Source organism: Muntiacus reevesi, chromosome 2 (assembly GCF_963930625.1).
Source record: "Muntiacus reevesi chromosome 2, mMunRee1.1, whole genome shotgun sequence".
NCBI classification, from domain to species: Eukaryota; Metazoa; Chordata; class Mammalia; order Artiodactyla; family Cervidae; genus Muntiacus; species Muntiacus reevesi.
Window position 1 is genome coordinate 29,016,703 of NC_089250.1, and position 109,507 is coordinate 29,126,209.

Consider the following 109,507-nt stretch of genomic DNA (forward strand, 5'->3'; position numbering starts at 1 on the left):
TCTTCTCTTGAGTTGCCATCCTCTTACTGGTTGCCAGAGCCATGACTGGCCTGTCTCAAGGAGCAAAAAGAAACAACAGAAACATCAATGTCCTCTGTTCAGTGATCATCATATACTAGGTACAATGAAAACTCAGTTTTGTGGAAACTTTAGGGAGTCAGTCAAGCTGGATAATAAAGATTTTTATTTTTACTATTATTAAATATTGATTATAAACCAGTATGCACACATACGTATGTATTTTTAAAAATAAAGGGCGCATTTATGAGCATACCACCAATTTAAGAAATAGAACATTCCTCTTTACCTCTGTGACTCTCCTGGTTCCATTCCATCCTATCCTCCTTATTCACTCACATTTTCATTCATCTAATCAAACAGTTATTGAGTGCCAACATGAGCCAGGCACCCTTCTAGGCTTTTGAGAAACATCAGTCAGCAAAACAAACAAGAATCCCTATCCTTGTGTTACATTTTGGCAGGGGATGACAGATAATAAACATATACAAAAAGCAAATTATACAATCTATTGAAAGATGTTAGCTGATAGGTGCTATTTTCTTTTGCAAAGATTTTTTTGATTTGGACCATTTTTTAAGTCTTTATTGGGCTTCCTTAGTGGTCCAGTGGTTAAGGATCCGCCTGCCAGTGCAGGGGACACAGGTATGCCCTAGTCCAGGAACTAGATCCCACGTGCTGCAGAGTAATTAAGCCCATGCACCACCATGACCAAGCCTGCACTTTAGAACCCGTGAGTTGCGACTTCTGAAACCTAAGTGCCTCGGGCTGGTGCGCTGAAACAAGAGAAGCCACTGCAATGAGCAGCCTGTGCATTGCAACCAAGAGTAGCCCCTGCTCACCACAACTAAAGCTCTCATGCAGCAGTGAAGACCCAGCACAGCCAAAAATAAGAATAAATATTAAAAAATAAAATCTATTCAATTTGTTACAATATTGCTTCTGTCTTATGTTTTTCTGGGTTTTTGGCCATGAGGCATGTGGTATCTTAGCTCCCTGACCAAGGGTTGAAACTGCGCCGCCTGCATTGGGATGTGAAGTCCCAAACACTGGACTGCCAGGGAAGCCCCTGATAGGTGCAGTTTTCAAAAAGAGCAGAGCAAAGAGATGGAGAATCTTGTGCATATGGAGTGAGGAGGTGACTTGCAGTTATAAACATGGTCATCAGGATGGGACTCTTGGGAAGATAACATTTGAGTAAAAGTTGAAGGAGGTGAGTGAGTTGGCCTGGAAGATCCCTGGGGAAGAGATTCCCTTGCAAAAACAGCATCCAGTACAAAGGCACTCAGAAATGAGCTTCCTGGCAGGTGTGATGTGCCAATGGGGCTGGCACAGAGGAGCAAAAGAAGAGGTCAGAGGATAGGAGATGGAGACCTAATCACATAATACCTTGCCTGAAAGCATTTGGCTTCAAGGGGGAGTCAAACAGAACCACTGAAGGGTTCTGAGGGATGACTGACATGATCTGACTTACTTTTTTTTTTTTTTTTTTTTTAAGAATCTCTTCTGTTACTATGACTACAAAGAACAACATTGGAAGCAAGAGTCTTAGTGTAATAATAATCCAGGGGAGAACTTATGGGTGTCTCCAACTCAGGTGGCAGCAGTGGAGGCAGTGAGATGTTCAGATTCTGCATTTATTTTGAAGGTAAAGTCAACAGGAGTCCCTGATAGATTCTGTATCGGTTTGAAAGAAAGAGAGGAGTCAGGACAGTTGTGAGATGTTTGCCTTGAGTAACTGGAAGGACTATAGGTGGAGTTGGCCTGATGGGGTGGCAAAGATCAGAGAATCCCTTGTACAGCAAGATCAAACCAGTCAAATCCTAAAGGAAATCAACCCTGAATATTCATTGAAAGGACTGTTGCTAAAGTTGAAGCTCCAATACTTTCCCCACCTGATGCAAAGAGCTGACTCATTGGAAAAGACCCTGATGCTGGGAAAGATTGAAGGCAATAGGAAAAGAGGGTGGCAGAGGATGAGAAGGTTGGATAGCATCACTGGGTTCAGCAGACATGAACTTGGGAAAACTCTGGGAGATAGTGAGCGACAGGGAGGCCTGGCATGCTGCAGTCCATGGGGTTGCAAACAGTCAGACATGACTTAGAAGCTGAAAAACAGCAACAAACATCAGAAGTTCCACTGTGGACTTGCTGCATTTGAGATATCAGACATCCAAGTGGAAATGTGAAATGGGCAGTTAGATATTCAAGTCTCGACTGGGCTGGGTGTATAGATCTGAGACTCAGGGGTTCAACTTCTGAAACTTGGATGGCCCTAGAAACTCAGTGTGTATGGAGGAGAGATGGAAACAGAACTGAAGAGTGAGCCATGGGAAATTGCAACACTAAAACAGAAAAACCAAGAGAATGCAGAGTTGAGGAAGCATCATGAGTGAGAAAGTATGTTTTGTTGTTGTTGTTGTTTAGTCGCCAAGTCAAGTCCAACTCTTTGCAACAGCATGAACTGCAGCATGCTAGGCTTCCCAGTCCCTCACCACCTCCTGGAGTTTGCCCAAGTTCATGTCCAAAGTATGTTAGGTTAGATGAAGACTGAGAATTAGTAATCGGATTTAGGTCATTGTCCAGATCACTGATGACCTGATGGGAAGTTTTAATGCAGTCGTGGGGGAGGGGTGGGGGGGCAAGCCTGATTAGGGTGGGTTTAAGAGAAATCATGAGACTTAACATATTGATAGTTTCTTGGGCTCTGCATTTGTTTATCCCCCCACCTACATCACATTGTCTTAATTATTAAATACTCCCAATTTTGTTCTTCTTCAGGAAGGCCTTTCCTTGGCACCTTGCTCTTCTATATAAATTTTAACATCCATGAGTCGAGTTCCATAGAAGATTCTCGAATTTCTCTTGTCATTGCATGGAAATTCTAGCACATACAACAAGCTAGGGAAGCATCCTCTCGTTTTTGTATTCCGGAAGAAATCAAGTAGAATGGGGAAAAAAATTACAAACGGGGGGGTTGCCCAGCCATCAATGAGTTGAGCTGACCTTGGTCTTGCTGTCTCCCTCACTGTCCTTGCAGTAAGAGGCCACTTTCAAAACACAAAGAGAACTTGGCCGCTTATCCATCGAGTCTCTAACCTGCAGCCAGAATGAGCGTCCTGTAGCCCAAACAGCATCTGAGCGCCTGCTGCACGCACATTTCAGTTTCATCCCAGCTCTCTTATGATCAACCCCAAACTCTTTTCACAGTGGTCGCTTAATACTAGTCAGGCCTGCTCAGTAAAACCCGCCCAAGAGATTTTCCGCGGAAGCACCCGTTAGGGGTTCTGACACGTTACCAACCCTGGCTGCCCTCCCCCACAAGCACGAAAGCAGAGCCCAAGCCGCAGAGATGCGCAGCCAGGCGGCCCGGACGCAAACCGTCAGGTGCGGGGACAAGGACTGCCCCACCTCTTGTCTCCCTGGAGGCTCCTGGCCACTTTTTGAAGGTAGAAGACGCAATGGTTTTTTTAGCGGGGGAGGCGGGGAGTGGAGACAATGCTTTCCAAATCCGCAGAAGCGCCACGGAAAAGGAGCTACGTCAGAGGCGGCCGTGACCGTTTGGACCCCGTCCTCTTGGCCCCGGCGCCGCCGGGCATTCGCAGCAGCGCAGGCCTCCGGCTCAGTTCGCGCTGACGCCCTTTGCTTCCGGCACCTGGCTGAAGCCCTGCACCTTCTCGCCGGGCTCCATGAGGTTCGCGGTCTTCAAGCGTCGTGAGCACGACCTGGCCTTCCCACAGTTTTTCTTTCTCACCGCCTGTGCTCCCACTCCATGAGAGGGAACTGTCTCCCATCTGCCTCACACTTTCAAGATGTCTTCTGACAAAGCGGAAACACAGAAATTTCAGTATGAACTTGAACTTGAACCTGGTGAAGAAGCCCTTGCTGGTCCTTCGGAAGGAAGGCTGGGGTGGCTTATCCTTCAGAGGTTGCCTCAATGGATGGAGCTTCCTTTGGACACACCCTGGAGGACGCTGGATCCTTCTGTGGCTCTGCCACTACTTCTGATGTGAGGGTGGAAGAAAAGGACACCCTTGGGAGTCTGGGCTGGGGACACATCCCAGCTTCCCAATGGGGCATGGCCCTGAGGCCTTGGTGAGCCATAGTGTGTGGATCTCTATGCAGGCATGGCTTTGTCAGGGAGACTGGGGTGTTGGAAGGGTGCAGAGCCCTTAGAGCCCTTGACCTTGGCAGAGTTAGGCTGTCTTTGCCCTTTTGCATAGAGGCCTGGCCGGGGCTTGCTCACTCCCAAAGCAGACAATTCCCGCATTGATTTGTGCTGGAGGCTAGGAGGTCTCTTCCCCTCCTTGGCTTTGCCACTGCCCTTCTACCCTACACTTGGTCCTCCTCAGGTGGCTTATGTTCTGTGTTGTCCCTCTGAGTATTGTTAGAATGGGAATTAGTGGAACGGGCTGCCAGCTTGCTGACACCTCACTGCTGTGTGTTAGCAGAAACTTTGGGTGGATCCTTGGTGGGCTGCTGTTGATTAGATTCACCAAAGTCTGGGGTTTTGGGGCAATGATGTGGCCCTCCTGCTCAACTCTCTTGTAACCTCAGAAGCAGATAGATGGCCATCACTTGGTTGTGCTTCCAGCCATCAGTGAGCCTTGGACTTCTTGCCTTTTGTCACACTGGACGCCGCCATCAGGGTTCCTGGGAGTCAAGAGAGTGGCTCCACGTAAGGTTTGGCTCATCTTCATGGCCTCTGTTTATCCATGGATCTTTCCTGATGAGCTCTAAAGTGCCTTTCTTGCTGGGATTGAGAATGAGAAATTTCTTGAGCAGTTTTTCACATTTCCTGGACATGTGAAAGGGCATATGGTCTATTCCATTAAGTACTGATTCCTGCAGCTCCTTGAAGGCAGGAGTCCATCAAAAGGTAAGGGGTTTGCAGACCAGTCTATATAGGATGATCCTCAGATTCCACACGTCTACTGTGGGTCTACCTTATTTGGACCTGGAAGACTTCCAGGGTAGCCTAAAGGGGGACAGCCAATGAAGATATCTAGTTTGTTGCCAAAGGTGAATGTAACGCCAAAGCCATAGTCTTCAAAGTTTTTTCATATCAGCATCCAAAAGCTCTGCCTTTAACTCTATGAGCAATGCACTTCTGGTGACAGTGTATCACCGATGGAATTTGCCAGAACCTCTTTTTCTTATGGATTTCCATGAGCCACTAGGTCCCGGGGAGGACTCAAGTCTTTCATGGTTCTTACTCAAGGGACCGTATCTGGAGTCCGGAGGAGTTTGGCTAAGTCTTATCAATGATCTTCATGACTGCCTCTTTCCTAAGTCAGGATGTACGGAGCCAGCTTTAGCTCGGTCATGTTGCCCGTGGCGATGGTCTTGACTGTCAGTGATTGTCAATATGGAGGTCATCCCCAACAGAGATGACTGAGAGGCCAGGAACGTTGTTGGACTTACTGCTGACCTGGGAGTCAGGGTGTCTCAAGGTCAACTTAAAATTGAGGAAAGCTGGTCAGGAACTTGACCCAAATCACCTCAAAAGAAAATCACTTCCCAATGTCCTCTGATGAACTGATCTTTATAATGGAACCAAAACATAATGCCAGATGTGCCAATAAACAACACCAAATACTGACAAATCTAAATAAGAGAAAACAAAGTTTTAGAAAGGAAAAAAATGAGAAAAAGAAAAATGTAAAGATGAAAATGAAGAAAAGAGTTTTTAAAAACTGAAGGAAAAAAGAACAAAGAAAAATGGAGACGTGAAAGTAAAAATTAGTAACAGCCAAAAACCCTGTGTCTACAAGAAACATTGATGAGAGTTCTGGTAACTGAAAACCAGTTTTTTGAGCTAGAAGAACCGAAAAGCAGCCCAGCCAGGGAGTTATAGGATTGAAATTTTATAATGATGGTCTCTTGTGAGACTGTACCAAGAAATGGGCCCATTTTCTCATTTTGAGGATCCCCTGAGAGTTTTTTGATTAATGGGTTATAGTTATAAACATTTACCTTAGTAGAAACTAAATCCTGTAGGTTTTTCATTTTCAGTGACTTTTTCATCTCTAGCTTAAAAAGTTGTAATGTTTGGCTTAGAAGAGCTCATATTGGCTACACACCCCAAAAAAGTTATATATGAAGCAAACTGCATTTTCCAAAGATTTTCTTTTACACATAGACTAAAATTTTCTACCCATTTCATTTTTTTCCCTACTTTGTTACATTTTATATGGTGAGATTCACCTTATTATTTTACTAGTCACTAATCAGAAATATAAGCTTTTTCAGTAAATCTAAGTGGTTTTAAATATTACATTAACAATTACGACATGGTTCTCCATTTCTGATATCTGGTTTTGTGTGATTGGCTGAATTTGCTCAAGGTCTGATTGGCCTAAACAGCTGTTGATTATGAATATTCACAAGGAAGGAAGTGAAAAGACTCATACTTGTGTTATTTATTTGAAATAAGTCTATTAGTGCTACCAAATTCATTATAAACAGGTCCATGGGAAGAAAATAAAAACAGGGTTCTTAGTACCTTTTGACTAATCAATGAGGTCAAGTTACTTCTAAACTAGTAAAGTTATAAAGTCAGTGATGTCCTAAGACTGAATTGGTGATTATGTCAGGTGACTGTGTCACAGGTTAGGTACAGGTGACTATGTCACAACTTTACATAAATAATTTTCTACAACAAACATCTTAATAAATATAACTTCCCTGAAACCACAGACAACTAATACCATTTCCCAAAGCAAACAAGTAAGTAAGCATGGCCAGGAAGATCACATTTCACATTATTTTAAAATTAATATGTTTGAAAACTCCTTGCTAAAAACTAACCAGAATGATTTCACTGTAACTAGCTTCAGAAAAAGACTGTGTCTGACAGGAGGTATTTTTACTTTTGTTTGGTTTAACATTTATTATTATTTTGGGCTGCCCTGGTGGCTCAGATGGTAAAGAATCTCCCTGCAATGCAGGAGACATGGGTTCAATCCCTTGGTTGGGAAAATCTCCTGGAGAAGGGAATGGCTACCCACTCCAGTATTCTTGGCTGGAAAATTCCGTGGACAGAAGAGCCTGGCAGGCTATACAGTCCATGGGACCCCAAAGAGTTGGACATGACTGTTACTTTAAAAGAGTTTTCGAAGTAAAGGTTCATAAATACCTTCCAGATTTTACCCAATTTAACAAGATGTAATGGCTAGCTCAGGGCTTTATCTTCTCAAGGTACCACTGCCAACAACCTCTCATGAGTTTAATATTCCTCTTTAAACTTGTGTCAGTTTTAGGCTTGGTTTCAATGATAATACATAGACAGAGCTGAATTAAATTATAACAACTCATCATTTTGTTTCCGCCCTGATCATTTGGTTGTTAAATTGCATGTGTTTTATGTATTAGTGTCCAATAAATGTATTCTGCAACTGAACTCCACTAAACAAAATGTCTCCCTACTGGAGATATTAATGTATTGGCTCCCCACCTAGCAGCCGTTTCCCCCTTCATTTTTGTCAATGATCCTACTTTCATTTGGTTATGGAGCCATATTATGCTCCATCTCCAAGAAAAGACTCATAACTGGTCTCAGCGAGTCTCGTTTGACTCACTCACCCCCACCAGGGACTGGTTTCAGTGTGGGCATGTGACTGATACTGTCCAGTGAGCAACAGAATGAAGTCTGTTAGGGCTTATTAAGAAGATTTTTCTTTCTGATAGAAAGAAATGCATGAAGGAAACTTCTGCTTCCTGCCACATGGTTGTGTGGATTGTGATGATCAGAGCTGTCACCACTAAACTGTGAGCTTGAGAGGACAAGCTTGAGGGTCAATGCCAAGAGTCAGAGGATGGCAAAGGGGAAGGACAGAAAGTCCTTGGGATTTTGAGGAGATGTTGTGTAAGCCAATGAGCCAGTCTTGGAAAAGATCCAGACTTTGAAGACAGATAATAACCACTGACTAACCACTTTCAGTAGGAGGCTTTGTTAACTGCATACTGAAAAGGTCATTGATTTTGTAGCTCATCACAAAAGTTATTCTAGTCACTGATTTTAAAATAACATTACTATTTATATAAGTTATGTATGATACAGTAACCATCACACCGTGATGTTTAATTTTATGTGTCAACTTGACTGGCCTGATTAAACATTGTTTCATTATTTCTGGGTGTATCTGTGGGGGTTCTCTGAATCAGGTAGCCAAAATATTAAAGTTGACTCATTGGAAAAGATCCTGATGCTGGGAAAGATTGAAGACAAAAGGAGAAGAAGAGGGCAGAGGATAAGGTGGTTAGATAGCATTACTGATTTAGTGGACATGAATTTGAGCAAACTCCAGGAGATAGTGAAGGACAGGGAAACCTGCAGTCCACAGAGTCACAAAGAGTTGGACACAACTTAGCAACTGAACAACAAGAACTGTGGAGGTGCTTCTGGAAAAGATTAGCAGTTGAATCAGTGGACTCAGTAAAACATTGGGTTGGCCAAAAAGTTTCTTTGGGTTTTTCCATAACAACTTATGGGGAAAAACTTGAATGAATTTTCTGGCCAACCCAAAAGATCCCCCCTCCCCAGTGAAGGTGAGCACCATCCAATCCACGAACTGGGTTTGCATGCTCAGTCATGTCTGGCTCTTTTGTGACCCCATGGACTGCAGCCTGCCAATCTTCGCTATTCATGAAGGGTCTGAATAAAACAAAAGTCAGAGAAAGGAGGAATTGCCCCCCTTGTTTCTTGCTACCCTGATTGAACTGGGACATCCCATCTCACCTTCGCCTGTCCTTGGAATGAGATTTATAAACTGTCAGCTCCCATGATTATCAGGCCGTTGGGTTTAGATTGAATTGACATCACTAGCTTTCCGGGTTTCCAGCTTGCAGACAGCAGACTGTGGAACTTCTCAGGCTCCATAACTCATATCTGTATCTTCACTGGTTCTACTTCTCTGGAGAACTCCAATGCACACATACACAGAGCAAAGATGAGGATACCCAGATGGAAAGAAGAGTCTGCTGCTCAATTCTCCTACATTCTTCTATTGACAAACTTTCCAGCTGGTAACTTTCTTTCAACAAAAAATTGTGGTTAATGACAAAACTTATTGTCAGGTCTCTTAAATGACTCATGGCAAGCATATAAACCTAACTGTAGTCCAATTCTAGAATGAATATAAAAAGAACACTTTGTTATTTAAAGACTAAATTGAGTTCACAGGGTAAAATAACAGAGGAACAGCTATTTTTAAAAAGTAAACTGATTGGTATAAGATACTAAATACATGTTAAAGTGATAACTTGAAAACTATGGGAAATATAGGGAAAAATGTTATATGAAAAGAAAATCAGAACATAAAATTTATATTATTTTAATAATGTAAGTGCACACTTAAATGTGAAACAAATTAGAAGGAAACACTGAAAGGAAATGAGTTTTGAGGTTATTGGGTCATGGGAAAATTTTTTTAAAAACACTTCTGTTACAGTGTTTGTATGATACAAATGGGAGAGAATGACTTCGAAATGCAGTCATTCATTTTAGCAACATTCTTGTGGAAATTTTATTGCTTAGTCTTCAAACAGAACAAGGCACTAAAATCATAGAGGCTTAATTTTTATTAACCTATTATCTCTGAATTCAGATTGCTACTGGATCCATCAGTTCTATTTATGAAGCACTCTGCAGGTATTAGGCGCTGTGCTAAGCATTTTAAGTAGATTATTTCTTCTAATCCTCACAACAGGTACTATTTTTTATCACTTCATAGACAGGGTTAATTAGTTTGCTTTAGAGTCATGTGATGATAAGGTTAAGATCTTGACCTTAGCTGGTTTTGATCCAGAGACATGTATATAGTGGCTGCAAATCTTCATAGAGTAAATATAAACTGAAATGATACTCAAGCTATAAATCTGAAACCTTAGGGGGACAAAAACTTACACAAATTTCCTTCCCATTACTGTAGCATTTCAATCTGACGTGTTTCTGTCATACAGCTTAAAAGTTAGATCTGAGACTTCTTTTTTTTAGATTTTAAAATATTTATTGGAATACTTTTTTAAAAGACTCATAATACTTCATTATTTTAAAATTATATTTACCTTCCACTTTGATTGAATAATTTCTCATCTTTTTATCCAAAAATTTCTACTGAGAATTTTAAAACTTCTATTTGGCGGCACTACTTAACATGTGATTTATCCTCATTATTATTTAATCTTTGAAATGATACTTTATAATTTTTAAATCAGTGAGTTCATTGAAGGTTTGAGAGCCACTCTGTAGGACTGAGTCATTAACCTGCAATTTTACAGTAGATAAAGTTACTGTTTTCATTACTTTGAAAAAAAATAATAACCTTGTGATTGGCTCTTATATTTAACATTTTAATCTCAGCTTGCCACCAATTAAATATAACTGATTGCATTGACCACATAAGAAGCCAGAAAAAAATCACTGCGTCACAAGTTAAGCTAATTCAATTTAAATTTAACAAAGATAGCCATAATCAGCAATTTACCAAATCAAAAGCCAGGGTTAAGTTACATTCAAAACTAGCAATTTGTGAGACTTCCCTAGTGGTCCAGTGGTTAAGACTCCAGCTTCTAATACAAGGCATGCAGGTTCAGTCCACGGCAAGGGAACCAAGATCTCTCATGCTGTGCTGTGTGGCTCAGCCAAAGAGGAATAAAAAAGTTTATTAATGTTTTTCAAGGGTTGAATGATTTATGAAGCTTATAACCTAACACAATATTGAGTCTACAGACAGGTCTTGTTTCACATGACCTGCCTTAGGGTTTAGTGTCACAGCTTTTACCAATGGTAGTAGAAAGTCTAGCTGCCACTGAAGATTTTAAGTATTATATTAAAAAATCATGAGACATGAACTTTTTGCCTTCCAGTACCCAAAACGCCCATCTTGTTTCTAGTGAATAAGGCGACAGACATGATGGAAACAGGTTAGAGCTGAATCACGACATTCAGTGACATTTCAAGAGTAGAGGGATTTTGTTGGGCAATGAGAGGTTGCTGCTAAAAATTGTGATCTGAGATTGCTTTACAACTGCATGTTTATAGTTCATCGTGATGATCTGTTACTATTCATTTTACGAAACAAAAGCCTGTTACACTCAAACTCCTAACTTGGTTTTTTTAAATTTTTCTAATTGACAAAAAAAAAAAAAAAAAAATCACACTATACTTTACCCCGCGTAACCTGCAATACTCTGACCACACGCACAGCTGCTTGTTTTGTTTACTTTACGGCCAGCCGGCTACTATGTGGATGATGAAAATTGAAGCTATACAGACCAAAGATGCGAAACAAAACGAGCGGTGAAGCGATTGAGAAAAAGAGGAAGATATTTAGAAGAGGAATAAAAGTGCTAAGTTAGACTGGAAAAGGAAAAGAAAGGGTGTGAGGAGGGAGGAGGCTTATTAGGTCAGAAGCAAACTGTGGTCTCGGTCCTGACAAGAGTAAGTCAACAGATTCAGATCCCTGATCTTGAAAATGTTCTTCAGCAGTCTTACAATTGTCTGACTTCCCAGCGACTCCATTCGTAACTCCAGCCTCCACTGGCTGGAGTAGTCACAGTATTTGGAATTCTCTGAACTGCTGTCACAGAATTCAAGATAGCCTTTATTCGCCTCTTTAGGGAGGCTCAAGATCGTCTACATCGTAGCTTGTAAGTGCATGGTTTCCTCACCACCTCCCCGTCTCCCCTTTATCTTTATTTCTTTATTTCCACATTGCCAGGGATTCGGCAGAGACTCGGTGAAGGGGGCACTGGTTTAGCGTCTCTTTGGCAAGCCGAAAACAGACAAGCGAGAGGGGCTCAGACTACCAGGCGCTGAAAGGCAGAAACTGGGTTAGAAAGGAGCGGCGACTGGAGAGAGGACTAGCCTTTGGAGTCTACTGGGTACAGTGGTCCCCAGGACAGACAGCGAGCAGCTGGCCGCCCGTTACCAGGCAACTGGAGATCTCGCGAGACACACCTTGCGCCTGCGCACTGCCGCTGAAGGGCCTTGCCCAGCGCCTCCGCCCAGCTCCTAAACTCCCTGAACTCTGTCGCGACGCCCTGGGCCGACGCTCCGGTTTGGGAGTGGTCGGATGCAGAAGAATGAAAAGTGTTTTCTGAGCGGTTCCATCCCCCGCCCCACCGCACTGGAAGGCAAAGGCCGAGCAAGGAGTGAGCTCTGCGCACGCGCAGCGCGGCCACGTGGATCCGGCGCCGGGGCAGAGGTGAGTGGAGGGCTCTGCGCTGGGATGTGAGATCCGGAGGGGTCGCTCTGGTTGGGATCGAACCGGTGACTCGGCCAGGCGCGCGCAAAGTTGTCTAGGCCCCCCGTCCCTAGGGCTTCCCCGTCCCGGCGTGTTTTCCTGCGTCCCGGCCCGGGCTCAGGCTCTGCTCTGTTTGGAGTTGAGCATCTTTTGGATACGAGAAGCAATCAGACAAAGCCCCACCCGGCCCTTCTGTTCTCCGCAGCTTAGAAGTGGAGGCCGACAAGAAAATAACTCCAGTCGTGTGTGCTGAATACTAGGTCGGCACTAGATAGACGGCAGACCAGAGAGAGATGACCTCGGGGATCGATTACCAGATCCGGAAACTGAGTCCTCCCTGCTTTACTCCCAGTTGATCACTAAGTCGGGCGGATTGTACCTCCTGTTTCAACTAGTATGTGTTTCTGTCCATCGGCAACTCTGGTGAAGGTCACTGTCATGTCTTCCCAGGACTATTCCGACTCCTCTTTGCTGCTTTCAGTCTTGGTAAAGATTCCTCCTGGCTCGAGTCCACCAAGGTCTTTGTATGACATCTTTGTAGCTGTCCCGTTCCTCTGCTTTGAAAGTAACAGCCGCTCCCACTGTAAGGGTTGCAGGCGTCTTCACCATCTGGTCCTTCCCCTTCTCATTATTTCTCTACTGTCACATCCATGCCCCAGCGACACTGACATTATTTCCTTTAATGCAGTTCCCTGGGATGCTCTTCCCGAATAGGTACTCCTTTTGGTGGGGATTCTTTAGATGTGGGTTAAAAGGTCACTTCCAAGGTGGTTCAGTGGCTGACACTCCTGTTCTCCCAACGCACGAGACCCCTGTTGGAATCCTGCTCAAAGAACTAGATCCTATATGTTGCAACTAAGACCCAGTGCAGCCAAATGAATAAATTTGTCACCTGCTCGAGGCCCTTCCTGACCCCCTCAACTTTGTCAGGCCTCAGGGCCCTGACCTTGAAGTGCATCACATGCTTTGCTGATGAGTCTCTCTCATAGACATTAGGCCCAGTGAGTTCAGTAGCTGTTTTTAATTCATAATCTTCCTGTCTTGGTGCATTGTGTATAATCCACAAATACTTGTTCAAGTAAGACAGGTGGTGGGGGTGCTGAGGGTGGGAAGGCCATGGAAGGCTGGACTGGTGGCCTCGGTAAATAGTAAGTGGTTCAGTGGTGGGGCATAAGGATAAAGGCTGATGGGGAGATGGGAACCTTTGTATGTCACTTTAATAAGTTTCCACTTGATCTTTGGGGCAGTAGAAGCCTCCAGAGGCACCCCAGCAGGCCCTTCCTAATTTTCTCCTTCTCCAGCACTGTTACTTGTTCCCATTTTGGTTCTGGATTATATCCCATGAAATTCTACTTATCTGACTCTGGTCTCCCCCTCTAGATTCTGAAGACAGGAGGAGCTAATGCCCAGAGCTTCTAACTCTAAGTACCAACTTCCTATTGTTTGGGGGAGATTTTGGTCATGCAGCTTGTGGGATCTTAGTTCCCCAGCCAGGTATCAAACCTTTGCCCCCTGCAGTGAAAGCACAAAGTCTTAATCACTGGACTGCTGGGGATGTCCCTCCCTGTTTGAATTCGGAGGCACGTGAACTATAGCTTGTGTGAAGCGAAAGCTCTGGTAGATCACTGTATTTGCTCCATGGTCACTGAATTCCCTCTTCCTGACCACCTTCAACCTGGTGCCAGCCTCTGCCAGTCACGTCACTGGATTTGGATGAGCAGTCTCCAGCTTGCAGAGCTGGAGGGGAAGAGCCGACTCCGATGACTGGAATGCGCAGGGGTGCTCTGGAAGGAAGTTTAGGAGACAGACACCGAGTCACAGCAGTGGGCACCACTGACAGGAACAGTTCAGTTCAGTCGCTCAGTCATGTCTGACTCTTTGCGACCCCATGGACTGCAGCACACCAGCCCTCCCTGTCCATTGCCAACTACCGAAGCTGATTCAAACTCGTGTCCATTGAGTCAGTGATGCCATCCAACCATCTCATTCTCTGTCATCCCCTTCTCCTCCTGCCTTCAATTTTTCCCAGCATCAGGGTCTTTTCCAGTGAGTCAGTGCTTTGCATCAGGTGGCCAAAGTATTGGAGTTTCAGCTTCAACATCAGTCCTTCCAATGAATATTCAGAACTGATTTCCTTTAGGATGGACTGGTTGTATCTCCTTGCAGTTCAAGGGACTCTCAAGTCTTCTCCAACACCACAGTTCAAAAACATCAATTCTTCAGTGCTCAGCTTTCTTTATAGTCCAACTCTCACATCCATCCATGACTACTGGAAAAACCATAGCTTTGACTATACAGACCTTTGTCAGCAAAGTAATGTCTTCGCTTTTTAATATGCTGTCTAGGTTGGTCATAGTATTTCTTCCAAGGAGCAAGCGTCTTTTTAATTTCATGGCTGCAATCACCATCTGCAGTGATTTTGGAGACCAAAAAAATAGTCTGTCACTGTTTCCACTGTTTTCCCATCTATTTGCCATGAAGTGATGGAACCAGATGCCATGGGCTTAGTTTTCTGAATGTTGAGTTTTAAGCCAACTTTATCACTCTCCTCTTTCACTTTCATCAAGAGGCTCTTTAGTTCTTCTTTGCTTTCTGCCATAAGGGTGGTGTCATCTGTATATCTGAGGTAATTGATTTTTTTCCCAACAATCTTGATTCCAGCTTGTGCTTCGTCTAGCCCGGCATTTCTCATGATGTACTCTGCATATAAGTTAAACAAGCAGGGTGACAATATACAGCCTTGACATACCCCTTTGCCTATTTGGAACCAATCTGTTGTTCCATGTCCAGTTCTAACTGTTGCTTCCTCAGCTGCATACCGATTTCTCAAGAGGCAGGTCAGGTGGTCTGGTATTCCCATCTCTTTTAGAATTTTCCAGAGTTTGTTGTGATCCACACAGTCAAAGGCTTTGGCATAGTTAATAAAGCAGAAGTAGATATTTTTCTGGAACTCTCTTGCTTTTTTGATGATCCAGTGGATGTTGGCAATTTGATCTCTGGTTCCTCTGCCTTTTCTAAACCTAGCTTGAACATCTTGGAAGTTCATGGTTCATGTACTGACAGGAACAAGGTAGGAGCTTTCACTCCAGGGAGCTGAATTTTGGTTTTCTGTGAGGTGACATAGGAGGAACTTCAGAGGCCAGTAGAGGTCAGGAGACCCTGTCTCAGGGATGTAAGTGTGGAAAGGTACCCATCCTGCAGCAATGGTTCCCAATCCCAGTTCTGTATCAGAGTCACCTGGGCAACCTTTTGACAAGTAAAGGAGCCCTGCCATAGTCTCAGGGATTTTGATTCAGCAGACCTAGGGAGAAGGCAGTGGCAACCCACCACAGTACTCTTGCCTGGAAAATCCAATGGACAGAGGAGCCTGGGGTCGCTAAGAGTCGGACATGGGGTCGTCCTTGGGGTCGCTAAGAGTCAGACATGACTGAGCGACTTCATTTTCACTTTTCACTTTCATGCGTTGGAGAAGGAAATGGCAACCCACTCCAGTGTTCTTGCCTGGAGAATCCCAGAGATGGAGGAGCCTGAGTGGGCTGCCGTCTATGGGGTCGCACAGAGTCGGACACGACTGAAGTGACTTAGCAGCAGCAGACCTAGGGTAAGGACCAACAATCTATATACTTTAAAAAGTCACAGCTTATTTCTGAGATGCAGCCAGGATTCAAAGAGCATAGAATTTGGATTTAGGAAACCAGCTGTGACTCTGGCAGGGTATTTAACCTGAATCTGTTTCCTTCTCCACTAGTGGAATTTTGTGAGAATCAAATATTTCTTGGAGAAAGTGCCTTACTTGTTCTGACATCCTTTTCAGCATTGGCAGCCAGGCTCTTAAGGTGTTTAGTGGAGGGGATATTCATCCTTAATCCTGCCTGGGCCACTTGGGGGTGGGGGGCATCTGTGGGATGAATGACCTGGCATGAGGAGAAATCTGCAATGAGAAAATTTGGTTTCCTGAAAACAGGGACAGTCCCAAACTCCAGACTTCTCCAGAGCTAGCTCATTTACCTTCTTTCAGTTTTGCAACATGGGTCCCTATGGTTCCCAGGTGATCCCAGGAAGTGAGGAAGAACACAGAAGAGAGGAACATGCAGTTGCCTCTGGATGGGATTATCAGGACATGCTCCCGAGAACAGTGATCTATAACATTTTGCCAGCAATCATCCCTCTGTTTTGCCTTAACAGATTAGTATCTTTAAATTTCATTACAAAATTCCCGTTATTTTCATCACACTGTCAGCCAGAGGAACAGCACAGCCTGCTCAGACTTACCAGAGGAAGGGGGAATCTGTGTATCTGTGTTTTAGGAAGGACAGACAAGGAACTTAGGGTCCAGGGAGGGGAGGAGGACTTACAAAAGGGCACAGAATGAATCATTCAGATTTTCAGTCATGTGCATATATTATGGTCCCAGTTCTTTAAAAATCACACCTGCTTAATGGCAGAGGCTTCCAGGGCCCTCAGAGATTCTGTGCTGAGGGCAGAGGAATTTGGGGACTCACAGAGGTGGTCATGGGAACTTGTTCAAGGCTGAACCCCAGTGCCCATGACTCCAAGTAGAGGTGCTCAGTGAGTATCTGCTGAATGGATAAATAGAAGCCTAAGTGGAAAGCAATTTAGAAAATGGTCAGAAATCTATCAGACTAATTCCAGAGGTCCGGAAGAAGATAAATAATTACAATAAGTAGCAACATTGGAACATTTTCAATAAAGGAAACATAGAATTTCACTGTGATTACAGTAAGGCAAAACATTCATAAATTGCCTGTATATGAATGAAGACTAAGTCATAGAAAAAAATGGGGAAAATAAATGACTTAAAAGAGAGATTAGGTGTATGGTCACATATATATATATATATATAATTATTTACATAAATATATATAATTATTTACGTACATATATATATGTAAGTATATACATGTCTTATGTAAGTAGGCTTGCTCTAGCCTTTCAAAAATCAGAAAGAGCACAACCAAGATATCCTTAAGACGCGCATGTCTAGTTAACACGAATTTCCCTTTGCCGTTTTGCTCCCCTGTGAAGGATTTTTCAGTATGGCTGCAGCCCCACAAGCACCAGGGCGGGGCTCCGTGCGGAAGACGAGACCTCTACCTGTGAAGACGTCACTGAACAACCCGTACAGCATCTGCTGGGGCGCCCTGGACAGGGAGGACATGCACTTCATACTGCAGACCCTGGAGGACAGAATTCAGTCTCTCGGGCTTCAGAAGATTGAGGATAGGAAGAGAAAGAAAAAGCAGCCCCCTTTGAAAAAACAAAGCGGAGACATGAGCAGCATAGACGTGGACACTGGTGAGGATCTGAAGAAAGAAAAGCCCAAAGGTGATGCCCTGGTGTCAGGGTGGACCCCGGCTGATGTCAGGAAGCAGCTTGCTATCGGCATCAACGAGGTCACCAGAGCGCTAGAGAGGAACGAGCTGGTCTTGGCCTTGGCGTGTAAGTCCGCCAAGCCAGCCATCGTGACCTCACACTTGGTGCAGCTGAGTGTCAGCAGAGGTGTCCCCGCCTGCCAGGTGCCCCGGCTCAGCGAGAGGCTCGCACCTGTCCTGGGCTTAAAATGCGTCCTGGCCTTGGGGTTCAAGAGGAACACTACTGCCTTTGGGGAGGAACTGAGGGCCATCCTCCCCAGAGTCCCCCGTCTGAATGTGGCATGGCTCCAGGGTGCACTCGAAGACCCCAGGGAGAACCTACAGACAGAATCTTTGGAAAGCCAAGATGAAGAGATTCTGGACACTTCCTTTGAAGACCTCTCTAAACCCAAGAGAAAGCACGCTGAGGGTCAGCAGGCTGTAGTGCTACAACCCCTGAAAATAAAGAAACTGATTCCAAACCCCAATAAGATAAGAAAACCACCCAAAAGTAAAAGAACTGCTTCAAAGTAATCTTGTATAAACCTGTCACTTGATACAGTTGTAAACGACACCTCATTAAGAAGCCTTGACATGAATAAAATGACTTTTACATATATTCTTGTGACTGTTTATAGTGTCATTCCTTTCACATGTGTAAAATTTTTTGTGACTGTGGGATACAGATATGCTGAAGCTTAGAAACACCAAGTGCAGAGATTATTCAGAAGTGTGAATATCAAAACAAAGCTTTATTGAAACGAAGGTCCAGGCTGGTATAAATTCACCTTTTAAAGGGCTGGTACAGCGCTTATGAGCAAGAACATCTGTATCCTGCAACACTGAACATCTTTCCATCCAAACTTGGAAAACCTGCCAAACAAACACGGTTCCAGTTGAGGGGTGGATGCGGGGGCGGGGGGGTGGGGATGATGAGGCTAGACTGCAGACGTACCATCTGTGTAGGGGAGATACTAAATGCCAAGCAACACACTGTTCTCAGAAGTAATATGTTATTAATTTTTACTGTCAGTTTGTCTTTTTTGTAGGTATGGGCTTGGGAGAAAGGCTAAACATAGAAAATGCCAGGTAAGCTATTTTGACTAGAATTCACCACTTTATATGGTTAGCTTACTTCCTTGGAATTTTATTATTATTTTCTCCCCTTGGAACTTTAGCATGTATAAAAAGTATGACAGAAATAGGTGAAATGAGGCAGGAAGAGAATAAAAAAGTAAACGGAGGAGCTTGTATGATCCCATGTGGGTCTGTCGTTGACAGGGTCATTTGTGTTAGTATGTGGAGCATAATTGATGCTGAGTGAAAGCACTGCTATTTATAGTGTTGTTTGGAAAAGGTATTTTCTGTAATTTATAGGGAAGGAATTGGGTTAAAGTTTATTTTCAGCCTAAATTCTGGTTGATCTGTGGATTATGCCACCTGTTTCTTAAATTGACTGAATGTCATCCTGACCAAAAAGGTGTGTGGGGGGGGGGGGCGGGCAAAGATATGTCATGGACTGGAGCATTTCCACTGCTGACAAAGGACACGGGATAGTGTGGTTTTTTGAATCTATGCCTCTATATATTACATTGAAATTTTGTTCTATAATAACAGCTATTTTATAAACATGAGCTGTTTTACTGATTTTCTATTTTAAAATGCTCATTGGTAACATGTTTACATTATAAAGAGATGAATGTGCTAGTCATTTATTAACTACTGAATTTAAACTGAGTAAAAGGATATGAACCCTATAACAACAACAACTATGTAAGTGAATAGAGTAATTGCCACAGTTCCATCATGAGGTGAGCCTGTACAAAATTTCTGAATGGCAATCAAGTGATTTTTTGAAAACCTATTCATATAAGGCTGCCATAAAAATGAGTGGGACGTGATTCTCAACTGGAACCTGTTCTGCAGATTAAGGTAAAAATCTCATCTACTTAATTCTGGTGTTTCAGTGAATTGGTTCACTTTTGCTTCTGAAGCCATCCTGCTCCTGTTAGGAAAAAAAATGGTAGTGCAACTGGCTTTGAATCATCATATATGGGAGATCGAACCTTGGGCCTTCAAGGAGGAAAACGGCACTTGTCCTCAATTAGGGAGGACTTAGGGGGCCCATGTGCACCCCCTAGTGGAGGTCCCAGGGCATATTCTTGCCTGGAGTATCCCATGGAGGGAGGAGCCTGGTGGGCTACAGTCCTTGGGTCACAAAGACTCAGATAGGACTGAGCGACTTCACTTTCACTTTCTAGGGGGGCCCACGTGCACCCCCTAGTGGAGGTCCCAGGGCATTACAGCTGCAGAAATTTGCTTTCAGCTCCTTAGGGGAAATCAGGGGCGACAGAATTTGTTTCTGTAAGGGGCCAGACTGTAAATGTGTTAGGCCTTTGGGTTCATAGTCTCTGTCAGAACAGTTCTTAACCCTGTATTTTGTAGAGTAAGGCAGCCACACACAGGCAACACAAATGAATGACCATGGCCATGTTCCCACAACACTTTATTTATGGATGCTGACATCTGAATTTCCTGTAAATTTTGTGTCACAAAATGTTATTCTTTTGTATTTTTTTTTCTCCTCAACCATTCAAAAAAATATAAACACCACTCTTAGCTCCTGGGCTGTACAGAAGGAGGCGATGGGCTGAGTTTAGTTCACGGGCCACAGGTTGCCAGCTCCTGCCTGGTATAAGGTATGATTGTTTCCTTTGACCATGTATAACATGAAGGAAGGCCATCCTGTTGTCTAAGGGAACTAGATGTTTATGGACCGAACGGCCGAGGCACTGGTACGTAAAGGCAGGAAGTATCTACTTTTTGTGGTATTTGAGTCGAGGCCAGTTGAGGTGGCCTCATCTAGCATCTTTCCCCCTTGGACTGTTGGCAGTATATATACGTATTTATGCACACTGAGAAGTTTTTCAAATCCTAGATAAAAACACCATCAGTAATAAAACTATGAGACTTATTTACAAATAAGACATCTTCCTAGGGCAGGACAGCTTTCATGGTAAGTTAGAGTCAGTGTAGAGGAATATGTGCAATTCTGCATAAGTAATAAAAAACATTCAAACTCTCAGTGTCCTGATGGCACTAATGAACTCCTCTGGGCATGTCTTCTGACTTGCGGGCTTTGATTTCCTTTTCCTCACATATCCTGGCTGTTGCTGAGAAGAAACTAGAATCTGTGCAGGAGCAGAAGTCTGGTTTGGCAGGGGTGTACACTCTTCAGAGAGCACACTTCATGTCTGCCCCAAACCTTGCTTTGGAACCAATCCATCGTCCTGCTGGAGATCAAAGTACAATTTGTGTGTTTACTGATTTGGCAACTTGACTTCTTGAGAAATAAGAGAGTCCCAGGACATTTTTATCTTGCTCTTCACTTTAACACCCACTGTGTGTCAGTGAGTTACAAAAGTGCTGGTTCCAATGAGATCGTGTACGGTGATGTAAGTAAACACTTTCCGAGTGGCTCCCTCATTCTGCTGCGTGGATCCACAGACCATCACTTCATAAACAGAAAAGCAGCAGTGTATCTCCACACAGTGGCAAAGATTTTCTGACACAATTCTGACTTCTGTTCAGTTCATAGAAAAGGGGTCCCTTTTCTAGAGAGAGGAAGAAACACCTTCATCTTCATCAAGAGACAGCCAGAAGGCTGAAAACCAGAGGAATGTGCTCTTTACCCTCTTTGCATCCCTCCTACAAATGGGTCAACAGTGGGAAAAAAGGATGGATGTTAATATCAGCTAGACATGTGTTCTACATGTGTGGTCACAAATGGATGCTTTCCCATCTCTTCTGTTACTGACACTTTGATGTCACTTAAGTTGTGCTTTTATTCTTCTTTGGAATGGCAGTTCCAGGAATCTTTAACTAGGGTATTAACAAATGATGATGTCAGAGTTCTAGAAATATCAATAGAAATATCCATCTACTGTAATACGAGTCCAACCTAAGGGGAGGGAAGAGATGGAATAGTAAACACAAGTGAGAAAGAAAAATCATAATGTAGTATAATAGATGTATATTTTTATTTTATTCTTTTATTTTTTATTATTAAATTTTTTTTTTTGGCATGTGGGATCTTAGTTCCCTGACCAAGGATTGAACCTCTGCCTTCTGCCGTGGAAGTGTGGAACCTTAACCACTGGACTGCTAGGGAAGTCCCATAGATGTTTATTTTTAAAAAGCTACTAAAAACAAAAAGACTAAAAACCTCTCAACACTCTGATGAGAAGCAAGTATGAGGTTTTGCAGGTTAAGTTTATCAAGTTTACAAAGACTCATCAACTTCACTCACCTTTTCAGACTCTGTCCCTGGACACCTCCAGTTGTACAAGTAATACTGTAAATTGCCATCGCCTATGCCAAACTTGAGTTTTTCCAAGAATGTCTTATTTTCCATCAAATCTAGTGCATTGAATACATCAAATCCTTTCTGTCAATGTAAAAAATTTTTTAAAATGTTAAAGCATTAAAAGTTTAGAGTATTTTGTATATGGTGTATTTCAGTATAACATTTCATTCTCCTACTAGTAGCTTGAATTGAATATGCATTTATAATGAGGTTTAATGTCTGCAATATGTACTATGCGTTAATAATTCAGGTCACAACTATCTTATTAAACTAGCAAGCAGTGAATATGATGGAATCAACAAGCTTTTCCAGAAATGCTGAATCAAAAAAATGCAGTCTGATGGCTAATAGTGATAAAAAATATTAAGGTTTCAAGAAATGTTTTGCCCCAGTTTTTGAAGGAAACAGTTGTCTAGACCGCCCCATCACCAGAACTGTTAGTTACTGGCCTTTCTAAGTTCTGACTTACCTGAACCTACAGCCAAGAAACCAAACCTGTAAAGACTTGAAATTGTGTATTTGTCTTCGGCTAATACTGGGAAATAAATTTAGTTACATTTTAATAGTAAAAACAGAATAAAAAAATACTAGTTAATACTATGCAAAATGTGACACAGATTAAGTACCTACATTTCTATTTCTCAGGGGTTTTACTTTAAATAACTTATTACTGGCCTTTTTGGGGGGAGGTAGTTGAAAATGAGCTACAAGATCAAAGAATCAAAGGCAAATGCTGATTTTGGGGTCCACTTCTAATAGATTAAAAAAAAATGTTTCCAATGATCAAATACTAGAGGAATACAAGGAAAACAATTTTGATGTGTAGCTCCTGATTTCTCATAGGCAATATTTTCTCATTCAGTACTTATATCCAAATATTTACATCTGCTGATTTCTGTTACCTTTGAAAAGAAAATGTTTTATTTGTAGCAAGAATTTAACAATCATCCTAACTACTATACTGAGGAAGTAAAAAATAATGCAAATCCATTAAGGCACATTTTGAATTTAATTCTTTTTGTTTTAAATCCTCTTAATAATTTTATTAATTAAATTTCTTAATTTTAAAATTCACAGACTATTTAGTTGAATAAAAAAACTTGCTACTGCCAGTTAGTCACTGTAACACAACACTCACATTTTCCCCATACAGGCAGATCTCATTTTATTGTGTTTCACAGATTCTGTGTTTTTTACAAATTGATGGTCTGTGGCCACCCTGCAACTGAGCAAGTCTATCAGGGCCATTTTTCCAATTGAATCTGCTCACTTCATGTCTCTGTTCCATTCTGGTAATTATTGTAATACTTCAAACTCTTTCATTATTATTATAGTTGTTATAGTGATCTGTGATCTCTGATGTTAAGAATATAACTCACTGAAGGCTCAGATGATGGATAGCATTTTTTTTTAGGAACAAAATACTTAAAATTAAGATCTCTGTTATTTAGTTACTACCGCATACTTAGCAGACCACACTATTGTGTGAAGATAACTTTTGAATTTTCTTTTTATATGCACTAGGACACCAAAAATTCATGTGGCTCACTTTATCACAATACTTGCTTTATTGAAGTGATCTGGAACTGTCTGGAACTGAACCCACAATATCTCCAAGGTATATGCCTGTATAAAGGGATCATGTAATTTTCTTATATTCCTTATGAGTTTTATGTTTTTTATTTTTTTTTAAGATTTTTTAATATGGACCACCTTTTAAAAGTCTTTATTGAATTTGTTAAAATACTGCTTCAGTTTTATGTTTTGGTTTTTTGGCCGCAAGGCATGGGGGATCTTAGCTCCCTGACCAGGATCCCTCCCTGACCAGGGATCAAACCTGCATCCTCTGCTCTAGAAACGAAGTCTTAATCACAGGACCACCAGGAAAGTCCCATGTACTTTTATATAAGGGTTAAAAGTTTCTGATTTGTACAAAATGTCTTTTTGGTTAAGTTACAATAGAGCTGATGATGAAAACAGTCTACTAACGTTTTTTAAAAAAACCTCTTATCAAAATAATTCTTTTGACTGATGGTCAACAGTAAAATATCCCAAATGAGTTCCCCCGTGTGGAAGAAAATACAAGATATTTATATACACATCTGGAGACGCACACACAGGACAGCCAGGAGTGAGTCACCTACCAGCTTGGCGATGATGAGCGCGTCGCTCATGAGGTCCAGCAGGGGCGTCTCCGTGTGGATGTTGTAGAAGGAGTAGGCGGCTTTGAGGCTCTTGTGAGCCGGGTGGTGCATGACTGTGGAGGGGAGTGTGTAGAAGCTCAGGAAGTCAGTTAGTTTACCACTGGAGTTCTAAAGAACAAAGGTAACGTCAGATAAACATCTCCTCCAACAAGTGTCATCCAGGCACTTAAGCTCACTTCATAATCTCTGACCTGCACCATAGCTTTCCATCAGAGTGGAGAGCTACTGCTCCTGCTCCATCCTCCAGGTCTGACCCGGGGCCCTTACTGCGTGCCAGGCAGCGGCCAGGCAAGGGCGTGGGGCTGTGCTTCAGCCTGAATGCTCACTGGTGCCTGGCAGCAAGTTCTTAAGAAGGAATGCTTCTCTCTGATTGACTACAGACTTACAGGGACAGTGATAAAAGTCAATTCATTGTTTTTGCAGGAATAAGAGCATTAAGCATCAGGATGCTACCTTTTCCAACTCAAGGATACTGTGTAACATCTAACATCTTCTTTGCACAAAGCAGGAATTTTATCAGCTTAAAGTGAAGCGGGATAGAGTTTGGGAGTTGTTTCTTTTTTTAGAAGCTTGTAAAAGGCATTGGTTCTGCACCAAAGTATACATATATGAATGACTGAGAAAATCTGAAGCTATCAGATATCAAAAGGGATGCAAAAAAGATGGTGTTTGTTCACCATCACTGGTACACCCTTCAATAGAAGAAATTAGTCAATATTGTTTGGGTTGTTTCAGTTAGCTGTGGTAACTAGGTATGTATGTGGTAACTAGGAAAGTCTGCATAGAATTCAAGCTATATTTGAATGATAGAGCTGCAGAAGTTAGACCACATATGTCATTGCTAGCATTTGTTTTAGCAGAAATTTCCAGAGGGATGGATTTATTCGCCTTTTGAGTGCTTCTGATTCATTAATCCTTTTTTTCAGACATTAAAAATTAAAGATGTTAAGCTAAACTGATTCTTTACTGTGCTGTATCAGCAGCTCAAGTATTAGAGATGACTTAGAGGCCTAGATTTTCTGCTTTGTTAAGGATTTTAAAATACCATAGCAGAAATTAAAGAGAAAAAAAAATCACTGAATGGGTTCAGAGCAGAGTGGAGATGACACAGAATCACTGAACTTGAAGAATCCAGCAGAATTTACCCAATCTGAAACAAGAGAGGGAAAACAGACTGAAAAAAAAAACCTAAGCCTCAGGGATCTGTGAGGCAGTAATAAAAGATTCACCATTCATATCACTGGAGACCCAGAAGGAAAGAAGAAAATGCAGGGCTGAAAGAGACAATGACTGAAAACTTCCCAGAGTTGGCAGAGATTTAAGAAGGTTCAAGAAGCCAAGTGAACTCTAAGAGGATGAGTCAAAAGAAATCCACATCATAATAATAAAATTTCCCAAAGTTAAAGACAGAGATCTTAAAAGTAGCCACAGAAAAACAACTCATTACCTACAAGGAAATACTAATTCAAATGACAATGGGCTGCTCACCTGAAACCACAGAGGCCAGAAACAAGTGGCTCAAGAGCTGAATGAAAAGAACGATCAATTGTGAATTCTGTATCTGGTAAAGCTTCTTTCAGGAAAGAAGGGCAAATAAAGACATTCTCAGACAAATGAAAACTAGAAGAATTCGTTGCCAGCAGACAAACCTTTAACAGTGGCCAAAGAACATCCTTCAAATAGAAAGGAAATCTCAAGATACTCAAGATGGTGATATTTTGAGACAGTAAAGAGACCTAAATGGAAGTAAAATCACTTGAAGTGGTACAATGCGGATACCAGAGGACTGATAATTTATATCTATATACTATAATACTCAAATGCTTGCTTGCTTGTGTTCAAGCACAAGCACTCTTTGTGACCCCATGAATGTGGCCCACCAGGCTCCTCTGTGGAATTTTCCAGGCAGGAATACTAGAGTAAAGTCGCTCAGTCGTGTCGAACTCTTTGGGACCCCGTGGACTGTAGCCTACCAGGCTCCTCTGTCCATGGAATTTTCCAGGCAAGAGTACTGGAGTGGGTTGCCATTTCCTTCTCCAGGGGATCTCCCCAATACAGGGGTCTAACCCGCATCTCTTGTGTCTCCTGCTTTGGCAGGTGGATTTTTTTTTTACTACTGCACCACCTGAGAAGCCCCATACTCAGATAAGACCTATACAAATATACTCAAATGCACTACAAATAAATCAAGACAGATCCAAAAATGGTGGATAGGCAGGCAAGGAAAAGGAGAGGGACAAGAGCCAGAAGAAACAAACAGAAAACATTTTATGATATGGAAGACTTAAGCTCTAATATATCAATTATCATCAGATGTAAATAGTCAAAACACACCAATCAGAAGAAATTCTGCAGAGTACATAAGGAAACGTGGCCCAAGTATCACTTCACATTCAGTGATACAGATGGGCTGAAAGGAAAAGGACTGACAGATATGTCATGCAAACGTGAATTTGAAAAAGGTAGGAGTGGCCACACAGGCACACCTTGGAAATATTGCGTGTTTGGTTCCAGACCCCCTTGATAAAGCAAATACTGCAATAAAGTGAGTCACGTGAATGTTTTTCTTTTCCCAGTTTATATGCAAGCTCTGTTTGCACTATACTGTAGTCTATTAGTGTGCAACAGCATTAAGTCTAGAAAACAATATACATACCTTAATTTTAAAATACTTTATTGCTATAAAATGCTAAAAAATACTTTATTGCTATAAAATGCTAATCATCATTTGAACTTCGAAGCAGTAACATCAAAGATCACCATAACACATATGATCATAATGAAAAAGTTTGAAATATGCAAGAATTACCAAAATTACTGAGAGACAAAGTGAGCAAATGCTGTTGGAAAAAATGGCACCAACAGGGTTACCATAAACTGTTAATTTGTTAAAAATGCACTATCTGACTAGTGTAATAAAACAAAGGGTGGTAAGATGAGGTCTGCCTGTATTAACAGACAATGAGAAAGAATTTTCTAAGGTTAGATGGGTTCAGCTGGAGAATTCTAGCAAACATTTAAGGAATTAACACCAATTCTATACACCAATTTCTTCTAGAAAATAGAAGAGGAGGTCACACTTCCTAACTCCTCTTATGAGGTCAGTGGTTTCCTGATACAGAAACCAAACAAAGACAGTAAAAAAAAGAAACTGCAGATCAGTATCTCTCATGAACTCAGGAAATAATGAAATATTAGCACTCCAAATCCAATAATGTACAAAAAGAATTATACACAATAACCAAGAAGGTAATTTTCCTAGGTATGTGAGGTGGTCAAACATTTGAAAATAAGTAAATGAAAATACCATATTAACAGACTAAAGAAGAAAAATCGTTATGATTATATCAACTGAAGCAGAAAAGGCACCGGACAAAATCCAACATCCATTTATGATGAGAACTCTCAGCAAGTTGGAAATTTTCTCACATTGATAAGGAGCATCCATGAAAAACTGACCGCTAATATCATGGGTAAGAGTCATGGGTAAGACCGAATGCTCTTCCCCTAATATCAGGAACAAGGCAAAGATGTCAACCTTCACCACTCTTATGCAATGAAGTACCAAAGGATCTAGCCCCTGCAATAAGGCAAGAGAAAGAAAGAAAATGCATACAGATGGGAAGGGAAGAAGTAAAACTGATTCTATTTGTAGATGACACAATTATTCATGTAAAAATCCCAAGAAATCTCCAAATAAACTCCTGGAACTACTATGTGATTTCAGCAAGGTTGCAGGATACAGGAGCATCACAGAAAAACCAATTACATTTCTACATACTAACAAGGAATATGTGGAAAACGGAACTTTAATGTATAGGATCTGGATGCTGAAAATTAAAGACTGCTGATAAAATAAAATTTAAAAGACCTAAATAAACAGAGACATACCATGTTCATGGATTGGAAGACATGTTAATTCTCCCTAAATTAATGTAATCCTGCTGAATATCATGTAATTACTATAACAATCCTAAAAAGGTCTTTCATAAACTAAGACAAACTTATTCTAAAATTTATATGCAAAAGCAAGGGAACTACATTAGCTAAAACAATCTTGACAAAGAAAAATGAAATGGGAGGAATCACTCTACCTGATAACAAGGCTTACTATAGAGCTACAGATTAATTAAGACAGTGTGATATTGGTAGGGGAATAGACAGAGATCAACAGAACAGAATGGAGAACGCAGAAACGGACCACATTACAAAGTATTAGTATTCAGCCTATAAAAAACTTTAACAAATCAAGAAGACAAGGTTGAATGAAGTGATTGAATTATGCCATCTTGAACAAAGGCAGTTCAATTCCAACCAGTTTTGCAAAGCAAAACAGTATTAAACTTTGCAACACATTCATCTCTAATGAGGTCATCCAAACTGGCCTTTTCAAAACTGAGAGAAACAATTAATCACATAGGCAACACCAGAGCAGTATCCTGATTTCCCATTATTAAGTACTAAAAGTGTGCCCTTGTGCCAGGAATGGAAACTATAGGAACAGCTTGTTCTAAGAGGGTGAGCAGAAACCTGCTATAGAAGCAGTGCGCCATGGACAGAGAGGAAGGAGATGGGTACTCTAGGATCCTTCACATAGTACTCAATCGCATAGTATTTGCATACTTTTCTGTACTGTCTTATCACCTTATCTTTACCTCCACTACAAAAGTGTCAATGATGTGCTCCTGAGGGAGGAACCAGTGGGCTACTTCCTCTTCATCCATCACCGGGGCTAGATGAAACTGCTTCAGGTATGTGTTGGTTAGTTCTTGAACAGCTTTGATATCTCTTGGTTCCATTGGCCTCAAGCCTGAAGTTTTTGTAACCTGTTGGAGTGAACACGAAACCAATGGGGAGGTTTAAATAAGAGGACTAAACAAACTTGGAGCCAGTGTGGTCCCCAGACCAACATTATCAGCATCCCAGGGCACCTTGTTAGAAATGCAGAATCTTGGGCCTGCCCCAGATCTACCAGGTCAGAACAAGCAATTTCACAAAATCCTCTGGTGATGTGTATACACACAAAGCTTGAGATGTACAGGTTGTGTAGCTTATGTTTAGCACATAAGCTACACAATGTGTTCTATCCTATCTTTGTGTACCAGGTCTTTGGTTAGTATTGCCTATGACCCAAACAAAACCAATGGGAACACTACAAATTCACCTATATACCCATGCCAAGAAATTAAACGGCTCTGAGATCTAATGCCTGATGATCTGAGGTGGAGCTGATGTAATAATAATAGAAATAAACTGCACAATAAATATAATGTACTCGAATCATCCTGAAACCACCCGCCCCCTACCCCTGTCTGTGGAAAATTATCTTCCATGAAACTCGTCCCTAGGAACAAAAAGCTGGGGCCTGCCGGCCTGCATAACAGGGCAGAACAATCCCAGCGTGTGCTCTGGAGTAGCACGCTGTAAGACTGCCATGTTTGACATTTTGAAAACACAGTTGAGAATGGCTGAGAAACTCATCTTGTCCAATAGCCCATGAATAAGATGTAGCTATTTTGTTCTCATGAGCAACAAAAATGAAAGAAAAGTCAATCATATCAGTCAATATGGGAAGGCAAGCATTTTAGTTACCAAGAACGAATGGCTAGTTGCCAAGTACTGGCCCTAGTCTCTTATGCCATCTTTTGATTAAAAGGTGATCATAATATGCATCTGAATCCTTTATCTCATAAGTCACAGTTTTTACATAAAGCCATAGGGTTGGATGGCATCATCGACTCAATGGACATGAGTTTGAACAAACTCCGGGAGATCGTGAAGGACAGGGAAACCTGGTGATGTGCTGCAGTCCACGGGGTTGCAAAGAGTCAGACACAACTGAGTGACGGAACAAAAACAACAAATACGAATGACAAACCCTCAAAGGTCGGGACACGGCCCCATCTGGATTTATTTGTTCAAGTACTTATCCTTAAAAGAGCTTAAGACGTCAACTATAAGAAGAGTCCAGATACCAGGACACCTGACACCAGAAATGAGAAAACTCACTACATTCCTTGTCTGTACAAAGACAAAACTCTAATACTTACAAATGAGTTTGAGCAAGCTCCAGGAGTTGGTAATGGACAGGTAAGCCTGGCATTGTGCAGTCCATGGGGTTGCAGAGTCGGACACGACTGAGTGACTGAACTGAACTATAAAAACAAGTTCAGTTCTTCTACTTAACTTGATACTTTTTTTTCCTTGAAGAAATAACTGGATAAATTTTTAAGTGGCAAATAACTTGTATATAACTACTCCTATTCTACCTAATCTGTCCTAAATTATTTCTGAGCACTTTTAAATTAGAAACTGCCTCTAAGATTAGATCATCACAATTCCTGCATGCCCCCAGAGTGGTGGTTACAGAAGACCAAGGTGGAAAATGGGTTTTCATGTTGAATGCCGGCTCTGATCGATGTCATTTGTTCTGTTGAGGTTACTAGGGTTCTGTGACAAGGAATGCTGGTCAATTACTGATTCATTTGGGAAGAGACGGGAGAGGTGTTCTTTGTATTTACAGACCCAACAGTCCTTAGCTGAGTATTTACTATGTGCTACTCAGTTATGGTTTACAGAATCTGTAAAGACACCATAATGAACCTAAAATAGTTTAATACTCTAAATTAAGAGAATTTAAGTCCTTAACATTTAACAGAACACTCAGACTTCTAGCATTTCTGTGGGTCTCAAAGCCAAAGAGGAGCTTCCCAGGTAGCTAGTGGTAAAGAATCCACCTGTCAATGGAGGAGACATGGATTTGATCCCTGGGTTGGGAAGATCCCCTGGAGAAGGAAATGGCAACCCATTCCAGTATTCTTGACTGGGAAATCCCATGGACAGAGGAGCCTGGTGGGGTATAGTCCTTGGAGTCACAAAAGATTTGGACATGACTTAACAACTAAACAACAATATTATTAGCCAAAGGACCTGAAATCTCCAGGTCCCAGCTTCCACTAAGGCTTCAGTTCAGTTCAGTTGTTCAGTCGTGTCCGACTCTGTGACCCCATGAATTGCACCACGCCAGGCCTCCCTGTCCATCACCAACTCCTGGAGTTTACCCAAACTCATGTCCATCAAGTCAGTGATACCATCCAGCCATCTCATCCTCTGTTGTCCCCGTCTCCTCCTGCCCCCAATCCCTCCGAGTATCGGGGTCTTTTCCAATGAGTCAACTCTTTGCATGAGGTGGCCAAAGTGTTGAGTTTCAGCTTCAACATCAGTCCTTCCAATGAACACCCAGGACTGATCTCCTTTAGGATGGACTGGTTGGATCTCTGTGCAGTTCAAGGGACTCTCAAGAGTCTTCTCCAACACCACAGTTCAAAAGCATCAATTCTTTGGCGCTCAGCTTTCTTCACAGTCCAACTCTCACATCCATACATGACCACTGGAAAAACCATAGCCTTGACCAGACGGACCTTTGTTGGCAAAGTAATGTCTCTGCTTTTTAATATGCTATCTAGGTTGGTCATAACTTTCCCTCCGAGGAGTAAGTGTCTTTTAATTTCATGGCTGCAGTGACCATCTGCAGTGATTTTGGAGCCCCCCAAAAATAAAGTCTGACTTTCCACTGTCTCCCCATCTATTTGCCACAAAGTGATGGGACCAGATGCCATGATCTTAGTTTTCTGAATGTTAAGCTTTAAGCCAACTTTTTCACTCTCCTTTCACTTTCATCAAGAGGCTTTTTAGTTCCTCTTCACTTTCTGCCATAAGGGTGGTGTCATCTGCATATCTAAGCTTACTGATATTTTCCCCAACAATCTTGATTCCAGCTTGTGCTTCCTCCAGCCCGGCATTTCTCATGATGTACTCTGCATATAAGTTAAATAAGCAGGGTGACAATATATAGCCTTGACGTACTCCTTTTCCTATTTGGAACCAGTCTGTTGTTCCATGTCCAGTTCTAACTGTTGCTTCCTGACCTGCATACAGATTTCTCAAGAGGCAGGTCAGGTGGTCTGGTATTCCCATCTCTTTCAGAATTTTCCACAGTTTATAATGGCCTGAATGGTGTTGAATGAATGAATGAATGCATGAATTCTTAGGTTTTTAGCACAATTATTTACCCAATAGGGTGAGGTGAAGGCTGCAGACATGGAAAAAAGTCACTGTCAGCTCTGAAGATACGGCATTTCTATGGCCTGGCATTCAGGTGCAAGCCAGGCATGAAACCAGTATTTTCCTTTTGTTTCTGTAAGCCAATTTTAGTTTTTTCGAGCATTTCTACGCTGCAATTTGTGGGAAGAGGGAAACCTTTGTGATTGCTAAATGGTGTTAAATGAGATAAATATACATTTTGAAATGCTGGTAGAAAGACCAAAACCATATTGCATGTATACCGCAGTCATTTGAAAAGCTGCTATTAGGATGACCTTGATCAATTTTAAATAGTCTTTCTCAACATTAGATTGTTTTGCATTTGTTACTGATTCAATAACAATCAATGATATCAAGACTTCCCTTGTGGTCCAGTGGTTAAGACTCTGTGCTTCCACTGCATGGGGCACAGGTTTGATCCTCGGTTGGGGAAGTAAGATCCTGCATGCCACAGCTCAAAATAAATGAAATGAAATAAAATAAAATGAGCTTCAAAAAATGAGATTATCTCATGATAGTAACAGGATACATCCTCTCTGTTCATAAAGAGCATTCAGAAATGAGGAATAAAGCTTGCCAACTCCTTTTTGGAGCAAAATATGCTTTTGCAGCACAATTCTTATTCATTGAACATTCATATCGTGAAATCACTAAATCAAAATCTTTTTTTTGTCTGGTAGACATCCTTAAAGCTGCAGTCCTCAAAGATTTTGGTCTGAACTTTGTTATGGTCTTAAAAATTATTTAATACTCCCAAAGAGCTTTGTTTACATGGGTTATCAATTCAGTACAGTTCAGTCACTCAGTCGTGTCCGACTCTTTGCGACCCCATGAACCGCAGCATGCCAGGCCTCCCTGTCCATCACCAACTCCCAGAGGCCACCCAAACCCATGTCCATCGAGTCAGTGATGCCATCCAACCACCTCATCCTCTGTCGTCCCCTTCTCCTCCTGCCCTCAATCTTTCCCAGCATCAGGGTCTTTTCAAATTAGTCAGCTCTTCACATCAGGTGGCCAAAGTATGGAGTTTCAGCTTCAACATCAGTCCCTCCAATGAACACCCAGGACTGATCTCTTTTAGGATGGACTGGTTGGATCTCCTTGCAGTTCAAGGGACTCTCAAGAGTCTTCTCCAACGCCACAGTTCAAAAGCATCAATTTTTTGGTGCTCAGCTTCTTTATAGTCCAACTCTCACATCCATACATGACTACTGGAAAAACCATAGCCTTGACCAGACAGACCTTTGTTGGCAAAGTAATGTCTCTGCTTTTTAATATGCTATCTAGGTTGGTCATAACTTTCCTTCCAAGGAGTAAGTGTCTTTTAATTTCATGGCTGCAATCACCATCTGCAGTGATTTTGGAGCCCAGAAAAATAAAGTCAGCCCCTGTGTCCACTGTTTCCCCATCTATTTGCCACGAAGTGATGGGACCAGATACCATGATCTTAGTTTTCTGAATGTTGAGCTTTAAGCCAACTTTTTCACTCTCCTCTTTCACTTTAATCAAGAGGCTCTTTAGTTCTTCTTCACTTTCTGCCATAAATGTGGTGTCATCTGCATATCTGATACATGGATTATATTTATCTGTATTTATTGTATTAGAAATTAAATTCGAAATTTTAAAGCCAAAGAATATATAAGCTCACATTCCATTTAACCTCTGGAAGACTGCACAGTACACTTGTAAGATAATGAAAGACAGAAATTATTTTTGTATTATTCTAAAAAACTGACTTCACAGGCCCCCCCAAAGTGTTCTGGGAAGTTCCCGGGGTCTCTGGACCACACTTTGAGAACTGCCACCTCAGTCTCTGAAGGTCAGGAAAATGGGTAATAGAATTGAGGTAAGGAGGACTCAGTGAAACAGTTATTTTGGCAAATGCACAGTGAGAAAGTATATAAACTTGGCAGTTTTCAAGCACTTCAGACAAGTTTTTACAGGAGCTAAGTTAAAGCAGAAGGCAACATCAGGCTACATCCAATTATGAAACATAAAAGGTCCTAGAAACAGGGGAAGAATAAGAACAATGGCTTCTGTATCTCAGAACCTTAGCTTGTTTCTTTCTAACATCATAAAGTCACATCCTCTGCAGGAAATCTACTGAAGCATGACACAAATTTTAATACATAAAATTATATTCGAGGGGGTTCCCTGGTGGCCTAGTGGTTAGGATTCTGGGCTTTCACTGCTGTGGCCTGTGTTTAATCCCTGGTCAGGGAACTGAGATACTGCAAACTGCATAGTGTGGCCAAAAAAATAATTCTATTTTATATAATAACTGTTGTTTTCAGGAAGAGGTGGAAGGAAATGTCATGCCTAGGTAAAAGTTTAAGCTTTGGCATAATCTGAAAGAGTCAGATGGCAATGTTTTCTGAGATTTCAATAAAAAGCAAAAAAAAAAATTTCCAGTAACTTAACTGAGAAAACCTTAAATTTCATAAGCAAACTCTATTTCTGAATCAGAGCTACTTTACCATGATCGAACTAATATGCATTACCCATCGGACTCTCCATACACTGAAATCTGTATAAAATTTGCTTATAAGTATATAAGGAAATCAAGCTCAGAGCCCTATTAAAAAACAGAAGCAGTGCTGTTCTCCATCAAGCTATGTGGTGTAACTGATTTGGAGCCAAGATTCCAGAGTAGAGATGTAAGCCTTGATTATGGATTTTTTTTGATTTAAGAAGGAGCAGTAGGACATTACACACTAAAGAAACAAAAAAACCTACAATTACTAAACCAAGAATATCTGTGTTTTAGCATGGCTTCATACGCGTACACGTCTTGCAACACAACGTAAAGATGCTGGGAGAGTAACCTGACTCCTACTTTTTATCTGCTTCAAATTTCTTTACCTTGGGACTTCCCTGGGGGTCCGGTGGTTAATATTCTGAGGTTCCAATGCCCCTAAGGGGGTGCAGGTTTCATCCCTGATCTGGGAGCTAAAATCCCACATGCCTTGTGGCCAAAAAATACAACAGTAAAAAAAACCCAACAAAACCAATATTGTAACAAATTTAATAAAGACCAAAAAAATGGCCCACATTAAAAAAAGAAATTCCTTCACCTTGAAAAGCACTGACCAAAAAAAAAAAAGGTCCAACATTGTTTGGAAATTCTCAACACCAAATTAAAAACAAACTGACATTTGCTGTAAAGCAACTATACTCCAATTAAAAAAAAAAACAACCAACATTGAAAAGGCAGGAAACTGTTCTCTCGGGAAAATCTTAGTCTCGTTGGTAATGGTAGCTAATGACATGAGCTGGTAGGGATGGTTCTGTCCTGACTGAAAGGCTCTGAGCAAATCAGTCTGTGTCTCAACATTCTCTTCTGTGACTGGGGACAATGAGCTGCCCTCTCTGATCGTGTGAATAATAAATGAGGTTACAGATAGTAACTGTTTGGCATAACGTTGGCCATAATCAATGTTAACGTGTATAGTCTATGATCAACACATAAAGCTAGCATGGTGAGCTGAAATGGTTACAACAAATGAGAACGAAAAAGTTGTGTTCAGTAAGGCTCATCTCTACACTTCATAATACAAAAATGTTCTCAAACGATGTGACTGTCTGGCCCTGGGAGAGAAGGAGGTGGTCTGGCTGTTGCTGCCTCGTCCAGCTTCTAAACCAGGAGCCCAACACCAAGGTTGCTCCCGGTGGCACCTTCCAATTTTTCAATGTCTCTACTTGCATCTCTTCTACCTTCTCTCTTTTTTTAAAAAAAATTAACTTACTCTTTAGTTTTCTTTCCTTCCCTATGACTTAAGAAGAGTAAAGGAGGCTAGGACAAGCCAATAAGAGCTGTTTGGAGAACCTTCACAAGCCTCAGTCTTTGCATCTGTACAATGGGGTAAGAATACCAAATTCAGAAGGTGGTTGGGAGAATATGCTAATATACGTGACAGCACTTTCTCAGCTTGGACTTATCGTGGAAGAAAAAAAGGCAGTCACCACAGCACCATGGCTGGAAGAGGCATGCTCTTCTGTAACCAAGTTAACTGCAACCAAATTGCCAGAGTCTGCTTTCACCACCATTGTCAGACCAGCAATTTATCACCAACTTTTCAAAACTTGGTTACCTGTGAGTTGATGAATGCTTGTACAAGAATACGGAGGCCAATGGACAAAGTCAAGTCAAAAATAACTTTCAGCACCTCGAACTCTAATCATCCCCGATAAACCAATGACAGCTACTAAATTTCCTTATGTGTCATTCCACTTCAGGTGACTATACAGACAAGGAGGTGCTTTCCTTACACACAAGCTAAACAGAGTTAGGTTTGAGAATGAAATCAGGGGAGACCAAGGTAGAATAGCATTCGCCCCTAGTGGGAAAAGGAGGCTTGCTTCAAGTGCTTATTTTAACTCGTAGATAGCAAAGCATCTGACACTGGGCCAGGAGGACGCTGAGCATCAGCTGTGTCTTGTCTCAGCCGTGCGCTATGCCCCTCCAGTGCCCTTTTTTCTCACAGCCATTTGTGCCCCTATGGGACCCCACCCTTCTCAGTGTCTCTGGGACTTGGCCATTAGCAGAAATTACTTCTAGTTGATCAGTAAATCCTGATGGTCATTAACAATGGTGTGACCCCTCAGAGCATTTTCCAGAGTCTCCATATACTTAGCTTCATGTCTGTCACCCCAGCTTCAGGGGTCCTGGTCCTCCTTTCCCAGGACACGTGGACCCTCCCTCGTTATGTCACCTGCACTTTTTATTTCCCTCTATGTTCCTCGCTCTGTCCGTGGCCTCACAGACAGGCAGTGAGTTCACGAGTTCAAGCCCCACTGTCTGCAACTGCAGCTTAGACAGAAGGGACACCGTGCCTTCTGGTCTCTTGTGAAGCCCCGGAACACCTGGTTTCCTTCATCTCCACGTCTCCTTATGAAATTTTGCCTAAGTCAGAAATTCGTTGATTCTGTCAATGAAAGAAAGACTTCAATCTGTGCAGCCACTGATCACGTGTATCTGGTAAACATACAACTGGTCCAAGGCAAAAGGAGCTGGAGTTGGCCACACCCTCCATAGAGGAAGTCCCTCCTCGCCTTGTTTAGAGGAACATGGCTACACTCTATGTGAATCCCTCAGTTGAGCTGAAGTATCTACTACAGCCCAAAACAAAGAACAGCTCAGATGAAATCAAAACTTCACACTACAGATCCCATCTGTGGCGGAAAGATACCAAGATGGCCCCAGTGATGCCTGCCCACCTTCACTGGAGTTCACGCCCACACCATCCACTTATCTTGAGTGTGGGTGGGACCAATGACATATGGCAGCAGTGATTTCATTTTTGAATTGACTACACAGGGTTCTAATTTCCATCTTGCTAGCGGATGCTCTCTATAGACTCTCCTCATCGGCTTTGATGAAATAAGCTGCCGTATATCGTGATCTGCCCTTCAGAGAACCCCCACCGACAAGGAGCTGAAGCATCCTCAGGCCGACAGCCAGCAAGGAACGGAGGACCCCAGTCCAGCTGCCCACCAGGAACTCAAGGCTTCCAACAGCCACATGAACTTGAAAGCGGATCCATCCTTAGTCAAGTTTTCAGATGAGACCCTGACCCTGGCTGATGCCTTGATGACAGCTTCACAAGAAACCCTGAAGCAAAGACCTCAGCTAAGCTGTGCCTTGATTCCTGACCCACAGAACCCAAGAGATAGCACATGTGTTGGTTTTAGCTTCTACTTTTGTGGTAGTTTGTTATGGAGTGACAGAGAACTCATTTACCGTCTAAGCCCCAAATAAAAGCCAAAACTGGTAAGCACATTTAAATTTTCCCTTATTAAGGGACAACTTTTCACACTGGGAAGTTTCTAGTTTAAAACAATGCTGATTTAATGAGACATTATTTCCTCTACCCGGGTTTCTCTTTTAAACCTTATTCCTTAATTCCACTCTTCCTAAATAGAGTAAGTGCTCAAAATTTAAAAACCTACAAGTCTGGAGTTCAACCCCATCCAATCCCAAACTGAAGACCTTTTAAAAGCCTTAAAAAAAGAAAAAAAAAAACAACAAAAAAAACCACGTGGTATTTCCAAATGAACTCTCCTCCTTTTTCCTGGCCCTGAAGTTCTCTGAAGCCTTTTTAGCTACATATTCACATCCTCAGACACATGAATCAGTTTTTAGCTTCCTGCAAATAATTCTTTTCTACATTAAAAATTTGAATTGTTAACAGCTTCAAGAAACAGCAAGTCCTTCTTACTTACGTCTGGGAGTCTGTACAGCTTCATTGTTCTCTGCAAAGTCATATTTCTACTCAGGTGAGAAAATTTCACTTCTACCAGTTTTCTGGGGTTTAGTGATCGATGCCAGTATCTGAAATACAATACAGGCTTTAAGGTCTGACTGATTCCTAACTCTCCAAGTTTTCACTTTGTCTCGGCTCAGCTGTTACAGGAGTATTGAACAAACATCACGTAGGGCCTGGTGCAGCGCTAGGTCCTGACCCTCTGCCTATGTCATTATTTTATCTGTCATTTTTTACCTCGAAATGATGTTCCAGTTATGCTCCTTTGACATTGGTAATGTTCCATCTCTTTTAATATAGAGAAATCTTAAAATTGCAAGAAAAATACTGACAGTGTCCAGTTTATAAGTATTGAATGACCACCACAGATTCTAAGAAGGCAAACCAAAAACTTTAAAAACATGAAAATACTCCCTTAAGTTAGTAGCCTTCACATTTATATAATACACATGGAAGAAAACAACTTTCTGAGAAATGAGTTTGAATTTCTCAAATGATTCTGGCTTAGGTACTGGAGTGAATGATTGCAGATTATATTAAAATATACCTGTGAAGTCTTATTTATTCTGTTTATTTATGAATAATTTAATAGGAGAGAGGCATTTTACAGGTTTGTCTTTTACACTCTTAAGTTCTTTTTCCTGAAGTTCATCTTATTTGAGTCAATAAAAATAGGAGTGGCTTCCCAAGTGGCTCAGTGGTAAAGAATCTGCTGGCTGATGCAGGAGATGCAGGAGACTTAGGTTCAGTCCCTGAGTTGGGAAGATCCCCTGGAGGAAGAAATGGCAACTCACTCCAGTCTGGATAATCCTATGGACTGAGGAGCCTGGCGGGCTGCGATCCATAAAGTAGCAATGGGTTGGACACGACTGAGCAGGCATGCATACCCGCATGCAAAAACAGAGAGGGAAGGACTTCCCTGTCAATCCAGTGGTTAAGACTCTGCACTGAAAATGTAGGGGGTGAGGTTTCAATCCCTGGTTGGGGAACTAAGATCCCAGATGCTGTGCAGTGCAGTCAAAAGATACAAAAAACTTAAAAAAAATAGTAGAGGGACACAGACTCTTTCTGATACTCTAAAAACAGGTTAATCAGGTGAAAATCTGATATATGCTTTTCTTACTGGATTAACTTTTGAAAGCGTGAAAAGAGCAGATGAAATAATAAAGTAGTAAGAACAGAGCTTTAGCCTTATTTTCACTCATAGCAGACAAGTATGTTCAGGCTTTCTGGCTAGATGCTTATCAGCTTTTGGAGTGGTTCCTGGCAGCACTGGTACAACATTGAGTGTTCGAGAAGGAAAGAAAATGGTACTACAGGGACATCTCCCGATAACGGATGCCCTGGGTTTCCCAAGGCAGCAACTAGCCTTTCAAATGAAGAGACACAGAAACGGACACGCAGCATCATTCATATACATGTGGCTGTGGGGTTTACCGCAAGAATACTGAGCTAGTGGTTCTTGGTTGTATCCATCTCCATCTCTGCTACCAACCAACATCATTATCATGGGTCAGCCAAAATCCTCCCAGGTTACAAGGGTGGAGAATAATACTTGCAGCAACATGGCAAGGAGGCTTGAAGCATTAGGCAAAGGTGATGTGCAAGATAAAGGTGTGATGCTAATACCTGCATGTGGCCACTGGCTTTGGAAGAACCACTCCAGCAGTATAAACGGCCTGGAAAATCCCTTCCAGGTTCACTCTTCTGGTTATTTCTCGAATCAACACTGGGGCTACTCGTTTTGATCTCAATTTCTTATGAACACAAAGAAAGTTGATTTCGACCATCTTCTTCACACTAAGAAAGAAAGGTGTTGTAAAGTAGAGCCAATGTAAGAGGAGAACATTTTTAAAAAACAAGGTAACTAACCTATAACATTTCAAAGAATAAGAAACTGAAAGGTCTCCCTTAACACAATATTTAAGTAAAATATTCTACCATTTAGATATTTCACAAATTCAGATTGACAGACTATTCCCCACATGCCCCCACCAAAATGATCATAAACTCTAGGTTGTGGAGATGCAAACCCTCTTGTTCTAAATAAATCTGAGAACTTGGGTCTGTTCTAAAGTTTTCAGTTTAGAAACTGGATCAGCTGTGCCTCAAAGCTTCTATATCCGTTTTTCCTGTAATGTATACAACTATAGCAGAAACTGGGTCACCCAGATGCAGAATCTAATAAGACACTGCTTTGGAGTATAATGCAATCTCTGGGATCCCTGGGAAGCACCTCGATAAGGCCAGAGCTGGTACTTTTCTGAGCAACAATTAATCTTCTAGAGCTTCAAAGTCCATTAGCTGCTCTGGTTCCAGATACACAGGCATTTCATTTGGCACAAAATATTCCTTGAGATCAGATGCGTTTCAGCAGTAAATAAGCTCACCCAGTATACTGAAATGAGAAGAGACCTATGCACTAAATCTTCGCATTTCATAGCTCTATCTTTGACTCTTTAGGCTGGAGACCCAGGGCAAAAATGGAATACACATATCCTATGGATAAAAAGACTTTTAAAAAAATCCTTCAGGTAATTTCCTCCCCAGAAACAAATCTGAAGTACCTATTTATATCTTTGTTTTCTCTACTATGTACATATATACATAACCTGTGTGTGCATGTATGAGACTGAGAAGCAGAGAAAGATGGAGAAAAATACAGCTGTCTTTTTGGTTATTGTTCACAACCTTTTAAAATAAATTCACAACCTTTATTTTTTAGAGCAGTTTTAGGTTCACAGCAAAACTGAGTTCCCATGTACCTCTGTCCTCCCCACATGTACAACCTCCCCTACCATCAACAACATGTACTCAGTCATTTTAAAAAGCCATTTGTAGAGATGTGGATGAAACTAGAGCCTGTCATACAGAATGAAGTAAGTCAGAAAGGGAAAAACAAATACTGTATATTAACGCCATATGTGGAATCGTCCTGTGACGACCTACAGAGGTGAGATGGGAGATACGTATACATATGGCTCATTCATGTTGTTGTATAGCAAAACTAACACAACATTGTAAAGCAATTATATTCCAATAAAATAAATAAATAGGCTAGACACTGGGAAAAACAAAAGCCTATTCTAACCACAATTCTTGGAGAAGCAATATGTCAAAACCAACAAGGGACAAGCTTCACCACGTACCTGTCATAGATCCGAATGTTTGCAGGGATGGCACTGATGAATCCCACCAGTTTTTTGTTCGAAGACACCCTGACGCCACAGTGCCACTGAAGGAGCCAGCCTGGGGGACGCAGAGCCCTGAAGTCAACACAGGCGAGGAAAACGAGCGCGCTGAGTGTCCAAGAAAACAGGGACAGAGAGAGACGGCCCAACCCCACTGCCGTCGCATCCCCACCAGGCACCGGCAGCCACAGACTCACCACAGCAGGAACTCGGGTGAATAGTCAAACCGGAACATGTTGTCATCGTCCTCGACGTAATTCTCATTCAGCAAGGTGTACAGCTCCCGGAGCTATGAGACCAAACATGTGTCCCCCCTGTGACGCTAGGGACCGACGCAGCAGCAACCCACGCCAACGCGGGGACCGAGGTCTAAGGTTTTACTCACCACTTCGGCGTTACCCAAGTCTAAAGTGTCCCACATGAAACCCTGCGGCAGGGAGTATGGTTCCTGACGCACGTTTTCTTTATCAGCTTCAATTGCGCCATGAGATGTTATTACTTCATCTAGACACAGAGAGAAGGAGAAAAAAAACAAAAAGATGATTCAATTACAAAGTATTCCGACGACCCCAAATGGTCAGTTACCGGAAACAAAAGCATGCTTTAGGGCTAATGAGTTTTACATAATCCTTAAAAATACTGTACCGTTTCAGCTACCTCTAGAGGGAAGTAGGGTAGTTATGTGGAGGTGGAGAGTAACTGCTATCTGAACAATTACAGGAGAAATTACTCGCCATCTGATGGCAAACTGGACACAAGAAAACAGTGATTCCTCAATCTGAAGCCTCAGACTAGAGGCTAATCATACAGCAAAACTGCCGACAACGTAGGTTTGCTATGACAGTCTTAGAGATGTTTTCTTTTTAACTCTGTTTTTCAACAAACAGGGGGCAAGGGCTGCAGTGACCTCTGACCCCTCCCAGCACAATCCAAAGTTCAGTTCAGGACTGTTTCCTTCCGTCTGGGCTGCTGGCAGCACACAAGCCATCCGTGTCTCCAGCGATTTCCACAAAGGTGCCCTTTTCCAGTCCCTCCTCTGGAACCTCCCAGTGTGGCTGGGATAAAATCCAGACCCTTGGCCGTGGCCTGCTGCCTGTCTGGCCAGCCTCAGCACATCTGCCCCACCAACCTCCCTCGGGCTGGGCCTCTGCTCAGAAGGCTGTCCCCTGCCTCTCACATGGCCGGCCACTGCTGCTTCTTCAGGTATGTTACAAGTCACTTCCTCCTAGCATCCTCAACGAAAGCTCTTCCTACGTGGAGTATGCCCTCCCTACCTGCTCCCCGCTTACGCTGCTTTCCCTCTGCTGTCTCCCGTGTCTGCGTCCCAGTGCCTGGCATTTACTACAGACACTCAACAGACATCTGCTGAATAAATGACCTTCAGGTACAGTTCTTACCATCAGAGACCTTTCTACAGGGGAAGTCACAGTTTGCACCCACCCTAAAGGGTTTCTTTTCTCTCCTCCTAATCCCTGACTTTGCAGATTCATCTTATCTCCGGTCGGTAGCTCACCTCCACGTGAGTACCTCAGGCTCCCTCAGGTCAGCCCCAGTGGCCAGGGGCCCAGCTGCTCCCGCGGGGTTCCTGGGGAGCTGCTCTTAGGCCTTGGCTGATGCACACAACACCAGGGGCTCCCCCCATTCAAGCAGCTCCAAATGGCGGGGTGTGTTTGACTGAACTGGAATAGGGCTCTGGACTCTGAGAGTCTCCCTGACTTTCAAACGTTCTCCCCAACCTCAGGGTCCCTCTTCGGCCATTAACCTGGCTCTGCCTTAATTGAGGTGCATAGAGAATGTTCTAGGAACCCGAGAACCAGGCAAGGATTTAGGGGAGGGGCTAAAATGAGGTGAGCAGAGCGGTGGTGCACTGGGGTGGGTGCCGGCTAAAGAGACTTTCCTCTCCCCTGAGCCATGACCCAAAAGCCACCAGCAGCATTTAGCCAAACCCAATACATTCAGATCAATAAACCTTCATTCCCTTTAGCCAATGGTCACTTAATTCATTGTCATTTAAAATCCAGTAAATTCATTCTAGAGGGTCTTCCTTCCTCACCAAATAATTTCTAGAGACTTAACATCAAGCGAAGATCATTGCTTTCTTCTTCTGTTCATGCTCTGAAGCTCTTGCTTTTGAAGCTGCGTGGGGCGGGCGTGGGTGGGAAAGGAACAATCCCTTTTAAAAAGTTTGAAATCCATGATTTGATGGCATGGAGGACAACTGTTCCCTGCTTTATAACTGATGAAACTGGCCATCTGTACATAACTTGGCTAGTAAGACTTTGGGATGGCAAAGAACCCCTTATATTAAATATTATATATTATACATTAAATATTATATATTGAATTTTAAATCTGGAACTATCATTGAAGAAATACATAGAAATGATACAATGATCTATCTTTATATAAATATAAGTCAAAGCAACAAGTTGAGCCTGTAATACACTGATAAACATTTTTATGGCATCTAGAGCATCTATTGGGTTGGCCAAAAAGTTCATTCCAGTCTTTCCACAAGATGGTATGGAAAATGCTGAATGAACTTTTTGGCCAATTTTTTTTTGGGGGGGGGCATAATGTGAAAGGGTAACAATGGAATTATGTTTACAGAAACTTAAGTGGCAGAAGTTTAAGTGAAATATGATGGAGCAGGCCTGGCACTGTGGGAAGAGGACTAGTAATGAAGTTCTGACATGACCCACAGCACTTACGAAGGCCTTCACAAGGTGTCCCGATTCACTTACACTGGAGTGTTATCACACTGGTAATCATTAACACCGTGGGTGACTGTTCAGAATCCTACTGTTAAACAGAGCAAAATTTTCTATTTCAATAATATTTAATAGACAAATTTCCTGTGTCTTCTGGGATAACTGAGGTGTGAGATTGCTAAAAATTTATGTAGAAGGAAAAACCACTCCATGAAGATTGGAATCAAAACACTGGTGGTGGAGGAGACTCCTCTTTTATGTGTATATATATATACTTAATACACTAATATTTGAAGTGTGGGGACACTAGATTTTTTGTCGGCACAGGAGTTATATTAAAATTGTTGTTACTAAAAGCCAATGTCATCACTCAATATTTATTTTAATAGGAAAAATATGACTCAGAATCTGTGGTCTGAAACAAATCATATAAGTGAAATCAAGTCTCTTTTAGTGTTTTTTTGTTTGTTGTTAACCCAGCTTTGTTTTCAGAGGGAAAAGGCAGAAAAGCTTACTGAGTTTGGGCACCGGCTGTGTGTCCCAAAACTGGAACCTGTGTTTGGCAGCCTCATCAGCGTTCCTGGCGGGGCCCTGGCACGCAGACAACAGCTCCATTGCCCTCTGGATGTCCTGCAACTTCTGCATTGGGATGGAATTCTACAACAGCAAAGACACACAGGCACAGAGCATGAGGAAGCTGCCGCCGCTCCCAAACCCAGGGCAGGTACACGCACGCCTGCCTCGGAGACTACAGCATTCGTTGGAAAAACGCACAATCCTCCTCTAAGCGTGGACCCTTGGCTCAAGTATGCTAATGTATTAAAATACAAGCAAAGGTACAGGATAAAGGCAACAACAGTCCTATAGTTTTAGTGGGGCTCTGACAGTCTGGAAAATCTCTAGTAAATCAAACCAATGTTTGCTTCAGTTTCCCAACCATCTGCAAATGGTCCTCACGGTTAATTACTCATGTGTGTGGAGCAGCAGAAAGGGCTGCCATGCAATGCAAACGTGAGCATCATAGAGCAGCCAGTCAGCCCCTGGAGTTAATGCTTGACAGGAGCAATGCGGGGACAAAAGAAATAACTTCTAGAATGGAAACGAGGTGGACAAGGCAAATTTTAGTTCATAAAAAGAAAGAAAGAACCCTGAACTTAGTGCTGGGTGGAGGAGGAAATTCATCAAGAAAGGACTCTCAAAGGATGCCTTATCCTGGACCACACCCCACCTTCTCCTAATTCTGACGCTCCTCCAGAGACAAATCCTTCAATGAGGATGTGCAGTTTCCTCCACGAATTCAGAACCTTTTGCAACCATAGCCTGTTCACCCCAACCCAAGTGTGGTAAATAACCTTCCTTTTTAGTAAAACATATCCTCAGTCTATAAAATTGACAATGCCTTTAAAAACTAAAGTTCCTTCCTTAAAACCAATATTTCTGTCATTTCTGAAGATTCCTTAGTTCTTTCTTTTTTTTCCTGGAAAATCCCTCAAATGATGTAATACTTAGAAAATAAGACTATACTTGAAATGAGAGTGGGACATAAGACTGAATATGGAAATTGGTGAGGTTTTCTCAACATGCAAAATTACTGATGGGTTTTAGAATTTTGATGCCATACAAAGAACACTCTTCGCTGTGCGTTCAGAAGTGGTTAGAAGGAGTCTCAGAGCTTTCAGTTTTTGTCAACATCACAGGCACCAAGGAAAGGTACCATTGACCCTCAGTGGTTTATTAACAGCAGGTCTGGACTTAGTTCAATTCTGAATCTGAAGTCTGTGACCTGGAGCAAATCTTTGTATCTGGGAAGCGGACTTGTTTGACTCAGTGTGAAAGTCTTAGTTGCTCAGCTGTGTCCAACTCTTTGTGATTCTGTTGATTGTAGCCCACCAGCCTCCTCTATCCATAGAATTCTCCAGGCAAGAATACTGGAGTGGGTAGCCATTCTCTTCTTCAGGGGATCTTCCCGACCCAGGGATCAAACCCGAGTCTCCTGCATTCCAGTCATATTCTTGACCATCTGAGCCACCAGGGAAGCCCCAGTAAAAAATATTTAATACAGACCGTCCTGTGGTAGTTTGACTCACCAGGTTCCCTTAAGATTCTTGCTCCTAAAATGAGTCCAAGAAACAAAGTGCTGGAGTCGAACTAGAAGTAGGTTAAAGTCTTGATGTCTCCATTTGGAAGTCTAACAGTGTCACCCAGGACTACCACAGATTTTGTAAGCTGTTTTATATTTTGATTGAGGTCTAAATCATCAGGTTCATACCTCAATTACACATACTAATTTAACAAAGTTATATTGTTGTTCTGATTTATTGTAGTTTTAGATGTCTCTTTTTGGGTCTCCTTTGAGCCTCCAACACAAAAGTAACAGATTTCTAGCCAAATGAATTTACATCCATTTGAGCCCCCAACAACACAATGAAGAGACTTATAACTTACAGAGAAAGTAAGAGGACAGTATATTTAAGCTAATAATGTTTGAACATGCATCCATTTATGTTACAATAGGCCAAGTAAACCTAGTCTTACAAAAACATATCTACAGTGTCTGCACTGAATTTGTCATAGTAATCCTTTCCTGCTATTTGAGTTAAATCCTCTAACATGAATATACCAAACTCCAACTCTTTCATAACAAACATGCCTTAGCATCTTTGTTTCAAAGAAGCCAGTGATGGTACTCTGTCTCCAGGAAGGAACCCTCAGAGTGGTTTCTGCCTAAGCAGGCTGACCAGCAGTCTTTATATAAAATCACCATTCATGAAGTAGCTATATCCTGATGCTCACTATTCAATGCTCTCTTTTAAATGAGTCTAGTTGATTTACAATATTATATTAGCTTCAGATGTACAACACAGTGACTCAATGGTTTTACAGATGATGCTCTTAAAGTAGATTCAAGTAAGTGCAACTTTCAAATCCACAGTGACAGAGCAGTAAACTCGGCTATGGTAAATTCTTAAACCTATCCAATCACCTTCCGGAACAGCACCAAATGGAGTGTTTAGAAAGGTGAGACTGGGAAGGATCCTACATTAGTCTCCCACTATTGTATTTCCGATGTAAGAGTCAGACATGCCTCTCTTTCTCCTTACCTGCTCCTTAGGACATACTAAACACCAACTGTACTCCTTGCCCACTAGTTTCCAATTTAATACCGTGGAAAAAATGTCCAAGTCTTTAATAACCATGAAGTGTATAAGAACCCAAATATCATTTTATTTTGGTTCTTGAGCATAAACCACAATATTCTTGAAACTAAAGAATCTCTAAAAGTCATTGATGGTTTTATGTTGAGCTGGCATCAGTTTAGGGGAAAGGAGCCCCAGGTTTTAAGACACAGTGAAAAGCCCACATTAAAACAATTTTGACTTCACTAAAAAAGAAAGAATCTCTCTACATCATGCTAGCAGTTCCTCCTGCCTTGCCTGGTTCCTTTTCCTTAAAATTCTATTCATCCACTCATTTTATTTTTAATTAAAACAAATTTTTTTGAAGTAGAGTTGATTTACAATGCTGTGTTAAAATCTGCTGTGCCCCAAAGTGACTCGGTTATACACAGATGTATTCGTTTTCATATTCTTTTCCATTATGGTTTGTCACAGAATGTTGAATATACTTTCCTGTGCTATACAGTAGGGCTTTGTTGTTTGTGAAAGAAAGTGAAAGTCGATCAGTCATGTCCGGCTCCTTGTGACACCATGGACTATTATACCATCCATGGAATTCTCCAGGCCAGAACAATGGAGTGGGTAGCCTTTCCCTTCTCCAGGGGATCTTCCTAGCCCAGGGATCAAACCCAGGTCTCCGGCATTGCAAGCAGATTCTTTACCAGCTGAGCCACAAAGGAAGCCCAGGAATACTGGAGTGGGTAGCCTATTCTCCAGGCCAGAATACTGGAGTGGGTAGCCTATCCCTTCTCCAGTGGATCTTCCCGACCCAGGAATCGAACCGGGGTTTCCTGCGTTGCAGGTGGATTCTTTACCAACTGAGCTATCAGGGAAACCCCTTGTTGTTTATCCATCCTATACGTAAGAATATGCATCTGCTAATCCCAAATTCCCATTATGTAGCTTCTGCTAAGTGACAGGAGGTAGGGAAAGGACCCAAAATCACCAGGGATACGGGGACTGGCAGCGACTGGTGGTGAAGACAGAAGAAATAAGGAGATAGTCATGAATGCATGTAAGTAACACTACATTTATCTGATGAAGCAACCTTGAGACATAAAAAAAGATATCTTGCCAGCTTATACGAGTTATCTTGGAACTTATAACTGTGGATAGACTATTTATTATCTGAGAACCAGATTGAAAATCTATCGATGGAGACTGTACTTTCTTCTCACCCCACAAAAGCAGTCAGGGAAAAATTGGGGCAAGTAATTTTCCTTCTCGGTGATTCCTGGTCCTTGTGTGTAAAACTGATAATAACAACAACAAAACCACCTGCCAGACTCCCCCACTGTCACATGATGAAAACTTTGTGCAAGAAAGACATTTAGAGCCCACAAAACTTGCATGACCATAACAACTGCCATGTATACACTGCTTTACAGCATAAAAACCACGTGATAAAGACGGTCTGACTATGACCTCAAGACAGCCTGTGAGTTGGGTAGCTGTGGGAAGGGCAGAGCCTGGCAGAGGCACCTGGCTGGACAGCCGCAGGGCCAGGACCTAGCTGGGCCAGGATACCACGTTCTCCCCAGCTCACCTGGAGCTACAACAATCACATAATCTGTTTTGCTATGTGCCTAACTCTACCCACTTTTTGCTGTGTCTGGCATCAAGAGTTCTGTCTTTCCTGGGCCTAGCACACGAGGTCTCTGTTCGCAGCCAGGGTGACCGGGGTGACCCCAGGGAAGGGGCGTCTGCCATCAGCACCTCCAGAGGCATACAGGACACGGGGCCCAGCCAGACCTCTTCTGGTTTGGTCTAAACTGGGTTATTTCCACCCTCTGGCAATGGAATTAGGACTGGCTGCTGCAGACTGGTCCAAGGCAAAGTCAACATGAGACTTACCCGTGGTGGCTCCTGCTGAAATCTGCTGCCTAACGGTGCTGTATTCAAGTAATTAGACAGACACCCAGGAAAATAAAAAATGTGAATATCTCCTGAACAAAAAGGAATCAAACATTAAGTGTAACTTAAAAACCTAACAAGGTCACACTGAGACTTCATTCTATGATTACAAGCTACATACTAATTTGCTTAGAAAGGGGCAAGATGTAGGCAGACCACACACACACACTCACACCACGCACAGAAGCCCAGCACGGACCGCTTAGTTATCTGGGTGCCAACGTGAGTTCTGTAAATACCCCACAGAGACCCCTGCCATGCAGTACACGGTGACGGCAACACCCTAACTACACCTCTGCCCCAACAGGGTGCTCACCTAAGCTGCCCGGACCCACTTTCACAGCCATACAACACACAGAGATTAAAATAAAACACAGTTCTCACTTTTGAAGGCGGCTGAATCTTAATCTCCTGGGAATCGGATGCCGAGTCTGACTTGGTGCCTCCAGAATTTGGTTTCTCCTTTTTTCTCTTCTGTTTCTTCTTTTTCTTTTTGGCACCCAAATCCCCTCCGGGACTTCTGTCAGAAAATTCACAGGGTTTGCAAAAACAATAACAGGTAGGTCACTATGTAAAATCTGAATTGCATGAAATTAATCACTTAGGAAAAACATATGTCATACTACATTAGGATGTTCAGCATTATGATTGATGTGAAATACATATATATTCAGATAATCAAATATGTATTTGCTTTTGATCCATGGTTCCTGGATCACAGTTCCCTAAATGCTTAGAACTTCCTAAGAGATGAGAACTTAAAGGTGACCCTTAGGTCACGGTAAGGAGGAGACTTTTAGAAGCACCTAAGGATGGGGCTGGTTACCAGGGGAGCAACTCTGTGATTAGAAGGTTGGAACTTTCAATCCCACCCCCTGACCTCAGGGAGGCAAGCAGGGCTGGAGTCTAATCAAACACCAACGGCTGATGATGTAGTCAACCGCATCTACGTTAAAGTGCTGCATTCAATATGCCAGCAAATTTGGAAAACTCAGCAGTGGCCACAAGACTAGAAAAGGTCAGTTTTCATTTCAATCCCAAAAAAAGACAATGCCAAAGAATGCTCAGACTACTGCACAATTGTTCTCATCTCACATGCTAGCAAAGTGATGCTCAAAATTCTGCAAGTCAGGCTTCAACAGTACATCAACCATGAACTTCCAGATGTTCAAGCTGGATTTAGAAAAGGCAGAGGAACCAGAGATCAATTTTTCAACATCAGTTGGATCATCGAAAAAGCGAGAGTTCCAGAAAAATATCTACTTCTGCTTTACTAAATATGCCAAAGTCTTTGTGTGGATCACAACAAACTCTGGAAAATTCTTCAACAGAGAAGAATACCAGACCACCTGACCTGCCTCTTGAGAAATCTGTATGCAGGTAAAGAAGCTACAGTTAGAACTAGACACGGAAAAACAGACTGGTTCCAAATAAGGAATGGAGTACATCAAGGCTGTATATTGTCACTCTGCTTATTTAACTTATATGCAGAGTACATCATGTGAAATGCTGGGCTAGACGAAGCACAAGCTGGAATCAAGATTGCTGGGAGAAATGTCAATAACCTCAGATACACAGATGACACCACCCTTACGGCAGAAAGCAAAGAAGAACTAAAGAGCCCCTTGATGAAAGGGAAAGAGGAGAGTGAAAAAGCTGGCTTAAAACTCAACATTCAAAAAACTAAGATCATGGCATCTGATCCCATCACTTCATGGCAAATAGATGGGAAAATGGTGGAAACAGTGAGAGACTTTATTTTCTTGGGCTCCAAAATCACTGCAGATGGTGACTGCAGCCATGAAATTTAAAAGACGCTTGCTCCTTGGAAGAAAAGCTATGACCAACCTGGACAGCATATTAAAAAGCAGAGACATTACTTTGCCAACAAAGGTCTGTCTAGTCAAAGCTATGGTTTTTCCAGTAGTCATGGATGGATGTGAGAGCTGGACTATAAAGAAAGCTGAGTGCTGAAGAATTGCTGCTTTTGGACTGTGGTGTTGGAGAAGACTCTTGAGAGTCCCTTGGGCTGCAAGGAGAACCAACCAGTCCATCCTAAAGGAAATCAGTCCTGAATATTCATTGGAAGGACTGATGCTGAAGCTGAAACTCCAATACTTTGGCCACCTGATGCAAAGCACTGACTCACTGGAAAAGACCCTGATGCTGGGAAAGATTGAAAGCAGGAGGAGAAGGAGATGACAGAGGATGAGATGGTTGGATGGCATCACTGACTCGATGGACATGAGTGTGAGTAAGCTTCGGGAGTTGGTGATGGACAGGGAAGCCTGGCATACTGCAGTCCACGGGGTCACAAAGAGTCAGACATGACTGAGCGACTGAACTGAACTGAATATAAGGGAGGCTCCATAAAAACCCCAAAGGAGGGGGTTCTGAGCCTGTAACCTGTGGAGTCTGTTGCTGTCTTTGAGAAGATAGTGTCAGAACTGAGTTGAATTGCGGGACACCCAGCTGGGGTCTGAGAAGCACCTTGTGTTATGTGGGAAGTTCCTCCACCCCACCTCCCCATTGGAACTGGGTGCAGGAACTCAGAAGATTATTAGTCTACACTCAGTGACCCTGCAGGGTGCTTAGATGTCATTTAAGCAGGAAAATCATAGAAAGAAATGCTCTTTTATCATGGAAGGCAAATAGCTTTCACGGGTATCCACTCTGCTAATGTACTCTTTAGTCAGGGAGAGACACATGTTGTAAAATATGTCATTATAAACGTCTCTTGGGTACACAAACCACGAATCTTGACATAACAGAACCAGAGAAAGTGCTTCCCTGCAGAGGGGGAAATGTCTCTGATAAAGATTTTTATTAGAAGAATTAACAATTAAAAACTCTACATGAAAAAACAAAAAACTATCACTGGTAAGACATTTCTGTTTGGAACCCTTGTCATCTTAGAGCTGTCACCTTCTGAAAGAGCAAAAGAGACACAAGGAGATTTCAAATTCCCATTTCTTTGAGCCTACTCTCCCACAGTATCTGCAGAGATAAATTCAAATTTAGAGTCAGAGATTATTATTCCATTATCACCTGATGCAGGGGAAAGTGACTGAAATACCAGTTCTGTTCTATCACTCTTTTTTTGAAATTTATGTATTTATTTAAATTTTGCTGTGCTGGGTCTTAGCTGTGACATGTGGGCTCTAGTTATCTTATCAAGAATTGAACCCAGGCCCTCTGCATCGGGAGTGCGGAGTCTGAACTACTGCACCACCAGGGAAGTTTCCTCTTCTATCGTTCTTAACTAGCTCTATCTGTTCCTATTTTCCTACTTGAATTTTTACCTAATTATCAAGTACATGTTCATTATAAGACAAATGTCATTAAGTAACAGCCTTATATATACATCAACAGCCTTATAAAAGGATCCCTCGAAGGAAACCAATAGTTTTTCTGGCATTAATTCTTTAAAAATAGTCTTTCTTCTCTAAGCATGCCTCTGTTTTTACTATGAGTAAATTTTAAACAAAAATTGAATCTTAAACACACTATTTTGAAATCTGGCTTTTTCTCTCCTTCCACTGAACAAATGTGTCTTGGATTTATTTCTTTCCATGTCAGGATATATTGAGCTACTTCATTTCTTTTTAGCAACTGGGTAGCATTCCCTTGTGTAAGTATAGCATATTTTATGCAGCATTCCTATATTAAATATGCTGCTGCAAAAAAATCTTCTGGTACTTACGTCTTTGTGCATTGATGCTAGTTTGTCCATAGGTGGAAGTGCTAGGTCAAAGAGCACACATTTTTATTTTTACAAAATATGGTATTTAGTAAAGCAGTTACCAGTTTCCACCCCACCAACATTAAGTCAGTTTCTGGTTCTGCATGTAAGGAGCTTGGAAGTCACCACTCCACCCTAGTAGACTGAAAAACCAAAAATTCCTCTGAGATCCCTAAGGGAGGGAGGGACACAGGACAACCTGCTGCCCCCAAGATGGGAGCAACAGTTTCTGGGAGCAGACTCACAAGTGGCAACCTCCATGGGACCAGTGCTCAGGGAGGGGCCCGGGACCAAAATTCACAAAGTCCTGGAGGCTGTGTGTGAAGCCTGAGAGGTACCAGCCCAGTCACAGGGCTCTCCCATACTGCCGTGAGTTTTACCCCTGGAGCCCAATCAGGTTCCCATGGGAGACACTGGAGAAGAATCCCCTCATACTTCTGGCAGTCATTTTAGAAATACACCAGACATTCTGTGCTTCTTAACAAGGCCTGTCCTCAGCAGAAACTAGTCAACCAGAACCTAACCAACTGGGCTATCAGAGCCTAACTGATCTGAGGAAGGGAAATACCCAACTCCAGCCCCTGTAAGCCATCCTATCCCACATCTGTGAGGTCACAGTCCAGAGGCACAGGCTCAGCAGAAGACAGAGACCTAGTCATAGGACCTCAGAACGCTTCCTGTCCCCCACACCTCACCACGGCATGACCACAGGCCTATTTACAGCAGGTCATTTTACCCAGTACATCACGGCTGGCTATCAAGTAAAAAAAAAATGACAAGGCATTCCAAAAAGCCAAATACACAGTTGGAAAAGATACAGCAAGAATCAGAACTAGACATGGTAGGGATGGAGGGATGATCAGACCTGGGATTGGAAACAACTATGATTATATGCTAAGGGCGCAAGTGGACAAAACAGAAAGCACACGAGAACAGACGGGCAACGTGAGCAGAGAGGTGGAAATCCTGACAGAGGGAGAAGAATCAAAACACTGTGACAGAAACGAAGAATGTCTTTTGATGTACTTATTGGCAGACCGGATGTGGCTGAGGAAAGAATCTCAGAGCCTGAGGACATAGCAGTGAAAACCTCAGAACCATCCCCCTCCCCAAACTTGAAAAGCACAGAGAAGATGGAAAAAAGAAGAATAGAGTATCCGAGGACTGTGAGGAAACCAGAGTGTAACATACCTATAATGGGAGAACCAGAAGGAGGAGAGAGAAACTGAAGAAATATTTGAAACAATAATGACTGAGCATTTGCCCAAATCAACAGCAGGAGCTAACCCGCAGATCCAAGAAGCTCAGAGAACACCAAGCAGGATAAATGCCACCCAAACAGCATCTTGGCAAATCATTTTCAAACTACAGAAAATCAAAGATGAACAGAGTCAGAGAGGAAAAATTACCTTACCTATATGAAGCTTCCCTGGTAGCTTAGCTGGTAAAGAACCCACCTGCAATGCAGGAGACCCCGGTTCAATTCCTGGGTTGGGAAGATCTGCTGGAGAAGGGATAGGTTACCCACTCCAGTATTCTTGGGCTTCCCTGGGTGGCTCAGAGGGTAAAGAATCTGCCTGCAATGTGGCAGACCTGGGTTCGATCCCTGGATTGGGAAGATCCCCTAGAGAAGGGCATGGCAACCCACTCCAGTATTCTTGCCTGGAGAATCCCAAGGACAGAGGAGCCTGACAGGTTATAGTCCATAGGGTTGCAAAGAGCTGGACACAACTGAAGCGACTTAGCACACATGCACACACATAGAGGAACGAAGGACAGAACAGTAAATAAGAACATCAGTTTGCCTACATCTCTGCTAGTGCTGAAATATAACCATAGTTTTTCATCTCTGACAATCTGATAGGTAGAAAAAAAGTCTCATTGTAGATTTAAATGTTCTTTTATTTAACCAGGAATGAAGTTGGAAAATAGAAAATGGACCTAATGAGCATGAAACTAAGCAAAAAGATTTCTGGGCAGAAGGCTGAAAGCATGCTGGCTTTTCCCAGCTGTCTACAAGAAAATGAGAACAGAGAGAGATTAACTCAAGAATCAGATTCTCAGCATTTGAATGGAAGTTAGAGAATTCCATGGAGTGTATAGTCCATGGGGTCGCAAAGAGTCGGACACGACTGAGTGACTTACACCTTAGAGAATACAAAAACCCAGGCAGAATTTGGACTTCCCAGGGTGGCTCAGTGGTAAAGAATCTGCCTGCTAGTGCAGGAGGCACAGGAAACGTGGATTCTGTCCCAGGATTGGGAAGATTCCCTGGAGGAAGAAATGGCAACCCACCCCAGTATTCCTGTCTGGAGAATCCCATGGCTACATAGCCTGCCATGTATGTAGCTTGGCAGGTTACAGTTTGTGGGGTCACAAAGAGTTGGACACGACTGAGCATTGAGGCAAGTACTGCCTAGACTCTGAATTAAACTGTTCCCCATCCCCAGCATCTCCAGAAGGTGAAGTTCAGTTCAGTTCAGTTGCTCAGTCGTGTCCAACTCTTTATCACCAACTCCCGAAGCTTACTCAAACTCATGTACATTGAGTCGGTGATGCCATCCAACCATCTCATTCAGGACTGATTTCCTTTAAGATTGACTTGGTGGATCTACTTGCAGTCCAAGGGACTCTCAAGAGTCTTCTCCAACACCACAATTCTAAAGCATTCTTCGGCACTCAGCGTTCTTTATGGTTCAACTCTCACATCCATACATGACCACTGGAAAAACCACAGCTTTGACTAGATGGACCTTTGTTGGCAAAGTAATGTCTCTGACTTTTAATATGCTGTCTAGGTTTGTCATAGCATTTCTTCCAAGGAGCAAGCGTCTTTTAATTTCATGGCTGCAGTCACCATCTGCAGTGATTTTGGAGCCCCCCAAAATAAAGTCTGTCACTGTTTCCACTGTTTCCCCATCTATTGCCATGAAGTGATGGGATCGGATGCCATGATCTTAGTTTTCTGAATGTAGAGTTTTAAGCCAACTTTTATTTATTTATTTATTTAAATTTTACTTTACAATATTGTTTTGGTTTTGCCATACATTGCAGCACTATTTATAATAGCCAGGACATGGAAGCAACCTATATGTCCATCAGTACACAAATGGATAAGAAAGCTGGGGTACATATACACAATGGAATATTACTCAGCCATTAAAAATAATACATTTGAATCAATTCTAATGAGGTGGATGAAACTGGAGCCTATTATACAGAGTGAAGTAAGCCAGAAAGAAAAACACCAATACAGTATACTAATGCATATATATGGAATTTAGATAGTAATGATAACCCTGTATGTGAGACAGGAAAAGAGACACAGGTGTACAGAACAGTCTTTTGGGCTCTGTGGGAGAGGGCGAGGGTGGGATGATATGGGAGAATGCCACTGAAACATGTAAATTATCATATGTGAAACAGATCGCCAGCCCAGGTTGGACGCATGAGACAGGTGCTCAGGGCTGGTGCACTGGGATGACCCAGAGGGATGGGATGGGGAGGGAGTTGGGAGGGGGGTTCAGGATGGGGAACACATGCACACCCCTGGCAGATTCAAGTTGCACTCTCCTCTTTTACTTGCATCAAAAGTCTCTTTAGTCCAGAAGATGAAAGCTTCACATATTAAGACATGGCCTCAGGGGACCTACCCGGTGGTCCAGTGGTTAAGACTCACACTTCAAATGCAGGGATCGTGGGTTCAATCCCTGGTTGAGGAATTAGTCACCAGACTCCTCCGCCTACAGGATTCTCCAGGCAAGAATATTAAAGTGGGTTTCCATTTCCTCCTCCAGGGGATCCTCCTGACCCAGGGATTGAACCCATTTCTCCTACAGCTCCTGGATTGGCAGGTGGATTCTTTTTACCACTGAGCCACCTGGCAATCCCCTAACAGATGAATAAAGAATATATACAATGGAATACTATTCAGCCATGAAAAAGAATAAAATAATGCCATTTCCAGCAATGTGGATGGATTTAAAGATTATCATACTAACTGAAGTCAGTCAGAAAGATAAATGCTGTATGATACCACTTATATTTAGAATCTAAAATATGACACAAATGAACCTATCTACAAAACAGAAACGGACTCACGAACATAGAGAACAGACTGGTGGTTGCCAAAGGTGCGGGGGTTGAAGGAAGGGAGGAATAGGAAGTTGGGATTAACAGAAGTAAGCTTTTATATATAGAATAGGTAAACAAACTATGTTTAATATCCTATAACAAACCATAATGGGAAAGAATACATAAAAATGTATATATGTGTAACTGAACTACTTAACACAACAATCAACTATACTTCAATAAATTAAAAAAAAGAAAGAGTTAAGCCAAGAATTACCTCTTTCGAGAATCCTTGTTTCTTTCTAATGTGAAGTAGGCGCTCCTAACTCAATGCTCCTCCTGCCCTCTGAAGTGGAAGTGTGAGCTGCTCAGCCGGGTCCAACTTTGCGACCCCAAGGACTGGAGCCTGGCAGGCTCCTCCGTCCATGGGACTCTCCAGGCAAGAGTACTGGAGTGGGTTGCTATTCCCTTCTCCAGGGCATCTTCCTGACCCAGGGACTGAACCTGGGTCTCTTGTATAGTGGGCAAACTCGTTACCTTTTGAGCCACTCACACAATACCCTCCCATCTAGCACACACAAAGCCTGGGGCTCTTACCTGCTTTTCCCGCTAGAGTGTAGGCTCCCTAAGAAGGGAGTCTCTCAGGTCTCTTTAAAAATGCATGTGAAATAACAGAGACAGTATAAGGCCCCAGTCCCTGGCACAGAGCTCCCAGTCTGCTGGAATTTCCCGGGTGGCGATAGCAGTGTCTTTTGTTCTCATGAGGTGCCTATGGGTGGGCTCCTGGATGGTCATAAAGATCACGCCATGATCAGAAGCTTGAGACCCCCATCTGCAGTTCTCCAGAGATGTGAGGGGGCAGGAAATGGAATTAATTATCAGTCATAAGCCTTCAGAAGCAGAGATCTTCCTGGCTGGTGAACCTGGGGAGAGGCTGGGAGCATGGACTCTGGAGGGTGTGGGAGTTCCATGTCTCAGCCCTCACCCCTTGTCCCACACACCTCTTCCATCTGGGTGTTCATCTGTATCCTTTGTCACATCCTTTTACAATCAATTGGTAAGCAGTAAAAAGTGTTTTCTTTTTCTTTTTTTGGGCCATGCTGTGTGGTATATGGAATATTACTGCCCCAACCAGGGATTGAACCCAGGTCCCCAGCATTGAAAGCATGGAGTCCTAACCACTGGGCCACCAAGAAATTCCCTAAAAAGTGTTTTCTTGAGGGCTGTGAATTCAGATTAACCACAACAAGGAGGGGTTCTTGGGAAGAACCTCAAGTCTGTAGCTGGTTGGTCAGAGGCACAGGGGCAGCCTGGACTTAGGACTGGAGTCCCCAGCAGGGAGGGTGCAGTCTGCGGGGTCCCGCCACCCATGGGGCCTAACGCCATCTCCAGGTGGACGGAGTCCCGGTCGACATAGATGGCAGGATCCCCGCTGGCACTGCAGACGTGCCTGGTGTCAGAAGAGCTGAGGGGGACGGCGGTCAGTCAGGAGAACACAGGAGGAGAACTGGGTTTTTCCTACTCAGAGAAACACCACTCGTCCTCACCAGTACTTCTGACCCCCTCCTGTGCACGCTCCGGTGGGCCCATGCACTCCCCCACCTGGAGCGAGAAAGGGGGGCCCCAGCAGGCTATTTGCTGAGCCAGTGGAAGACGAGGAGATGGAGCAGGTGGAGTTCCCGGGAGCATGTGAGGGTGCTGCGCCTGCTCGTTGCTGGCTTCCCCTCCCAGCCAGCCTGGCAGCCTCGTCAAGATGCTGCACTGGAAGGCGGTGGGCCTCCGACAGCCGAGGCTAGCGGTCCCCTGAGGACAGAGGCCCCCACCGCCGCATGCAGTGCTAGGGAGAAGGAATTGTGCTGATTTAACCCAACAGGGCTGTGGGCTCGGTCTTCACCACTAAGAGGACCCCAGGTGGCAGGCTCGTCACCCCACATCTAGGTCACAGAGGAACTCTTCTTTCTGGTGGTTATTTATGTATTAAAATCACAAACTTCTTGAGTTATAGTGACTAGTTCACTTCTCTGCAGAGTCAAAGCATGAAAGGCATGTTCAACAGTGAGAAAAAGTGTTTAAAAGACAAGCACGTGAGGGATTTCCCCAGTGGTCCAGTGGTTAAGACTCTGTGCTTCCACTGCAAGGGGCTTAGGTTCGATCCCTGGTCAGGGAACTAAGATCCCACATGCCACATGGTTCTGTCAAAAAATAAAATATATAAAATAAAAGACACTAACAATTATTATTATTTTAGAAAAGGGTGAGTGGATGAGCTATAGATGTGTGTTTCCCTGTTCTCCCTAATCCTGGAATAGAAAGTAGTGCTCGTTTTCTGTGATACATGAAGACCCCGCCAAATGACACCCTGTTGGTCTAAAAATAGTAAAGCATTCCCATCCCCAAAACGAGCAGTTTGTTTTCATCGGTAGAATCAAATCTGCACCGTTGTGATGTTTATGTTTAAAATCTTCAAGTAGAGAAAAAAAAAAATGATCTAGTAGTTAAGGACTTCCAGAAATATCCGACTAGCGACTGGGTTTAAACAAACATCACAGCCAGATACCAGAGCTAGAAATATGCCATGGGTAGTATGGTTTTGCACATTCTCTGATTCGGGAGTCCTTCTATCTCGGGCTTTCCTTGCTCAGGGTTCCCGTGGTTGGTGCCTTGTTAAGTAGGAAACTTGCGGCACTGTGGTTATGTGATTTATGTGTGCATTTGTGTCAGTATGTGAAGGGTGCAGAAGACAGCGGTTCCTATTGGTACCCCTGAGGTCGCCAATGCTTTACTGCCCAATACGAGTAGATTTTTATAACAAGTACTTCTTGAATGGATGAGTGAATAATTCTGGTTCTTGGGGTAGTTCCAATCACACATTGCCAGGAAGATCTCTGAAAGCTACAGTGCTCCCTACTTGCATGGTGAAGTTGACTGCAGCCTATTATCCTGTATTTCCTGAGCTGTCTACTATGTGCTCACCACTGCACTGCACGCAGGGGAAGAGTGGCAGGGGTCTGGCCTTAAGGAGACTAGAATTTGGGAATCAGAGCTGAAAAGTTTACCTTCCCTAGGACAACTGGAACCAAAAAGGATAATGACAAGTGTTGGCGAGGAAGTGGAAAAACTGGAACCGTCATATACTGCTGATGGGAATGTAAAATCGTACAGGTGCTTGGCAAACAGTCTGGCAGTTCCTCAAAATGCTAAAGAAAGATTTACCATATCACTCAGCAATTCGACTCCTAGGTAGATGACTAAGAGAAATGAAAATATCTGTGCCCACAGATACTTGTATACAAATATCCATAGCAGCATTCTTCATAATAGCCAAAAAGTAGAAGAAACCATCCAAATACCCATCACCTGGTGAATCAAGAAAATGTGGTATATCCATACAATGGAATATTATTCAGCAATTAAAAAAGTGAAGTATTAATTCCTGCAACAACATAGATAAACTGTGAAAACACTACACCAAATGAAAGAGTCACAAAGGGCCACACACACTGTATAATTCCATTTATATGAAATGGCCAGAAAAGGCAAGTCTAAAGAGAAAGAAAATGGATCAGCAGTTGTGAGTGACTCGGAGGACAGGGGGTTTCAGGGGCTGTCAGGGGTGACAGCTAAGGGATGCATGGTTTCAGTTTGGTGTGATGAAAACATTATAAAATTGATGCTGGTCACAGCTATACAACTCTGTGAATATAATGAAAGCCATGGGACTGTACACTTGAAATGAGTGAATCATAGGTACATGGACTGTATCTCAACAAAGCTGCTGAAAAAGTGGCAGATGAAATTTATTCCATGGGGATGGAAAGATACTGAGAAGCCCTCAGGATAAGAGAAAAATCCCTGCCTGAGAAGATTCTTCTGGGATATCCAATAGAGAAAAGGGTTCAGACTCTCACTGCCTGAAGTTGATTACTGAATCCCATACCTTTAGCCACAGAAATCATGCCACCCTTTTACAAAGATCTCTTGGATTTTTAAGAAGAGAAGTTCCATTTTCCACCTCCCCCACAATTCATACGAAAAACCCATAAGGAAAAGCCTCCCCATTTTGCTACTGCAGGAAGGCCAGATACTTGTATTTCTGCCTAAAGAGAACCTTTGGCACATTTTAAACCCCAAGGTAAACCAACAAACTATTTCTCAGCCATAGAAATGTCAAACATTTAATAAGCATATCCTGCAGATCTCTTGGACGTATTCAGAGGTTCTGCAGACTAGGACTTAATGGAATGAGCAAAGGAACACATTTTATAGGAAACTGTAAATGTTTTACAGTTGCTCCAGGAGAAACAAGTGAGAGAGAGAAAGACTGCCAGCTGCCCACAAAGACCCATCCCCCCTTGGTCCAGGAGCTCACAGCTGGACTATACTTCCCTGTTGCTGGCAGGTCAGGTACAGTCACGCGACTGAGTTCCACTCGCTGGCATGAGAGTGGACGTGAACCCCCACTTTCTGCTGGCCCAGAGAGGAGCCTGGCGGTGCTCCTGGATGCTCTCCCTCCCGTGGGCTGGTTGGAGGCAGGTGTCGGATGAGACAGTAGAGGACGGCAGAGTCATGTGATGGAAGGGGGCCAACCCCTGATGGACAAGATGAAGGGAAGTCCCCTTACCATCCATCTGTATACCTGTCCAGAGCTGTCCCATCAATAAGGAAAAAACCTTATCATGTTGAGTTACACTGTAGGGTCTAGTCGTTATAGCAGCTTAGCCTGTCATAACTAACAGGTCAATTGTAAGAGCTTGATGCATGGTATGGAATGCCAAAAATAAGCAATTCTTAAATTTTTAAAAATTTTCTTGGCTGTGCCACCTGGAACTTGAGCCCCCTGCATTGGAAGGTGGAGTCTTAACACTGGACCACCGGGGAAGTCCCAAGAAACAATTTTAGATTTCAGAGGATTCCACCAGAGAGATCACTTACCCCCTCCCCACAATGACCATTAATAGTTTGATATTATAATTATTTTACAAAAATTTCCCCTTTGATTTCCAATTTCCTGCATAGAGAATGGTTGGATTATAAGTGATTTTAATCATTTCTGTATTTTCATGCATTTTCTAAACTGTCTATAATAACCACAATGCCTTGACAACTAAAACATTATTAAGATACAACAAAACTCAAGAATAAATAGATCAAAGAAGTGGAGTAGGCAGGCCAGTAACAATCATTACATACAAGAATTTGATATATGACAATTACATCATAAATCAGTAGTGAAATGAGTTGTGTTGGCTTTCTTAACATCTATCCATACCTAGATAAGCATCTGGCATATGATAGATGCTCAAGTAAGTATCTGTTGATTGAATAAGCAAACGAATGACAATAGGGACTTTCCTGATGGTCCAGTGGTTAAGGCTCTGCACTTCCAATGCAGGGGGTGCAGGTTAAATCCCTGGTGGGAGAACTAAGATCCCACAAGTCACTTGACATGACCAGAACACCTCCAAATAAACAAGTTTTTAAAAATCCAATTAAAAAGAATGACAATAACTTCATATCAGTGAAATAAATAATTTCTTAAATAAGAACCCAAAAGTACACACTATAAGATAAAACTGGACTACATCTAAGTTAAATATTTTGTGGCAAAGTGATTATAAACAAAATTTTTAAACTACAGAAGGAGGTGAGGTATTTATAAAACACATGATAAAGTAGTAATAGAAAGCTCTTTTCCTGTTTACATTCTACCTCTAGCATAGTATAGACAGGCAACATACTATCCTGGTTAGGACTGCGGGCTTTAGCTAGAGTCGGACCACCTGATTTTGAAACCTGTCTCCACTACTTCCCAGCTGCGTGACTTGGAATATATTACTTAACCTCTCTGTTCTTCGGTTTCCTTGCCTGCAAAAGATAAAGTTTTCAAAAGATGGTGTTCCCAAAATTGTAAGGATAAAACGAGTTAATATGTTAGTAGCTGACACAGAGAAATCACTCAGTCCATGATAGCTATTATTATGATTATCCCGCTTTATTTTTCTTCATATAACTTTTTGAGAGCTAAGAATACGGTATTTATTTGTCTTCCTCTGACAAGAACATAAAATCCATAAGACAGCCTCTTCCATTGTATTCTAAGCACCTTAACAGTGTCTGAGGTGTAAAATAAATATTTGCTGGATGAATGAGAAATCAATGTAAAAATCATTAGGAAGATAAAAGACCAAGAGAAGAATGGGCTAAGGATATGAATAAATGATTTGCAAAAGAGGAAATCCTAATAGTCAATAAATTTCTGAAAAGATGCTCAACCTCACCAGTAGTAAGGAAACTGAAAATGAAACCACCTCAGATTCTTTTTCTCCTTGATTTGCCAAACATTTTTAAGTCTAAAAATACCAGAAAAATGTGAGGAAAGGGAACACTTACATAATGCTGGTAACAAGCACTTTGGTAATAAACTGGCACCCCCACCATAACTATCATCAGCATCATCATCATCATCCTCACACCTCCATCATCATCACCATTATCACCACAATCAACATCACCACCACCACCAGCAACATCACCACCACCATTATCAACATTACCACCATCATCACCATAACCACTATCATCACCGTCACCCTCACCATCACCACCACCACCATCACCCCAGCAACATCAGCATCAACACCATCAGCACAATCAACATGATCATCATTACCACCAACATCACCATATCCACCACTATCACCACCACCAATATCACCATAACCACCACCATCACCACCACCACCATCACCATAACCACAATCAACATCACCCTCATCACCACCACCACTACCGTCAACACCATCACCACAATCAACATCACCATCACCACAATCAACATCATCACCATCATCATAACCACCACCATCATCACCACCAGCAACATCATAATAACTACCATCACTACAATCAACATCATAATCACCACCATCATACCACCATTCTCATCACCGTCATGGTTGTTGGCATAACAGTTAACACTTAGTGCAGTCACAGGGCAAGCACCTTACATATATCTACCGTGTAAACTATCACAACAACTGTGTGAGGTTAAGTCCTCTGATGATAGTTACTCCCAATTTACAGAAGAGAAAACCACAATATGTAGAAGTTAAGTACCTTGCTGAACATCACAGCTAAGTAACAGCAGAGCCAAGGACTCAAATCAGTCACTCAGACTCCAGGATCCAGTTAATTACTATGCTATATCATCTGCTATTTATGCACTGCCACTGGCTGAGTATCTGTTTAGATATTTATTGGCAATCTCGAGGTCTTTGGGGAATGACCTCTTCTTTCGTGAACATTTTTTAAACATTAACAGGGTGGTCTTTTATTGAATAGTAACAGATCTGTATGTGTTTGTGTATAGGTGTGGATGTGTATTCTGTTTGGGATCTCAAGTCACTTTACTGAGAGGGAAATGTACTACCCAGGAGAATATATATATGAGGTGATTTTGGCACAGTTTAAGAAAAATGTAGGGGTAACCCAAGGAGCATCACAGTGCCCAGCTGACAGAAGAAAACTCATAGCTCCGGCCGCAGGGGAGCTGGGCTGAGGTCAACTCAAACTCTCCAGAGTACTGGCCACAGGCTGTTCCCATACTCCATCAGGGCACCCATCTGATACAGGCTGACCACGTGGCTGCCCCCCTCAAGAACTGATTTTATCTACAGTTCAGGTTCTCTTAATAGAGGTGCCATGAGTGAGTCTGGTTTTTTGTTTGTTTTTGCCCACACCATTCATTCTGTGGGATATTCCCAAATCAGAAATCGAACCCATAACCCTGCATTGAGCGCAGAGTCTTAATCACTGGACTGACAAGGAAGTCCTGAGTGACTCTGTTTTCTCAGCAGCCAATCTGTGTGATTCCAGTCACGACTTCTTCATCTGCTTCCTCACCAAGTGTGATGCACATTCCAGAGCAAGAAGCCAACCTTGCCGCTCTCAGCACCTGGCTTCATCACAGCATGACCTTCAACAGGATTTCAGGCACCTCATCAGTTAGGGAGCTTCATCCCTAGCTCAGCAACTTCTTTCCCCGAGGTTCTTTAGAACCACATCATCTCTGGTCAAAGCAGAAAGTCACAGAGAAGACCTTGGAGAGCTCCAAGCTCAAAGCTACCCTAGAAGTTTGTGACCAGTGAGGAGCAGAAACTGACAATGACCTTTATCATTATAAAGATCAGCCAAGGAGACAGGCAGCGGTAGCTACTGAGGCTGGAGCATGGGGCAGCGACCACAGTGGGACCAGCCAACAATCCCAGTGTTTCCATGTCAGCAGTAGAGGGTGGCTGTCTCCGTCAGTGGCTCACCAATAAACCCTGGGCAATCCTGGCCCAGCTAGAATAGGACCCTGGATGATTCCCTTTGCTAGTTTCTGGTCTACAGTTTGTTAACCAATTCCCCCTTTTAGATATTGGGTTGATCCCAAGTTTCTAGTTCTTTCAGCTTTTACCATAACCTAAATGTGGGAAAACAGGTCCTATCTCATTAGCCTTCTTTTTTCATGATTATTTCACTATTATCCAACATGTTTGAGGCTTGCTTCCCATAAAAATCCATTCTTTCATGTTGAGGTTTGACAGAAAACAATAAAATTCTGTAAAGCAATTATTCAATAAAAAAATAAATTATTAAACAAACAAACAAACAAAAATCCAATTCTAGTAAGGCTGTGGAAACATGCTCAGTCGTGCCCGACTCTTTGTGACTCCATGGAATGTAGCTTGCCAGACTCTTCTGTCCATGGGATTTCACAGGCAAGAATACTGGCGTGGGTTGCCACTTCCTCCTCCAGGGGAACTTCCCTACCCAGGGATCGAACTTGAGTCTCCTGCTAACTCATCATAAAATTTTATCAATACGCACTGGCCAGAAATAGTCCAATGTGAAGTTTAGTTTGTGAAGTAAGACTTGTCTTTGCAGATTATCCAAGATCAGATTGAAGGAAGAAATATTTTAAATGCTCCTAAAAACTGTTTGTATATCTTTAAGATCATTACACATAACTGAAAAACTAAATATAAACTGCTCAGTTATTCCACAAACAAATTTCTTAAAAGCATATTTGCTTGCACTGCACTTAACACTGTTCCAAGATGAAATGGTGAAGAAGACAAGTAGAAAAATCAAGTTTTTCAAAAAGGGTCGAGGGTGTTGGTAGAGCATAGCCTTCAAGATAGTCCAGATCAGGGAAAAACTACCCTATTCCCTCCAGCCTTTCTCACTTATGCTCACAAATGTTTTTATGACAGAAGATCAGCCCATACACAGTTACAGAGTAGCTCCCACTTCTGTGACTTTTCTCATTTCCGGATCTTTCAGAGTGAATGAAGATGATTAACAAGTCAAAAAAAATTTTTTTTCTGGCTGTGCTTCATTTCAATATTGCACTACCACTGTTATATTTAATAAGATTAATGTGCCAGCAAAGTTCACAATTTCATGTGCTTTTCAAATGATATTCCTATTTCTGAATTCTCTTGCTAGATCCAATTTTCATTTTTAATAATACTTCCTCTTTTGAATAATTCCAATGATGCTCATGGACCTAACCAATTCTCTCATTAAAGGAATGTTCTATGTTTTGATGAAATCCTTATGGTTACAGCGTGTAACAAAACATTAGGCTCCCCCTTTCCCGCTGCACTCCCAGAAAAATCTGATGCAGAAGCGAGGGACAAAATGTGCCCGGCGGAGAAGAAAATCATCATCTCAGGCAGTTAAATATGTGAGGAGGGGCAAGAAGGCTCCAACAACAGGAAGGTAATAGCTAGATCTCATCTAGGCTGCAGGGATTCCAGGGACTGATGCCTCCGAAGGGGTAGGTAGAAACACTGGAACAGAGAAATCACTTGCTTGACCTCAAGTAGAAGAGCTGAGTGATGAGTCTGTGATATAAGACCAAGTGCAAAGGCCAGAAACGAGATGCAGAGAAAACACGATTTCAGCAGGCAGTCAAGGTTCAGAGGCTGAGTGGAGGCTATGCAGGTGACCTTCTTCTCCGGGAATCACGAAAGTGAACTTGGAGTTCTCAAACATAAAGGACAGGACCTCCCATATCCAAAAGGGAGCCAGAGGTCATGGTCCACTTTGGGATGGTAGAGCAAAGAGGGAAGGACATTTTTAAAAAAAGCAAAAGCAGATGCGAACTAGTACACAGAGGATGGATAAAAAAACAACATCCTACCGTATAGCACAGGGAACTATATTCAATGCCCTATGAAAAACCAGAATGGAAAAGAATATGAAAAATACACACATGTATAATTTTGTCATAGAGCAGGAATGAACACAACATTGTAAATCAACTATACTTCAATAAATGTTTTAAAAACAAAATTAAAAAATAAAAATGTAAAAAAGCACAGAAACACCCCAGAGCTCAGAAAAAGAGTCTAAAAGAGAAGGAACAGCAGGCAATGCCTAGGATGACAGCTTAAAGGTGGGGACAAGTCAGGAGTCAGGCAGGACAGGCGTCTGTCTTTTGCACTGTTTATATTGTCCCAACCTTTGGGCTGTGAAAAACAGAAGGCTAATCCAAGGAGCTCTGGGGGCCTCACAGTAAGTACCTGAGGCACAAGGTCTCCGGTCCTTAAACCTGAGGGATGGGACAAGGCTCAGGACAAAGTGCGTACTTGTTAAATCCTACGAATTTGAGAGCCAAATGCTTCAATTTCCCAATGAAGACACTCATACCCAGAGAGATTCACTGACCTCTATTTCGACATCTGACTGAAGGGGAGTTTTTTGATTCCTGGTTTAATACTTATTTCCACATACCATACCGCCTGCCTAAAGCTTGTTAATGGCTTTTAAATTATTCATGAAGAAATATCTTGAAGAAGTGCTACACATCCAAGGATACTTGTTTCAGCGTTGTTTCATTAGCACAAATGATTGAAAACAGCCTCATGATCTAAGAACAGGAGACAGATTAAATGAGTATGGGACATCCATGCAATGATGGTACACAGTCTTTCAAAAAATTAGGTTCAAGGTTTCTCTGGTGGCTCAGTGGTGAAGAATTCGCCTGCCAAAGCGGAGACACAGGTTCGATCCCTGATCCTGGAAGATCCCTCATGCCTTGCAGCAATAAAGACCGTGTGCTACAACTATTGAGCCTGTGCTCTAGAGCCCAAAAGCTGCAGCTACTGAACCCATTCACCCTAGAGTCTGTGCCCTACAAAAAGAGAAGCAAGTCACTGCAACGAGAAGCCAATGCATCGCAACTAGAGAGTAGCCCCCGCTCGCCCACAACTAGAGAAAAGCCAATGCAGCAACAAAGATCTAGTACAGCCAAAAATAAAAACAACTAAATAAAAAATAAAATTGTTTTTGAAAAATGAGGTTGAGGGAATTCCCTCGCAGTTCAGTGGTTGATTAGGATTCGACGATTTCACTGTCAAAGGCCCAGGTTTAATCCTCTGTTGGGAAGCTAAGATCAGTGCAGCCAAATAAACAAAAAATGAGATTGGTCTATGGGTTTTGATATATAATAGCCTTCCCTGATAGTTAGTAAAGAATCCATCTGCCTGCAACACAGGAGACTCCAGCTTGATTCCTGGGTCGGGAAGATCCACTGGAGAAGGGATAGGCTACCCACTCCAGTATTCTTGGGCTTTCCTGGTGACTCAGCTGGTAAAGAACCTGCCTGCAATGCAGGAGACCTGGGTTTGATCCCTGGATTGGGAAGATCCCCAGGAGAAGGGAAAGGTTACCCACTGCAGTATTCTGACCTGGAGAATTCCAAGGACTGTATAGTCCATGAGGTCGCAAAGGGTCGGACACAACTGAGCAGCTTTCACTTTCACTTTCATAAAAATATGTATATGGATTTCCAAGATACACTGGTAAGTGACAGTTCAAGTTGCAGGAACGAAGGGGCATGCTGCCATTGGCGGGGAATGCCTGGTCTACATAAGCACGCTCGTGCACACATGCACACACCCCACAGCCTTGTACGTGTGTAGGATGCCACCAGGTCACGTCAAGAACTGGCATCAGGAGACCCTCACGGTGAGCGAAACTCAAGGCTGGCAGAATGAGAAGTCCTCCTCACAGGATGCCCTTCTTGTGCTTTCTGAAGTTTGTACCATATGCTCGTGAAAGTGAAAGTGACAGTGAAGCCGCTCAGTCGTGTCCAACTCTTTGCGACCCCATGGACTGTGTGTAGCCCACCAGGCTCCTCGGTCCATGGGATTCTCCAGGCAAGAATACTGGAGTGGGTTGCCATTGCCTTCTCCAGGGGATCTTCCCAACCCAGGGATCAAACCCAGGTCTCCCGCATTGCAGGCAGATGCTTTAACCCCTCAGCCGCCAGGGAAGCCCACCATATGCTCATACTACTAATTATAAAAGACGAAGGTGCCTGCAAAGTCACGGGTGACATATAGAAGTCCTATTCGTCACAGTACAGGTCGAGCTGTGCGGGTCAAGTCCCGAAATAACAGCGGCACAGGACACAGACGCTCCCGTCTCCCTCCCGGGAAAGTTGGAGCTTCCCTCGATGGGGGAGTTCCGCTCTCCTGCCTGCGGTGCACCATGCGGCCCTGCTACACTCACCTGTGAGCCGGAGCGTCCTTCCGACAAAACAAGGGTCTGCCTGAGAAGACGGCTGGGGGTGGGGGTGGGGGTGTGACGGGTGCAGGGGCGCTGGGTGAAGGATGCACTGGGTGAGGGCCACACGGCCTTTGCCAGGGGCTGTCACCCTCAGTCACAATGACTGGGGAAGGCATCATGACAGAAAGGGTGATGCAGCTGGACTTTGAACTTGGAGAAGAGGCGGAGGTGGGAGGACTAAGAGACCAGGCTCAGAGGGGCACTGCAGGAGGCTGCGACCTATTGGAGGTGGGGTGGAATGGATGCCACTAAATCCCTAAGAGGAACAAAGATGTCTGACATTGAATTTGAACTTGTTTTCTGCCTTAGGCTATAGTCAAACCTGATTCACTGGAAAGACCCTGATGCTGGGAAAGATTGAAGGCAGAAGAAGGGGACGACAGAGGACGAGATGGTTAGATGGCATCACCGAGTCAATGGATGTAAGTTTGAGCAAGCTCCAGGAGATGGTGAAGGACAGGGAAACTTGGTATGATGCAGTCCATGGAGTCACAAAGAGTCTGACACAACTAAGTGACTGAACAACAAATAGTCAGGCCCTGCCCTCTAGAGTCACAAAACCTTTATCTAATGCTGTATTTAGTGGTTCTTGGTGGGGGAGGTGGGAGGAAAGAGAACTAACTGTATTCCACTCAGGGTCAAAGGTCTAGGGAGTGGAGAAGAAAATGGCAACCCACTCCAGTATTCTTGCCTGAGAATCCCATGGACAGAGGAGACTGCAGGGCTACAGCCCATGGGGTCGCAAAGAGTCAGACACGACTTAGTGACTAAATAACAACAATACTTAAGAATTCCAACTATCAAACTGTCAAATTTTAATCAACCATGTTAAAAGAAACATTGGATTATCTGCATAACCCCTCCAAAGAAAATATTACAAAATCATCTCACATGAAAAAGCAATCAGAAACTAATCAGCCAAAATGTAAATAAAATTGTATTATAAAGATGTGTCAGACAGTTATGATTTAAAATATGTTTCTCTGGATATAATTATACTTGTAGTATTTCTCAGATTTTTTTGTTTATAATCTGTTTTCTCTTCTCATTCCAATTAAATACCATCTTTGGTTCTCACTATGTGAAAGAAAATAAAAAGTCTAGGGAGAAATGCTACAGGACCCAAAGAAATCAGAGCTAGTGATGGGGGAGACGGGGGCAACAAGGATGTGCTGGAGGACCATGAAAACCTCAGTAGCCACAAGACCCTCAGGAATATGTATGAGCTTGAGCCATTTTGTTGGATATTAAAGAAAAGAGTGATTCTGGAAGGTAAAATGATACGGAAACCCTTGGGTTTTAGAAAAATGAGGAGAAAAATCCCAGCAGCTTCTAGACTGAAAACATGGCAAAACAAAGAAAAAGAATATGGTTGCCTATAAAAGAAAGAGAAGCAGACAGGCAGAGAAACATCTGTTCCACTAAATGCTAAAAGGTAATAAAAAGATAATAAAATAATGTTTACGGAGCTTGAAGGAAAACGATTATCACAGAATTATGCTTGCATCCAGACTCTTGGTTCATGCAAAAAAAGCATCTTCAGACATATAGGAGGTTAGAAAATATATCATCCACACACTGTAATAAAAAAATTAAATGAGAAAATACTCAAAGAAGAAAGGGGAGGGTACAGTTTATAAGAAATAGTGGTTAGCAATGAAAACAGTAAAGCTGTCAAGACGGTTTGAGACATTTTTTACACTATGGATGTGAATATAACACAATAGGTAAAAAAAAAAAAAAAAGCTTTAATATAATACAAGGGCAAAAAGAAAAGAAGTGAGATGGAATTAAAATCCCAGATTATTTCAGCAAAACCCAGGATATGAAAAGGAAGGAGAAATCCAAATATCCTATACAGTTTGTCTTGTTTGGTAGTAGAATATTTTGGACATTGGTTAATGTTTTACATTGACAGAGAAATACAGGGAAAAAAACATCCTTGTTAGAAATTTAACGGTAATTCCCAGAAGAAGAAAAATAGGATATAGAGCTCCTAAACCATTAGAGGAGGAAAAAATAAAGGATGTATGGAAACATGACATATTCTGTAAAACACAAAAAAAGAATGAGGAAGTATTCTGAATACCAAGAAGGCTTACAAAATTCAAAGGTAGGATATGATCTGAGCTGTCTAACATATCAGCCACTAACAACATGCAGCTATTAAATTCTAATAGTTTTGAATTAAAATTGAATAAAATTTAAAATTCAGTGCCTCAGTCATACTAGTCACATTTCAAGTGGCCAGTGATCTCTGTATCAGACATTTTCATCATAGCAGAACAGTCTAGCAGACAACACTCACAGCCAGCGCAAAATACAAGGTAATATGAGTCTATATATAAAGTATGACCCTATTTATGTTAAATATACATTTACATACACATATAAATATATAAAGGGGTACCCAGGTGGCTCAGTGGTAAAGAATCCACCTGCCAATGCAGGAGACACAGGGTACTCAGATTCAATCCCTGGGTCAGGGAGATCCCCTGGAGCAGGGCATGGCAACCCACTCCAGTATTCTTGCTTGGAGAATCCCATAGACAAGAGGAGCCCAGTGGGTTACAGTACATAGGGTCACAAAGAGTCAGACATGACTGAGCACACACGCACATAAATATATAAACACTGATTGAGTCAGTGAAAAAAAATAACAAAAGCATCTCTGTGACGTATGATCTTACGTAAATATATGTGCATATATATATGTATATAAATATAAATAAGTATAAATTACACTGTTAATAGTGGTATCTCTTAAGAAGTAAGATGACTAAGGGGCTTGCTTTCTCCATATATCTTACTGTTTGTATTTTCATTAATCATATTACTATTACAATAAGTAAAAGTCATTAACATATTTTCAGTGGGAGTAACCATAGACCAACCAACCAATCTCTTTCTTGAACTTGGTTCCAAACCCTGGGTTAACCCAGTAACTGACTTTAACTCGTATATACCTACCATGTACACTTGGGTTAATAAATAATTTCAAGATGGCACAGCATGTGTCCAATATACTTAGAGACTTGCTAGAGTTTGACCAAGCCCTGCAAGAAGTTTGTTATGAGCCGCAGAGTGATAGCACCCTTTCAGATGGAAACCTTTGTGTTATTTCCCAAACCAGGAGGTTGCTTGAGCAAAACTTGTTAGCTCACCTTTCCATTTAGATTTAGATTTAGATTAGATGTATGTGTGTGTTGATTCTCTTCGATTGTGTCCAACTCTTTGCTACTCCACAGACTGCAGCCCACCAGGTTCCTCTGTCCATGGAATTTTCCAGGCAAGAATACTAGAGTGGCTTGCCATGCCCTCTGCCAGGGGATCTTCCCAACCCAGGGATCAAAGCTGTCTCTCGTGTCTCCTGCATTGGCAGGCGGGTTCTTTACCACTAGCACCACGGATAACAGATCACATTTCAGAGAGAGCAGTTTTGAATTATCCCTTAAGTTTTCCATTACAAGAAAAATATCTTGAGCATTCTGGTAATTTTCTGCATCTTCCCACAGACCCTACAGTTGACTGAAGAGAAGATCAACAAAGTCAGAATTAATGACACAGTGCACAGAGTAGCTTCCAATATCCGCCCCCTCCCACCTTAAATTGGAGGTAAGAGAAGAGAGCTTAAGGTCTCTGTTAAAAGAATTTCCAAGTTTTAAACTTTCCCAAATGCCAGATCTTAATTTTTTTTAAGAAAAACAATATATTTAAAATGTCTGGGAATAACCCTCAAATACCAAAACTATTTCAGATCTACCCTAGGGGATAGTTCAGTCATTTATCTGCCAACAAAGACATCTTCATATATGCTTACTTTATTCCCTATGTAAATATTCTTGATAACTATTCACCACAGTGGATAATGAGGGGAAAGTTCTCTCTGAGTGAAAAGGGGATAAGACACATTAATTTGTCCAGGAAATAAGCACTTTGAAAGTCAGTGTTGGTAAAGTAAGGAGAGATTTGGTTCTGCTGCCAACTTAAATGCTAATTTAAAAGAAGCCACCTGCAACGCAGGAGTCATGGGTTCAATCCCTGGTTTGGGAACATCCCCTGGAGGAAGACGGCAACCCACTCCAGTATTCTTGCCTGGAAAATCCCATGGACAGAGGAGCCTGGTGAGCTACAGTCCATTAAGTTGCACAGAGTTGAACAAGACTGAACACACCTGCACACTTTTCTCCTGGGGCTCTAGTTTTAATATGTGTAAGACAATAAGTAAACACATTATACTCAACGGTAGATGTAAATTAATTCTTTCAGGCCACAAGTGTACTATTTAGTGAATGACTGCTCTGTGTACTGACCCATACCTAGTGGCTCAAAGTGATCATTCACCTTTAAAATATCCATTCCTTCAAAGCCTCATTATTTGTCACCTGATTTCAACTGGTGGAGAACGAAGAGGTCAGGTGTAGAAAAGAGGTGTCTTTCAAATTTTAGCATTTGTAAACTTGAGCTACTTAAGAAAAAAAAAAATCTAGGTTTCCATTGAGCCATATCATCAGTACCCAAGCCAAATAAAACACAATTACTCCCCCAAATTTGGCACATGCCATCTGAATTCAAATCCAAAAAAGTGGTCCAACTAGCACAGCCACTTGGGTTTTTACTAATCTCCTTATATTTTAATAGACTACAATAAACCCATTACAACAATTTCTTCCTTCTAGAAGCTTAAATCATGTTATCTGTTCTTGCGTAAAATATTTCAGTCCATTGAGCAGCTCTAATTTTGAGTAACTGTGCTAACATATAATTAACGTGCTGATGCACTAAACTGAAAACCTCGGAAGAAGGCATGGAGATGCTTCTGGGTGTGAACATGGGAACTGCGCAGAGCCTCCTGCAAGGTTCCTGCAGGCAGCTTCCCCATCACCGGCTACACAGGTGAGTAATTTTCTGTACCATGGGACATTCTTGACTATATAAGTAAAGAAGTACATAATCAAACATTCAAAAGGATGAAGAACAAGAAACAGACATTACAGGGGAGAAGACAGACTGTTAAGGATCTTGCTAGAAAGACAGGTGCTAAAGTTTGGGGGGTAACTCAGCACATTTGCATCTGGGCCCATTTCTGGCACTAGTGCCATTGTTTCAATAACGTATCTATATTTAGCTATCTATCATAGACCAATTTCTATCACTGCATAAATAGAACTGGAGCTCAGATGTCTGCAGAATTTCCTTTCCTCTCTTTTAAAAAAAAATATTCAAAAAAAATATTCAGACTAGAATTCTAACATTCTGTACTTGCAGCTGCCACTGAAAAATATTCATGCCAATGAAAGATACATTTAGTCAGCTTTTCTCTTTCTTGATCTCTTTTAATATTTCATAACACTTTAAAACTTAAAGTTCCTGTCTTAAATAAATCTCCAAGCAGACGTTAAATAGAATGTAAATACTCCACACTTTAAATCATCAATCATTTAAAGAATCCTCTCCATGAACTGAATAAATAAGCCATCTGTGACTAAGGCCTCCCTATCATGTTTTTAAGCTGACCCACTTCTTCGCCAGTCACCACGGTTTGCAAAATCTCACTTCTAAAGGGATGAGTGCTGGGCGCCAGAGCATAGTTCGAATCCAACAGGGTAAAAGGGTAATTAATGTAAACAGAAGTTGGGATTTAAAATGATCCCCCCTACCTATAAAAACAGAACTTCAATACCCCCCTTCACAGGAAGCAATCTTCCCCCCCCAAGGGAGAGCGAATTAAGTCTGCAGCGGGGGAGAATGGGAGTCAGTGAAAGGAAGAAGTAACCTGTTCAGGTGTTAAAACGCGTGTCTTTGGACATCAAACAGCAAACAGGATCTGGTCGGGTCGGCGGGAGCGACCCCCCAAGACTGAGCTGAAATTTGGGTCGGGACCGCTCCAGAGATGCGGACTCGCTCGGCGGCGGCGGACCTGCGCTGCCCCAGGAACCCGGCTGGGACCCCAGGCGCCCTCTGCCCCGGTCCGCGCGGCAGGGCAGCCAGGGCAGCGCAACTTTCCGCAGCTCCCCCGCCAGCGCCGCGGAAACCAGTAGGGGCAAATCTCAAACTGCTCCCCGCCATCGGAGGCTCGTTCTCCCGGGGGTGGTGGCGGCTGGGGGAGGGGTGGGAGGGTCTGGGAGGACTTGGGAGGAGGGTGACGAGGGGAGGAGAGAGGAGAACCACTTCCCACCGGCCGGGCCGCCACAAAGGGAAGGGCGTCGCGTTCCCCTCGATGCCACCGAGTCACATGCCGGCTGGCATGCGGATGCGCGAGGCCAGTGGGTGACAGCGGCGTGGCTGGTCCTGGCGCCCCTTCGCCCACCCGCGGCCTCGCCCCCGCCGCCCAGCTCCCCTCGCGAGCCGCACCTCCGGACCTCTAGCCGCCCAGGAGGCGCGCGAAAGCCACGCGGGGGCCCGCCCGCCCCGGAGCCGGCGTCCGCGCGGAGCCCGGGCGCGCCTACCCTTTGGCGTGCTCCGTCTCTTCCTCATTGTCCCCGTCGATCCCGCACGTGTCCTGGTCGTCCAGCTCCAGGCTCTGCTGGCTGGCCGCGGACTCGCTGTCCTCCGCCATCTCGGCGGCGCGGGCTGGGAGGCGGCGCTCAAGGCCGTGAGCGCGGGGGGCGGGCGCGGCGAAGGCGGCAGCTGGAGAAGCTCCCTCTAGCGCAGCTCGCCGTCTCCTCCCGGCGCGCCCGCCCACTCTGCCCCGCCTCACCTTCGTTGCGCCCCGCCTCACCTCGTTCCGTCCCGCCTCGCCCCGCCCCGCCGCACCGGGCCCCGCCCCGCCCAGCCCAGCTTCGCCCCGCCCCACCCAGCCTCGCCCCGCCCCACCCAGCCTCGCTCCGCCCCATCCAGCCTCGCTCCGCCCCACCCAGCCTCGCTCCGCCCAGCCCCTCTGTACCCGGTTTAGGGGCGGGGCGCGCGCCCCCGCCGTCCGGGGTGCGGGGCGCGCGGGACAGCGACACGTGCTGTGCGCAGGGGCGTAGCCCTGGAACACGCCTCAACCCGCTGACCCCAATTTCTGAGTCTTGGTTTTTGGAGGATAGACAACGCGATTTTACATCTATTCATATTAAGAAGAGCTTTCAACTCTGCAGGAAATTCATACTCAGGGGTAGGCCGTGCTGAGGCCACTGATTTCCAGAACCCAAACCCATCCCCCAACCCCAACCAGGTACACTTTGTAAAGATTTCATTTCATACGTCTCTGTCTGTCCAGTGTACTAGAAAGTCAAAGTCTAAACAGACTGCTTCCAGCACCCCCACCTGTCCATTCCAACCGGACTCGCGGCCCTAAAACTCTTGACAGAGGACAGTATAGAGCTGCCCCTTTTTTTGCTGGACCGCTTAGCCCACAACAGCCATTTTGGGGGAAATGGGGCTTGAAGAGTGTCAGGGGCGCCATTCTGGCATCCTCAAGTGAAGGTTATGACCTAAACCTCCAAGCAGAAGTGGGTGGCGGTCTAGGCTGAAATGGTTCCGTGTCTCTCCCGGTGAAGGCAGGAGGGTAAGGAGGCACTCCACGGATTGCCAAATAAAAGGTACATGAAGTCCAAACTCTTGTTTGCTGTTGCACTCTGTACACCCCCGGTCCTTCCCTTTGTTCTCCTTTCATGGACAGAGTTCAGGGTCCCACTAAGTTATGGGAAGCCTGCATGGTTTTACAAAGGCAGCGGAAAGATAGTTAACAGAAATGCCCAGTGAGAGAAAAGAGACTTTAAAAAGCTACCTGTAATTTTTGGTGTGGGTCCTTTTTTTTTTTTTTACAAAAGGTATTGAGAGCATTTTGTGGCTTCTTTGTTTTCCCCACAAGCAAGACCATGCCCTTAAAATGATAGAAGTACCTAAAAACAAAAATAGTAGAGCGATTTCAAACTTCACCAGACTTTTATGACTGCCTGAGGTTGAGCCTGCAAAGGTTCTGAAAGGAGTGGAAAATGGGGCCAGATCACGAAGGAAATACAGGCTTTCTTTCATAATTGCAAATGAGACCAAAAGTCACATGTGAGCTCTGGCTTCAAACTTTAGGCAAATATAGATCAGTGAATTTCCTTTGGTTCCTCCCTGTGGATATGAAGGTTGGATAATGGTAACCTGGTTGGGTAACCAGCAGAATCCTGACCAAGAGCAAATCAGATCAGTTGCTATAAACTACTGGAAGGGTTCTCTAAAAAAGAGAAATGCAAATCAAAACTACCTCGCACCAGTCAGAAAGAAAACGTCTACAAACAATAAATGCTGGAGAGGGTATGGAGAAAAGGAAACTCTCTTGCACTGTTGATGGGAATGTAAATTGATGCCGCCATATAGAGGAAAGTATGGAGGTTCCTTAAATAGCTAAAAATAGAACTACCATATGACCCAGCAATCCCACTACTGGGCATTTATCCTGAGAAAACCATAATGGAAAGAAACACATTTATCCCATCCCAATATTCATTGCAGCCCTATTTACAATAGACAGGTCATGGAAGCAACCTAAATGTCCATCAACAGATGAATGGATAAAGATGTCATGCATATATACAATTGAATATTACTCAACCATAAAAAGGGACAAAATTGGGTCATTTGTGGAGATGGGGATGGACCTAAAGTCTGTCAAACAGAGTGAAGTAAGTTAGAAAGGCAAAAATATTGTATATTGATGCATATATGTGGAATCTAGAAAAAATGGCACAGATGAACCTACTTGAAGGGCATGAAAAGAGACACAGGTGTAGAGAATGGACATGTGAACAGGGATGGGGAGGGTGGGTTGAAAAGGGAGTTTAGGATTGATGTATATACACCATGTGTAAAATAGTGGGAACCTGCTCTGTAGCATAGGGAGCTCGGCTTGGTGCTCTGTGATGACCTAGAAGGATGGGGGAGGTGGGAGGGGGTCCAAGAAGGAGAGATATATGTATAGGTGTAGCTGATTCACTTTGTTGTACAATGGAAACTAACGCAACATTGTGAAGCAATTATACTCCAATTAAAAAAAGACCAAAGGAAACTCAGCAGACACCTTTTTATCTGAGTTCTTAAGACATGTCGCCTAAGAACCTCTCAAAAAAGAGTAAGAAAACAAATAATTCTGGAGAAATAACATGAGAGTATCAAAAACCAGTTGAACACTGGAAAGCAATGATAAATATGGAATATGTGTTCCCCGGAATGCAAAGAAGTTGGCACAGGTGACTTTTCAGCAGTGGATGGAGGTATTACATAATACGAGTGTGTGTCATCATTAATCATTTGAAGCAGGATAGAGTTTGCAGATGACCCTGGCGTTCTTAAATGCTATTGTTATGCATAGAAACAATAGGATTTAACAGTATGCCTGGTATATTGCTGTCCATGGGGTCTCAAAGAATCGGACACGCCGGAGTGACTGAACAACAACAATGCATAGAAACTCACTATATTTCTAAAAATGATGGCTTCTTTTCCCTATTTTAATCCCAGAGTTTGGGGGTTTGGAACCAGATGGCATCCTTAGAACCTCAGATCCAAGATTTCTTTGGGGGAAGAGACTACTGCAGAGTAGTTACTCGTGTGTTAAAAGAGACTCTTGGAAATTTCCTATCCTGCTTGACTCATCTCTTATTATAGATGTAAGATCATAGTTGTATAATTAGTCTTGTTTTATTTAAACTGCTGTAACTTTTTGCTTTAAAAAACTGTGCTATAATATATGCAACATAAAATTTACCATTTTAACTATTTCTAAGTATATGATTCAGTAGCATTAAGTACATTGACCTTGTTGTGCAAGCCCATCTCCAGAACTTTTACATCTTGCACAACTGCAACTATAACCATTAAACAACTCCCTCTTCACCCCTCACCCCAGCCCCTGGCAACCACCTATGAATGTGACTGCTTTCTATCCCTGTGAATTTGACCAGTCTAGTTTCCTTGTATAAATGGAATTATGCAGTCTTTTTATGACTAGCTTATTTCCCTTAGCAAAAGGCCCTCAAGGTTCATCTGTGTTGTACCATGTATCAGAATTTTCTTCCTTTCTAAGGCTGAATAATATTCTACTGTATGAATAATATTGCACTATATTGCAAATCATAGGATCCTGAACTTTGAGGTTGATGCTATGATTTGTATGAGATGTTGGGGAGTTTTGTGGGAGGATTGATCCCTGGTCAGGAAACTAAGATCTCACATGCTGCGGAGTAACTAAGTTCTTTGTGCCCCAATGACTGAGCCCATGTGCCACAAACTAGAGAGTCCGTGCACCACAGTGAAAGATCCTGAGTGCCACAACTAAGACCCGAAGAAGCCAAGTAAAATAAATAAACAAACATTTTTTTAAAAGAAGAAAGATGTGACTAACTGGCCAGAAGGCAGATTGATAAATTCATTGCAAAGTTATGAATTCAAATCTCCATCCTTGTCATTGCAGCTCCTCCCATCAAGAGATGGAACGAATGTCCCCACTGTTTGATTTTAGGATGACTAACAAAATTCAGCAGAAGTGATGGTGTGGCAGTTTTGGCACATAGAATATACCCTTCTGCTTCCTCCATCTCTTTAATTCCAGCAAAACAAAACAAAAAAATTCTGACGATACAGGATGTGTATCTAGAATGCATGCTTGCTAAGTCACTTCAGCTGTGTCCCACTTTGTGACCCCATGGACTGTAGTCTACCAGGCTCCTCTGTCTCTGGGATTTCCCAGCAAGAACACTGGAGTGGGTTGCAATGCCCTCCTCCAAGGGATCTTCCTGACCCAGGGATTGAACCAGCATCTCTTACATCTACATCTCTGGCATTGGCAGGCGTGTTCTTTACCACTAGTACCACCTGGGAAGCCCCATGTATCTAGCATACATCATCCTTATTAATAAGAGAACTAATAAATTTTGGCCAAAGGGAATGTTAAAGGGATCTAGCCTTGACAGTGTTTGTGTGACCTGCTCCGCCCAGTGGAACGCTTTCCCTCCTGGGTTCTCGTGTTCTCCGTCAGTCCACTAGCTGACCACGGACACATATGCAAGCCCCACTGAGATCAGCATAACTGCCTAGCTGACCCATAGATGTGTGAGAAACAATCCATGGTTATTGTTTAAAGACATTAAGTTGTGGAGTGTTTCTTTTTTTTTTCTTCCCTGCATCGATAACTGACTGATAAGTTACAGGAAAGCAAAGACCCAAAGAAAATCTTAAAGATGGACACATTCTTTATCATCAACTGTGATAACTGTCTATATATCAGGTCTGCCTGAAAAAGACTCCTGCCAAGTTGATGAAAAAGACTCCTGCCAAGTGCATGTTCCACTCTGTGCTCACAAAAACAGTGCCTGTTACTTTGGCATTGTGTTAACTCTTCCTAATAGCTGGTCTGCTTTACACTCAGGTTGACTTGATCTTATTTTTTTTTAAAGTGACTCCATTTCTGGACTTCCCTGGTGGCTCAATGCTAAAGAATCCACCTGCCAATGCAGAAGACATGGGTTTGATCCCTGGTCTGGGAAGATCCCACATGCTGAGGAGCAACTAAGTCCGTGCACCACAGCTACTGAAGCCTGAGTGCCCTAGAGCCCGTGCTCTGCGATAAGAGAATCCATCACAAGGAGAATCCTATGCACCACATAAAGAGTAGCCCCCACTCTGCAATTAGAGAAAACCTGCACAGCAACAAAGACCCAGCACAGCCCTAAGTAAATAAATAAATAAAATTGTATATATTTTAATAAGTGACTCCATTTCTAATTGTGAAGGAAGCTATGACTGTACCTTACCTTTTGCAATTGTGCATTTGAGAAGCACTTCTTGGGATCAGTGTGAGCGTGGTTTTCACCTCCTGCTGCTTATGATTCTGCTGAAAGGCTTTCCCACTTGTTCAAACCAGCAGGGTGGTGTCACCGTGAGAACTGCAGACCAGCTGCATACGGAACTGCACCGTGGGTGAGTCTGGCTTGCTCCCTGTGGGACAAGGTAGGTGCCGAGGGGGGTGCCGAGGAACCTGCCGGAGATGTCACGGCATGTCAGTGGGCGTTGATCACCAAGAGGAGGTTATATCTGCACCAGTTAAGTCAAACACGTTACACTGTCTTTCTCTAATCTTTCTGCCGTACTACATGGGCTCTAGAGGAGTCAGAAGACGGGCATGTGGGGAGATCCTTTGAGCCATTGGGAAACACCAGAATCAAAGGTGGGGGTGGACTTGGCACTGGACTGAAGATTAAAGATTCAAACTGAATGTGACTGGAGTGAGTTTTTAATACCTGAAGTCACTGAAAGCCCTGGAGTCTGCCCAAGATACCACTAAGGGTGGGAAAGGGAGATTTGAAAGCATGGTTGAAAGCAGTGATTAAAGAAAAAGCATACCCATTTGATTTTATAAAACTAAAAACAGAGCCAAATCCTCCACCTTTGTATCATTTTATTTATTTGTAAATAGTGTCTTCTAGCAAAAACGGTACCATCCTTTGAAGAAAAAGCTATAGTTAGATTCAAATCCCTGTACCTTCCTCTTTGTGTTTATAGCCAGGGAAGATGCTCATTTGAAAGATTTGCATAGAGTAAAACCTCAGTGTTAAAATTTGTTGAGGGTTATAGCCTGGTTGAATTTGTAAAAATTCTGAATTGGAGAATGCTTTTATAGAAATTTGTACAAAGTGATTAAAGTCATCCTTTTTCATTAAATACAACCATTCACTCACAGAGATTTCTTAGGTTATCCTTCTCATCCACTCAGGAGGGACACTTCAGCTGTTTACTCAGCATTGAAATAAGTTGGTACTAATCGTTTTTCTTAATTTATTTGGCAGCACCAAGTCTTAGATGTGACACATGGGACCTAGCAGCAGGGGAACTCTTAGTTGCAGTATGTGGGATCTCGTTCCCCGACCAGGGCTGGAACCCAGCCCCTTTGCACTGGGAGCTCAGAGTCTTAGCTGCTGGACCACCAGGGGAGTCCCCAGCTATTAATATGTTCCTTCATCCTCACTGACCTCAACTTGCCCCTTTAATGCCAGAGTCTTGCCTATTGGTGGTACATAGTGTGACTGTCAACAGAGAAGACCGATTTGATCCTTGAGAGAAGTCAATGCTTGGTGTTAGAGCTGTTTGGTCCTCACAGCCTAACGTATATAGAAAGAGCAGAAACAGCCTCAGAGATACCAAGGGCAAACTAGTGGTTACCAGTGGGTAGGAGGAAGGGGGAACGTGTGAGATGGGGTAGAGGATTAAGACACTCAAACTACTGTCTTTAAAATAAGCAAGCTAAAAGGACATACTATACAGTACAGGGAAATATGGCCATTATTTTGTAATAACTTTAAAGGGAGTATAATCTATAAAAACATTGGATTCCTATATTGTACACCTGAAACTAATATAATATTGCAACTCAACCAGACATCAGTAAAAACAGAAAACACTAACTTGGAAAGATACATGCACCCCGGTGTTCATGGTAGCATTAGTTACAGGTGCCCAGATATGGAAGCAAATGAAGTGTCCGTCAGCAGATGAATGGATGAAGATGTGGAATATATACACAACGGAGTCTTACTCAGCCATAGAAAGAACTAAAATTTGCCGTTTGTCGCAAAACAAATGGATTTTTAGGGTATTACACTAAATGAATCAGTAGGAAGTGGTGCCAGAGAAAGTACTTCAGAGATGTTCAGGCACTACGTATATGTATAGAATTACCACAAGGCTAGGCCTCCCACAGAGCATGGCAGCACTTACAGTTCCAGTGGAGAAAATTAATGATTTATCACTGTCCATTGGTTTTTCTGCCTTGTTGAAGACCAAATGTTCAAATGGTCCTCTTCAGTTGGACAGATATGACTTCATATCATTGCCGGTATGAGTTTCCTGGAGGATGTGGGCTTAGAGATGAATATTGCATAAAAATAAGCATTTTTGGATCTTAGGTAGAGAGAGCAGGAGGCTTTGATGACAAATTAGAGCAGGGAGAAGAAAATCAAATGTCTTTTGCATATTTGGCAGGGAAAGAATTCGTGAATAGACCTGGTAAGTGATATAATTAGGATAATTTGATAAAGAGTCTTGAAATCAAATGCGAATAAGTTGAATCCACTCAAGCATCCACCAATTATGTTGTCAAAGATGCAGGTGGGAGAAATGGATGTCACTATAGTGTTTGAACCTCTTGCAAGGACCAGAGTTTGGAGGCAAAACTCCAAGTTAGTGTGATTTTATTTCAGGTAAGAAATGACCCCAGATGGTCCCAGAGACTCTACAGTGGAGGAAAAAAAACAGCCAAACACACACACAAATTCAACAACAACAGCAAAAGTCCCCCATTGCTTTAGCAACAAGCTAGTTGCAGGAAGGAATAGTTGATGAGCCTCCACACCTGAGGGAGGATGATGATGGATACTCAGATGGTCTAAGGGAAATGTGTTAGATGCTTAAGAGTAGTTACAGAACTTTCTTGTAAATAGAATAAAGTATGATTACATTTGAAGTCAATTCCTACCAGGCCAGCCTTTGAATTGTTTACATTTACTTCTATTTTGCCAACAAAGGTCTGTCTAGTCAAAGCTATGGTTTTTCCAGTGGTCATGTATGGATGTGAGAGTTGGACTATAAAGAAAGCTGAGGGCCGAAGAATTGATGCTTTTGAACTGTGGTGTTGGAGAAGACTCTTGAGAGTCCCTTGGACTGCAAGGAGATCCAATCAGTCAATCCTAAAGGAAATCAGTCCTGAATATTCATTGGAAGCACTGATGCTGAAGCTGAAACTCCAATACTTTGGTCACCTGATGTGAAGAACTGACGCATTTGAAAAGACCCTGATGCTGGGAAAGATTGAAGGCAGGAGGAGAAGGGGATGACAGAGGATGAGATGGTTGGATGGCATCACCGATTCAATGGACATGAGCTTGCATAAACTCCAGGAGTTGGTGATGGACAAGGAGGCCTGGCGTGTTGCAGTCCATGGGGTTGCAAAGAGTCGGACATGACTGAGTGACTGAACTGAACTTCTATTTTGCATGTCAAATTGATTTTTTTTAAATAAACATCAACAAAATTCAAGAGGATCATGTTCCAGGTGAACACTGTTTTATTTGGTCAACAGATATTTATTGTATATTTTCTCTGTAAGTAATAGAAAGGATGAAACAGGGGTGTATTTGTTACATCAGGTATTAGAGCAGAGACTTTTTTTTAAAAATTATTTTATCTTGAAGCATAGCTGATTTATAATGTTGTGTTAGTTTCAGGTTTATAGCAAAGTGATTCAATTATACATATACACACATCTATTCTTTTTCAGATTCTTTTCTCATATAGGTTATTAGAGTATTGAGTAGAGTTTCCTGTGCTATACAGTAGGTCTCTGTATATAGTTGTGTGTACTGAATGAAGGCAGGAGGAGAAGAGGACAACAGAGAATAAGATGGTTGAATGGCATCACCTACTCGATGGATGTGAGTTTGAGCAAGCTCCAGGAGTTGGTGATGGACAAGGAAGCCTGGCGTGCTGCAGTCCATGGGGTCGCAAATAGTCAGACATGACTGAACTGAACCTCCCAGTTTATCCCTCCCACCACCTTTCCCTTGTGGTAACCATAAATCTGTTTTTCATGTCTGCGAGTCTGTTTCTGTTTTGTAAATAAATTCATTTGTCTCTTTTTTTAGATTCCACATCTAAGTGATAACACATGATGTTTGTCTTTCTCTGACTTACTCACTCAGTGTGACAGTCTCTAGGCCCATCCACCTTGCTCCAGCTGTCGTTATTTCATTCCTTTTTATAGCTGAGTGAGACTTTTTAATATATTATTTCATATTAACTCTACACCAGCTCTGTGATGTAGGCATTATTCTCATTTTCCATTTGGGAATCTGAGCCTCAACGAGGTTATGTAACTTATCCAAAATAGTATCTTAGCAAATTCTGACAGCATTCACAGTGCTGTGTTGCAAGTGTCTGCTTTCCAGTTAGAGCAGACGCCTGTCTACACAATGTGCTACCCTATTCTGTCATCAGAATCCACTTGCCCCTGTAGACAGACACTGCAAATGCCAGATACTCACTTTGGCAGCTTCTCTCGCAGCTAGAGGTGGCACTCCAACCCCTTCGTGTCGATGAGACATGAAGACTATTCCTGGAGGCCATGGGGGGAGTTCATGGTGTGATGCATTCAGTGAGCAGATGCAACTATTGTCCAGCCACCTGTTAGATGGGAAAGCTAAGAGCTTGGTCCTCAGTGCATCACAGAGTCTTGAGCTCTAGGACCGCCACCTGCAGGCTTTCATTAGGGGAGAAAAATAACCTCCTAGTGTTTAGGTTTCTGGGATTTGGATATTGTCTTACTTGGAACTGAGCGCATTCTACCAACACAGACAGGCCAGGCTTGCCTCTGTAGGCCCAAATTCTCACCACCCACTTGGAGGGGGAGGACCCTGTCAGCAAGTCCCTGCAGGGAGACAGGGCAGTCTGCCTGGGGCAGGCAGAACCATCAAATCACCCTGCCTGAAAACATCCCCTGCCAAAGGGTTTGAAGGCCAAGCTGGATTCTCTCCTTTGGGAATTTTAACTGGAGATGTAGGGAAATGGTTATTTATTTAACAGAGGAGGGAGAAATAAAAACAAAAATGAGAACGTCCCTGGTGGTCCAGTGGTTAAGAATTCACCTGCCAATGTGAGGGACGCAGGTTCGATCCCTGATTCAGCAAGATTTTGGGGCAACTAAGCCTGCACTCCACAACTACTGAGCCTGTGCACCTAGAGCCCATGCTCCACAAGAGAAGTCACTGCAGTGAGAAACCCACACATCACAACAAAGAGGAACCCCTGCTTGCCGCAACTACAGAAAACCCTCTCGCAGCCTCGAAGACCCAGTGCAGCCATAAATAAATAAAACCAAACAAGATGAAATGAGCAAAACAGAAGCTATGATAAAAGCGGAGTCATATCAAGATGGTGAAGTGCACTCCGGCGATTACCACCTGTTGCCTCCTGACACCCAGAGGATGGAATGACCAGAGGTGGAGATCACGGTGTGGACCAGTTATTCTCCTGAGGCCTCAGCTCCAGCCTCAGCTGAATTCTGCTGTTTAATGATCCTCTTCTCAATTTCATTTTTAGTTTCTAGGGAAAATTGACTGAGAAGGGAGGGGGAGCTAAGAGAGCCCAGGCTGAGATGAGCCTGTTGTTTGCTCCTTAGGCATCTAGGAGCTTAGGAAAGCAGGCCTTGTTCTCAGAGCCTCCCAGCAGGCCTTGGATTCTACAAAAACCCCTGAGATCTGATGGATGCAGAGGCCAGGGCACCCCCAGGTCAGAATGAAGGGGACTCAGAGCAGCCTAGGCATTTCTCTCCAACATCAGGACCATGCTGTTTCCTTGCCAAATCCTCCAGTTAGACCAGTACTTTCTTTTTTTCTTTTTTTTTTTATTGACATATGCTTTCAGTACATTATATAAGTTACAGGTATACAATATATTGGGCTTCCCAGGTTGCAACAGTGGTAAAGAACCTGCTGGCAATGCAGGAGATGTAAGAGACTCGGGTTAGATCCCTGGGTCAGGAAGATCCCCTGGAGGAGGGCTCGGCAACCCACCCCAGTATTCTTGCTTGGAGAATCCCATGGACAGAGAGTCTGTCAGGCTACAGCCTGTAGGGTCACAAAGAGTCAGACACGACTGAAGTGACTTAGCACACATGCACACACACAATATATTGAGTCACAGTTTTTAAAGTTTATACTCCATTTATAGTTCTTTTAAATGTTTTTTTTTTAATGTGGATCATTTTAAAAGTCTTCACTGAATTTGTTACAATATTGCTTCTGTTTTTTGTTTTTTTAATGTTTTGTTTTTTTGGCCACAAACCATGTGAGATCTTAGCTCCCTGACCAGGGATCGAACCAGCACACTTGGAGTGGAAGCGTGGAGTCCTAAGCACTGAACCACCGGGGAAGTCCTGAGAGGATGACATCTTAAGGTCTAAAGTAAACTTTCCACTCAGAACAATAGTTCTGACATTTTTACCAACCATTTAAACATTACTAGAAAATGTAATCCTGTCTTCAGTAAAAGGAATTATTTCATGCCTATGATAATTAATAGTGAATAGCTTAGGAAAGGTTTTTTTCATCTTATGGACTGTTGGCATAGTTGTGCAGAAGACACCACAATTTTTAAGTTAGAAGTGCATCCAATATTCATGATGAAATTTTAAGTGATTTCTTTATACAACTATCTTTTCACATTTTTTTTTCAACCCAGATATTGGATTGTATAACACCTGCCATCATGCTTTATACTTTAACTTGTGCTTCGTTTTTCTAAAATTATTTGTTATTTGGGAAAAATGAACTTACAGAAATATCTTTCTGAGATCAAGCCCGACTTCAGAATTTTCATATATATATATATATATTTCAGGAGAAAATGCTAAGAATACTGCACTTTTTGAAAAAGAATCTCCTTAGCAAAAGTATTAAAAACCATACCTACTGCTGGGAAAATATTCCAACAGTGTGATATGATGACCTGCTCTGTAAATGTTAAGGAATTCAAGCATCACACACCATCCTCTGCTATCTGCAGTGTCATCATATCCATCCCCCCAGCACCCTCCATGGGTCCACCCATGGAGTCAGTTGTGTTTAAAAATTATTGTGGGACTTTTGGAGGTTCTCAATACAAATGCAAGTAGCCAGAAGCTTTTAAGAATATGGATTTTTTTTCAAATGTATTATTGGAGTTTAATTACTTTACAGTGTTGTGTTGGTTTCTGCTGTGCAACAGAATTAATCAGCTGTGTGTATGTGTGCTGTGCTTAGTCGCTCAGTCGTGTCCGACTCTTTGCAACCCCATGGACTGTAGCCCCCCAGGCTCCTCTGTCCATGGGGATTCTCCAGCCAAGAATACTGGACTGGGTTGCCATGCCCTCCTCCAGGGGATCTTCCCACCCCAGCAATTGAACCCAGGTCTCCCACATTGCAGGCAGATTCTTTACCGTCTGAGCTACCAGTGAAGCCCAAGAATAATGGAATGGATAGCCTATCCCTTCTCCAGGGGATCGGAACTTCCTGACCCAGGAATCGAACCAGGTCCCCCTCCCTCTTGAACCTCCCTCCCACCAACAAAGGTGGGTAGTTAAGAACACTCCTTCTTGTGTGCTCTTTTCATGGTATGTCTGTGACTCATTTCATGGCACAACCTTAAGAGAAGTCAGTTTTTAAATTTTCACATGAATTTATGATGATCCTTCTGAAAGATGTCACACATCTTTCCATATTTAGTGGCTCAATTGGTCCATTCATTCTTCTATTCATTCTTTCAACATGGAAATGCATACTATTACCCCAACTTTTTTGAGGAAATTTGGGGAATAGAAGACTAACTATTGAGGTTGAGAGAATCAAGCTAAAGAAGAATGGAACTGGAGGAATCAACCTGCCTGACTTCAGACTATACTACAAAGCCACAGTCATTAAGACAGTATGGTACTGGCACAAAGACAGAAATATAGATCAATGGAACAGAATAGAAAGCCCAGAGATAAATCCACAAACCTATGGACACCTTATATTTGACAAAGGAGACAAGAATATACAATGGAAAAAAGACAACCTCTTTAACAAGTGGTGCTGGGAAAACTGGTCAACCACTTGTAAAAGAATGAAACTAGAACACTTCCTAACACCATACACAAAAATAAACTCAAAATGGATTAAAGATCTAAATGTAAGACCAGAAACTATAAAACTCCTAGAAGAGAACATAGGCAAAACACTCTCTGACATAAATCACAGCAGGATCCTCTATGACCCACCTCTCAGAATATTGGAAATAAAAGCAAAAATTAAAAAATGGGACCTAATTAAACTTAAAAGCTTTTGCACAACAAAGGAAACTATAAGCAAGGTGAAAAGACAGCCCTCAGATTGGGAGAAAATAATAGCAAATGAAGCAACAGACAAAGGATTAATCTCAAAAATATACAAGCAACTCCTGCAGCTCAATTCCAGAAAAATAAATGACCCAGTCAAAAAATGGGCCAAAGAACTAAACAGACATTTCTCCAAAGAGGACATACAGATGGTTAACAAACACATGAAAAGATGCTCAACATCACTCATTATCAGAGAAATGCAAATCAAAACCACAATGAGGTACCATTACACGCCAGTCAGAATGGTTGCTATCCAAAAGTCTACAAGCAATAAATGCTGGAGAGGGTGTGGAGAAAAGGGAACCCTCTTACACTGTTGGTGGGAATGCAAACTAGTACAGCTGCTATGGAGAAGAGTGTGGAGATTTCTTAAAAAACTGGAAATAGAACTGCCATATGACCCAGTAATCCCACTTCTGGGCATACACACTGAGGAAACCAGATCTGAAAGAGACACATGCACCCCAATGTTCATCGAAGCACTGTTTATAATAGCCAGGACATGGAAGCAACCTAGATGCCCATCAGCAGACGAATGGATAAGGAAGCTGTGGTACATATACACCATGGAATATTACTCAGCCATTAAAAAGAATTCATTTGAATCAGCTCTAATGAGATGGATGAAACTGGAGCCCATTATACAGAGTGAAGTAAGCCAGAAAGATAAAGACCAGTACAGTATACTAACGCATATATATGGAATTTAGAAAGATGGTAACGATAACCCTATATGCAAAACAGAAAAAGAGACACAGATGTATAGAACAGACTTTTAGACTCTGTGGGAGAAGTCGAGGGTGGGATGTTTCGAGAGAACAGCATCGAAACATGTATATTATCTAGGGTGAAACAGATCACCAGCCCAGGCTGGATGTATGAGACAAGTGCTCGGGCCTGGTGCACTGGGAAGACCCAGAGGGATGGGATGGAGAGGGAGGTGGGAGGGGGGATTGGGATAGGAAATACATGTAAATCCATGGCTGATTTATGTCAATGTATGACAAAAACCACTACAATATTGTAAAGTAATTAGCCTCCAACTAATAAAAATAAATGAAAAAAAAACAGTAAAAAAAAAAAAAGAATGAAGCTAAATCCCTCATTAGTGTTGATTTTAACAGTCAGTTTTGATACCTGAAACTAACACAACACAGTAAATCAACTATGCTCCAATATAAATTAAAACAAGGCCTTCCACGGTGGCCCAGTGGTTAAGAGTCTGCTTGCTAATGCAGGAAACACAGGATTGATCCCTAGTCTGGGAAGATCCCACATGCCCCAGACCAACAAAGCCTGAGTGCCACAGCTACTGAAGCCTGTGTGCGATAGAGTGTGTGTGTGCTCTGGAGCCTGTGCTCAAATATGAAGCACAGTCCCCACTTGCAGCAACTAGAGAAAGCTGATGCACAGCTATGAAGACCTAGTACAGAAAAAACTAAAAAAATAAATCAAAAAACATCTGAAACTAGCAGAACACTGTAAATCAACTATACTCCAATAAAAATAGAAAAACAAAAAAACAATCAATTTTGAATTGGATGTTCTACATTATTTCACATGAAACTCTTTCCTTCTTCTTTCTCATTGAAATCAGCCTATGGCTGCTCTGGCAGTCTCTTCCCTTATCCTTCTCCCTCTTTCTTTCTTGCCCTTTGGATAAAGCAGAAAGAAATGAAAAGAGGTTCATTTTGCTTTTTGGAGATTCTTCAGGAACCAGACTTCTCTGGAGGGCAGAAACACCACAGTAGAATGTAAAGGTCAAGGTGACTGCGGTGAAGCAAAGGCTTTTGTTAGGCTGTCCTGTGTGTTCCTCTGCTGGGTCTGGAACCTCTGATTATGCAGAGCAAGAACAGCCTGCTACTTTCTAATCCTGTAGCTGCTTTCATCACAGGTAGGGACAGGAAGAGCATGCTTGGGTTTCGGGGAAGCTGAATTTCTAGCTGCCTTTCAAACTTTTGGTGAGTCATCCTCTTGGATAAGTAAGAGTGAGGATACAGAGCAGCCCAGGATAGGCAAAGATGCTCCTCCCAGATACCTCCTGCCTTCTTCCTGAGCCTCATGTTTCCTAGCCAGATCCCAGCTCTGACTTGAACATTGAATCTGGACTGTTAACTCGGGTTCATTTCCCTCTGAATAGCCTGCTTCTCAGCTTACCTGTGTCTGATTTTGATCCTGGATTTCAGAACCTGATACTGCTGTTTCCCTTCTGATTTTCTAGTATAGATTTATTCCCCCTGCTGTTTTGGATTCTCAACCTTGGTTTCTGACATGTTGAGGCTGGGAAGCAGAACTGGGTCCTCGGGGAGCACCCCGTCTTGGCTCTGTGTGCATCAGCTGTTGGACATGACCATGAGGATGCAGTTTGCCTTGCTGCCAGCATCCCTGAGTTTTAGAACTGCTGTGTCTTATTTTCAAATCCTCTTTTTTTTTTTTTTTAAACAAGGTAGAGTATTCTTCACGACTGCTTGTGAGTAGAACAAATCCTTTGTACTGTGGGTAATTAGAGATGAAGAAAGGTTTGCTTTCATTAACATTTTCTAAATTACCTGTTGTACTGATAGCTCAAGTCACACCTGACTTTCTTTTGAAATAACTGTGACAGTGTGAGCTATCATTTAGCACAATTGCATACCTCTGTGGTGGCATTTCTCCAATTTGTAATGCAGTCGGGGTGACTTCTGGGGGTTCATGTGAATAATCTACAGTCATTCAGTTTCAGTTGTCACACACCAAGTGACTGAATCCCACGAAGCATTCTTTGAAAAACAAAAAGCCTATTTATGAGGAGGTGAACAAAAAGAAATGATAAAAATTGCAAATGAAAAGCAGTGAAAGTGAATGTCGCTCAGTCATGTCCAACTCTTTGTGACCCCCCATGGACTATACAGTTTATGGAGTTCTCCAGGCCGGAATGCTAGAGTGGATAGCTGTTCCCTTCCCCAGGGGATCTTCCCAACCCCGGGATCAAACTCAGGTCTCCCACGTTGCAGGTGGATTCATTGGCCCAACTCTTATTTTGCCAACCTGACCCTACAGTTAGAATGTTCTCAAAGACTAGACATCGCTTCCTTAGGCAAGATTTGATGGGAGAAAGATGCAGTAATGTTGATGACTTTCTCCAGCCAAGCCTTGGCTGCCTCTGGGTTTCCAGTCCCAGTGACATTTTTGTTCCTATGGAAGGTTGGGAAGGGTCAAGTTGGCTCTTAAGATATCATCTGGCATGTAATCTCTTTTAGAATTAAAAAATATTAAGTATAGATACTGAGAATAAAATGTATAATTTGCTTTATAAGAGTTTGGTATATTAAAATTACATTAATTAAGGCATGATTTTTCTTTCACTACAAATAATGCACACTGTTTTCAATATAAAGAAGGTATTGTTAATGTGTATTTATTAAAAAAATGGCTATAGAAAGCTATAGATGGTTTTCAGGAAGCAAATTCTATTTACTTTTGATATACATATAATACAATTATATATGCATATATATAGTTTCAAATAATGAGCTGAATTGAAGCAATGATATGTATTAAAGTTTTGACATTTGCACAGTAAATGTTTGATAGGCTTATTTAAAGAAATGCTTCATATCAAATATTATATTAAAGCAAGACTAAATTTTGGTTATTTGTTAGAATCAATAACCAAATTATTATTGTTAATAATAATAATTAATAATCAATAATTTGTTAATATTCAATAACCAATATTGAATTGAATATTCAATATTCAATAATAATTCAAAGTTAATAATCAATAACCAAGTTATTGTTAGAATCAATCATAGTACATTGATCTGGGTATATTTATTCTGCTTTGAACTATAAGCAGTGCATGTAACTCTATCTTCTGTGTAATCAGAGATACTTAGTAATTCTTAGTAATCAGAGATTCTGTAAACAACTCACAAACTGTATTGTAAACAATTCTTAGTGAAAAGAAAATGAAAAGAAAGCAAGATTTCATAAAAAATAAATATTGCTATGTTTGAAAAAGGATATCATCTGAATGTAGAAAACAAGCTTATGGTTACCAAGGGGGAAAGAGGGGGAGGGAGAAGTTGGGAGATTGGAACAGACATATATACAGTACTATATACAAAACAGATAATTCATAAGAACCTACTGTATGGTACAGGAGCTCTACTCAGTACTCTGTAATGGCCTGTATGGGGAAAGAATCTAAAAACAAGTGGATGTATGTGTTTGTATAACACTTTGCTATACAGCAGAAACTAAGACGACACTGTAAACCAACTCTACTCCAATCAGTTCAGTTCAGTTCAGTTGCTCAGTCGTGTCCAACTCTTTGCAACCCCATGGACTGCAGCATGCCAGGCCTCCCTGTCCATCACCAACTCCCCGAGTCCACCCAAACCCATGTCCACTGAGTCGGTGACGCCATAAAACCATCTCATCTTCTGTCGTACCCTTCTCCTCCTGCCCTCAATCCTTCCCAGCATCAGGGTCTTTTCAAATGAGTCAGCTCTTCGCATCAGGTGGCCCAAGTATTGGAGTTTCAGCTTCAGCATCAGTCCTTCCAATGAACACCCAGGACTGATCTCCTTTAGGATGGACTGGTTGGATCTCCTTGCAGTCCAAGTGTCCCTCAAGAGTCTTCTCCAACACCACAGTTAAAAAGCATCAATTCTTTGGCGCTCAGCTTTCTTTATAGTCCAACTCTCACATCCATACATGACCACTGGAAACACCATAGCCTTGACCAGACGGACCTTTGTTGAAAAAGTAATGTCTCTGCTTTTTAATATACTGTCTAGGTTCTTTTCAAGGAGTAAGTGTCTTTTAATTTCATGGCTGCAATCACCACTTGCAGTGGTTTTGGAGCCCAGAAAAATAAAATTAACCACTGTTTCCACTGTTTCCCTATCTATTTGCCATGAAGTGATAGGACCAGATGCCACGATCTTCATTTTCTGAATGTTGAGCTTTAAGCCAACTTTATCACTCTCCTCTTTCATCAAGAGGCTCTTTATTTCTTCTTTGCTTTCTGCCATAAGGGTGGTGTTATCTGCATATCTGAGGTTATTGATATTTTTCCCGCCAATCTTGATTCCAGCTTGTGCTTCCTCCAGCCCAGCGTTTCTCATGATATACTCTGCATACAAGTTAAATAAGCAGGGTGACAATATATAGCCTTGATGTACTCCTTTCCCTATTTGGAACCAGTCTGTTGTTCCATGTCCAGTTCTAACTGTTGCTTCCTGACCTGCATACAGGTTTCTCAAGAGGCAGGTCAGGTGGTCTGGTATTCCTATCTCCTCAAGAATTTTCCACAGTAAAAATGAATAAAAATGTATCATCTGAATAAGCAAGGTGTCATCTGCAGCAGCCCCTGTGTGGAGCTCAGCCCTTCTCAGAACTCTTCTTCCAGCCAGGATCCTTCAGATCCCACTGGTCCTTCTTTACTAGAGCTATCATAGCAGATGGGAATGGCCGATCTTTTGTTGTCCCATTTATTTTTATGTAGGAGAACAATACTGATCCATACCAGACCTCAATCCATTTCTCTACATCTTGTGCTGACCAGTACATTCTATGGCACATCCTAAAGCATTTCTGAACCCTGATCATCAGCGTGGCCATAACAATTTATAACAGGAGAAGCCCCAACACTCAGGAACACTGCTTTACCTTTTGTGGTTCTAACAGGGTGAGATCATCACAAACAGCTTTAAAAATGATTGGTTATGCTTAATGCTGGACTGGTTACATGAGTGAGCTTTGAAAGCCGAACCCTGTTACATTTTTTTTTTTAGTAAAATTTTATTGGCGTCCAGTTGCTGTACAATGTTGTGTTAGTTGCTGCAGTACCGCAAAGTGACTCAGCTACACATGTCCATGCCTGCGTGCGTGCTAAGTGGCTTCAGCCATGCCCGACTCAGTGTGACCTGATGGACTGCCTCCCACCAGGCTTCTCTGGCAAGAGAATCCATGGGATTCTCCAGGCAAGAAAACTGGAGTGGATTGCCATGTGCTCCTCCAGGGGATCTTCCCGACTCAGGGATGGAAACTGTGTCTCTTATGTCTAACCTGCAATGGCTGGCAGGTTTTTTTTTTACCACTAGCCACTGTGAAGCCCATCCATGCGTGTGCATGTGTGTGTGTGTATACATTTATATATGTGTGTACATACATATCTTCTCTGTTTGGATTTCTTTCCCATTTAGGTCACTACAGAGCATTGAGTAGAGTTCTCTGGGGCTTCCCAGGTTGTTCAGTGGTAAAGAATCTGCCTGAGAATGAAGGAAACATGGGTTTGATCCCTGGATTAGGAAGATTCCCTGGAGTAGGAAATGGCAACCCACTCCAGTGTTCTTACCTGGAAAATTCCATGGACAGAAGATCCTGTTGGGCTGCAGTCCATGGAGTCGAAAAGAGTTGGACATGACTGAGCAGCTGAGCACACCCCTGAACTAGAGAGTAGAGTCTCATATAATGAGATATCAACTCATCTGGGTCAGAATGGCCGTTACTAAAAAAAATCTACAAACAATATATGTTGGAGAGTGTGGGGAAAAAGGGACCTCTCCTAAACTGTTGGTGGGAGTGTAAATTGATACATCCACTATGGAGAACAGTGTGTGTGTGTGGGGGGGGGGTCTTAAAAAACTAAAAATAGAATTACCATATGACTCAGCAATTCCACTACTGGGCATATACCCAGAGAAAACCATCATTCCGAAAGACACATGCACCCCTGTCACACTTATTTCTGTATCCCAGAACTTTCATTAGTGCTTCCTGCTGGTTACTACTTGAGAAGTAACTGCTTAATGCTGAATGATCTTGCATGAAGTAAAGCAACATACACTCTTTTAAGAGAATTTATCTTCTTATCTCAGCCTTTAAGGACCTTGGTAAGTGCAAAAGGAGTCATTAGAAAAACTGGAAAGATAAAAAGGGACTAAAATTTTATTCTTATTCAAGAGGAAATTATTACCTAGCAGAAGTCACCCACCATCTCTGATACAGAAGGGAACAGGGAATAGTTAATGCAAATTCAAGTTAAAAATAGCAACATGTAATTTATGCATCGATATTTTTCAGCCATCCCTCCTCCAAATATCTTCAGGGTTGAATACTTTGGATAAATGATGTCAGGGGATCCATATGTAGGGCAAATAGCATGTGAAAAAATTCACCAGTTCTGTCAAGTTCCTGATGTACTGTCTTTGAAGTTCCTCAAATGATTCTCTTTAGAGGAGAATATCCATTTTTCAAGGGCTTCACTTGGGCTGGTTGGCCACTCTTGCTGTTCACAGCTATAGGTCACCTCTCTGCGGTCAGTGAAACTAGCCTCAATCTAACCCTTTATTAAATCTTCAGATAAGGAGACTGAACCAGGGGCCTCTAAGGGCCTCTTGGTTCCTCGTTCTGGGATGACATGAAACCATCAGAGTAGATCTGGAAGCAGTGAGCTTCTCTCTCTGCACGTTTCCCCCCTTATTCCTCTGAATTACAGCTGTGAGGGCAGGTATGAGGTTAATTTTCTAAATCCCTTAAATGGCTCAATTTGGGGAGCTCCTGCTCTCCCTAGTCCTTCCCTTGAGAGCCAGCATGGAGATGCTGCTGCTGTTCCAGGGGATGCCGAGTGGAGTCAGGTCCCACTTTGTTCCTTCTTCTGGATGTAGAAGAAGCACCCTCCTCTGCCCTAGGGCTTCCACTGCCATCCTCCACTGCCTCCTTCTACTGCTTCTCTCCTTCTGATACTTTTAAAAAAAAAATGAAACAGCAGAACTATAAGCTGAGAACAAGTCCTTCTTGCCGCAGCCTAGCACAATCAGTTTAAAATGCTGTTATCTTTTCTTTTTTTAACTGAAATCATTTTAGAAAAAGTCATTACACGTCGTCCGGAATACATAAATCAGGAAAGATTGGAAGATCCTATCCCGGCTTTGAGCTCACAGAACCCTGTTATATTTTAGAATAATTTGAAAACCAATTGCTTAGGATACTGAAGAAAGAGAAATTACTGGGGGAAAAATAAGTATCAGTAAAAACACTCTGCCTGTTCCCGTAGCTGTTACAAATGTATGGTATAAGGAAATAAGACCAACTGGGGCTTTTTTTTTAAAAAACCATTGACTTGCACACTTTATTTTTCATTGTGTGTGTGTGTGCTTATTTATTTATTGGCCGCACCACTCAGCTTGTGGGATCTTAGTTCCCTGGCCAGGGACCCGGGCCCACAGCAGTGAAAGTCCATGTCTTAACCACTGGACCGCCAGGGAATTCCCTTGGGCTCACTTATGAGAGTTTCTTTGGGTTCTTTCATTTTCCCCATTCATAGTGATGAAGGCATTATGACCTGGGTCAACCAAATTAAAAAAAAAAAATTGAAGTAGGAAGTCAAAGACTGTGAGTCATACAGAACTATCTCTTTATCAGGATCAGATCCAACAAAAAGAATGATGAACAGGAAATGTCCAGTATCACAGCATGAGGTTAGAGTTAAAGAAACAAGTTCTACTTAAGCATAACAAGAATAGAATCAACTTCATGGGCTTGTAACGAAGCCAGAGAGCGTGCCTAGCATACTCCTTCAGTCTCTTAGGTGCACTTTATCTATGCCTAGCCCTTGGTTTAATGATCATGCGTTTGTCTAGGCTTCTGCCCTGGGAAAATTGAAAGTAATGATTTAGGATGGGGAGGCTGGTTCCTCTGCCGCCTGCCTCTACACTGCAAACAGCATCTGTGCAGGTGGGGTCAGTGTCCCTGTGTTTAGCAGGGGAATCATGCCTCATGCCCTCCTCATCTTTGCTACAAGCTTTTCCTCTGTTGATTTGAAGTAAAGAGTTTGGTTTTTTCAACTACATCAGACTCTAGTCTGTCCATCTGTTAAAAACTGTTAGATTGTAATCCTCCTCATTTGGGAAGGAGGAAGAGGAGCATTTCAGCCTGAACAGAGGGACCCAGGCCCATTTGCCCCTACTATTCCATCTGCAGGTATTTTTCAAGCAGTGACTTTTATAACAAAGCTTATCCCTAGCATCAGAGTTGAGTCTCTATAAATGTCCATTGGTAATCACACCAGTGAATTGAAGAACAAGGCCACATAGCAGGTTGGTAGGGCACACAAACAGAGATAAAACAGCCTGGTTCTAAAAGGAGAGGGTGAGATGTATGGGAAGAGTAACATGGAAACTTCTATTACCATATGTAAACTAGATAGCTAACAGGAATTTACTGTATGGCTCAGGAAACTCAAACAGGGACTCTGTATCAATCTAGAGGGTTGGGATGGGGCAGGAGATTAAAAAAATAGTTGTATCTGTATTCTAACGTTAATGGAAGGGGAAGGAGAAAGGAGGATAGATAGTTTCATTTAGCCAAAATTTTTTACTTTATAAGAATTGGTTGATTTAAGTCTTACAATCATTTCTAAACACTAGCTTTCAAATTAACCAGTCGTTTGAATGAAATGGCCTCAACTGTCAGGTTGGTGACATTTCTGGTCACTCTCAAAGAACATCAGTCTTACAGACCATTGGAAGTGAAAGTGAAATTTAGTCGCAAGTCGGTCGGACTCTTTGAGATCCCATGGACTGTATGTAGCCTGCCCCGCTCCTCTGTCAATGGAATTCTCCAGGCAAGAGTACTGGAGTGGGCTGCCATTTCCTTCTCCAGGGATCTTCCCAACCCAGGGATTGAACCTGGGTTTCCTGCATTGCAGGCAGATTCTTTACCAATTCTTTACCAATTGGGAAGGCATACAAACTCTCAGGTGACAAAATGAGTTTCAATTTATTAATAAGAAAACTCAGTCCTGTGAACAGTCAAAACATCTGCTGGTTTTGCCATTGGACTTTTCTTCCTGGGTGGGATCACCATGACAGAGAACACAGGGTCAGACAGGAGGGCTGTGGTTTGTGCCCTCCTCCTGCCACTCCAGGCTCCTTGCTCTTAGAGGTTTCTTCTCCCTCCTCAGCATCTGGCCCTGGGCTTAGGGGCAGAGGACTGGAGTTCACAGCACGGTTTTGTGTAAAGAAAGCCTCCAAGATGCTCCCACTCTCAGGACCCTTTTGTAAGTGGGCTAAGAGAGTGGGAAAGTTCCTAGACATTGCCTTTGTGAGGTCTGCACCCCTGTGCTCTGCAACAACAGCATCAGTTTCTGACAAAGCCCTTTCCCTTTCTGAGTCATTCAGAGCATTCTTTGCAAGACTAACTCATTCTTTTTCTTTTTAAATTGAAGTATAGTAGACAGCAAGGAGGTCAAACCAGTCAGTCGTAAAGGAAATCAACCCTGAATACTTATCGGAAGAGACTGATGCTGAAGCTGAAGCTCCAATATTTTGGCCACCTGATGCGAAGAGCTGACTCATTGCAAAAACCCTGATGCTGGGAAAGATTGAAGGCAGGAGAAGGGGACGACAGAGGATGAGATGGTTGGATGGCATCAGTGACTCAATGGACACGAGTCTGAGCAAACTCCAGGAGATAGTGAAGGACAGGGAAACCTGGCATGCTGCAGTCCATGGGACTGTAAAGAATCAGACACAACGTAGTGACTAAACAACAGCAATAGTTGATCTACAATATTTTGTTAGTTTCAGGAGTTCAGAGTGATTTTGTTTTGTATATACATATTTTTTTTCCAGATTATTTTCCATTAGATTCTGCAACAAAATACTGAGTATAGTTCCCTGGGTCATATAGTAAATTCTTAGTTGCTTATCTTTCATTTATTTATTTATTGGCTGTGCCGCACAGCATGCAGGATCTTGGTTCTTCACTGGGGGCCAAACCCATGCCTGATGAAGTGGAAGCCGGGGGTCTTAACCACTGGACCAGCAGGGAAGTTCCTATCTATTTTAAATAGAGTAGTTTGTGTCTCTTAATCCCATACTCCTAATTATCCCTCCCCCCTCAGTTTCCCCTTTGTTTTCTGTAAGACTAATTCGTTCTTAAGAGAGTAAAGGCTGAAGTTTGTAGATGAATCTGGCCTGGCCTCCCCAAAGTCTCTAAACTCTGAACCACATGTAGCTGTGATATTATTTAGCAAGAGGCATCCCTCCTCTGTGCTTCCACATAGAGATGAGCCACTCCCGATTATTCCATGGCATGGTTTTCTCCATCAGTCAGAATTTATCTTTCAAAGATGCTCACTCTGTTCACAAATTTACAATCTTGGAGAGGCATGCTGACTGTACCACTTAATCTATTAACTATCCCCAGGGTCTTTTGAGGATCCCTGCTGGCTCAGCCTGTAAAGAATCTGCCTATTAAAAAAAAAAAAAAGAATCTGCCTGTGATGTGGGAGACCCAGGTTTGATCCCTGGGTCAGGAAGATCCCCAGGTCAGGAAGATCCCCTGGAGAAGGAAATGGCAACCCACTCCAGTATTCTTGCCTGGAGAATTCCATGGACAGAGGAGCCTGGTGGGCTACAGTCCACAGGGTTGCATAAGAGTTGGACATGACTGAGTGACATATATATCTGTGTGTGTATGTATGTGTGTGTGTGTGACATATATATATATATATATGTGTGTGTGTGTGTGTGACATATATATATGTGTGTGTGTGTGTGTGTGTGACATATATATATGTGTGTGTGTGTGTGTGTGTGTGTGTGTGACATATATATATATGGACTTCTGAGGCTCTTCAATTCAGTGAAATCTATACTACTCTTTCTGTTTAGTTTTTCTGTGTGAATTAACCTAAACTCAACTATCCTTGTGGTGGGAGAGTTTCATATACAGACATCAGAGTCTTATATCTTGTCTCCTTGCATGGTTAGTGTCCCAAATATATGTTTCCTCAGCAAAACTGAATCATGTGAACCAAGGGTGACAGCCTGGCATGCCGGGGGCAGGATCTGCTCCTCTTGGACCACAGCAGTTTTACAAGTAAAATGCTTAGAGCATCTTCCATAGAAGCAAATGCTGGGGCTATAGGACTTGGGGCTCTGTGGACTGGTTAGGAGTTCTACAACCTGAAGCAAGAATGGAAATTTTCTACTCACAACAGTTTTAAACAACTCAAAACCTTTTCGTACTGGGGCTGGTGACACTTGGAAGGAGGGAGTCAGACAGAGCCGTCTCCCTGTTTCTGTCTCGGTCATAAGCAGAGGGTATGAACAGGTAGATGACAGAAGGGCCATGAAAGGATTTTGTCAATAGATCCATACATTGAAACAATCGGGAGTGACTTTATCAAAGCAAGCAGATAACAGATAATCATACCGGGTGAGTAATCTCATTGAGAATGTGGTGACTTAATGCACCAAGGGTTTCTGAAACCCTGAATTCCTAGAGCAGAATCTGTGTTACAGGCTTCAGAGGACAGAGGCAGAAGGAACTCTGAGTCATACTATGGCATTTTTATAATTATTCCAAAAGTTATTCTCAAATGAAAAAAGAAGTCATTGTTATTATGATATTCCTAAAATCAGAGAGATTCTAAGTCATGAGAGATGCCATCATCTGACAGCTAATGTCCCCAAGGATAAAGTTAAGGACACTTCCTGTGTATGAAAGGATTCCCACCATTTAATTAACACATGCATCACCTCACATATTTATCTCTCTCTCTCTCTCTCTTTTTTTTTTTTTTTTGGGTGAGAATGTTTACATTTTACTCTCTTAGCAAATTCTAATTACTATACAACATAGCATTATCAACTCTAGGCACCAAGTCTTTCATCTTATAGTGGAAAACTTGTACCCTTTTACCAAGCTTTTCCTAATTCTCCCAACCCCCAGCCCTGGCAACTGCTCTTCTATCTTGTTTCTATGAGATTGATCTTATTTTTTTTTAGACTCTACATGTAAGTGATATCATGCAGTACTCTTCTGTGTCTGTCTTGCTTATTTAGCATAATGTTCTCCAGGTTCATCCATGTCATTGCGCATGGCAGGATTAAGTTTTTTAATTTGATTAAAACAAATAATTAAGGTACTGCTGAAAAATTCAAGATGTTAGTGTGGTAGTAAGTTCAGCTTTATATCTTCTAGGTAGATCTATCTGGAGTTTTATGCACAAAGAATAAACATACAGAGAAATATTTCTCAGTTCTGTAGAACTGAGTTCTGTAAATAAGACTGTAAACCGACAGCATCCTACCCTTGGTTCTTGTTGTCTCCACTTCTCTTTTCCCAAAAATCTCTCTCCCTCGCCTTTTTAAGTGGAGTATAAATCTCATTCTTTCTTGGCCCTCCCTGGGCTCTCCTTATCATGTTAGCCCTGATCTATTTGATCTGTGAATTGTAGTTAAGTCAATCTGGGCTTTGTCTCAGCAGAAAAGGCACCTGTTCCTAAACTGACAGCTGTGATTGACATTGTGATCGGTCAGATGAGTTGGCTGGATGTTCATTTACTGTGCTTTGGGTTTATAGCGTGGGTGCAAGTTAAGGCAACATGTTGTCATAAAGGCAGTCACAGGTGGATTTGTCCCTATGCAAATTCATAGGTACACCTGCCAAGGCGTATACAAGGTCGAATGTAGAGCTTAAGAGAAACAAAGAAACTTAGTTAAGAAAAAAGGGAAGAAGAGGAGATTTTTTAAATTAATCCAAAACAAATCAACACAGGAGAAAAAAGAACCCTCCTACACTGTTAGTGGAAATGTAAATTTGTGCAGCCACTATAGAGAACAGTGTGGAGTTTCCTTAAAAACTAAAAATAGAGCTACCATATGATTCTATAATCCTACTCCTGGGCATATATCTGGACAAAATTCTAATTCAAAAAGATACACGTACCCCAGTGTTTATTGCAGCACTATTCACAATAACCAAGACATGAAAACAACCTAAATGTCCATCAACAGATGAATGGATAAAGAAGACATGGTATGTATATATAATGGAATACTACTCAGCCATAAAAAGAATGAATTAATGCCATTTGCAACAACATGGATAGACCTAGAGATGATCATACTAACTGGATTAAGTCAGAAAGGGAAAGACAAATACCATACCATATCACATGTGGAATATACAAAAATGACACAATTAAACTTATATACAAAACTGAAATGCACCTATGGACATAGAAAACAAACTTATGATTACCGAAGGGGAAAGGGAATAGGAAAAATTAGGAGTTTGGGATTAACAGATATATTGTATTATATATAAAATAGATAACTAGCAAAGACCTACAGTATAACACAGGGAATTATACTCAATATTTTGTAATAACCTACAAGGGAAAAGAATTTGAAAAAGAATACACAGACACACACATATATCTGAAACACTGTGCTGTATCCCTGAAACTAACACCAGATTATAAATCAATTATACTTTAAAAAAAAACCAACACAAACATAAGATTTAAAAGACAAGCAAATCAATTTAAAAACTCATTCTGTTAATCAGACAGTTTCTGCATCTTAACTTTGGTGAGTCTTTGTTCTCACTCCCTGCTTAATATCAAAGGTGGAGACTATGTTCTGTGAACCAAATTAGAAAATGATTTTGATTGTCATTTGCAAAATTCTTCTTCTGTGCCTTCTCCGTTTCTATAATGGCAAAGCACTATAATTCTAAAGCAGAGGAAGTCAGGAATGATCTTTTATTCTCATTTGTATTAATAGAATGGAGAGCATCTAAAATGCAGCAAAACAAAACTTTGTTTTGTTATGGTGACTGGTGATCAGTACAGTGGTGACTTAGGGTTGTCATGATTGGGTGGGCATGAGTGATCTAGGACTTTCTGATAAAAATGTTCATATCCTTTTATAAAAGCCAGGCTAAAAACTTCTAGAAGTATGCATTCCAACTAATTTTCAAAGCAAAGCAAGTCTTCAAGTGTCTAAATTGTATATAATGTGTTTGCATGAGGTAACGCAAATCGATACCCCATTTTCACTGACTAGTTTGTTTCAAGAGCTGAGCTGCCTGGTGTTGAGGTATTTAATTAAGACAAAATGCTGAAAGGAATCAGGTCAAATCTTTAATCACAGCTGTAAGATAAGCCAAGAGGCTAAATGGGAAAACACACCAGTCTCTGCAGTGTTCCATCTTCCCCCTGGAGTGTGCGTGTGCGTGTGCGTGTGTGTGTGTGTGTGTGTGTGTGTGCGCGCGTGCACACCCTGGTGCAGGCGAGCAGCTTCCCTACACAGAAAAGCTTTCAAACTGCCTATGGTTGGACCTGAAAAGTTCCACGTAGTTTTTTAGCCAGCTGCTATGTCTGGCTAGTAGGATGCTGGGCTCTGTGACATAGTGGTGACAAACAAACTCAAACTAGTTGGCAACAAAAGGAATTTACAGGAAGGGTATTGGAACATTTTAAGCAATGGAAAGAAGGGGATGAAAAATTATGTGAAGGACAGTGATATTCATGAGCTCTGGCAGCAAGGAATTTCCTCTCACTCACTTCTTCCTTGTGTGAGTCAGGATTATTCTCTCTCATTGTGGACCAGCTGCCTTAGACAAAACGGGAACTTTATTGGAAAGCTGGTGGGATGCCTCAGGTAACTGAAGTAATATGACTTTTAGCAACATTGCAATTTCATATATGCAATTCCACCACTAGTGTTACCTTTCCCAGTTCTACTTTAAAAAAGCTAGAGAAGAACTCTGATTGGCTCCTATCTGGATCAATCACTGTGAATGTGACCAATCAATCTACTCCCATTATGGAGATTCGGATATTGGGCTCCACCTTTTCTATTGGGCATCATTCCCAGAGAAGGAATTATCAGTCAGAAAATGGCATAGAAGACATCTGTTCAAATAACATGAGAAGAAATGTCATTTTGGTCTTATGTCTAAGGGTGTAAAGAAAAGAAGAATGATTGAGAAAACTGAGCAAACAGTTTTTCATCTGCCAAATAACTTGTTTTATAAGTAGAGGAAACACCAAGAGTCACTACATGGTTCAGTAACTTTGTTTTTATAATTTATCAGCCGGTGTTCTTTGAGCTGTTATGTTCTTCTCCTTTATACACACACACACTACTGTGCAAGTCTGAGGATATGAAGTGAATGAAAGATGAGGTTTCTGTTCTTTAGAAAAATTACATTTCCTCTATTCCTCTTTTACATTCAGCATACTAAAGTTTTAGTTGATTAGCCGATTTGGAACCAGTCTATTGTTCCATATCCAGTTCTAACTGTTTGCTTCTTGACCTGCATACAGATTTCTCAGGAGGCAGGTAAGGTGGTCTGGTATTCCCATCTCTTTTAGAATTTTCCAGAGTTTGTTGTGATCCACACAGTCAAAGGCTTTGGCATAGCCAGTAAAGCAGAAGTAGGTGTTTTTCTGGCACTCTCTTGCTTTTTCAATAATCCAGTGGATGTTGGCTATTTGATCTCTGGTCCCTCTGCCTTTTCTAAATCCACCTTGAACATCTAGAAGTTCACAATTCATGTACAGTTGAAGCCTGGCTTGGAGAATTTTGAGCATTACTGTGCTAGCCTGTGAGATGAGTGCAATTGTGCAGTAACTTGAGCATTCTCTGGCATTGCCTTTCTTTGGGATTGGAATGAAAACTGACCTTTTCCGGTCCTGTGGCCACTGCTGTGATGGCATCCGGTCCCATCACTTGATGGCAAATAGATGGGAAAACAGTGAGAAACTTTATTTTCTTGGGCTCCAAAATCACTGCAGATGGTGACTGAAGCCATGAAATTAAAAGACGCTTACTCCTTGGAAGAAAAGCTATGACCAACCTAGACAGCATACTAAAAAGCAGAGACATTACTTTGCCAACAAAGGTCTGTCTAGTCAAAGCTATGGTTTTTCCAGTAGTCATGTATGGATGTGAGAGCTGGACTATAAAGAAAGCTGAGCGCTGAAGAATTGCTGCTTTTGAACTGTGGCATTGGAGAAGACTCTTGAGAGTTCCTTGGACTGCAAGGAGATCCAACCAGTCAATCCTAAAGGAGATCAGTCCTGGGTGTTCATTGGAAGGACTGATGCTGAAGCTGAAACTCCAATACTTTGGCCACATCCTGCAAAGAGTTGACTCATTGGAAAAGACCCTGATGATGGGAGGGATTGGGGGCAGGAGGAGAAGGGGATGACAGAGGATGAGATGGCTGGATGGCATCACTGACTCGATGGGCAAGGGTTTGGGTAGACTCTGGGAGTTGGTGACGGACAGGGAGGCCTGGCATGCTGAGATTCATGGGGTTGCAAAGAGTCGGACACGACTGAGCAACTGAACTGAACTGAACTAAACTGAATTGACTAGAGTGGGTCACTGGAGAAGGAAATGGCAACCCACTCCAGTATTCTTGTCTAAAGAATCCCAGGGACAGAGGAGCCTGGAGGGCTGCCGTCTATGGGGTCGCACAGAGTCGGACATGACTGAAGCGACTTAGCAGCAGCAGCAGCAGCAGAGTGGGTCACAGAACTTAGAGAAATATTTTACTTCCTAGATTACTGGTTTATCATAAAAGGCTATAACTCAGGGGTAGCCAGATGGAAGAGATGCACAAGGCAAGCGATGGGGACGGAGGTAAGGAATTTCCAGGCCCTCTGGGTGTACCACTCTACCCTGATCTCAAGGTGTTCACCAACCCAGAAATTCTCTCAACCCCATCCTTTTTGGGGTTTTTTGACATAGGCATGATTGATTAAGTAATTGGCTGCTGGCAATCACTTCAATCTCCAGCGCTGCTCCCCTCTCCCAAGGTCAAGGGTTTGGGAGTGCAAGTTCCAACCCTCCAATCACAGGGTTGGCTCCTCAGGCAACTAGTTCCCATCCTTAGCTGTGGCCCCAAAGTCACTTCATTAACACAAACTCAGGTGTGGTTGAAAGGAGTTTATTATGAATAATAAGACATCTTTATTACTCTCATCATTTAGGAAATTCCGAGGATTTTAGGAGTTCTGTGCCAGCAACAAGGATGAAGGCTGAATGTATACTCCTTTTTATAAATCACACCTTATTTGCCCGCCTCTCAAATCTCCCTTTAATGATGAAGTCTCTCATTTAACTGGTGCTAGTTTGAGTTTGGTGTCTATGATCTGCAACCACACGAACAAGTGACATGATTGGAGTGTGGGCATGAATGGGGAGTGTGGGCATGAATGGGGAGACTGGGGTGGGGGACAGTGAGGGGGGCTGTGACAGCAGTGTTGCTTAGAAATGGGGAGAAGAGGGACAGTCTGGGAGATATTTAGCATATGATAAGTCTTCATGTAAGTATTTACTTTATCCTGACAGCAAAAATGAGGTTTCTGGATCAGTGGCAGACCTATCTTTATCCTGTGCTTCATTTTATCCTGTGGGGTGGGGGAATGTGATGAATACAGATACCACATCATACATATGAAAGGAGGTCTGTGGGAGAAGAACCCTAGAACTAAGAGTTTTGGAGCTTTTAAAACAATCCCTTTGGGGAAGAGAAGGAAAGGTCCCTTTCTGTTATAATGAATGTAAATGAAGATCAATGAAAGAATAGCTCCAGGGGAGATAAATCGGTAAATCTCTCTGGAGTAATTCACTCTGTCCCCCAAGGAATGGTTATATTCACTTAGCCTTAGACCCAGGATGCCAGTAAATTTTGCTCAGAAAGCCCTGACCAACCAGAAACATGAAAGATTCACATTGTTTCCTGACAGCAGGTGAAATTGATAGGATGTGACTCTCGAACCAGAGTGGTGAGGTTGAAAGAGGTGTGGAGGGTGACCCTGAGGTTTCTGACTGGGGAAATTGTACACAGTGAGGCTTTACACTGGGGTAGCAGATGAAGAATGAAAGCACGAGAATTGGGCTTTCTCTTTTTTTGGGTGGGGGGCAGGCAGGGAGGTTCATGGGGTGATGTATGATGATTACATTTTGGGACAAGTTGGTTTAGGTGTTTGCGGGTCAGCTGGATGAAGATGCATGGGCAGCAGTTGGAAACTAAGTCTGAATTCCGACAGCAGATCGGGCTGCAGACACAGCCATGGGAATCCTTCACAAGCAGTGCTCTGAAATAGCCATAGGCGTCACAAGAAGGGGAATGGAATAGAAGGGGAATATGCAGTAATGTGAGTAGGACAGGACAGAGCCTAGGGTGGTCAGCATCTAGATTTCTGACCGTGTGAACGAAGCCGAGGCAGTGCTCTGGTCATGTGTCTTAGGCACAGGCTGCTCAGCCTGGGGGGCTGTTATTGACCGTGTTTGCCCTTCCCAGCTGCAAATCTAGAGCAGGACTGCTAACCTGCCCTAGAAACAAAGGGGAAATCAATCATCCTCAGAGCTGCCCAACAGAAGGCAACACCAAACTGTGACATATCTTCAGAATTCCTAAGGTAGATTTACAAGCCTAGTTATTAATATATCAGAATCAACTGGGGGCAGTGTTTTGTTGTTCTTGTTTTGTTTTTGTCTTGTTTTTAGTATGAGTGCCAGGTTTCCCCTGCAGAAATTTTGATTCTGCTTGGTCTGTGGTGGGATCCAGATACTTGAGCATGTTTTCCAGCCCCCAGGTGATGCTTCTGTGCTTCTGGGTTTGAGCACCACTGTTCTCAGGTTACAAGCACATGAGCAACTACAGTAAGGAATTAAGAGCCTGCTACTGTGTTTTGCCAAGGGATTTACCTTTGTGGCCACTAGCAAGTAAGTTATGGTAATTGGGCACCTACCCCAAAGTTATTGCTTTGTGGGCACATCCTTACACGTTTCGAGACCGTCATGTAAGGAGGCTGC

At 42.4% G+C, this 109,507-nt stretch overlaps 2 protein-coding genes across 5 annotated transcripts; one reads left to right on the plus strand and one right to left on the minus strand.

The window, feature by feature from the left end:
- The first annotated feature begins 12,002 nt into the window (after window positions 1-12,002).
- Window positions 12,003-18,257, plus strand: RPP38 (ribonuclease P/MRP subunit p38). Of its 3 annotated transcripts, none has more exons than XM_065921165.1 (3): window positions 12,003-12,227; window positions 13,647-13,687; window positions 17,313-18,257. In XM_065921165.1, the coding sequence occupies exon 3, from the start codon at window positions 17,324-17,326 to the stop codon at window positions 18,170-18,172; it is 849 nt and encodes a 282-aa protein (XP_065777237.1). In that variant the 5' UTR covers window positions 12,003-12,227; window positions 13,647-13,687; window positions 17,313-17,323; the 3' UTR covers window positions 18,173-18,257. The 3 variants fall into 3 exon arrangements, with proteins under 3 accessions (XP_065777237.1, XP_065777236.1, XP_065777238.1); XM_065921166.1 differs by lacking the exon at window positions 12,003-12,227 and adding an exon at window positions 12,234-12,660; XM_065921164.1 differs by lacking the exon at window positions 13,647-13,687.
- A 1,691-nt stretch (window positions 18,258-19,948) lies between these two features.
- On the minus strand, window positions 19,949-76,673 carry NMT2 (N-myristoyltransferase 2). Of its 2 annotated transcripts, XM_065921162.1 has the most exons (12): window positions 76,456-76,673; window positions 49,951-50,086; window positions 44,992-45,133; window positions 42,151-42,269; window positions 41,963-42,054; window positions 41,724-41,840; window positions 40,204-40,374; window positions 38,534-38,642; window positions 28,864-29,034; window positions 24,149-24,316; window positions 21,948-22,085; window positions 19,949-21,599 (listed from the first exon to the last, which is right to left on the minus strand). In XM_065921162.1, exons 1-12 carry the CDS (start codon window positions 76,563-76,565, stop codon window positions 21,579-21,581), a joined length of 1,494 nt encoding a protein of 497 aa, XP_065777234.1. In that variant the 5' UTR covers window positions 76,566-76,673; the 3' UTR covers window positions 19,949-21,578. The 2 variants fall into 2 exon arrangements, with proteins under 2 accessions (XP_065777234.1, XP_065777235.1); XM_065921163.1 differs by lacking the exon at window positions 19,949-21,599 and having other exon boundaries at window positions 21,955-22,085; window positions 24,149-24,261.
- Window positions 76,674-109,507: the final 32,834 nt, after the last annotated feature.

Excerpts from the sequence above, each read along its gene's own strand:
- RPP38 (XM_065921165.1), top strand. The coding sequence starts at position 17,324 with ATGGCTGCAGCCCCACAAGCACCAGGGCGGGGCTCCGTGCGGAAGACG.
- NMT2 (XM_065921162.1), bottom strand. The coding sequence starts at position 76,565 with ATGGCGGAGGACAGCGAGTCCGCGGCCAGCCAGCAGAGCCTGGAGCTG. Across the intron at positions 50,087-76,455 it reads GAGACGGAGCACGCCAAAGG|AAGTCCCGGAGGGGATTTGG; the intron begins GTAGGCGCGCCC and ends ATTTTCTGACAG. Across the intron at positions 42,270-44,991 it reads ACAGCCGGTGCCCAAACTCA|ATGAAGTAATAACATCTCAT; the intron begins GTAAGCTTTTCT and ends CTCTGTGTCTAG.